This window comes from Struthio camelus, chromosome 4 (genome assembly GCF_040807025.1).
Source record: "Struthio camelus isolate bStrCam1 chromosome 4, bStrCam1.hap1, whole genome shotgun sequence".
NCBI lineage: Eukaryota > Metazoa > Chordata > Aves > Struthioniformes > Struthionidae > Struthio > Struthio camelus.
In genome coordinates, this window is record NC_090945.1 from 71,449,435 (window position 1) to 71,593,613 (window position 144,179).

Here is a 144,179-nt window from a genome sequence, read left to right on the forward strand (position 1 = left end):
CAAAAAGCAGGATCAGGCCAATTTACTGGTAAGAGGATGTTGGGAAGCTATAGAGGAAGCCTGAGCTATTTAGCCAAAAGGACTGGATAACTTCACAGACTGGAACACTAGGTGTGGGATAAGATTCAGCCCTATAAAGCGCAAAAGTTCCATGCACTTCGAAACTAGTAGCCAAATCTTCAGTAGAAGACAAGAGATCATCACTAGTAACTAAAGAGAAGAATGAGCTGGTTGGTGGATTTATTGAAACTACCAGTCACTAATGTGATTTATCTGCCAAAAATGCAGGGGTATATCAGCAGAGACACTTCCAACAGGGGGTATTGGGCAAAACACTGGTAAGACATCATCTGATCCTGCATCATGGGCATCCAGTGGGACTGGAGAGTTGGACTGGAACAACTGCAGGGAGCTACTAAGATGATGAGGAGATGGGACACTGAAAGGAGACTAGACTAGGAATATGAAAGACGACTAGAGGACTGTGGTTTGTTTAGACTAGCAAAATTAAAACTTGAAGAGGACAAGACCACTAAAGCTACAGCACGGAAATAAGCAGCAAAGACAGGAAGAGCTCTTTAAGCTAAGACAATTTAAGAACTGAGAAAATGGATATAAAGCTTTCATGGAGAAATTTAGCCTAGTACTTAATTTGTAGCCACTAGCTCAGGTTCTGGAGTCAAACCATTAGGCTCTGGAACAAACTTCCGGCAAGAGTAGTGGAGGCAAAATGACCTTTCTGCTTTTGGGATGGAACTGGATTGTTTCTTTCAGGAATACTGGAGCATGACAGCAATGATTCAGGTGGTTCCTTGCAATCCTGTATTCCTAGAATATAAACGTAGAATTATTTTCCTTATTTTTTTATAAAAGGAAGAAAAATTTAATGACCTGGCTTTTGACCAAACTGGCAACAGATCAGCAGTGTGAGAAAGAATTTCCTCTATTATTCTAACAAGAATAGACTTGAGACCCAAGATTTGTGGACTGGAGACAAGAATCAAGAATTCTCTGTTATTCAGATGGATAATTTCACGTGACTCGGTAGAAGTTAGGCCTACTGTGTGTGAATGTAAGTTGCCTCTGCTATAGAAGACTTCCAGTTCTGAAAGTCTTTTTGACTCACAGAATCACAGAATCACACAGAATCGTTTAGGTTGGATGGGACCTCTGGAGATCATCTAGTCCAACCTCCCTGTTCAAGCAGGGTCACCTAGAGCATATTGCCCAGGATCACATCCAGACGGGTTTTGAATATCTCCAGCGAAGGAGACTCCACCACCTCTCGGGGCAACCTGTTCCAATGCTCTGTCACCCTCACAGTGAAGAAGTTTTTTCTCAGGTTCAGGTGGAACTTCCTGTGGTTCAGTTTGTGCCCGTTGCCTCTTGTCCTGTTGCTGGGCACCACGGAGAAGAGGCTGGCCTCATCCTCTTGACACTCCCCCTTCAGATACTTGTACACGTTGATGAGATCCCCTCTCAATCTTCTCTTCTCCAGGCTGAACAGGCCCAGCTCTTGCAGTCTTTCTTCAGAGGAGAGGTGCTCCAGCCCTCTAATCATCTTGGTAGCCCTCCGCTGGACTCTCTCCAGGAGTGCCATGTCTCTCTTGGACTGGGGAGCCCAGAACTGGACACAGTACTCCAGGTGAGGCCTCACCAGGGCTGAGGAGAGGGGCAGGATCACCTCCCTCCACCTGCTGGCAACACTCTGCCTAATGCACCCCAGGATCCCATTGGCCTTCTTGGCCACAAGGGCACACTGCTGGCTCATGTTTAACTTGTTGTCCACCAGGACTCCCAGGTCCTTCTCGGCAGAGCTGCTTTCCAGCAGGTCAACCCCCAGCCTGTACTGGTGCATGGGATTGTTCCTGCCTAGGTGCAGGACCTTGCACTTGCCTTTGTTGAACTTCAGGAGGTTCCTCTCCGCCCACCTCTCCAGCCTGTCCAGGTCCCTCTGAATGGCAGCACAGTCTTCTGGTGTGTTAGCCTCTCCCCCCAGTTTAGTATCATCAGCAAAGTTGCTGAGGGTGCACTCTGTGCCTTCCTCCAGGTCATCGATGAATACATTGAACAAGACTGGACCCAGGACTGACCCCTGGGGGACACCACTAGCCACAGGCCTCCAACTTGACTCTGCGCCATTCACCACAACCCTCTGAGCTCGGCCATCCAGCCAGTTCTCAAGCCACCTCACCGTCCACTCATCTAGCCCACACTTCCTGAGCTTACCTAGGAGGATGTGATGGGAGACAATGTCAAAAGCCTTGCTGAAGTCCAGAAAGACATCATCCACTGCTCTGCCCTCATCTACCCAGCCAGTCATTCCGTCATAGAAGGCTATCAGATTGGTCAAGCATGATTTCCCTTTGGTGAATCCATGCTGACTACTCCTGATCACCTTCTTGTCCTCCACATGCTTAGTGATGACCTCCAGGAGGAGCTGTTCCATCACCTTTCCAGGGATGGAGGTGAGGCTGACAGGCCTGTAGTTTCCTGGCTCCTCCTTCTTGCCCTTTTTGGAGACTGGCGTGACATTGGCTTTCTTCCAGTCCTCAGGCACCTCTCCTGATCTCCATGACCTTTCCAAGATGATGGAGAGTGGCCTAGCAATAACATCCGCCAGCTCCCTCATCACTCGTGGGTGCATCCCATCGGGGCCCATGGATTTATGGATGTCAAGTTTGGACAAAAGATCTCTAACCTGATCCTCCTCGACCAAGGGTCTTCCTTTCTCCAGCCTTCCTCTCTTGTCTCCAAGGTCTGGAATTCCTCAGGACTGGCCTTAGCAGTGAAGACGGAAGCAAAGGCAGCATTCAATAACTCTGCCTTCTCTGTATCCTTTGTTACCAGGGCACCCGCCCCATTCAGCAGTGGGCCCACGTTTTCCCTCGTCTTCCTTTTGCTATTGATGTATTTGAAGAAGCCCTTCTTGTTGTCCTTGACATCCCTTGCCAGATTTAATTCCAAATGGGCCTTAGCCTTCCTTGTCGCATCCCTGCACGCTCTGACAATGTCCCTGTATTCCTCCCAAGTGGCCTGTCCCCTTTTCCACATTCTGTACACTTCCTTCTTCTGCTGGAGTTTGGCCAGGAGTTCCTTGCTCATCCATGCAGGTCTCCTGCCCGCTTTGCTGGACTTCTTACTCAGAGGGATGCACTGCTCTTGAGCCTGGAGGAGGTGATGCTTGAATATTAACCAGCTTTCTTGGACCCCTCTTCCCTCTAGGGCCCTACCCCAGGAGATTCCCCTAAGTAGGTCCCTCAAGAGGCCAAGGTCAGCTCTCCTGAAGTCCAGCGTTGCAATCCTACTCATTGCTCTGCTCCCTCCTCGTAGGATCCTGAACTCCACCATCTCATGGTCACTGCAGCCAAGGCTGCCCCCAACCTTCACCTCTCCAACTAGACCTTCTTTGTTCGTTAGTACAAGGTCTAGCATTGCACCTCTCCTCGTTGGCGTCTCCACCACCTGAGTCAAGAAATTATCATCAATGCTTTGCAGGAACCTCTTTGACTGTTTGTGCCTAACTGTGCTGTCTTCCCAACAGATGTCAGGGTGGTTGAAGTCTCCCATGAGAACCAGGGCCTGTGATCGTGAGGCTACTTCCAGCTGTCTGTAGAAGGCCTCATCGATGACTTCCTCCTGGTCAGGTGGCCTGTAGCAGACCCCCACAACAGTGTCACCCATGTTACCCTGCCCTTTAATCCTTACCCATAGGCTCTCAACTTGCTCTTCATCCACCCCGAGGCAGAGCTCCACACATTCTAGCTGCTCCCTCACATAAAGGGCAACTCCACCACCTCGCCTTCCTGGCCTGTCTTTCCTAAAAAGCACATAGCCATCCATGACAGCATTCCAGTCATGTGAACTATCCCACCATGTCTCTGTCACTGCAATGAGATCATGGCCCTGCGACCGCACACAGATCTCTAACTCTTCCTGCTTATTCCCCATGCTGCGTGCATTGGTATACAGGCATTTGAGAGAGCCAGTCAAGCACGCAGGCTTCCCAGAAGAGGTGCAAGAGGACCCTCCATAGCCATGTCCCATGCTGTCTCCCCTGGTTGTATGCACCCACTGGAGGCATCCTGACTTGAGCGGTGTTTTACTGACTCCCCTGCCACTATACCACTCCCCTTCCCCCATCTTGCCTAGTTTAAAGCCCTCCTTACCAGGCTGGCCAATCTGTTGGCAAAGACACACGTGCCCCGCTTGGTAAGGTGGATCCCATCGCTCCCCATCAGCTGTTGATCTTCAAACAGGGTCCCATGGTCATAGAAACCAAAGCCCTGTTGCCAACACCAGCGGCGCAGCCAGCTGTTAACTTGGAAAACTCGTCTACTCCTCCTCCTGTCCTTTCCCCTCACAGGCAAGATTGAGGAGAAAACAACCTGGGCTCCCAGACCCTTCACCACCATTCCCAGAGCTCTGAAGTCCCGTTTGATGGTTTCCAATTTGCCTTTTGTGTCATTAGCACCCACATGGAAGATCAGCAGAGGGTAGTAGTCCGACGCGTGGACAAGCCTTGGCAGTCTTTCCATGACATCTCTTATTCGAGCCCCTGGCAGGCAGCAAACCTCTCTGGACAAGAGATCAGGTCGACAGATAGGTGCCTCTGTCCCCTGCAGCAGGGAGTCACCCACAAAACTCCTCCTCTTTCCTTTTCAATCTTACTGCTGCTGTTGTTATTTAGCCTGGCTCTTGCTGAATTTTCTACTGAGTTGGCTAACATGCTTTCTTTCAACAGTGAGAAAAAAAGTTTACCACACTGAAAATGTGGTGTGGTTTTACTAGCAAATTTGGCTAATGGAAAGACCCGAGGACTTGTTTATGCATTCACACAACGGGAGAGCAAGTTCCCAATGTGGGTTCCTCGTGTCAGCTGCGGCCAGAATTACTGCTGATGTCTTAAATACTAGCCAGGTGATATTTGGTTATTTCCCTTTTGACAATACAGGGAAAATTCAGTGTCCTACACAAAGGAAAAAAAGCTACTTACGTTCCTCCTCTCTCTCCAGCACAGAGTAGGAAGAGATGGAGTGTTTGGGGTCAAATGCCTTGGTCAGTTTTGCGGGTGGGAGGATGAGGTTAGGCTTCTCTTAAACATTTAGCTTGGCTTCCATAGTCTTGTGCTTGGTGAACCTCACTGGTCCTAATTTACTGGGTAGCTTGTGGGGAAAAGCTGGCTAGCGGTTCTTCCCTGTTTTATTATGCAGTGTAGTTCATAAAATCTGTGGCCTTCAGTTTAACCATATTCTTGTGTGGAAAGTCTTGTTCACTGCAGCATCTAGGCCAGATACATTTACATCACTGTAATCAACAAGCATTTAATGCAGTTATTCCTTAAATGACCTTAGGCTAGCAGGGAGTAAAATGGAAGAATGCCCTTCTTCCCAAAGCAAGGATTTCCAACTTGAGTAGGAACTGTTTTTTGCATGTATTAAAAACAAATAATCATTTACCATTTCCATTCAGTTGCCCGCGTAGTCAGCTGCATTACTCACTAGTCTGACTCAGGGCACAGTAATCAAACAGCACCGAAAAAAGGACGATCTGGTAAAGACATTAGAGATGATACTGATGAAAAAGAAACAGTTAATTTTTATTTGCAAATCTCATATTTAATGAAAAGTAACAGCTGTTTTCTCCTCTGATTTAGAGCTGAGTGGCAAGACCAACATAACACCCCAAGTGGATGTTACAATTTTTTATTGATGCACATTTCACTTTTTTGCAACAACTTTGCTTTTCTTTTCAAGAAACACTCTCCTTGTTCAAACTGATGTAATGGGAATTTCCACTTTGAAGCGGAGGAAGGTCTATGGTTCCCAGCTTTAGAGACTTGAAACAGAAACATTAAGACTGACATGAGTGAAATACAAAAGGAAATATATGTGTTTCTGTAAGCACAAGAAGAAAAGGCAGAAGAAAGGTTAAAAGAATGGCTTGTATTGATAACAGAGGACATAGTTCCCAGTCAATCAAACTGAGAAATATGCTGTTCCCATCAAGTGTTGAAGATCGCAGCACAGATGACTCGCCAGCAGAAGACTGCATTGCTGACAACAAGAGGGTGGCAAAAAGGTCGCAGAATTTAGTAGTCCAGAGTGGGATCTCATTCAGCTTGATTAACACATGTTGCTGTGAAGAAATAAGACAACCCAGATAAAGGAAAGGGTGACACAAATGATTAATTCTTATAGCTAATTCCTGTGTAGGCAGTGATTTTTGTCTTGTTTGTATATACTTGCATGTAGGAAATCAACCTTTAGGAGAGGAGATGGGTACTGGTGGTGAAATCACTCACTTCCACTTAGGTGGAAGAGGTAGTAGTGGCCTAGAGTAGCAGTAATCAGTCCTAACTTACAGACTCTTAAAGGTCCTCAGCTGAAAGTGAAAAACTATATAGACTAAGTTTAAGCCTTCTGATATTTGGTTTGGCAACCATCCACGGACTCCTGCAAAGTATTGCAAATACCCAAGGCTCCACTGATCCCAGACTAAGAACTATGGGGTTATGGAATTGAGAAGTCGTCATACAGATCTTCCCTCCCTACACCTTCAGCTAGGTTTAGACATAATCGGCTCTTTGGTTTTCTGTACTAAAGGAGTTGATTTAATTCAGCAGCGAATGCTCATAACAGGAAATGATTGCCATTAACAAACCAAGTTATAGGCCAAAACTTGACAGAGAATGGGAATACAATTGCCTTCTTATTTAGAGCCTAAATGAAAGTTGAAACATGTTACTGGGAATTTTTAAATCGCTGCTGCCTCACACATCACTGAAAATATTTTCAGGGTTGTCAGTGAAATTTCCTCATGAAGAAATTGATATAAAGTATATAGCAAGTAAAACGAACAACAAAAGAGCAATTATAGAAAGACTGAACATCTACTACACAATATATATTTATTACCTGTGTCATTGTGTGACCCAGGCATTTTTAAGTGAAAGCTCTATTCAAGGGCACAGTTGTAGAATTTTTTCTTAGTATTCCAAAAACACAGAAGAGTTTCAAATTATGGGCATACCGCCAGCAATGAAAAAAATACTTTTGACTGCAGTGCGCTCAGTTTGTTAATTCCAGTGCTTTTCACCATGCTTCATATTTTCCTTTTTACTTTTAAAATACTAAGCAGTCCAAGACTAACTTCTTTTCATCCTATAAAAATTGTTGATACTTAGCAAATAACGAACTGGTTCAGACTGCAATGACAAAAACATTTCAATTTGAAAACCTCCCTGGAGGGGACAGGCTAGTAAGAACAATCCACAGTTGCTCCACATAAGAGGACCACATCACACTGCTTTAGGAGCTTGCTGAACACTGACAAATAAGATACTTAAAGATTTGTAGCCTGATCGCCCACTCCCTTAACCTAGGATAAAGTGAATATAACGGTAAGGAACATTCTCATTTTTAATTAAAGCTTGTTACTGCTTTAACATTCCCGGACAGCTCTAATCTCGTACACTGTTTTTTAATACGGGCAAAAAGGATTTTAGTACATCACTGTCTTCCACGTACTTAATAACTGCGAGGAAGTTGCCGGGGGTTGAGTTGTCTGATTATGTTTCTACGCTGTCTCCTGGATCACTTTTGATTGATTTTTCTTGCTCAATAGTAAACATCCATGTTTAGTCATATCAAGTATTTTTTACATTTCCAAAACTATGTCTTAATATAGAAGTACTTATGAAAATGGATGAGAAATACAGAAACAAGATAATTGTAAGCCCGCAAATGCGACATTTGAGATCAAGTATGTTTTTCTATGTTGTTCAGTTGCTTAGGTGAAGAAGCTAATTGTTTAATACGTTCAGCAGATCTCTGCAGGGAAAAAATAATATATTGCAATAAGAACCTTAAGTTTGGGCACGTGTATTATAACGCTGGGGTTTCTTTTTCGTACTTCACTACGAGAACACACCTAGCCTAAAGACCCCCGACGCCTTCCTGTCTGACCCTCCTGCTTTCACGCGCTCACTCCGTCCCCCTGTCATGCTTTCCTCTCGCCACACTCCCCGCTTGTCCCCGTGGGCTTTGGGGAGTTTTTATTTCTGGGGAATTTGTGTTAACGCCGCCCTTCTCCCGCCGCCCGCCGCCCGCCGCCCCTGAGGGCAGCGCGGGCACCGCCCTTCCCGCGCAACGGTCGCGCCGCGCGCCCGGCTGCGCGCCTCCTCCGCCTTAAAGGGGCCGTTGCGCCTGCCGCGAGCGGGTGCCGCGTGGTTTGAGTTCGCAGCCAGCCGCCCTCCCGGCGAGGCCTGGCCATCTTGGTCGGCAGCCGGCGGCCTCTCCTGTGGGCTGAACGCTTTTCTGTCCCCGAATCGAGTTCCCCAGAGGTTGGGGCAAGGCCAGGCCGGTGGGCTGAGCTGGGCAGGGTGCTGGGGGAAGAGTTTCCCCTGACCCAGCTGTGGTCCTCGAAGAGCAGAGGTTTTAAGCTAGTCTCCTAGTGGAAAAATGTGGAAGTAACGAAGGATCAGAAGTGTGTGTGTATATTTTTACTTGCTAACCTATGCTAGGAGAGCACTGTTTTGTAACAGCTGTTGTAAATGATGTAGGGGTGGAGCCCTCTTTCTTCCCCAGTTGTCAGTAACTTCATTGGGGAAACTTGGAATTCAGCTTTTTTTTTGTTTTTTCTTTCTCTTTTAAGGTGATTAAGGCAGAATCAGTATAGTCAAAAATTTACTGGTCCCTTTAATGTTTTTAAATGATTTGTCTCTGCCCAGATGAGATGTGGAAGTTCTAAGTGTTTAATTGTAAAACAGTTCAGTACTTCAGAAATCCTGAAGGCAAATTCCATGTTTGTTCCAGTGGCCCTGCCTTCCAGGAGGAGCTGCTTGAGGCCTATTAAGATGTGGATCTTGCTCAAGTTCCTCATCAGTAGAAGTCACAGTATAATTAGGCTAAAAGATGTTTTAAAATGGGAAGTAGTTGATGAGTAAATGTTTTAATTTACAGTGAAGTATGAAGTGTCAAAGATGTGTCTGTCTGGTTTTGCATTAGAACACAAGGTCTTGTCTGCCCTTTTTTTGCAGAATGTTACTGGGAAAGCTTTTGGCCTCCATTCTGCAAACACTTGAATACATAAGGGGGTTTTTGGTAGTTTTTTGTTTTTTTGCATAAGGAATATTCTTGAGCCCGTTGAGGACTGAGTAAAACTGTATTTTTAAGACTGGAAACTTCTGACATAGTTTCCAAGCAGGAAAACCTGACTGAGAGGGGAATGATTTCTGTTCAGATGTTATACAAAGTTGTTTTAAATATTCTTAGCTTGATATTGTATCCATTAAAGCACATATATACTTAAAACAGTTTTAGCTGCCTCTTTTACTCAAGTTGCTGTGTAAACCATGCCCAAAGAACTCTTATCCCTTGTCATATTGTTAGGATATGTCTGATGGGGCCTTGCAGACTATTGGATATTTTTGTTAATGACTCTGAACTAAAGAATATGATTATTAAAGTTGCAGCTATAACCAACTTGGGAGGGATTGCATGCACTTTGAAGGACAGTCAATAAAAATATTTTAAAATAATACATAAAGTTATGTTGACAAATTGGATGAATAGCCTGAAAAATAGGATGAAAATCAATGGGGACATGTACAAAGCACTAGATTTAAATAGGAATAAAACCTTAACAGAATGTAAAGTGCTGATAACAGTTCTGCAAAAGAGGATTCAGAGATCCTTTTAGTAAATTCGAAACAGTATGAGTCAGCAATGTCATACCGTGAAGAAAGCAAACATCATACTGGGATATATAAACAGGAGTCTCGTATGCAAGACACATGAAGTAATACTTCCACTCTACTCAGTACTCATAAGGCCTCAACCAAAGTACTGTATCCAGCTTTTGGCACAACACTTCAAAAAGTGGAGAGGGGCCAAAGGAAAGCAACAAGAATAATCAGAAGCCTAGAAAAGACAACCCAGGGAAAGACTGAAAGAAGAGGAGTTGTTTAGTCTACAGAGGAGAAGACTGAGTGAAGACATGCTAACAGTTTTCAAATACGTGAAAGACTGCTGTAAAGAGGAGGTTATAAACTATTCTCTATGGTCACTATGCATAATAAAATAATAGTTTAAAAATCAGTTCAGGTATTAGAAAGGGGTTCTCACTATTTATCTGTAAGGATAGAAAAATTCTGAATATTTTGTGTAGGAAAATTGTGAAGTTATCATTTTTTTTTTTTGGAGAAGGTTAGACAAACAGTTGTCAAGAATGGTTGAGGTCTGACTAATCATGGTAAAAAGGGAAAAGAGACTGGACTAGGTATGATACTTTCTGTTATACTGATTTCTTATATTAGCACAATATATATATCTTAAGTGTTAATTTATCTTGTTGCTGTTGGAAAGCCCAACCAACTATAATGAAGGGGCTTAGCTCTTCTGCAAAAAGATCTAGATAGAGTGAAAGTATAGCTCGTCTGTCAAAACTGATACTTTTCTGTTCTTAACAGAAGGTAGTCACAAACCATGGTTTTTATGCTTTCCGAGGAAATAACCCAGGGACCTCCCTCCCCCTTTTTTTATTTAAGGTCTTCACCTGTCAGCAGATCCCCTTTGTCTGAAGGCCCGTAGGTTAACAACCTAAGTGAGGACACTACAGAGTAAGTGGGACAGCATGAAATAATAGAATCAGTGATTTGGATTAATATAGTTTATCTCTGTATGGAACTGTGGTTAAAACTGCACTGGTAGGTAGTAACCCCAATTTGGTCTCCATTCAATGCTTTTCAACTAACTTCCTTGGACACCTGTAGCTCCTTATGAATAAAAAGGCCAAGAAAAAGTTTTCAAAGCTGTGGCTGCTGAATTGTGTGGGAATTTTGCACAGCAATGCTGTGAGAGAGAAGTATAATGAGATTAATGCAAGATTTTGTGATATTGTATGAACTGTTCAGCCAAAACTGTGTAGACTACAAGCTGATAAAGATCATTTGACAATATATGGGCACTTGCTTGGTACGCAGTATTTCACTTATTCATGAGCAATAATCTCTTGGGAATAGACTTTTCATTATTCCTGATGACACACAATAAGAAAACAACACAAAACAACTTCTAGATTTCCAGGACAGCCTGTACCAGGCCATTAATCAGAATTAAACATAAGAGTCACCGAAACTTTTTAAAGGGGTAAACCAAGCCAAGCGTTTAGCGAAGGCAAGGGAACGATTTTTCTGAGAGAAGCGCCTATTGCACCCTGCCAGGCATAAGTGCGCCAGAGCTAATTTATTTCTGAGGGGGCTCTCTGCGAGCGGGGCTGGGGGCCCCGCAGCAGGCCCGAGGAGCACCGCATGGCCCCAGCCCCTACTCCGGGCAGCTCACGGCGCGGCCCGGCGGCAGCCCTGCAGAAGCTTCTCCCGAGGCGGCGGGCAGGGGCAGCCCGATCGGCCGTGGCCGGGTTAGGGGTTAGGCAGCTCCGCGACCCGGGCGAGGCCACCGCCGGCCCTTCGCTCCCTCAGCTGCCCCGGGAGGGCGGCGGGAGCCGCCCCAGCCCCGTCGGGCGGCGGGGCTGTCAGGCACTGGCAGGCGTGGCCAAGGCCATATTCCCGCCCCTAGGCGGGGCCGACACGCTCTTCCCCTCGCCGAAGGTGGCGCTCGTTCCGCTACCGCCGCTGCGACCTCTGACCTCTCCGTTGCTCGGTTACCGCGCGGGGCGTCAATCGGGGGCTCAACCACCGCCGCTCGTATTGGCGAGCGGGCTAAACCATTCGCCCGCCCGCTGCGGGGGGAGTGAGAGCGTAGCGGGTGCCCTGCTTGCTCGCGGCTTGTCGCTCTAGCTCCCGCCCTTGAGCTATCCTTTCCCCTCCCCTACGGTCTCTCGTTGGTTTCGGCCCGAGCGGGCCTTAGCGACGGCGGGCGCGCTGGAGGAAGATGGCGGCTCCGGCCTCTGCGCCGCTGCCGGCTCCGTGACCGCGGCACTCGTTCCCTTTCCCCGTCCCCTCCGCGCTTCCGCGCCCCGACCCTCCCGCCTGCCCTCCGCCTCTTCTCCTTTCCCGCCGGGGCCTTAGGGACCATGTCGGACTCAGAGGAGGAGGAGAGTCGGGACCGCCAGCTCAAGCTAGCGTTGTTGGGGGACGGCACCTCTGGCAAGGTCAGTGCCGGTCCCCCAGCCCCTTCGGCCTTCCCCCGCCTCACTTTCCCGCTGCCTTCCCTGCCCGCTGAGGAGGGAGCAGCCCGCAGCGTTTCGAGTCCGTGGCGCTGTCGCGATACCAGGCGCCGTGACTGACGCCGGCAGACGTTTCCCCTCCCGCCGCCCCACGCTGCGCCCTCTCCGTGGCCTCCCCCGCGTGTGCGTGGCAGGGGCGTAGCGGAGGCCTAGGACGGGTCCCTGCCGCGCTGGCTCCGCAGGCAGGTGCGGGCTCCTCGCTGGCCAGCTTAGCTCTGGGGCGGCTTGCGTCTGCCCCTAAGGAGCCTCAGCCGGAACTGCCCCGGCGCTCGGCAGCGAAACCCTCTAACAGGGTTTTCGTAGCCTCGTAGCACCGGATGAGGTGACCCCTAAGCCACCAAATGGACGTTTGTTCGTTTGATCCAGTTTTCTTGGGTGTCTTGATTAAAATGAGTGGCTGACAGCGTAGTTTGTATGGTACTGCTTGGTACTGAGTTTCCCGCTGATAGCCGTGCGCCGCAGGCTTGGTACTGGCAATGCATGTTTTTGCAGCACTGAGGTTGCCAGAATAGTCCGAAGTGCCTAGCGCCTGCAAACGCGTGGGAAAGGGTTGGGATCGGGGCGAGCACGTGAACTGGTTGTTCCCGCCAAAATAACGAGGGGTGGAAGAGTTGCTTAGGTTGATTGCGTTATCTTTTCATTTAAGTCTCAGAGTTAATAACGTACTGAGATGGGTAAAACAGTTTACATCTATTCAGGTTACTGTTTCAGGGTTTTGGAAAGATGCTTCTGGGTTAATTTAGTCTTGGTTTGTGTGTGTGTGTTTTTTTTTTTTAGAGTTTTTTTTTTCCCTGTATGAAATCAGTGCAGTTAAGTACTGTTCATAAATTATGGTTTATTGCCTGTGAGTGTAATTCATACTTAACTTTTAAAAAGAGGGAAATTTGGGCGAATACACACCAAATAAGGCAAAACAGAGGCAACTTTCTTGTCTATGGAAATAATCACTGATCTTTATTAGACATGTGTTAACTTATCTGCTGCAATGTGTAATCTGAATGCTTTTGTGAGACTCATTTAAAAGTACTAATTTTTAAACAGGTGTTGAAGAATATGGTTTTTCATTTGTCATTAACTTTTGAAAATGCAGGGGAGACAGGATGTCTGCTTTACTTACAGTTCAAGTGAAAAATAGAAATGTTCTTAGAGGTTGGTTAAATAAAACTGCCTGCCATTAATAAAAAAGAGCTCTTAGTAAAAATAGGTGCATGGCTTTGTTCAGTTACTCATGTGGAATTTTATGTTAGAACAAAAAGTTGTTTCTGATTCTGTTTCTGAAGCACTGTTGCTTTCATGTGAGTTAGTAGATAATCACTCAGAGTTGTCCATGTGATGAGAGCATAATGAATGCACAACTGGATAGCTGGAGTGCTACTTTCATGGGTAACTTTCCCCAGGAGTTTTCCATTCAAAACGAGGAATCCTTTTGCTACTGCTGTTCAGCACCTTGTGGCAAGACCTCTCACCAAACATGAGTTTTCAAGCGCTCTTGAGTTTTGATGTATGTTCCTGCTGGTTCCTACCTCTCGTCTGGGAGCTGCCAGTCACTGAATCTCCTGCTAGGTCTAGGAATCCTGTGATTCAAGTGTAGCTTATTTTGCATAAGCAGCAGTAACATTATGGTGGGCTGCTTTTCCTCTTATTCCCCCTAGATGATGCTGTAATAGAGGCTTCTTCCAGCTATCCTGCTGGCTTAGCAGCAAACAGTTGCAATAATGGATTTGTAGTAAAATCTGGTAAAAATAAAGAAGTGATTGGGTTTTGGTATGGGAGGGATAAGAGCACCTCTGAAGACTAAATCATTGAAGTTCCTCTCCTTTGTTGTTTTCTCATTCTTGCTGAAACATGTGTATGTCTATATATTTTCAACTCTGGCCTGTTTCTCGCATCTGTTTCACATCTGGTCTTTACACACATGCATACTTAGCCTCTCATTCACTGTGGAAGGTATTGTTTTTTCTCTCCTGTCACTAGGATTGCTGGACAGGAGGAGTGTAGGATATACTGGCAGACACCTCTGAAATACTGTATCTTATGCATTCATTGTGAGATTTCCACATTTCACTTAGTTCCATAGCTTTTTCCTTTTTATACCCTCCCTCTTGGCCATCAAGAGCAGTCTGGTCTTCAGTTCTCCAAAAATGATGTCTTTGTGTCAGTTGACTGAAGATGATAACTTGCGTTTATTTTCCTTGTCCAATATCACACATTGTTTAGGGGCAGTGTGATACATGTTCTGTGGAACTGTTGGTAGCAGTTCAAAAACAAATCGGCATCAGTTCAAGCTGAGGGCAATGGTTATGTTTCCACCAGCTAGGAATTGCTCTCTTCATGAGGCAAGGGAGGGATGTTTTACCTCTATTCATTTGTTCTAGGGTGGCTGAACGAATGATTCGATACTTAAGAGTTTTAAGGGAAGGAATATGCACTGCTAGAGTAAGGTTTAAGGGGAGAGGAGTTGAAAGAGAAGAAAGAATGAGAGGAGTGTGGGACAGAGTCTGAAAGAGTATTATGGTAAAATAGAGTCAGTAAGGAATGGATAAGCCGTTGAAAAGAAAAATTAAGGAAGATGAGCTATGTTAGTAAGAAAATAATACTAGAAAATGATTTAAATAAAGTAGACAAAAACTCAGAACACAATCTGAAAAGAAATCGGAAATTGGAAGTGGGGACAGTGTGAGACAAAAATAAACAGCTATTATTAATAATAATTTTTTTCCTGAATGTTGATTCCTAGAAGGAACAGAGATGCATAAGGCTGCTGTGTGTATATAAGTTTTAAATCAACTTTCTTGCCCCATGCTTCTTGAGCTAAATATGTTTTTCATTAAAATAAATCGGTGGTACTAGTATGGATTGCAAAAAAAAAAAAAATTATAATCGTATTTCTACTCTTGCTGCGCGCAGGTTGGCATAATGTTAAAATACATGGCAATGTTGATTTGAACTGGAACCATTCTGATTTGCTACTGTTGCAGAAACTTTGGGCCTCTGGAAGTAAATCTTGGAGCTATTCACAGGAAAGGAGGTCCTGAAAAACAGACATGCAGAAGGAGAAAAGCAGTTGCAGTTCTGTCTTTCTGCCATCCCCTGCAACTGGCGACTAGAGTAGGGTACGTGGAACACCTTCCCTTTGCCTTCTCCTGCTGCCATCAGATGTTGAAAATGCAGGTGCCCAACCTAGTGTGGGAGTTTGTTGGAATTGATACACAGGCTGTGATAGCTGAGTGATGCCACTTCCTTCAGGATATTTGAGGATACTATTTTTTTTTAAACAGTGTGCTAATCCTGGATCTTGTTGTTATACTTAGCCTCAAAATCTGTAGAAATGTTTACTAATTGTTGCCACTGTTTAATGCTGTAAATGGGAAACTTATTTCAGTTGTCCTGTGTAGATTGGCCTGCATGAATATTTCTTCATAAATTAATATGAAATTTCAGTCTTGATAAGTTCCTCTTCAGTAAGGAGAGGTGGAATGGAAAGACGTTAGCTTCATATAATAGAACTATTTCCTTTGTTTCAAAATATTATCTAAATTTTTTTTATTAGATAGCTGTATAGTTTCCCCCCCACACCATAAAACTAGACTGTTCTCAGTGAGTAGTTCTCTATGCTGAACAGGTTTTTTTTTTAATAATAGTTATTACATTTCCTTCATTTAGCTAACGTTTCTTTTCGTTTTATCTGTCTTAAGTTTTTTGCTAGTAGGGATAGCTACTTGAGGGGTGAGTGTTGCTGTGCTTAGAGAATGGCCTTGGCATTCTAGAAGGGAATGAGAGAAATGAATTCTCAGTAGGTTGGTGAAGCTGGTATGTGAATAAAAATTTGTGGCTTTAGGACTATATCCTTATGCGTTATGCGCATTGACTCTTAGCTTTAGTTTTTTGTTTTTATAACTGTGATACTATGCTTTGGCATCCCTTTCTGAAAGCTTTCTTCTGTAGGATTTTATTCAAATAACTGTCTTTGGCAGGGTTTTCTCTATGAGTTCCCGCATTATCCTGGTGAGTAAAAAGTTTCAGTTAGAGCTGGCTGTCGTTACTTGTGCTTTGTGACCTGTCTGCTACTATATCATAAATATTTTTGTTTTCTTTTTCTATTTACCTGTAGTCATTTAGCAATAGCTTGGCAGCACAGCTTATGTGGTGAGTTGATGACACTGAACAATACAAGGAAGATTCTCTTTCTTGCCTTGCCCTTGCAGTTTAATTGCATCTTTGTTTATCTCCAAATTGGTCCCCTAAAATCCCTTTATAGTTAAAATACAGTATTTTATATATATTTTTTTCACTGCTGTCTTGATTGCAGTTTGTTAGTACCCGATGAACTTTTTTTGTCTTAAAAGAGGGGGTTTGTAAGACCAAGATTCAAAAATGTATTGCTATTTGGAAAAGCATATAAGCGTTTGCTTTAAAACTTTAAAACAAATGTCTGAATTTACTCAGGTCTAATGGAAAATCTACTGTGAGAGTTGGTACTCTGGTTGTCTTACTAGACATGTCAAGGAACAAGGCCTTGCTGAAATTACGTTATCCTCTGATTGCCAAATTAATGGCCGAAACTTTATGAATCGAGCGTGATCTTCTTAAAAATAGTTACTGATTATTTAATTATTTTTTTTAAAGCTAGAGTTGCATTAAACCATTATTTAATTTTTATTTTTGTTACGTTAATCCTACCCGTCATAGCTTTACAAGCAAAACTGTTGTGCGGCATCTTTTATGGGAAGCATGGCAGAGAACAATTTCAGGACTGAAGGGAGAATTTGCATTGTAAAAGTACCTGAATATGCATTGGGATAACTTCTCTATTTCCTGTTGTGGAGGAGTTTGAACTGTATTTTTTTATTTTATAGTATTTTCTGGATAAATGCTTGTTCTGTGAGTAAGTAGAGGACTCCAATCTGGTAATCCTACGCCTTTCATGAGCACTAACATTCACTAGAAAAAAAAGAAGGAGTTAGTCAACGATTTTCTGCTATAAATTCCTTTACATTCGGGAGCTCAGTAGAAAAAACTATTTTAAGAGAACTTTGCCATGCTGTTGATCACTTCTTGCTCTTATTGGTTGACTGTTTTTTAACTTATGTTGTTTATTTTTACTAACACCCCTAGAAGCCTTCAGGGAATATTGAGTGTCACAGAGTGATAAAGTTAATGTTTACTGAGTCCTTAAAACAAGAAGGGAGTGGCTGCTTATTTAATGGGGATCTAAATTAGTGTTTTGGGGAATACAGAATACTGTAATATAGTCAGATGATATTTTAAGCTATACTCTGGATGGTAGTTGCTTTTCTTTAATGAAAAAGAAAATTGCAAAGAAAAGACTGTGAAGTGTATTTCTGCAATGTTCTTGTTCTTATCTACCTCACTTAAGGTCATGACAGTTTTAAAACAGTGTCTTTATAATCCTGAAGCGCTAACTATTGAGATGGAAAAATCAATGCTACTGAGTTTTTAATATTACAGGCCAAATTTGTATTGAATTTTATTTTGCACGTCATTAATATTGCAGTCACATAGCTACAGCTAGAATAATCTTCTTAAGATTCATCCTCTGTGGTTTTCAGCCTTTCCACAGCGATATGAATATATATGCTATTCCTAGTTTACTTGCTTTTTCATTTATTTATTTATTTTTCATCCTCTCAGGGCTTGAGTTCAATGAAGTAAGTAAAAATGTTGCCTGTGTGTGTGGTGTTTTTTTTTGATTATTTCCTGAACATATCTTCTCATCTCAAAATACCTGTTATTATATGACAGCAATAGGAACATAAATGTGATACAAGCAAGAAAGCAGTAAATCTTGTGTTATTTACTTCACAGGTAATTTTATGTTTGAATAAATGTTTGCCTATTCATACTAGAGCTTTAGTGCTGGAGCTCTGGTGGTCATGTTTTCATGCAGAAAAAGAGTAAGTTGCCTTTTTATTCTGTGTACTTATTTGACATATTACTACCGTAATTTAGATCTTTGTTATAACAGTTCTGTTAGTAGAACTTGTCTGTTCTTACTTTTCAGCACTACTGGCTTTATTTTACTATTGCATTTTTAACTAAATGTGCTCTAACAGCAATTTCTAATAACTGTTGATGTGACTTACTTCTTGAGGTCTTGATGAACTGAAAGTTAACAAAAACTCCTTTTTGCTAATCTTGAGTTTTCTTTCATAGGGGGTCTATGAAGTTGTTAAATTTCTTTTCTTTTTTTTCTGCATAAGTAAATTTGGTTAGGTTTTCTTTTTGCATTTACTTTATTTTCATATTTTCAGATGTGATGTTAATGGGAGATTTGTAAATGTGTGCCTCTAATTTGATGTAGAATACATGTTTAGCTAAATGGCATTTGCATGTAATATATTTTATTTTTTAGATAATATACAAATAGTTTGTAATTGCACTTTTCTTTTTGTATTTTTTAACCTTAGGTTGTGGCTTTTTTTTTGCCTTGCATGGAGAGTTTAAACTGCTAGTGAAAGAATTGAAATACCATGCTTTATTACTTTATGTAAATTAATTGTGCATCCTTTTAGAGGTAGTAGTAGAAGTAGCATTCCTTAGTAAAGCTGATATTCTTTATTAAGCTAACGATATATTGGTCTACTTTCATAAAGCCACAAAATACAAATCTAAGAAATACATTTCCAAAGCTCTTTTTGGAGGAATGGTTCTGCAAATGGACATTCTTAACATGAGTTTAATCTCTTTTCTGTGTACAAATGTTTACAGGCTTTTTTCTCGTCTTAGACTTCATGTAATAACTGATTCTGAAACTGTCGTGTACAGTGGCAGGAGTCCTGCAGCACTTTGGAGTCCCCGTGGGACTCTGCACTGTGCAGATGTCTGGTCCCTCCCAGAATATTGGTTTGGGATTGTGGTGTGCTGTACCAAGGTTGGACCCTTGTTTTGGAAATGAGCGCTTTTTAAAAATAGGAAGCTCTTCAGGTGTGGATGGTGTCACTTAGATATGTGTGCAGTTGAGCATACTAATGGCATTTCATTGAAATCTGTGTAATATTCTGTAATTTGGATATCACACTGTCTTTGAAATATAACGGAAACATGCGTCTGGCTTCTTCTTACATACATTAGTAGCCTTTGCCACCTTCTTTTATTATGTTGAAGCTGGCTGGAATGCTTGTCAATGCAAATCCACGAACACTGTCAGCATGCATTGATTTTAAAAGTGCTTAACTGTATTATGTACTTCTGGTTTCACATCAAGTTTTTGGCCTTTTACAATGTCAACTTAATTTGATACTGTTCTATTTTAGACGTCCTTAGCCACACGTTTTGCTCAAGAAACTTTTGGAAAACAGTACAAACAAACTGTAGGACTGGACTTCTTCTTGAAAAGGATAACATTGCCAGGTAAGAGAATAAAGAATATACGACTGAAAGGTTGGGCAGCAGTAATTCTTGCAAAAACTTAGTCTTCAAAGTAAAGTACACTAAATAAGCTTACTACAGTGCTTTTTATGACAAAGTAGATTACGTTATTAAGAGAAAATTTTCTTAGTATGCTCTTACCCGGTGACAAGGGGTTATATATTTGCAACTTTTATCTTTAAGTACTTTAGTAAAACATTGAATTCAAGTAAGAGCAGTGTTAGCTATATTCATAATTGTTAAGCATGCTGTTTGTCCGTGTGGGTAATGTGACATATAACAAAGAAATAAAACTTTAAATATATTTGTTGAAAAAATGCATGCTTTTTGAAAGAAACAAAATTTTTAAACAAAATACACAACTGGCATTTGGGTTGTGTGGAGAAGGATAATGTAGCTATGGAATCGCAGTGCTCTAATATGTGAATGCTGTTTTATGCAAGGCAGCATGAAATTGCTGGCATTTAATAGACCACTAAAATTTAGGGTCCCTCGGCACTCATAAAAATACAGTTTGAGCATTCAAGATGTTTCATTTCACGACGGCAAAGAAACTATTTAGATGCCAGTTGCGGCAAACTGCATGGAAAATGCAAAGAAATAATTAAAAAAGAATAGCTGCTGCTAGAAGTTTTTTTTTCTGAACAATTGGAAGTTTAAAGTGAGATTTTTTTTTTTCATTGATCTGTGGTTTCTCAATTTGTAAGCATGAAAGTATTTCATGGTTGCTCAATTTGTAAGCATGAGAGTGTTTCATTAGAAGCAATTTACTCTGGTTTCAGAGACCAAAGCAGGGAAACGTATTTAATAACATTGTAGTGAAGCTTGATAAAGTTGATGCAAGTTCTATCTCTTTGGGGGGGAGGGAGGATGCAAAACCAGAAATTAAATACATTAACTATAACCTGAAGTCATAAGAAAATATGCTAAGATTTTTGAAATTATTGTGCAAGGCTGAGATTACTAATTTCTTGATTATGCTTATATTTTTTCTTAAGTGAAACCAAATGCAGGAATACTCTGAAAAGATTATTCTGTTTTTTGTCTCTGACACTTCACTGTACTCTTTTTTTGTATCTGGTGAGAGTAAAATACCAAATTCAGTGCTTATTTATCCATAAAACCAATAGAATAATTTTTATTGTTCTGTTTGTTCCTCCTAAAAATATCAGGACATACAATACTTGTAGCAGTACTTGAAAGTGGAATGTGTACACAAATCATGCAGTATGCATGTTGAGAGCTTGTATTTTTGCAAGATTTTTTTCCAGCTGTTAAGCGTACAAAGACTATTAGTACATTATTGGGACTCTAGATATTCTTATTGTGTATAAAATTTGGCAAAGCATCAACTTCTAACCCATTCATATTTTACTCAGGTCTAGTTTGTTTTGTGACAGCATGAGAATGAAAGTAGCCCTAAAACAGCGCAGTAGTCTGTGCATCTGTCTTCCACGTTTATCATTGACAAAATAGTAACATTCATGCAGTGTGTTCGTATTCAGGAAGAAGTATTTTTTTTCTATGGATTATCATTATGTCTTTGCTTATGGCTGTATATGTATTTGGGTAACTAGACTTGTGTGTTTTATGGGAAAGTTGGACTTGCAGTGGTAGGGGAATGAGAGGAAAGGAAGAGAACAAGGATGGCTTGCTTTACTTAAGTAAATGGATTTTTCTCATTTCTTGATTAGTTCTGGGTTTGCAAAGTTGCTGTGTTTACTTGAAAGGTTAATTTATGCCACTGAACAGAAGTCACAATGTGCATATCAGTAGGAAAAAATAGCCTTGATTTCTATTATTTAGTGGGAGAGTTGACAGATAACAATTATTACAGTATTTCAAATTGTTTTTTTCCTTTAAATATAAGCAAACGTTACAGAAGTTGAAATTACCAATTTTTAGAATTGCACAGAAGTTTACATTAGGATGTGCATTAGAAATATGTTTGAACTTGTAAAATAAAGTACTAATTTTATTTTTTTTAATAAAAGCTCTAATTGTCTTCAGATATTTTTTAGTAACTGATGCAGTTCTACAGTAAAAAAGCCAAATTTTTTGCATGGAGAACAATGCTGTTTGTATTAAACAGTAAATCCTTTGACTAATTTAATTGTGAACGATATGACTTCTAGTGCTCAACTGCTTACAAGTTCCCTTCTTACAGTTTGTATTTGGAAAAAAAATACTTTGAACAAATCAATGTCCAAATCAATGTCAGTATATTTTGTAATTCTGTATGCTGTATAGTCTGGATGCAACCACTGTGCAGGCTTCACTGTTTAAAATAGTGTATCTGTTATTCAGAGGTTTGGTTGATAGAGATTCTTAGGAACCATAGTCAAAATACTTTTAGGAAGGCTGTGGGTGAAGTCTGGTAAACAGGGTTCTTCTGTGAAAAGGATATATTTTTTATTTTTTTTCCCCCAAGTCTTCAGTACAAGAAGCAGGCAGTCCTGTGTTTTTTGACTGACTGTGCAGCACTTTGAGTAAGGTTAACCAATGTACCAAGCATACTTTTACAGGGTCACTGTTGAATCAGCCCAGTGGCTTCAGTTCAGGCCAGAAACAATCCAGATACCTGCACAGTGTTTCCACGCTTATTTTAACTTCTCACTTGTATGCATTTCCTACAGTGTAAAATGCTTACATTTTCTGGTTCCTTATCAGTGTATTGAATACTATTTTTCTGGGATTCTTCAGTTATTGTTTATTGGTATGCTAACTTTGTTTCTAAGAACTGTCTTATTTCATGTATAGGTACTTCTTGTTTTAATAACGTTCTCCAGTTAGCGTTTCTTCTAAATCTGTCAACAAATAGGGGATTTGAGACTTTTTGCAGAAAGTACAGCTTCATGGATTACTATCATAGTTGTTAGTTAAATATTCGTTAGACAGATTGTCTGGGGTTATTCCTTCTGTCAGAGTTCAGAGTAATCCTAGTGTCCCCCGTCCCCCTCCCAAGAAAATGACAGAAATGTTCCCCCCCCCCCCCCCCCCCGCTATGGATGACCAGCATGATTTTCACTAGCTACTGTGGTCTTTTAATTAAGAGTCATTTCAGCTTAAAAGAACTTCCCAGCTTTTTTTCTGCCTTTTTCATCTGGTGTTAGTAGAAAAAAGTAAGTAAGTGATAATCATAGATTTTAAGGTGAGGAGTCACGGTTAGATCATTTAACCTCCTGTAATAAAGTTTCTAAGATAATTTCATGCATTCATCCAGGTACTAAGCCCGGTATGTTGTACATGATTACTACTCTGGGGGAGGGAGCAGGGAGAAGTTAGGAACTTACGAAAGCAAACACGAAATTAGACATCTGAAAAATGTTGAATTTGAAAGCTATAATATTTACAAAGCTTATTTCCACATAGCTGGTATGAACGATGTGGTAAATTTCCAATAGAATGCACACAACCAAGTTAGGTGTAGAATACTGCAGCCTGGTGGGCTTCTGAGTCTATTTGGTTTGTTTGCCCACTGAAGAAGCATAGTCATTTCAGAGTGCTGATTCACGAGTTCATTCATACTAGATGATTTATAGTGGTCTTACTGGAAGACTTACCTGTGTTGTTTACAGTCACTTATGTCCTAAGCTTTAAAATAATCAATTAATAAATACTGGACTCATTGTCAAAACAAATAAGCTTCTTGTTCTGTGAGAGGTTAAATTTGCTGAACAGGATTGTTTATGATGTGTTTACTAAGTTCCGTTTAAAATTCTTTATCTTTAATATTTGATAAAACTCAATTTAGTTTAAAGAGTATTCTGAATAGATTGTCTCATTTAATCCTTATGTATTTGAGACCAAAGTATCAATTTAGGGATAAGCACTTTTAACATGAATAAAACAAGATGCATCATAAAAATGTAATGTGGTTATACTTAACACCACAAGTAGCATATATTCAGCTGTATAGTTGTGATTTATTATTTATATTAACTAACTGCCAGGATATATGCACTCACTTGCGTAACTGCAATGCACAAGGAAGTTAGTTATAAATTGATGACTGAATAGATCACACTGTGTAAAGTAAGGTTGTTCATAACATAAAATAGATAGATTAATTTAAGAGCAAATTTTTCTTAGCAACCCATAGTAATATTTTGTTCTCTTTCACTTGTCTCTCAAATGTTGTGATGGCAGCTTTATGTGTGTGTGTGTGTATACACACACACATAAACAAATATATAATGTGCATGTTTATCTAGGATAAAATACATAGGTAGCTGTAGTTTTGTTGGTTTTGATTTTTTTTTTTTTTTTTGGGTTGTTAGTATAGAGAATTGTTATTAACCTGCGAGTTTTATACACGTTAGAAAAACTTTCATCAGACCCTACTGTGTTAGACTCTAGTGCTTCCAGGTAATCAGTATGGTTTTGAAAACGGTTCTGACCATGTGAGATGAATCAAATGATACCTTCTGATATGTTTTTGGGGTGTGGTAACGTAGGTTGCTGTGTGCATACCTTTGGTCTGTGAGTTTCTGTTTTGTTAGCTTGCAGAATGTGTGTGACTTGTAGGATACTAAATATCCTACAGTAATTACAATGATTTTTTTGTTGGTCATGTTTTTGACAAACTGTTAATAAGAAACAAAACTTTAATATCAGTTTCAAAGACTGTTTAGAGATTTACATTGAAAGGAAGATCTGTTCTTGATTTAGAAATAAGTTACTGGAGGATGAAATTACGTAAATCAAGTCAGGCTTGGTTACCTGCTTTGCTCAGGGTGATGGGAAGAAGAAATAAGAGTCATAGTTTACCTGAAAGTCACAATTGCTACTGAAAGTAGACTAGTGTGAGCATTTCCATTCTAATCTGTCAACTGTATAATTCTGTAATTTTATGGTAACACTAAGAGCATCACTGCCAATAAAATTTTATTCTCTACATTTTCCTCCTTTTATATTTGTGAGGAGAATAAAAAAAGGACATAGAGAATAAAATGTAATTGCTATGAAATATTAGGTTGATATTACTATGAGTTAAAGACAATGTATATTATTGTGCTGCTAAAACTTTCCTTCTGTAAAAATGCTGTATAACTTGTAGCTAGCAATGTTATGCTTTATGCAATCTAATTTTTTTTCTCTGAAATTACTATACTGGGTTCTTTATCTACAGTTTTACTGCTTCTTAATGAGCATAGCTGGACACAGGTGACTTTCTTCCAAATGCTTTAGTAATCTTTGTGTTTAGATATGGTTACTATTTATTGTATACTTTAAAAAGCTATTGCAGTTGATATGCTAAAGCTGTATTACCAGCTGTGATAATATATCTTTAATGTTATTTGTATCTAAATTTTCAGGTTACTAATGTCAAAGAAAACATCTGTATCTTTTCTCCTTTTTTTTTTTTCCCCTCCCTCCAGGAAATCTGAATGTTACTCTTCAAGTGTGGGATATAGGGGGGCAAACAATAGGAGGCAAGATGCTGGATAAATATATCTATGGAGCTCAGGTACAGTATAAATGATGATAATTTTATCTAAGTAATGAAATAGAATTCATTGGAACTTTGCTGTCAAAATTAAACTTATCTTGCAGGATATATGTATTTTTAAAGATCTCAGTGCTGAATATCTACTTAACCTAAACTTAACTGATAGTAATATGCAATTCTTAATAGGGGACGTAGTTAGTTTTTTTTTTGATTTGCCTTGGTTTAAAAAGCAAAATAAAGGTGCTCATTTGTAGATCCTAACAACGTTTGAAACAGATGTCTGTTTCCATGCTTTGTGTCTTGAGTTGAGAAAAGCAATCATAGTAAATAGTAAAAGCTATTTGGATATCCACGTGGTAGATATAGTGGCTGCTTTGAGAGCAGATACCTCCTGGGGGGAAGCAGTAGAAGGAGGAAATTAAGAGCAATCCTACACCATTAAACTCATGCATGCAATTGGCATTATAAGAAGGCAAACAAAAGGAGGCAACCAGGTAGCTAAATATTTTTGCAGAACTCCTATCCAATGAAAATTAAATTTATCTAGAGGTTGACTAAGTGACTTAAAGTGAATGGTAGGATTAAGTATGAGATAAATATTATAACACTATCTTGAGCTATGAGATGGTTTGGGATGATGTACATCTGCCATACTCTTTAACATGAATGATCATAAGATGTATTCTCTTCTTTAATTTGGAATTTGTAATTGGCACATTTTACAGATTTATCTGAAAAGAAAACAAGTGTATCTGTGTGTGTGTGTTTTTCATTACGTTAAGCAGTAAGAATACGGGAATCCTAAAACTTATGTTGGATAGAAACTTTGTTCTAATAAGTATAGTGCAGGAATGGCTAATTAGAGATTAGGATTTATTAGCTGACAGGCTAAAGATGAACTTGTCAGTTTCACATTTGGCACTTTCAAAAAATATCTGAATGCTTTTAGCTGTTGCATTTGTTTTATAGCATTTTCTTATTTTTTTAATAAAAAAGATTTTGCTGTCCTGTGAAAGATCTAGCAAGCAACAGGATAAACTGGCTTCCATGACAGAGGGAATTAAATTAATCACAAATTTCACCATATATACAAAGTAGACTCTATGAAAGACATGAAAGGCAATTAACTTTTCCTGCATTACGCTTGAAAAGAAATTCCTAAGTTTATCATCAACAATTGTAGGTCAAAAAATTAATACCAGTGCCGCAAGGTAGGTTCATATCAGTAAGCCTAAAGTTACAGTAATCAGATTTCTAGTCATTTTGAGCAAATCAACAAAAGAGTCCACATCCAATCTCTTGAACCTCCTCCCGCCCTCTACTTCTTTTTTTAAATGAACTAGTGGCTCTTCTCCCTCCCCTCCTTGGCCTGTGACACCAATGTCTGTAATAGGCTTCTTATCCTCAGAGGTGATTTTGAATACACTTTTGTATTAGCATTGTAACACTATTTCTTAAGGACAGGTAAAACTATCTTCATCTATTTATGAAAAATCACTGTGAATAATTCTGAAAGGTACTGTATTCGGTTTATTTCCAGGCTGAAGTTTATTTCATGTTGAGCATCTGTAGCTTTGTGGAAGAAAAAGAGGAAAGGTAAAATAGTGCAAATAGGAGTATTTAGAAGGAAAAAATCTTAAGTACATAGAAAAACTTCTGTGCATGAGCAGCAAAGTGGCAAAAACATGACTGGGAAGAGCCAGTAAGGCTGGATTTAGCATGGGTAAATTGTGCCCAACCAACCAGGTTGTCTTAAGTGAAGAGGTGACTGGCTCCTTGGAGGAGAGAGCAGTGGATGCTGTCTACCTGGCCTTTAACTAGCCTTTTGTCATCTCCTGTAGTAGTCTTGCAGACGGACTGGGGAGATGTTGACTGGATGAGTGACTGAAAAACTGGATTGACAGTTGGACTTAGCTAAATGTCTTACTTGCCTGGTAATGAGTGCCTGGCTCTGAGTGGTATTCCTTAGTGGTCAGTCCTATTTCATGTCTTTGTTAATGGTCTGAACAATGAACAAAACATATTGCAAGTTTGCAGATAACACCGAACTGGGAGCGAACGGTCAGTGCTGCTATTGAAAGAAGCCATGGCAAACTAAGGAATATGCTGAAGGAAGTTCAGTGAAAGCAAATGCAAAGCCCTGAAGCTGAGACAGAATAACAGCATGATAGAGATGGATGATCTAGATGACTTCCAGGGTCTCTTCCAACTTGAATTACGATATTAAAAGTAAAAGATTGGATAAATACAGCAGTCTGCTTGTATCGCTGCAGTCCTTAAGTGAAGCTGTCATGTTTTTGTACAAAGTTTCTAGGAAATAAGTATGTGTACCTATGGTGTGTAGCACCTAGGGTACAGCTGGGATTTTAAATATGCTATTTTTAATGTATACAAGCCATATACCTGTAGAGTGGATGATTTGGATCTTCTGCATGTTTTGAGTTGATCTGCATGTATTGTCTAAATCTAAATTTGAATCGTAAAGTACTTGTGTAGAATACTATGCAGTGTGCCTGCAGTACACATGACGCTTTTACCCAGTATTTACAGGCGTCCATAGGCAGACTGGGATTGCTGCTCTTCATCTCACTGATCATCTGGAGATTCAGAAATCGCTAGTGGCCAAATTCTTGATTTTCTGCTCAGAAATCTACATGTATGGTAGACCTACTTATAAAACAATAGACCAGCTGGAGTTGGAAGTTTTGAGAATCTACAACTGAAAATATAATCTTGATACAGAGTCTACAGCTTATTTGATCTCTGAAACGTGATCAGGATACCAGGTGGAATTAAGTGGTGGATCTGTCTATACTTTATATTGCAAAACTTGCCACTGGAGGCTCCTTTCTCTTTGAATCAGACCTGAATCGATTCTTGAGGATAAACTTTTGGTTAAGTTACTGCTAAGGTGCCATTTTTTGACTAAGCTTTCCTATGTCATGTTTTAAGAAACAAGTGTCAGACTTGAGGATGAGGAACCACTTGATTTGCTTGTGTGGCTGCAGCTGGAGAAATTGCAATTCACTTGCTGTTGTTGAAACAGTTTTTTTCCCCTCAGTGTTGGGAGAAAAAACCAAAACAAAAAACCAAAACCAAGGAGATCATCTAGAAAAATATAGTTGCTGCATCCCACCGTGGTAGCTGAGCTTCACTGATGAATCAAAAGCATTCTGAAAGCTGAGGGGGAAGAAGAGCTCTTTGATCTTTATGAAGAGTAAGGTGCTAGTAAACAGCATTTTTTCAGTGGCAGTTAAAGTTGACACATTTATTTCAGAATTGGGGGGAGGCTAAGAATAATTGTATCAGCTGAGCTGATAGACAGTAGCCCATTAAGTCATGGCAACTGAACTGCATACAATTGAATGACCATATCCTCAGTTACTAAAGACAACAGTGGTTGAGTATATGTAGATTGTGAACTATTTTCTCCTGTAAAGATGGCTTATCTGCAGATGAATGAGGTATCGTAAGGAAGTTATTCTTCACTAAAAATGAGTATTTTGTGTCTAAAAAGCCTTCGTCTTCATAATTTTGGTCTAAAATATTTTATGAATATTAAGAAACTGTAAAAATCAATTTACTTTCTTCATATTAAAGTCAATCTTAGGATGGAGCCAGCTAAGGATAAAACCTGAGGAATAAAACTACATGTGCACTTCATTAGTGTTTTTTGTTGCTTTTTTATTGTGATAAACCTTGATGTAAACTTGACACCTTTTAAATATTGACTATCTAGTGTGAATATATTTCTTGGTTGAATAATATTGTTATGACGTTTCCCTAGTTGTAGTACTGCTGTATAATAGCAGTGCTGCTGTTTGCACGGTAAACGTATTTCAGAACTGTTCCCATCTCTTAGCTGTAATTGCTGCCCCTATCCACATATCTAAAGTATACTTAAGGGCTGGCATATGCTACCTCATAAATTGACTTGTTAATAGAATAAGAGTTCTGCAGACCGTGCCTTCTCTAGAGACCAGCAAATCATTTCTGCAGTATTCTCAGTTTCCAGTGGCCTATATTTGAAAATATTTTGTAATTCAGAAACAAAAAGCACTCACATATGCAGTAATGTAGGCAAAATGTCTCTATTACTAGAGTGCAATTATGCAAGCAGGGAATATTTGCCACATTGCTGGAGACTAGAGAATTAACATACTGTTCTCGGCATGTTGTCCTCCATATGTTTCAAACCCTTTTCATGGCAGGGAAATGTGCTACTTTTGTGTTACAAGGCCAGTGTTAATTTTCTGCCTTAGTTCCTCATGCATAATGGGGAAGTAACAGGTTTTATGCTTTCCACTCATTCTGTACTCAATAGACTGTAAGTTTGTGGAAAATATGATGTATTTTTGGTGAAAGCAAAGATGGAGTTTCTACTTTAAATAAAAAAGGAGAAATAAATTTTGACTGTGGCGTTATGGCTCGTTCTTCATTAATTATCTGCATCACAGTAAGTTTCTTAGATTTTGACACAACAGCACTCTATAAGCAGTAAGTATTCTCTGTGACATAGATGCCGTGCTGCCCTTTTTTCGTATCTCTAAGGTGTTATAGCTGCCACCTTTGCCGTACTAGGATGGATTGCTCTGACATGAACTTGAGCAACCTGTTGGTGAAGTAGACATAGTGTAGTCTTATTGCAGTTATGCAATCTTGCATAACATCATGGCTGTTGTTACAGTTATCCTGAGCATGAATTGAAGTAATGTTCAAGAGGTGACAGTATTTGCAGCTGGTTTGGTTCAACTTTACAAAAATTTCGTGGTGTAGGTATCGGCATCTGATGCTGTGTTATTAAAGAAGAAACTGGGAGATCTGACAGTTTGGGAACAGTCTCTTGGTTCATGAGCAGAAAATGGTACAGGGAAGAGAAAAATCAGAAAAGGTAACTTACAACAACAGTATGGTACACAGACCAGAAGAAAGCAGGTCTGAGATGCAGAACCACTTAAGCCAGGGTTCAAGTGTTTCAGCTTCGTAAATCCAAGAAGTATTGAGAAGATTCAAAAAGAGAATGATCTAGAAAAGAATATACTTTAAGGCAGTGTTTTGGATCAAGCAGCAGGACGCAAAAAGGAAGTTGGGTGAGCCCTAGTTCAAAACGTTGTTCAAGAATTTTGTTCATGACAGTGCCAGCAGGAGAGCCCTTTCTTCCAAAGGTGTAGGTGGGCTGCACTTGGCTGGAGGGTCTGTAGCAAGGTAGCACTTTGAAGAGATAGTAGAGACAGAGCTGGCCAATATTAAGTGTCTTGGATTCTATTAACTTTGTTTCATCTGATTCTGATTAAACTTTAAAGCATCTTCAGCACTGCAAAATTTGCTCTGCCTTTCTGCAGACTGGTTTGCTATGCTTCTCTGCAAGCTGGTGAGTGGGCTGGACCACTGCTGAAAGAAGCATACCATGTGCCGTTTCTCATTTGCAACTTTCAGCCTTATGTCTGTTCTTTTAGTCTTTACCATACCTATTCTTCAGCTCCAGTTTCTTCTTTCCCACTGAACATCTCAAAACGTTATGCTTATGTTCTTCTTGGAACAAGGCTTATATTATAACAGACAAAAATAAACATGGAAGGGCATTTGGATGGTTATAAAAATGGTCAGTAGAAGATAAGCGAGACAGAAGATATTAAGGAATAAACTGTAGAAAAGTTGGAAGACGGTAGTGAGTGTTTAATATTGGATTTGATCACTGAAATAAAGGAGGAAAGAGAGCAAAGGAAAAGAAAGTGGATGTCAGAAGTCTTAAATTCCTTGGAGGAACTAATGAAAACTGTTCCTCAGGAAGTAGTGGATATAATTGTTTTTAGGAACAAGAAGCTCATTTTGCCAACAAGTTGATGGTATTGAAGGAAGAGATGGATTTTGTATTGCAGTCGTAGGGAAATAGGAATTGAAGAGATCTCAGTAGGATCTGTTCCCCTCTTCTGAAGCTATACCTGCATAATTTTTATCTCATGTTTATCAGCCTTTTAAAATTCTGCAGTTTTGGGAATTCTGCCACCTCCAAAGATATATTTCAGAGCTTTGCTATTCTCACTGTTTACATGCTTTCTCTAATATGTACTCTTCTCTCTATAATCTTCTCTCTGTAGATTAATCCTATTGCTGCTGTGATCAAGGAGACAAGCATCATAGGAAAATTCAGGTTGGAAGAGACCTCTGGAAGCCTCTAGTCCAACCTTCTGCTCAAAGCAGGGCCAGCTGTGAGATCAGACTTAAGTTGGTCAGGGCTTTATCCAGTCTGTTCTTGAAAACCTCTAAGGACAGAGAATACACAACCTCTCTGGGCAGCCTGTTTTTCCTAATTTCCAGTCTCGTTATCTCTTATTTTGGCTTATGCCCCTTGCATTTCATCCTCCTGCCGTGCAATGCTGTGAAGAGCCTGGCTCCATCTCCTCAATAGCCTCTTTGTGCGTATGAGAGGGCTACTATTACGTCCCCCAAAGCCATCTCTTCTGCATGCTGAACAAGCTTAGTTTCTTCAGCCTCTCCTCACAGGACAAGTGCTCTTACCATCTTGGTGGTCCTCCACTGAAGTTGTTCCAGTTTATCAATGTCTTGTGTATTGGAAGGGAGGGCGAGATGGGATGCATTATTCTAGATATGCTCTAGAGCATGCTGAGTAACGGGGGATAATTGTTTCTCTCCATACAGTGGCTGTGCTCATGCTAGTATAGCTCAGGGTGCTCCTGGCCTTCACTCCTGCTAGGGAACACTACTAGCTTGCGTTTGGCTTGCTGCCTGCCAAGACCCTCAGCTCATTTTCAGCTGCTCCTCAGCCAGTCAGTCCCCTCCAGCCTGTACTTGTATTCCTTCCCAGCTGCAGGACTTTGCGTTTGTCCTTGTTGAACGTCATAAGGTTCCTGCTGGCCTGTTCTTTCAGTGTGTCTAGGTACCTCTGAATGGTAAGTCCTGCCCTTGACCGTATTGACAGCTCCTCCCAATTTAGTGTTATCTGCAAACTGAGTATAAAAGCATACAGGAAGAGCTTCTGTTACCTTCTCTTGAAGCTTTTGCCAGCAGCATCATGCCTGCCATCAGTCTTGTGTTTGCTGAAACAGTCCAATTTTTTCAATTTTTGTATGTCAGTTACGCCTTTTTCTTGACAATCATTGCCCAAAGCTGAGTGCAATTTATCATCTGGGATTTTTCATTCCAGTCTGATATTTGTCTTTTTTTACTACAAAATAAGTTTGACTTGTATTCAGCTGTAGTCTACTATAACTCCTTGATCCTTTTCTATAGAACCTGCTACAAAGCCAGATGTTTCCTATCCTTGTGCAATTGATTATTGCTTCCTTTGAACTTTTCCTGGTACTTATTGAATTGCATCCTGTTATAGATTGTTTCTCCCATTTGGCCCAGATCATCTTATAATCTAAACTATTCTGGAATACTCTTGCAGTCTTTATCAGTGTGTCATCATCTGTGAAATTAATCTAATAAGCAGGCACTTGATTTCATGATCTGAGGTAATCATGAAACTATCAAGTGTATCAGACAAAGCTCTGAAAAAACTACTTGACATATTTTTTCACTTGACACTGAGCTATTGAATCAACTGATTTTGTATCCGTCATATTGTTTCTTTAGATTATTCTTGAAAATCTAACATTTGAGACAGTGTGTATTTCCAGAGTGTTTTTGTTTTTTTGATGTGAACTCCACGAGAGCAAGAACAACAGAAGCCAATTCTGACTGTATTCCTCGTTTACAAGATACTTGGTTTCTTAGGCTGTAGCAGAATGCAGGGAGGAGAGGGGATCAAGAGGAGAGTGATGTGTGAAAACTGATCTTAGATTTTAGAGAGGGGAGAAGATGGACAGATGGGCCATTGATAGGTTGTACTTAACAGTTGCCAGTACTTCTTTCTCGTCTCCTACAGCAGTAAAGGAAGGGAGCTGGCCTTTCACCTCCCAAGGGAGAGCAGAGAAGCAACAGTCAGGCAATATGAAAAAAAATTCAATTATACATTTCTTGTTTTTTCCTTTTTTTTTTTTCTCCCAAAAAGGGAACTATAAACTGTAAACTACAAGTAAAGCTAGGTAAAATAGAAGTCCTCCTCCAGCTGATTTTTGTCTTCCTAAAAGTATGAAGTGCTTTTTTGAAATTTTCACAATGCATATGCGGTTTGGAATGTTTCTAATATAATTAATTGTGCTCTTTTGTGAATTGCCATTTTTTTCTCCCTTTGTAATTCAGTTAGCGTCTGAATTTGAAATACTACAGTAGTTCTCTGTATTCCATGTAAAATATGTTACGATAGAAGCTTATACTGACTCTTGCTTAATTATTCCTCAAAAGGTAAAATGCCATTGTTTGTAAGGCCCTGTTTTATTATAATAATCTAATCATTTTACAGTTTAACAATATTTTATAACCTGTCATGTTTTAAAAATATCTTTTCTTTAGGGTATTCTCTTGGTTTATGATATTACGAACTGCCAGAGCTTTGAAAATTTAGAAGACTGGTATAATGCGGTAAAGAAAGCAAATGAGGAATCGGAAACACAGCCACTCGTGGCCTTGGTTGGAAATAAAAGTAAGCTATTCATTTTTAAATATTAATTGGAATACTGAGAGTATTTAAAGAAATATCAAAGGGCATATATCTTTAGCAAAAGGAAACTGATTTGTCTATTTGTGTCTTGTGTGTTAAGCCTATGGTGGCCATGTTTAAATGACGTATTTGGGCGCACCTAAGGGTTCTGGTTCCTGGGCAGCCAGGCTGAGGGACTTGCTGGAGCATGCTTTGTTTAGGACGCAGCCTCTCTGTCTCTGTTTCTTTACTTGGAGAGCAGCACACAGAAGTGGAGAGGATCTCTCTCACCTGAGGTTGATATAGTTTCCGGATATAGCTGTGGCATGTATCTAGAATGGAGAACTGGGAAGCCTTCCTGTGCCCAATAACAGGTATATTGTATGCTTCTATACATCAAGGAGAACGATGTTTTTCTGCTGGATAGAGGCTGGTAAAATAAACTAACGGTATCTATTAGCATTAGGGATAGAATGAGTTTTCTTTTTTTTCTTTTCTTTTTTTTTTTTTTTGCATACCGGTAATTTTGCAAATAATTAAAAACAATTAATTGATATCTGTTATTTAGCATTAGGCATAATATTTTGAGTTTTCTAGTAGGTTTGTTTTTGCATACAGTAATTTTACGCGTGAGGTTATTTATTCCTTGCTATTTTTCTGGGATTTTTTTTTTTACCTGTCCTGTTTTTGTCCATGTGAGTATGATATAATGCTTTTCTTTACTCCTGATCACCAAAATATACCACCTTAAACAAACATCCTCTGTTAGTTCTCTATTAAAGTTGAATACCAAATTCCCCTATTTCCAGTTAATAAATCTTCCAGAAAAGTCCTCATAGCATATCTGAGGTCTTGGTTCCAGGTCTCTTAACCTTTCTCTATTGAAGGTGATAGGAGTAAAATAAAGCAGCTTCAGAAATGGAGTTAAGTGATGGAAGCATTTTTTTTTAATAATTAGAATTAGAATTTATTTGAACAAGAAATTGCATAGTTTTTTTTCTTTTTTTACTTTCTCACATATTTGGTGTGTCTGTCACAACGTTGACATCATGGACAAATCTGAGGAAAGATCTTGTCTAGAAAGATACTATTATTTAAAAGCATTTAAAATAATATAGAAACAACACTTTAATTCAGAATGGTTAACTGTAGTGTTGCTGCCGCAGTGTTACAATTTTTTATGTTATTAATTATGAAAGGCTACTTTTTTCTGGGAAGAAAACAGAGAAGCTCTTAGAGTTACAATATATAAATAGCACTTCTGAAAGCATAACATAGACTGTGTTGTACTATGGTACACCAGAGCCAATAATACAGATTCTGTTGAAATTCAAATGAAAAATATTTTTCACTGATTTATATTTTACCCCCAAATTGGACTTCCTAACGGGAGTTACGAAGCATTTAGAGTAGGATATACATAAGTAATTTCTTTTGCTGGAATGACACCATATAGGCAGAAAACCAGGCACTGATTTCCATTTGCAGTTAAAAGAATGTTTTATCTCTGTTATATACCTTAAGTTTATGGGGTTTTTTTGACTCATATGCATGCGTGCAATTCATTAAAATCCAAGTAGTTCTTCAGGAGCATCTGCAAATAGAATAGGGATGCATTTCCAGACAGAAGACTGGCATATGGAAAAGGCTTTCATTTTGTGAAAACAGCGTCTGAAGGAACGATTTCCTTGCTGCTTGATTTTCTTTCAGAAGCTGTATATGAAGAAAAGCAAACTATGGCTTTTGTGTGATCCTAAGGACGTTTATTGCTGTTGCAAACATCGTGAGTTGCTTGGTGTCTCCCAAAAGAAGGCTTGCAGGGGATGTTGCTTACAGTGGTCATTCTTTTGTTTTATTTTTATTTCAGTATGATAAAAATTAAGCTTTTAGAAATTCATTGCTTTTCTGGACTTTATAATAGGAGAACAACATCCGGGAGGCTTCCATGTCAATACTTTAAAGGCTTATGAGAGGTTACTATAGTCAGGCTCCTATTGTTACACAAATAGAAAACAAGGTAAGTGCTTACAGAGAAGCATTACGTTAATTCTTGCATATTATGAAAGGATAAAGCTACCACTGCTAACAGTTTATTCGGATGGGATCACTGTATTCAGAATAGGTCAACTTCTTTAGTCAGTAAGTGGTAAGACACTTGTGTAGAATGTAAGAGCAAGAGGTTTCAAGCTAGGAAAAGCCATTTCATAAACTTGTTTGACCTCGTGCGTGATACAGGGCAGATGTTTTCAGTCAGTAGTTTCTGTCTGAGGCCTGTACTTGGTTTTGAGCTATAGCATGTCTTTTAGAAAAATATGTAAAAATGTTCAATTAAAGACTAGAAACTTTTGTATCCACAGTCGGGTTACTCTTAACTTTTTCTGATAAAAATTTAAAAAAATTGGCAAGAATGCAGTTATTTTCATTCATGACACTTCATTACTTTGGAAAATTGGGCCTATATTTAAGTATTTGAATAAGAATTTAGAAGTCTACCTGTAACCATCCATTTTGAAACTCTTGGCCTAAAATTAGTGCTGCTCTTTTAAGTCTGCTGAGGTAGGGGTTATGCTCCCATTTGTCAGGATTTTCACTTACTAATATCACCTGCAAGAAAAGAGTTTTTTTCCCAATTTCAAGGAGAACACACATGGGATTTCTGTTACAGTGCTTTAGAAATAAGAACAAAACTATGATTAAAAAAAACGTGGCAGAAAGAAATGAGAAATATGTATTTCTTTACTATCAACTGTGGAAGACAGTACACATGAATTACAGCAGATGTAAATAATTTCCTCAGGTAATCTTGTCAGTGAAAACATAAATTGCTTCAAGATAACAGTAAATGATGTGTACTAGGTGTTAAATTGGCTATAATCATGCATGATTTATTAGTGTTTTGTTACATTAATTTGTAATCATCACAACTGTTAGGTTTATCACGTTTGGAGGAATTTCTTCAGTATTCTACCAGTCTTGAAGAAATTGTGCTGTTCAGTTGTGATTTAAATGAACCAGCACTAATTTTGACTCTTCCATTTTATTTTGCATTGCAATAGATTTAGAAGTATGAACACGGCAAGCTCCTGTGTGTCTGTTGAAAGGATGATAATAAACTTCACTGTGGTGGCAGTTTATTAAAATGTCCTGGTGTGATTGTAACAGATTAAAATTTGCTGCTCAAATGCTGAAATGTAATTAAAGAAATTTCTACATACAAAACTGCTACTTTATTTATTTTTTTTTTTTACTTCCGGAGTAGATAAAAGGAGAACCTGAATTGTTAAAAACAATTGGGAAAATATAAGAACTTTAGAGATGCGTCCCCCTTTGTGAAAGTAATATTTTTTGAAGATGGCTATTTGTCCTCCTGTGTGCTTAGTTTTATTTTTCACTCTTTCTTACTTCTTCACTTCCATACATCTTTCTCCACGGCTTGACCTACTGATTCTCTCAGAGTAGGAGCCAAGATCTTGCCCAGGCCTGCTTCCTGCACTTGTCTTGTTGTCACTTGAATCACTATCTTTTCATAGTTTTGTGTGTACATTTCTTCAGTAAACAACATATAGAATCATAAAACCTAAATTAGAATGTTTCTTTTTCAAATTAATCATAAGTCATGAGATTAAATCCTAAAATTTGATGCTGAGTCTTAAATTTAACTTTCCTTATAACTTTCTGTAACTTACTTTCCAATATTTTAATCTTATTTAATACAAAGTATATATGAAATATGCTTATTTATATGTTGCTATATACCACTTCAGTTGCACCAGGAATAATGGTATAAACTTTGTTGTTGACAATAAAAAGTGCTTTGGAGTTTCAGTATAGTAAATTAAAACTTTTATGGATATTGTACTGTTGAATACTTTGACGTGTAGTTTTGCGTAGTATGAATTAAGGTCTACTTATCAAATGAATGAAGTATATTTTGTGCCCTTAGGATCTTTGCTTAAACTTTTGATATTGATTTGAATTTCTGTCATTTGCGATGGATTGTCTAGCCATTTGTGTGAATGAGAGGGGTTTTACTGTGCTTTATATGAATGATGTGTTTCGTTCCTTTCTGCCTTGACTAGTTCTTTGTATATTTTCCTCTGCACTAATCTATAACCAGACTCCTCAAGTGTCCTACCAACATTTTCAGTGGATATATTGTAAACAAAAATTAACCCAGGTTGCATGGGAGCTACACGCTTTTTGATTTATAGCTACCTAGATGGTCTCAGGGCAGTGGTTATCTGTAACTTATATAGGGGGTAGGAATTATCAGGTACCAGTGTATAGTGGATGGATGAATGATTTCTATTCTTAGAGATACTAACCAGATCCACTCCTCAATAAAGACTAATAACTCAGATTTTTAAACAGTCTTCATGACAGATGAGGGCACGGAGGAGAGTGCATCAACACTAATTAAGAATCTTGACCGTTTGTTCGTCTTAGCCGTGATTAATTGATCTTGGAGTGCTGTCTCTGAACAGGAAGTGATATGCTGTTATATTGTGAAGTTTAAAGGTTACATTTTAGTGTACCCTTTAACTTGCATTTACATGTGATGTTAAATCTTTTTAGCTATCTTATCTGACCACAGAAAGAAACATTTTCCAGCCCACATATGAATGAATGTTTGGCGTACAGTGTACTAATGTGAATCCGGCCTTTAATAGGGCCTATCCAGTCTGCTTTTGGACCATATTACTGTCCTAGCTACTTAGCCTCCCCATTTGTACTAGGAATATTTGCTCAAGAGTACTCTGTTTGAGACTCTGGTTTATTAAAATTCAGAACTACACGTTCACTTGTGCCTCTTGCCCTCCCCCAGCTGTTTTCTGTTCTTGTTTCCTATGGGCTTACACTGGTTAGGACCTTCACCTGTAATTAAAACAAGTGTAGAGCAGCCTAAGCAAAGGCCCTGTTACTTTGAGTCTTTTGCCTGATTAAACTATAATTCCAGTATGCCTGACAGCAGGACCAGCCACCTGAGCCTCACACATGCTCCTGGGACTGGAGGGTAAACTCCTTACATGTAGAGTCTCCCTTAAAAAGAGAACTTTGTCCTGTGCTACAGTCAATTTACCTCCTCATTTGAATAAGTGTAGAATGTTACCCTGTTTTAAAGTATGTATAGAATGTTTGTCTCAACAAACTTGCAAGATTAATAGAAAAAGTAGTCCTATGTATTATTTTGTTTCTTCTGTCAAATCAGAAGTTCTGTCAGTTAACTTTTATTTACTATTTTTAAGAAGAAGTTTAAATTAATGAAAGAGAAAATGATGGTGGAAATGAACTTTTATTCACAATAATAATATATTTCCAACCTCGTGTCTGAATGTGTTCTGTATTATTTTAGGGATGGGAGCAATTTAAAAGCAGACACGTTTTTGAGTCATAAAATTATCTTGCTTGTCTGAGAAAATATCTGTCTTGAGAGACTTTGATCCTAAGTCGTGGTAGGCATAATATTAGTAGTGGAAGCAAAGGCATTGCTGGCTACCACCCCTCTATTTATCTATTTAATTATCTCAGTTAAATTGTCGTTTGGGCAAACGTACTAAACTGTGGTATGTGCCACGCAGAGGTAAGGTAAATGGAGCCCGAGCCACGAGTGTGGTTCTTCAGAAGGTAGCTGAGCTCACGGAAGCTTATGCAGGACAAAAGAAATGGCGTATATGCGGATGGGTCTTTGCAGTGCTGTAATATTTACTTAGGGATATTCCATTGGCTGAGAAGGGAGAACACCTAACAGGCTATATCACAAGGATCTGGATGTATATACTCTGCATTCTGCCCCAAATGTCTATGTAATCTGCTGTGGTAAATGTACCTGTTTCATCTGCTTGCAAATCAGCCCAAGTTTTACTCACAGTCTTCTCTTAGAACCCTTCAGAAAATGATCTCTTGGGTGGGGAGTCAGAGTGGAGACAGCAACTGCTAAATCAGCAGGTTAAAAGCAGGTTTTAGGTTATGTGGCTTTTCTTCTAGTGCTGCTGCTATTACTGGAGCATGTGTACATGATGGATTTTGATGGTGTCTCTGAAAAGCCAAGTCACCTGTGTCAGAGTGCTACCAAAGAACGGAGTAGAATGGAGAAATCTCTTTTGACAAAAGTCTTTTTTTATCTAACTGTGTCAAAAATACATCACGATCATTACCATCTTTTTGGGCCCTGCTTACATTTAGATCCATATCTGATGTTCAACACAGACTGAATTAGCTAGTAGGGAGTCTGCTCTTTGACTTGCATTCTGCTGCAGTGTTGAGGCTGGCTAGTTTATAAAATTATATAAAAGAGATACAAATTTGCTGTTATACTAACTATCTGAGTTTGAAGTTTGTACAGCTGAACAGAACCCTGATATAAACAGGTGTAATTCCATTGAAGTGAATAAATGTCCATTCCTTTGAACCTGGGCAGCTTAGGAGTAATATTGTGTAAACTGTTTGCTGAATGTAACATATTCTAATTCTAGTCATGTGTTACTTTACCCTCACTTTCTCATTAATCTGGAAAGAGAGGACTAATCCAACTGATAAACTCTTAGTATACTATGCTTTCTTATTTTAGTTAGCATGAATAACATAATTTCTTTACCTTCCAGCACTTAAAATCTTGAGGCTGCTCTTCCCTTTTTTATTTGTGCATATAAGTCGTGCCCGGACTGGAAGTTCAAAGAAGTAGTAGAATATTGTTCCTGTAACTGGAACTCAAATGGCAGTGTGGCAGAAGTGCCAGTAAATAATGTATTCATATTCAGTAACAGCTATGCTTAGATACAGACAAATCTGTAAAGAAGCCATTGAAAAATGGAAATAGAACTAAACCGTTTAAATACAAAGGTTAGAACAGTATGTATATCCTATTTTTATAATAATACACAAATGAAATGCTGAGAGATCTCTTACTGTTTCCATGGATTTTGTCTGTAGTTTATTTAGCAGTGTAGACATATGTCTAATAAAAAAAGATGCTGCATAAACCATAGTTCAGGCTGAATGTGCTTCTGTTTTTGGTTTAGGTAGAAATGTTTTTTCTGGCTGCGTCCTTCATACTTAGGTCTTCTTACAACAAATGGAAAGCCCTTAATTGTACCTAAGGGAATAGTTAATCTACGGTGGACATATGGTGGACAAAAGCTGAGTCTAGTAAATGAAAAAAATTATAAACAGAAAATGTGTGAATGTCTGCACAGTCTGAGAGTCATGGGAGATACTGTGCTATTGGAGTGCAGCTTATTTTAAGTTAATTTGCTGTTCTTTTCTATTAGTATACTAGTGGAATAGTTAGTGCAGCATAAAATAGATAGTTTTTAAAAACTGCATGATTTTGAATCTATTCTATTGGATTGAAAAAAATACCTGCTTTTTAAGAGCTGACATTTCTTTCTTTGCAAGTTGTCCCACCCCCTTCTTTGCCATATGATATAAATACAGTTTGATTTCAGTAGTGGAGTGAAGCGCTCTGAAATTTTTGAAAGTTATAACATTTGATTGGGGGCAGTTAATCAGTGTTAACCCTGAACAGCTCTTGGGCTTTATGGATTCAAGCATTATATGTGGTTGCACTGCTCCAGCAAAAGGTTAAGTATTAATGGAAAATGTTCACAGCTCTTTTACTCAAAGAAAACATGTTACTTGTAAGTTTTCTTTTGATTTTACTTTTACAGTTACATTGAATGTCTTCATTCATTTAGCCATCCATAAAGCAAATATTGTTGCACATGCAGTGGATAATAAGTCTTTTTAGGACTACTTGTGTGGTATGTCACAGATCATTAACTGCAAGTAACCACCTGACTTGAGGGAAGTCTGGAAGCATCATTACAGTGAAATAAGCTTTTATTTCTGTATCACTGCAGCACATTGATTTGTAGGAATGTCTCCATTAGCTACTGTGAAAATATATTCTCATATATTATTATTGAAGGAAGTTGATGATAGAGGATAACCAATGTTCAAGTGTGAATAGGGCATTAGTGTTAGCCTTTTGGACAAAGTGGAAAAAGAGACAAGTGCTACTGTAACGTTATTTTCTATTTAAGAACTGGATAAGTCAGTAAACTAATCTTTTTGTAATGCCTCACAATCTGAGTCAGACTAATCATATGTAGTAACAATTATACAGTATTTATGTGTGCAAAGTAATTTCATCTAAAATGTATACACCAACTCAATTATGTTTACTCCTATGTTTACTACAGGCAGAAAGCATTGAAGAGAAATTCATTCCCTGATCAGTAGGGAAAATTTGAGCTTTCTCCATTTAGATTTCAGTAAATCAAAAAATGTAAGAACTTTATGGAAAATAACTGGTAATTATTTAATCTCAGCTTAGAGGATGAAGGATAACCTATGTTGATACGGAGGACAATCACAAGGGAGAACAGCCGTTAATATGATTAAAAGCAGTTTGTAGTGTGGAAAAAAAAATGCTGATATATTGTCCTGAAAATATGTTAGAAAATTTGAAGTTCTTGTAGAGAAGTTAAGATATCTTAATATTGTGGGATTATTCAACTCAGTTACTATTGAGCAAAATAATTTACTGTCAGATCCTTTAGAAGCAAAAGACAATAGAAGACCAATAAGTGAGTAGAGTGTTCAAATCAGCCTTTTAGTTGTATAGCACATGCATATTCAAAAATGAAGAAGAATTATTGGAATGTGTTATATTAGGTGTATTTTAAAACTGTATGATTGTCAGGACATCATCTTGTTTAGTCCCTCGGGAATTTGCAAGAGAAGGAGAAGTTAATGGTACTATTTCAGGCTTTGCCTACAGTTTTATCTCCATATGCTTTGATATAATGAGACATTCTGAGTTGATGATGCCCCTTTCAGTATATGAACATGTAAACTCTGCTAAATGTATTTGTTTTGATGGATTTTAAAGCATTTTCATGCATTCATGATGTTGGCACTTCTGGTTATGAATTCTACGTTGTTCCAAAATATGAGATAGTTTTTTTTGTTGAGGTTCTATATGAATTGCTCTTTCTTTCTGCTATCTACATTGATTTATTCTATAGGTCAGTTTTTTAGGAGGAGAAAAGTTATTGGAAAACAGGTATTTACTGTGCAGTTATTCTTCCATGCAATGAGACTGTGAAAGTGTTACCACAGTAGGTGATGCTGGTAATGGTACTATGCCATTATCATACTTCTCTAATCTTGAGAGATCACTGAGATAAGAGAGTTAGTCTGAATAAGGCGGACAGCATTTTTGGTATTAACACTCTATTTGTACTTTCAGCCTTCATGATATGGAAGATAACCTCAAAATAAGTTTGTTATTTTCAAAGGAGGAATCTAAGTTTTTGTAGCACCAAAAAGAGTGTTAAAGATCAATTTAGGTTTGCTGAAATGTGTTGATTATAGAGTTGGAATATAGTAATGAGGAATAGTAAATTAGAAATTAATTTGTTTATTTAAAACGAGTTCTTTAAACAGAAGAGTACATGGTATACAGTTTCTGTTTCAGAAAGACTTGGAGTTCTCTATGAAATTTTCATGATATATCTTAGCATTTTAAACTCAAATTTTATGCAGAAACAGTACTTTAAAAGTTCTGACTCCTTTGTTGAATTATGCGACTTAGAGTATTTAGTTTATATGACAAGGGAATTGTAAATAGGTAGCAGGTAATTAACTTTTGCTGAACCCTTTGAGGATTTAATTTCATTCCATCTATTCTTCCCTTTACACTCTGCTCTGAACAGAAGGAGAAACCGTCCCATCTCATTCACTGATTAGTATTTTTAACACTTACTGTAAAATGAGCCCTTTCACTGCACTCTTGCTGCACTCTTCTAATTGTTGAGTGCAGTGAGTGCTGTGAATCACTGACTTTAAGATCAAAGTTTCTCTTGATTGTGTAGATGTAGATTTGGAGCAAGTCTAGTGACTTCGTATGAGCTGCTCCAAGTTTACTCTGATGTTTTCAGGACTAGTGTCTAGATTAGAATGTTTTTTGGATTACTTTTTTTTGTTGTTGTTTTAATACTATGTGATCTTTCTTTTTCATGAAATATTGTCTAATATGTTTGATTTTGTGTGATAATATAGTACTAGTATGTGATGCTACAATTCATTATTGCTTTGAAAATGTATGCAGGAAGAGGAATAACATTACCGTTTTCTCACTTTCAGACTAGAGAACTCATTCCTAAGCATTCTTGTATTTATGTAGTGTGTAGCGTTTGGAAAGTCCCACTAGGATCATTGTTTTTTGTTTCAGGTACTGTACAAATGCAAATTCAAAAGAGCTACAATCTGAATAGTTAAGTTGAACACACAGAATAGTAAAATGTTTTGAGAAAGGCTTGCTTTTGGAAAATACTAGGATATAGTAATATATTTTGAAGGCAACTTTGCAAAGTGGTGCATTCTAAAGTTAATCTTAAACTTTTTTGTGGTAGATGAGTTAGTTTAGAATGAAGACTGGGAAAAATAGTTTAAGATTTGTGCAGACAGTGCTCCTTGGATATTGTCAACAGAAAAGAACAGAGACCCTCAGCTGCTCAACATTCATTTTACAAATTACAGGAGAAATTTGTTTGAAAAGTCTTACTGCTTTAGCCTTACAGAAGGAAGAAAGCAAGTGTATAGGTGCTGTTGGTCAAGTTGTTCAGTAGAACTATTTCTAAAATATTTGTATGTTCTGCTGTCCGTCTGGATATTGATGTGGAGATGCCACTGCTGTGCCTCATGGGAGCTGGAGTTCCAGTGCTTCTCCTCCCATGCTCCTAGAGGCTGCGCTCCTTCCCCACACCTGATGTGTGCATCACATTTTCTTAGGTATGATAGGGCTTTGTGACAATAGTGCATCATGGATATAGTCCAATTGGCAAATCCAAACTTATGAGAAAAAAGCAGTATAAGACAAACAAAAAACCTCTTCCCATTAGGTCCCGTAGTGCTATTTCTGAAACACTACTCTGTTTTCTTGATTGGGAACTTTTTAGGCGTTTAGTTTTCTGTGGAAAAAGGAAGCTTTCTGAGCAGAAAGAGCTGTTTTTGTTTGGAGGGAAAACCCAGTGGTTCTGACTGATGATTCTGGACTAGTGCAACTGTGTTCTGTGTTACAGGCATTGGCCTAAGCCATTGGGGAGTCTGCAGAGTTTTTCATTTGATCCGTTGTTCAATTTGAAGAATACTGTTGCGGTAGTTTGTTTTAATAACATTACCGTGTACTTGCAGATATTAGTAGGGGGGGAAGAACAGCCTGTTCCAGTTATGCTCCAAGTCTGTGGGGTTAAAAATGTTTCTGTATTGACGATTCTTTCGGAGCAGTATTCAGTAAATACGCATGGTGCTGACTGATTTTCTAGAAGGCACTGTACGGTGAGTTGTAAAATACACCATACAAGGCCATAATGTGGAAAGGTTCTGGATTTTTCTGGAAGTTATTCATTACATACTCTGTTAGTTCTTACTTTGCTGCAGTAAGTGTAACTTACTACTTACTTACTATCGATGTCTATCAGGAACAATTGCTGAAAAGTTCTGACCTTAAATGAGGTTTGAACTTAAAGTTTATGTTACAAGTGAAGGCTTTTTTATTTCTGCAGTTTTCTCGAACAAAGCAGTGGAAAGAAACAATGCATCGAAAGAATACAGAACAGTCCTTGTAGAGAGACCTCTGTATTGCCGGATAGTACATTGTCTAATTATTAATATTTTTGTGCTGGCCTTTTAAAGTACATACATTAAGAAGTCCTCCTCTTACACCATAAATGTTGCAGGTTTATTTTGGGAATGGTGTATCCAAAAAGTTTTTAGAAAAATGAATAGTTATTGATGTAGTTGCTTACTTAAATGGCTGATCACTAGGGCAATAATGCTGGTTTCTGAGCACAGCCAGTACTTTTTCCAGCTGCTTTATAGTGATATCTTGAAGCTTAAAATGTAATCTATATGGGTAAGCCACAAAAGCCACTATATATTAAAGCAGACTCTGACAGTAAATCACAATTGAACAGCTGGCAAGACTACTAAAGTCATAAACTTATTTATTAAAAAAACTAAACAGAAGAATTATATTAAAAAGGGAGGAATATGTTCTACAGACCAGTGGATATAGCTTAAAACCTGGAAAGTGCTGCAGATTAAGGGCCCAATTTATGAACATCTGTTCTGGCAGTTTCTGTGAGATTCTCATGTTCTTTACAATAAAAGTGTGAAACATGTTTTTCCCCCATACTAATCATGCTTTTCTGCAGTTCATAAAACTTGCATTGAGCCTTATGCAACTGGGCCTGTCTGCTTTAAACACTTGCTAGAGTAATTTACTATTCATGAAAGAGTAAGTGCTATAGCAACGTCACAATCCCATGCTATATGGTTATCCTGACTTGTTCCAAGCAGTCTTATTGGCTTCAAAAGCAGTGAATGAACACTGAAATTTCCTTCATATATTTTAACTTAAAGCATGGCAGTGAAGTAATAATGGGAGCAAGTCACTGGAGAGCAAAACGGATGGAAAAATGTCTTGTAAAATTCTCTGAAATTGAAGCATGCTTGCAAATCAGCTATTTTTTCTCCAATATATTTCATAGCTTTGAACACTTTATCAGTCACCAAAAACAACTGTTAACTCTCCATAGTTCTTAATTTTGAGATAAATTATGATAAAATTATTATTTTAAAAATATTTTGCGTTGCTTACACTGAATAGTGCCTTATGTTGTTAGTCATATTGACAGATACCTGTGGATATGCTTTAGGATATTCTTAATTCTCCTTGGAGAGAGAACTGAGAAATAATAAATTCAAAACTGAATTTCTAGCTCTATTGACATCAAAACTGTTTTGCCTTTGACATCGGTTTGACCCGAGTTCATTTAAGAGATTTTATCCCCCCCTTATTTTATCATCTAACATGACCTGCACAGCACAGATTATAGTATTTTGCTAGCTCTTGCTCCAAAACTGGTAATTCAGATTGAAGTAGGCTAGATCTTTGTGGAAGGCATCAGTCTTGTTTTCTAACCCTAGAATCCCCTACGATGCTAAATGCTGCTGCCATTATGACAGCTATTGTTAGCTGCAGGGACCTGCAGTCAGAGATTAGGGGGAAACCAAGGTGCAAAGGAAACACTGAGCAAACATGCTCAGTGGACACTCAGTAAAAACACTGTCCTCATCCTGAACAGTTTATATTGCTTTATCAATGAAAGTGGTTTAAATTTTGTTAGCTTCACCTTGTCATATCTTTATTAGGGCAAAGAACCATATGCTATGTATGTAGCTGTTTAACCTGAAGAGAATGCTTCCAACGAAGAATCCTCAAGAGAGGAAAATCTGTCTGCTCAAAATGAGAACCCCCTCCTCTCTTGGCAGCTAGCTTTCCATACCTTTAGGGTCTTACTGACTTACAGCAGAGAGAGAACAAACAGGATTTGCCGTATCCTCTTGACAGAGAAATATTTTATGGGAAAGAGGCATCTTCTGTTCCCATACCATCAACTTTGACACGCTTTTTAGTGTGGGTACATCCATGTGGTCCTGTTTGTAGGACATATGCAACCATTTTTGAGATTATTTGGCCAATTGTTTGGCTAAATTGTGGAATATTAAGGAACTATATGTCTACCAAGTGTATGTTGGTCAGTGATGGTTCCTTTTGCCTCCTCTTCGACTTCATAGCTATGGAAGTTAATATGAAACGTTTTGTTAATTGGTATGCTGTGAATCATTTTTATCTGACGGTGGTGTTGGTGTACTATGTACATTTTTATCTGTCGGTGGTGGACTGTGTATATTACATTATTCCCAGTCCTCAAAACATGGTTTCATTCACAGAAGGTCCAGAAACATTAGTGTTATGTTTGCTTTGTCAGTGTGATGTTTTTCTGTGGTGAACTTTTGTACGTTAGGTTTGATGTGCTAAAATTCGCCAATGTAATTTATATGCACCTGCATAAGGTATTTTACTTGTAACCTGGATTTCATTTGCAAACTGTGCCTTGAATTGAACAAGGAACTAATCCAGTAGAAGTCAAGGCTTCGTATCGTCAAAGACAGTATCAAATTATGCCCCAGAGGAATCTTAGCCTGGGGTCCTGGTTGTAGTGTTTTTATTGGGCCTGAGTAGAATATTCTGGATTCCTGGTTCTAATTAGGCCAGGTTTCCATATTCATTATGAACCCTTTATTGAGAAACAAGGCTCATCATCTTTGAGCTTCTTGTATGTGGATGGATGAGGAAGGGAGACAGAGATTACCGCGTCACTGAAAGTTTTCCACCTGCCTCCATCTACTAGGCACTGCTGTGTAGGCTGGGTCTCTTTTCTCTCGACCTTTTCTTCTACCCCTTCTCTTTCCACCTGGTCCCTTGTGCTTAGTGTAAAGGGAGCGCTCTTAACATTGTTGGTTTTCTTTTACCCTCATAGATCTTCTGGGAGTGCTGCTTTATCAGCCCACTGTGGACACCAGGCTTTTGTTTTTGTTTTGTTTTGTTTTTTTTAACAGTATCCTGGTTATGTTTTGAGAAGTATGGTTGCTTTGTATGCATTTGTTTGTACTACCTTGGACATCTCATAAAGATTCTAGCAGCATTTCTGGCTGAATAAACTTGATGGATGAACTATTATGGTCTTTTAGTTTAAACAGTATCTGTACTAGTGGGTTGGAAAAGTTTCCTTTGGAGCTGTTACAGTCTACTGGGTATATAATCCGTATGAATTAGTGTGGTATTTCCTTCATAATCCTATGAATTCTCTGCCTAATAAATTTATGATTTTCTTAAGTGTTTTAGTAGAGAAGACCCTTTAAATACCGTGACGGTACATGGAATTATCTTACTGTCGCTGTAAGTTTTTCTACTTAATTTGTCTCTATGGAGATGAAACTGGACATTTTTGTTCTCTTTCCTTTTTTTTTTTTTTTTTTTAATTTTAGTAATTAGTGCTATGCCTTAAGTAATTAGGCCACAAGGGCAGAATTTCCATGAGTGTGCCAGGGCTTAAAAACGTAGGTTGCTGTCAGGTGGGATTTTCAGCACTTGTTTAGCCACATTTGAGTTGCCAAGTAGTTGCTTTGGTGCTTTTAAAAATCCCCCTAGGGGTGACTGCTTGTCTGTGCCCCAGTATCTCTACAAGTCTGATTCTAAATGCTTAATTACTCCAAGAATAGAACTAAATGCAGGGAAAGTAAGTTCCTTTAAGAAGCAAAATAATAAGTGAAAATATGGCAGTATTGGTGAGCTAGTTCTGAGTTATGTGCATATTCTATACTAAGATATATTCAGGAATAATACTGGAACCTGTGAAGCCACTGTATTCTGGGATTAATTTTAGGATTGTTCTGAGGGAAGAGCACAGCAGATAGACAAATTCTAACATACTTTCAGAATGCAATTCAGTTTCATTTTTGAAAACATTTCTGAAGAAACAGAGGGTTAACTTTGCATTAGCTAATAAAATAACATCAGTGTGGTGCTCAGTTTTGTGAAACTTATTTTGTGTGTTTACTCTACCTCACTTCTTGTTCTGAAATTCTTTTCCCTAGCATGAGCACAGCTGCATCATCCGTTTCCATGGTCCTTTTAACCTCCACTTTTAATTAAAAAAAAATTAAATCAGATGCTGTTTAAAGCTTCCAGTTTAGTTTTGGGAAAATAAAAGTTCACATCTAGCCCAGGCGTGTGTGAACAGCTGTTAAAAGCCACAAGCAAAACGATACTTATAAAAGTGCTGGGGGGAATTTTAAGAGCAAGCTGCCAGTTTGACTGTACCTTTCAATAGCTCTTCACTTTCAGCCAAATGGTTTTAACAATAATTTTCTTTGAAAAAAACCCTATGTTTTATAGAAGCAGCAGTGCAAGTAGTTAGGCCAGCAGTAATAGGAGGCAACTTGCCATTTCTCTTTAACTTTTTATGAAATTTGTCTTTGAATCTGGGGAAATTGCTCATTAGAGAGGTACAAGAGGTTGGAGGGGATTGATGTCCACCAGTGCCCACCCACCGTGCAGGTACATCTGTCACCATCTGATTCTGATGAGTGGTCTTGTTCATTGAAATTCCAGAACCGTAAGGCTAAACTTGAAAGCGTAATACTTCATTTGCACCATTTTTGCAGGTATTATTGTCTTGTCCATCACTTAAGCATTTTGAAATAATTATAGAATACCTTTTTTGAATCTGAGTTATGAAATTTGGCTAATCTGTTGGACAGAAGAATGAAGGGAATTTATCAGTTATTGAAAATTTAAAAGAAAGATGGAAGATTTAATGTTCCTTTTCCATCCAGATTCTGTACTGTAAGTAGCTTTCAGTGGGGGGCAAGGGGGGAAAGCACAGTTCCTTCAATAACATTTTATCTTTTCTCTGCTGAGGGGCTTCAGCATAAAGTGCTGTGACCTAATAACCATATGTATGTATCTCTGGAATTAGTGTGGGCAATTTTCTTTGGGCCTGTCCTAGGTAGTCAATTCCATAAGCTGGGTGTCATCACAGCAAAGCCTGAGACATGTGATGGTAATCTGTATGAACACATGTGCCCAGTCCCACCAGATTGCACTGTGGTAGGAGGGCAGTAAGTCTGCCTAGCTCAAGCTCCTTCTGTTGATATGCACTAGCAGTCATTCAGAGCTTCTATCTGGATGTGGGATTGCCTTCTTACAGCTCGGAAGCCTGACAGATTTTTGGCTGTAGCACAGGAGTGGGCCACGTGTAGAGTATATACACAACCCTGTAATGTGCGAGTGGGACAGAACAAACTTTGTAGCGTAACTTGTGCTAATCTACTGAGGTGAGAGGTCTATTGAGGCATACTTTATAAGTAGGTCTCTTAAGTTATTCCTGGTGCAGCAGAATGATGATAACAGTAAATGCTCTTGAAATTTCTGCAAAGCCGCACCTTTTTTTTCCCCCCTCCCTTGCAGGTTATTGAGGAATCTCTTCTTTTAATCTTTTCAGATTACTGGCAGATTATTTTCACTAAAATAGTTTGGCTTGGTATTTGTTGCTTTGTTACATTGTTAACTGCTCTGTTGAGGTTTCTACAACTTCTGCTGTGACATCAGTATCTTCTTTGTCCCCACAAGTGTAGCCTGCAGCGTGCAGCCTAATATTTTGTGTTTGAAGTTTCAGTATGGTGGTCTTCATTTGACATGGCTGTCTTTGCCATATCATGGCCAGCTAGTGAAGTTGAACTGGGTAGCAATGTAAAATTGTTTTTAAGTTTATTTTGTCATTGCTTTCTCTTCTTCTTAAATGCGTAAGTATGTTAAGACTTCTCATTGTTAGCAAACAGGAACCAGAAAGCTTGTTAACCACTTCCAGCATCTTGGAGGTTTTACTTTTGCACTTTTTAGTCAGGTTTCGCTAAAAATTCCCCACGTCTTTTCTGAAAGGAGAAGAAGAGACAAGTGCAACAAACAGAATGACAAGTCAGTCATTTCTTTCTGTCACAGTGAGTATCCCTGGTGCCCTCTAGTAAATCTCTCTTAGGACTCTGTCTATAATGAGATTGGAATTTTGGGAATAAATCACAGTTGCCTCAAAATTTGGGAAAAATCGAGAAGGTCCAAGTGTACGCAGTATGTATAGGAGTCCAGTAATGACCAGAGGAATAGAACAGCTTTTATATGAGGAGAGATAAAATAGATCGTTTTCTTTAGCTTTAAAAGAAAGACGAACAGGTATATAAAAAACATGGATGCTGTGTAGAAATGAATAGAGAACAGTTCTGTAGCATTTTTTCAATGCGTAACTGAGGAAGTCTCATGACATTTTATTAAGCAGAAAGTTGAAAATAAGCAGCTGGAATTACTTTTACCTTTGTGGCAGTCACAGTCATTGATTGTTGTAAAGACCAAAAGTGTACATGGGTTCAGAAAGGAGTTGCACAGATTCATGGGCAAGTCCACCATTGGCTATTAAACATTTCAGCTGAATTCTGAGGAGATATAGTGTTGGGCGGGGGAAGGCAGACTGCCCGCAAGTGAGGTTTATATTGAGGAACGGTAGAGTTGTATTTGAGCCGTTTCTTATATTCCTCCCTAAATATCTGCTGTTGACAGCTGCTTGCGGCACGCCAGTAATATGGCTCAAACCAGACCTTCAAATACTAGATTTTTAAAAACTGGCCGCCTAAACTCGCCCTGCTTTCCCCTGCTCCTAAAGAAAAAAGAAAGGGAAAAACACCCAATAAAACAAAACCCCTTGCCTTTCAGTGCCTCACACTGCCTGGCTATATTATGAGTATTACTTTGTAACTGGTTAGTTAGAACAGTGCAAATAAGACAGTGAGTCCTGGAATCTGGTTTTTGCTCCACAGTCTTTTTTTTTTTTTTCCCCCCCCCCCTTCAGTAAAACAATCTTTGGATAAAATAATTAAGAAATGTGTGGGATACAGGAACTATGTATCTGAGTGCTCTACTAGTGATTAATTTTAGGCCCTTAAAACCTTTACCATATCTGCACTTAAATTCAGATGTGTTAGTCACTCAGACTCTTGTGAAAACCCGACTTGCCTAGGTTGGGTTAAAGATGTTTGTTTGCTGAAATGTTCTAGAAATCCAGCCTATTTTTTAATACACTTTTATGCGTGCATTTTAAACAGATGTATGATAGGTTACACGATTTTTTCAAGAGTGCTCAGTGATGGCCTAAATGGTTGCCTAATTATTAACTAAAGTGGGAACTGGAGTGTTCTTTACTATCCTCATTCTGAAAATTTAAGCCATGGAAATTATGCCTGTGGAAACTCCATGCCCTCTTAAGGTATATTAGAAGAGAGGGAGTGTATTAAGTCACAAAGCAACCAGGATATCATCAGGCCTGTGCTAAAATTTTAATAGATAATATCCTGGGGATATTTACAAGGGACTTGTTAACTTCTTGACTCATATTCTCCCTTTCCTTTTCAAACCTAGCAAAGGAAGTGCTGCTTATCCTTGAGGACTCCTAACTATAAAAAATAGAGTAGATTTGTTTAACTATTTGAGGTAATGACTGACCAAATGGTCTGGGAAATATACCTTCATCACTGGAATTCCCCTATAAGTAAGACATAGCTGATTTCTTTTCTCTAACTTAAAATGAATGAAGCAGAAACCCTTAAAATCCTCTTTGATTTTGGAAAGTGTTGGGAAAAAGTTTTCAAATAAAAATCCCAACCGAACCTTAACCAGCTTGCTTAATGTTTTCAAATAAAGGGAATCTTGTCAAAAAATTGTTAAGAGTGCATGCATATGCCCAGTTTCAGCTGGCCTGTGCCACGTTCCCCACAACACTGAAAATCTGAGGATGTGGTTTCACAGTTAAATTAATCCAATTTCCTTTTTGTCAGCTGTAATCATGGTAGCATTGGAAAGAGTCAGTTCAATTTACGGATCCAGCCTAAACTGAATGCAGTAAAGCAAAGAGATTAAGTTTTCATTTGAATGAATGTATGGATTTTTCTAATATTGTGATGGTACTATCACATGAGAAGGTTTGGAAAGGCTTGGCCAGCAGCAGAGGAAAAGCCAGGACCATGCATTTGAGTAGCCACTTGCAGTTATATTTGCATGAACTACTACAGAAGCTAACTCTTTTCTAACTCTGATCTCAGACCAGCCACTTCCACTGAACCATCTACTCTTCAGATGAAAGTTTTTTGAGGGAGATTGGAAGAGGGAATTGGATTGCTCTGCGCAGCCGGGTAGCCAAGGTAGCTCTGAGAATGGACACTGCTATATTAGAGCTGTAGCAATCAAAATTTGCACAAAGTGGTTTTTCTTACATGATTGGATCCTTTACATATCACATATCTTTCATGTCTCGGACATATATAATTTTTGTTCAGTCCCTTGTAACTAGCCTGATGAGTTGGGTCCCTCTTGCTCATCTGAGACTGGTTAATACTGTAAAATTGCAACATTAGTATATTCTGTCCTAGTTTATCCACTATTCAGTATTTTCAATTTATTTGGAAAATTGTAAATATAAATATTGTAGAAGAGCTTTTGCATAGTTTTTCCTAAGAATGTCAACCAATTATAGTCTTCTAAGTTAATGATGTTTTGGACCAAAGTGTTCACATAATGATAGTAATTTATGCCAAGAAGAAGCGAGCTACATGCTCATTCTACTTGGAGACTAGAGCAGTTCTTCACATATGATGTTGAATCTCTTATTGATGTATTGAAATTTTTTTTCGGGGTGACTAGTTAGCATTAATGAAATATGTGAGTCAGCAACCCTGAAAGAAATTTGTACAGGCCCACTTCTATTGTCCTGATCGAAAATATCATACTGTTCAATTATAAAAAGTCTGAATTCAGTTCTTTGTAGTCATTGTAATGTTGTATCTTCACCATGGATCGATTTAAGAAATACCTCATGCATTTACTATCAGAGATCTCAGTATGCTTGATTTTCATTTTCCCCTTTTATAGTTAATCAAAATCTGTTGCATTTCTTTACTGAGCTATCTTTTTTTTTTCCTTATAAAGTCTAATTTAATGTAATAAAAAGTTGAGTTGTACTATTAATTTTTTTAACTGCCAGTTGAAAACAGTTTGACTTGGTAATAATTAGTTATAAAAAGCTTCCAAATGGAAGAAAAACTGGGCTGTTGTCAAACAGGATTTGATACACATGGAACAGTTAAGCAGTAATAAATTGCCTAGTAACTGAGTAATTTCACTCAGCTATGTGCCAATCTTGCCTCTACATTGAAAAAGTTTGGAAGAAGAACTGAAGTGGTGTTTGAAATTGCTTAATGCTGGAGGTTTATTATAATAACAATAATACTGACTTGGCCTGATCTTTGAACATTTATGGCTTGTTTTTATATCCCAGTGAATGATTTCATGTTCATTTGTAATTTTTGTTGTGGGAGAGCTCCCAGAGGGGTGTATAGGAGAAGCACTAAGTGTCTCCAACTCTTTATTACATCTACTGGAAGCAACAATGGAATGAGGCATAGAAGGGCCCTGGAGCTGACCTGGGTTGGCTCTGCTAGGAGAAAGTGATTCGGAGTATTGGATAAAAGCATCGCACTTGAGAGGATAGCCAGATTTTTAACGTGATGGTTTGGCATAACGTCAACAGAAGTATACCTGTGGAAGCAGTCTGTTTAGATGGATGCAACAGCAGCCTTTAAGAATACTGGAGCAGGTCCTGTGATTTATACATGCTCTTTATAGGAAGAAGTTCGTATTAATAATTCATTTCCATGCCTTCATGAAATATATTACTCTGAAATATTTTCCTATGCGTTATTTTGAGAAAAGTGTTTTAGGAACTGCTATGTAAAGATAAAGCTTTCTGTTTGATATTATAATATATCTGGATTTATTATTTTTTGGAAGAAATGTCTTGTGCAACTGTGTCTTGCTTACAAGACATCATAGAATGTCTTAGTTATGATGTAGGCACAATTGCAAATGTGTCAAATGTTTTTGGCGGGAGAGGGTGGGCAGGAATTTTTGGTTTTGTGCTACATCTATAATTACAGAGTGTATCCAATCTCTTAATAAGGAAATATCTACCTTTAATAACATGAAATATTTAGTTTTTTGTGTTAATTTAATAGCGAGACTGACTTTGTTAGTCCCTTTGGAATGCTGACAAAGAATTCAGCCTTTTCTGAGCACATTGAGTCTGCAGTTTCATGATAGGTTGGTTTTGTGGTGAAGCTGGTTTACAGCTTGAAGTTGGCACTGCTGCCACACGGGAAATTGGGTTGGTGAGATGATCTGGGTTAGAAAGACCATTGCAAACAGAAAGGGTTGTTTTTAACACGAACTGGCTCATTGGGCTCCCTAAGCTCATATCAAGCTGCATTGGCTTCATAAGCAGTTAAGAGGAGAATAGTGCACTGTGGCATGAGGATGGTACTGAACAACCAGGAGTAGGACAGGGAGGTGAGATTTTTTTGAGCTTTGGTACTGGAATCAGTATTTCTGAAAACCATGGCCTGAAACTCTTACTATTGACTGCAGAAGAAGACAGATTTGTATGACTGAATCTAGGATCTAAGAGATGCTGTGTGAGTTTACAGTAGGATTCCAAGACCCTAAGATTATGAAATTATATGGCTGTCCATTCACTAGATCTTTGAACTTTAGAATGATAACGTACTTTAGTAGTGTGCTTCCTGTTTAGTGTTTAACTCTAGCTAACTATACCTTTTCCTGGAATGGATAAATTCAGTGATGATGTAGTAGATGCATCAAAATTGGAGAAAATATGAGAGAAGAAGGGGGAGGAGGAGGGGGAGGGAGAGGGAGAGAAGGAGAGGGAGAGGGAGATGAAGAGAGGCTGATCCATCATTGGCTTGTAGATATATTGGACTAGCACCATCTTCTGAATGTTTAGTACATTACAGCTTTGTGTCATCACTTAGGCATTAAAGGATATTAAAAAAATCAGTTTTGAATGTCAGTAATCGTAGTGCCATATTAAATTTGTTTACACTGTGCTGAGTTTATAAAATAGTTAAATCAAACCAAAACAAAGAATACTTATAGTTGCATTAATAAGAAATTAAGGTATTTTTGTTCCACTTTTTAAACCTATGTCCTATAACGTAGATCTAATATCATAAGGAGGCAAATTATTATGTGAAAAAAGTTATTTTATGAAATACAGAAACTTGCTGCTAGTTTTAACTGTAGTATTTAAGATATTTTTTATGTGATTTCTATAATTCTGATAATATAATTTCGTGGTGAATTAAAGAGGGTCTCTTACAATTTTTCTGACAACAAGCTTTATTTCAGAGTGTTTGATCAGTCATTAGTTTGTTGCAGTAAAGTTTAGAAACTACTACCAAAAGTGTTAATTTGTAATTCTAAAGAGAAATACATTTTTTGAAGTTAGGCTAATAGAAATTCATTCATTCAGATGAGTTCATACAAACATTTGAAAATATATATTGCAGTCATCATAGCATTAAAAACATTCTCACAAGATTAGTAGTTTATACTTTTCAGGTGCTGCTCTGTGAAGAGTAGTGTTATGTTTATGAGAGAAAATGCAGATTCTAAATAGTGTAGCTTTTTTATTGAAAGTGTTGTTGAAAGATTGGTAATTTGAAAATGAAATATCTTTTTAGACTTTTTTGTTCTGTGTATGTGTGTGTGTTTACTATTCCTGAGAAAAATGCTGGTTCCAAAAAGTGAAATATTGTATTCATTATTCATAGAAACTTTTAAGAATGTGAGAAGAAATGCTGCAACTAGAGTTTCAGAGGTACAAAATAATTATTACGCATTTTTGTGCTGTATTGTATTTGAGTCATGTTATTCGATCAGTGGGATTGCCATTTCTCTGATACAGTCATCCTAATGCTACTACTGTAGCACTCCTAATTTGATTAGACATTTCATTTTCAAATGCCGGTGTGTTAGACTGTGCCTGAGTGGACTGCAATTGCAATCTCTATAGGATATATTATTGCTCGGCATCCTGGATGATGGTTTGTGTTGAGCAAAAGCTGATTTGTTTTGCTTTTTCAGTGTGGTTCTAGGAAATAAGTCTTTCCTAACTGCTCTTGTGCTATGCTGGTCCCTGTGTCTGCTCAGTGATCTTTATAACCGAACTAATATAGCAAGAAAAATCCAACTGGGGATTTTCTTCAGTCTTGACCATTTTCTTGTTTCTGCTGTCACTAGGAAACAGCTATTTAAAAAGATATTTGAGTCCAAATTAATAGCTTTAACTTAATAAGGAAGTGAAACTATTTGCCGTTAAAATTCTCATAGGCACCAAGATTAGGAAGCCTGAACACGAGTGTTAAAGAAGAAGAAAGATGATTTGGTGCATAAAGCAATAAATTCATGGTTCAGTGGAACGTCATGTGATCTTAGGCAAGGCTTTTAATTTATCTTTTCATACATAATTCATTTTTCCATCTGTAAAAATAAGAACAGTATTTGCGTAATCTACTGGGAAAAGAATCAGTCAGAAAATGATCTGTTAATAACTGCAAAGTGCTTATAGACTGTGATGATAAGGGCCGTGTAAGAATCTGCCTGTCTGAATGATCAGCAACAGTGAACAAACTGTCTTCTTCCTAGGCGTAGCTTATAATCTTAGGACAGATTGCTATACGGAAAGTAAAAACTAATTAACCAAAGGTGTGAAATTGAAGTACATTAAAACCATTTGTAGATGATGCTTTTAAGAGATAAAGTAGCATTAATTTGCTTCAGCTTAAGCTAGACTGTTTATTCTCCATACCAGTATGCACAAAAGCATTGCATACTCTTTCATTCACACTTTCACTTGGCTGGTTAAGTCTACCATAAGGGAATGTTTATTCACGTATGTACACTGCAGACAGTAAACCGAGATACATGGTAAATTTATCTGCACGGAGGTCTGTGCTGCTGCATCTAAATTGCTGGTACCTCGATTAGTGCATTTAAAGTTAGTTTAGTCATCTCTTTGCTACGCTGCTGTCTGCAGTATAGATGTATCTTTAATGTGCTTAGTCACCTGAGTTGAAGGTGGGGAGAAAAAGACAGGGTTGACCCATGGCTTTTGTCCTCCTCTCTTGCTTTCTGTGTCCTGATGATGTCCTTTTAAATAGCAAAAAGAGAGAGAGTTGTTCCAGTTAAGTTTTAAACTCAATATTGCAAGGTACCTCAGTTAGTATATTTATTTTCCTAATACCATCTTTTCTGAACATTCTCTTTGTTTCCACAAAATATCTGAATTAGGGATAGGGATAAGAAGTATAGATGTTTAAGAGAAGGGATCACATTCTAACTGTCAGTGTATAATCTTAATCTGTTTAGTCAAATGATAAATGATTGCAAGAATTTCTGCCATGAATTTATTGAAAAATGAAAATGGGAAATGTGTAGCTGAGAAAAAATATTCTCTTTAACTATCTCTTTGAGCTGTGTAAATCAGTCATCTGTGTCATCCTAATTTTTAAAAGAAACTTGGATATATTTTGTTTTTTCTACAAAAGAAATGTACTTAGATATGTAAAGATGCATGCTGCTTGCATTTGTGAAGGTTAACATATCTTCTTGAAAATAGCTGTCATCTACCAGACACTCTGCATGCTTGCTATCAGGCAAGAACCCTGCCACACTCTGTCCGCCGTAGTTAGCTGCAGCTGGTGTGCTGAGATCAGGGCATTTGTTTCTCACTGTCTGCTATTTTTTTGTAATTGAAACCTATTTTAATCTGCAAAATGCCTAACCGCACGCCTTCTAAAGATGCACAAGAGCCACTGTTTTTTCTAACTTTAGGAAAACATGCTATTATCTTTTATAATCTATTTAACAGCATTTGAAAGTCTCATTTAATATGGAATGTAGACAATATAATCTAAAGACTACAGCTACTTCCATAAATACAAATCAGATGAAAGAGAAGTTGTCACGCTATATATACTTGCTTACTATTTCTTGTGTTAGAAGAAACTATTAGCCTAAAATCATTAACCTGATTTTGTTGTGTGACTTATTCAAGAAACTCGTCATAGTTTTTGTCTCTTTGTATATTACTTTTTTAGACGAAAGAGAATTCCACATAGGCTTCGTACAAATAAATTGAGGCTCTTAAGAGTGGTATGCGTGCAAACAGGCAAGCCTCACTTCACAGTCAAGTCTGTTTTTAACTGAACAGACTTTGAAATTGCTCACCTTGCATTTCCTATGTTAGGCATAGATTTTCTTGTCTTTTTCTGTTACCTTGGAAGAATTTGTCTTTTTGCTTTTGAAAGAGCTCAGGAAATAAATTTGGTGTTCAGAAAGTTTTATTTTCCTTTAATCATTGACATTTTTGATACGTCTAATTTCTTAAAGAGGAGGAAGTGTTACAATGCTGTGTATAAATTACAGGTATTTTCAAGCTATCTCTTTTTTTTTTTTTTTTTGCTTTCTGAAATCAATAATTTCCTGTTGTAGCTGGAAGTGTTAAATATGGTTTTTTAAAGCGCAGCACCAGCTATTATTACTCTTTCTTAGCAAGTCTTCTAATACAGCATTTGATTTGTTAGTGTGTCCTCGTAGGGAAGCATCAGCAGTAGAGTGTACATGACAGTGAGAAAGTAAACACATGCTTGCAATCAAATTAATGTATTTCATCTGTCTTCAACTAATAACAATCTGTCATGCTATCTATCTGAGAAGGGGCATAAACAGTTTATTTTGTGTTTGGAATAACTTCCTGGAGGTAGTTAATGTGACATGTAGTTTGTCTGACATGAGTATAACCAGATCAACACTCTAGATGTTTTCTTGATAACCTAAAAAAATTACTGAGAAAATCTGTACTGGAACTATATTTATATTTCGTTTTGAGCTTCCTTAAATCAGAGTAGTGGCATAGTTTTCAGGGCTTCCCATGAAAGAGTGTTCTTTCCTTGGCATTTACACAGTTTCAGTGTGAGAAAAAGATTGAAAGTATTAATAAAACATTAACTATAAAAATCGCAGTTTGCGCTCTGACATTTAGGTTTGAGTATTCCCCTTCAAAAGAAGTGTGTGCTATGTTAATTTAGAAGTACCAAATCAACTCATATTTAAAAAGCTAGGTAAAACACAAAGTCTGATAGTACTACTGAGAAGTAATTTAATGAACACCTGGTGCAATTTTGTTGTTAAATTATTGATCATTAATTCTGCATATTTCTAGTTACTCTTTAAATGATTACACAAAAAGGACCGTTGCGTCCAATTAGAAAAAGTGACTGCGCTTGCTTGAAATTCTAACCCATTTCAAATATTCTTTAAAAATTAAGGCATAATTGAATAACTCCATAGTTTAGTGGGAAAACAGTAGGTTACTGGTAAGCTGGGCAATAAAAAAACTAGAGTTTTTGTTGCTTTTTTTCCTATTTTCTTTGGAGTGATGGTAGAAGTAGAAGAAAAACTGGGTAGTCTTGCTTATGGCACTAGAGGCCTGAGAGGGGTTCCTTTTGGCCAGAGCTGTGGGACCTGCCAAACTGTGCTCTGTTGAGGTGTTATGAGGCAGAGCTCTTTTAACAGAGTAGGCCTGGTAAACTGGACAGGAAATCCTGCTGCCCAGTATGCTGCCCCAGTCTGCATCGTGATTACTATTTTACTCTAAGGAAGAGTGGATATTTGGACACATCTTAGGAAAAATCCCTTTTTTATTCCCTCCTTCATGCACTTTTGCTTATGCATGGGAGAAACAGAACCTTCACACGCTGAAGTTAAACTGCATGTTGAACACTGTTTAGCATCTGAAGATAATACTGGGTAACAATATTGGCTTCAGCACTCTACTAGGTATTCAGGTGCTAGAGCTAGATCCATTCTCAAGAACTCTCTCTGAAATTATAGTGAAAAATAGGATGAAAAAGAAATTATCATGTACAGCCCCCTTTTTTATGACCCTGGAGTATTTTCAGAAGAGAAAATATGTGCATAATTTTAAGCACATGTAAATCGAATTAATAAATTATTAAAGCATTTTACTTGTCATGTCTGTGTGGGCTAATCGTGATAGCTCATTATTTAAACATTATGTAATTGTATACCTTGTGTGAACAGCTGCAAATACTTTGCAGAAAGATTTATATTTCGTTTTTCACAGCATACTATAAAAGAATATATTTTTGTGCACCTCTATAGATTAATATAGATATTTACTCGTAAGTTTAAAACTAGCCTTAATTATATTAAAATATGAAATTGTTATAATATCCATGATAACTGCAAAACTAGATTGTTGTAAATTCATTTATGTATTCATACCAATTTTAGTGGCAAATGCTGCAGTTATCAATAGAAGGAGAAGTTTAGCATAAACAGGAGACTGGCCATTCATGACAGATTCCCTCCCAGTTGTTATGATAGCAAACTTTGAAAGTGAAAGGCTGTCAGATTTGGGTGGAGAAGAGTCCCTTTAATAAAACTCTGTAGACTTTATCTTTAGTGTTTCTTTTCATGCATGTGGTTTAGAAAAGTTAGTTATCACTGGTGTAATCAACTCAAATGAGTGTATAGTGCCTTATAGTTTACAAGAACAATCTCAGTGATCCAGGAGAAATGCCGGCAAACTATTAAACATTCACACTCGCTTAACATACGTTATGCATGCCACTCCGCTGTTTATGCCACTTAGAACAAGTACTGTCGCTATTTTTTCAGCTGCCTGGAAGTACCTGTACAAGCTATATATTCATGTTTCTCCCAGAATTACTTCAAAGAAAGATTCATGCAAAAAAGGATGTTTTCCTACTTTTGAAAACTATATTTTTACATGGAGTTCTCCTCCAGTGTTATTATGAAAGAAGAGACTGGCAGTCCTGTGGCAAGAGTTGATAAATTGCACGAGTAACAGCCTTTACGTTCTGCATAAATGATGTGCTTGTTCTGTTGGTTTTTTAACATATGTGCAGTTATTGCTTTGGTAACAATATATATATATATATGTATATATATTTGAATTAAAATAAACTGTTACCACATTTTTGGTCATTTTGAATGGTTACAGCATTCATCATTTGACTGACTGGTGATACATATTTAAAAATGCTTACTGGCTTGTGGTTTGTACTAGTCGTATTACTCTGGTAAGTTGTTATACATGTTTAATTATTGCCTTTATTTTAAGATGATACAGCTGTGGAATTTGATACCACACTATTCCTTGAAGCAAGCTCCAGTGATCCAGTAATATTTGTGCTAGCTCATTTCATTGAAGTAGGTGAGCTAGACTAGTATTTAAACTGCTTGACTATTGCTCAATAACATACAATTTCAATTACTTGCTCTTAATTTCTCTTGTTAAGTTATATAGGGATTTGACTTAGAATAGACTGCTTATGCTGAGTTGTAAGTGTTTGCTCAGAATTTTTCTCACTGTCATTTGTGGTATGTATAGTCTAGCACACAATGCTGTCTTTTCCATTTTAACATAGCACTGCCTAAGGGCTTTTCACTGCAAATAAGAGTGACTTATAGCTGCATTTCAAAAGATGATGGAAATATCGTTTATATAAATTAACTGAAGATGTGATCTAATCAAATCTCTCTAGGCCTATCTTAAAACCATTATTTTGACCTTGTATTTCTTGAAGTTGCACTTTTTCTCTGCAGAGCTTACTGTAATGATATTTAAATGTTTTTCCTTCCATGGATTCTATAGGATTGTTCTTACCTATTTTTCTTCTCACGTCTTCAGGAGCTAGTCTACTACTAGAAAGAGTATCTGTGGGATTTCTTGGGAGTGCCACAGGTTCTCTCTTTGAATTTTTTTCCTCACTCAATCTCTGTTTAATCTCATCTACAAATCAATGTTGAACTCTGTAGGTAGGGGTTTCCAGAGACATGAGAAGCCTGTCTTTTTGAAAGCCTTTCCTACTTCTTTTGCCACAGGGGACACTGGTCTGTGCTAGTTTCATCTAGCAGGAGAGATTTGCACTGAGACCTGTGTCTGGCTTGGTAGAAGTCATGTCTGAATTCCAGAAGTTCCTAAACTATTCTTGTTTTGCTAGTCTCTCTATGGGATACCTGTACATATACACATACAGATCTGTTGCTTATGGAGAAGCAATTTATCTTGCTAGCTTTAACTGAAACCACTCTTCACACCAGACAACCTGAAAGGTGAATGTTTAGTTTGATTCCAGAGAAAGGAAAAGTTAGGTTCTTGATTATTGAGTTAGAAACAAAGCTGTAGAAGAGGAAAAATAAGACAATATATGCTAGTTTGAAAGACTATCTGACAACCCTGTTTTTTTTTGTATTGTCTCACAAGTTTTTTAGTGCATATTTCATCCAAAAAAATGGAAAAAATGGCAACAGCACGTGTTGCAGATGCCTCTTATTAGAAAGGGACTTCAAAATGGCTCTGGGGATGGGTGAGCTATCTCTTTCTGTCTTCATCCAGCTGATCTTAGAAACAATCCTATGACGTATTTTTCTTTCATTTTCTTCATAATGGCCTTCTGCTTCTCCTGATTTCAATTTTAACGTGGTTCGTTTAAGTAATCCATTTAATGCAAATATGGCAAGTGGTGCCTGTATAATCTAGGAATTAGGAGTGGTGTTGTATTCCTATTACATTTTAACTGTTGTATTCCTTCTACTGAAGTAGAAGGAATACTGGTCTTCCTGTTGCTCCCATTTTTCAGACTTTCAGAATTTTAGAAATCATGGATCAAAGAAATATTCTCCTTATATTCTGTAAAATTCACCCATTTTGTGGTTGCTTTAGCTTTTCATGAATGCAGTACATGATTTATTAGCATAGGTGGCAGAGTTTGCACCTAAGCACTTTATTCAAAGTACCTCTTTGTAACATGTGTCTGTTTCAGGGTTCTGTTGTTTTTCAGTGGTTATCTTTCTTTTTTCAAACTGAAATCTTTGTGCCTCCTTTTGACATTTTCTTGTGGCTATCTAGCCATCAGTTTAAATTCTACTTGATAAAGTGGACCTCTGAATTTTCTTCTGCCATTGTTTTCTTTTGCATTCACTTCAAATGAGTAGAGTGGTTGTACCATCTGATATGTCAGCTTCAGTCTGAGCCTTTCTCTAAATTTTCATGTTTAATCTGTGTCCAAGTCTTGCAGATTCTTTCTTTGTGACTTCTGTTAGATATGGCTTATCTTGCCCATTACCACAGTGAAAACTTTGCAAAATTAAGGTTTTGCATCGTAATTACTGAAATTCCCTTTTCTTGGTAAAAGTGATCTTATCTAGTCATTTAAAATATTCTGCAAGATCATTTTCCTGGTTTGTAAAATCAAATTGTATATATCATTCTCTCTCTTTTTTTTTTTTCCCTAGGAAACTTGCTTGTCTTTGCCTTTAAACTTTTCGTGGCTCATGCGCACCCTAGTCTCATCCTTTGTCTCAAAATACCTATTCTTGCTGTCAGTTGGCTCATCATACGGGCCCACACTGGGCAGCTATTAAAAGGGTTTTTTCTATGAAGTACCAACACTCCTTATAAATATCTGTTTAGAGAAGCGTTTTTCTCCTCTAAATCCCTTAGTCTTTTGCTATGATATCTACGTACAAGTTGGACAAGAGTTAATCTTTTCGTGTGCTAAGAATTTTGTCTATCCAGCTGACCAACATCAGATGCCCCCTCCCCCCCCCCAAAAAAAAAAAAAAAGAAAGAAAAGAGGTACTGGAGGGTAATTGTTTCAGCTGATCTTCAGTAACTGCCTATGATTGTGCTCTTAGCCTGTGGCAAATGCAAGGTAATTTGAGTTAGCATAGTCGTCTTTCATTGAGTGCAAACTGCAACTTTTTATAGTTAAATATTTATTAACGCTTGAAACCCCTTTCTTGTACTGAAACTGTGCCCTCTTTCATTGAGGGCTAATGTAACATGAATTGCCTTGCATTTACCGTGGACTGAGAGTGTGCACATGGACAGTTACCTGGCAGTTATCTGGCATAACAGTAACTGTACAGTTCACAGCCGACTGCCCATAATTCAGAAGGCACAAGGTGAAATAGACCCGTAAGAGGGGGGAGGACTAAGAACGAGACAAAATTCAGAAACACAACTTTGTCTTGATTTTTCACTGCCACTGTGTTAGGTTTTAGGTTCTTATGTGCTTTTAATTTCTCTACTGTAGTAAATATATACTCCATTGACAATGTATTATTCTTGATATTTCCACAAATTGAAAATAGGAGGCCTTTAGGAATGTGATTCCCAATGTGGCAGAGGCATTTTCTTCCTGAAAACTCATCAGCCTTTGAACATGCTCTAGTGTTCTGCTGGTCTCTATTGTATTTTTCTTGGGGAAGAGAGACTGAAAGAGGTTTCACTTGTGAGCTTGTGTTTATGGACTTACGTAAGCATTTCATGGTGTTAACAGGGATACAATATAAATGGCATCACCTTTTTTTTTTTGTTAAATTATGACTTTGTGTAGATATATAAAGTTAGGATAGAGCTGAAGAAATACAGTGATGTGGAATTTGGAGGTGGGGTTAAGGTTCCTTTAAAAGCTTGTCAAATAAAAATAGAGAAAATGTTTTATTTTTCCCTAAATAGTAATCTCACTATCATATTTTCCAGGCTTCATGTAAAGCTAGTACATGAAGAATAAAAACAATAGTTAAAAATTATATGGCTTAGACAGTGTACTGCATTTTCTTCTTAAAAGCGTTTTGACAGAGGCTCTCTCTTCTGATAGTTAGTTTTAAGAGAAAAAAGTTAAGTAGCTGCTATATTAACTGCATGAGGTTTTTTTTAATGGTTATCGACTTTGGGATTTATCTTAATAAATGTCTTTGTTCTTCCTATTTTGTGTGAAATAAGATATATTCTCCTTTCAATATTATGGAAAAACCGTACTATAAACATTAGTGTTAATAGCTTAGTATTTTAGTCCTTCACAAATTAATGCCTGTGGTAACTGGATGATTTTAGGCCTGTTCTTATAAACAAGGCCTTACTGATGTGCAAGGAACAGTAATATGTGGCAAAAACTTCACGTTAACCAAGGTAAGCAGTATAAATGGGGTGTAGGAATCCCCTGTTAGACTAAAAATCTCCAAGAGAAAATCTCTAGAGCCTACAAATTAAAGACCTCCAATATCATTTTAAAATAAAGCCTTTTATGTAGTATGAGAGCATTTTTTCAGCTGATAATCAAATGACACTATTATGCAGGCTTACTAGATTTGCAAATTTACAAGTTTTTACAAGTCAGTTGGGTCCCTTCCTCAGGAAATCAGTTTAAGTTTTTTTTTCCTGTATTGACTCAAAGAGCCTAGTTGTCCTTAAATCCTTCTGAATATATTTGCCTTATAATTTGACGGCATTGAGTCAACACCCTTATAGGAACTGTAATGCAATAAAAAGAAACTGTTCAATATAGTTTCCAGTTACCTTAGGATCAGATTTGGAGAAATTGGAATGTACACAATAAAACCTGTGCAAGACTTCAGTTCCAAGTTAGGTTGTAAGCAACCAGTGCTTTTCAATGTAAAATATTGTTTGAAAGTTTTGCTCTACTTCCAATAGGTGTGTAATGGTAAAAATGAAAACAATGCATGTGACTCTTGAAAGAGAGCATTTTACTGTTTTTTGTGATTTTTCTGAACCATCTCTTTGTGGAATTGAAAACTCCATGTACAAATAACTACGTGTCAATGTTTTTACTGAGTTCTTTTTTTTTTTTTTAATTTAATGAATATTTTTGCTCTACCATATTCTGCAATAAAATTCTTTATAACTCATTTGCATTTTTTACTTAGAGAAAAATATGTAGATCCAGACGTGCTTGGCAAACTCTACTTTTATTTTGTAAGAGTTTAGATTACACTCGAATATTCAATATATATCATGCTTGCAAAAGAACGCTTGGAATTTAGTTCTGTCTCAGATTTTGTGTGTAGTTAGTAGTAAAGTCATTGCAAACTGCTTGTGTGTATCCAAAAAGGCATTTATCTTTTACTTAGGATATGAATTTATTGCATTTGAGCATACAATTTAAATTGTGATTTCATTTTAGTTTTGCAAATAAAAGCTGATGTAATGGGTTATTTTTCTTTTGGCAAATGATGATAAAAAAAAAAATATTTGTATTTGTATATGTGTATAAAGAAAAAGGTTATATCTATTGTGTTTCCAGCGAATAATTCCTAAGATAGATATAAATGAATAGACTCCATTGTAGTAATCTTCCCTTTGTTTGTACTTATTTTTTAGTTGATTTGGAGCATATGCGCACAGTGAAGGCTGACAAACACCAACGATTTTGTCAAGAAAACAATTTCAGTAGCCATTTTGTGTCAGCCAAGACAGGCGATTCTGTAAGTAAGAAAAGGAGTCCTTGTAGATTTCTCTTTTTAGAAACCTATTATTCTGAAATATGATGTAGCGGTTTTATTGTACTCCACATATCAAACCATTGAGAACTTTGGCTTCTAAAGGTACTTTTTGCTTGCCTGCTTGCAAGATAAGTGGCTCTTGGCATGTATGTATGTTATATATGTTCTTTATTAATGACAGTAGCTTCTCATCAGATTTGAAGTTTGAGGTATACATTTTAATATGAAAATGACCTGGCTTACATATCAACTTGAGAAATGAGGCCAGCTGCATGTCTGTTTGCTGTCAAACTGTAGTTAAATGTATTCCTCTGTTCCAGGTGAGGTCCATCTATAGGCTATCAATATATAGACTTTCAACAGTAGAAAAAATGATGAGACCCTGTTGCAATCAAAAATTGTAATATGGGTCCTGAGCCAAGAAAGACACTCCCTCTGCATGTTTATTGAAATTTGAATATGCTGCTCTTTGTAGTGCTTTGCAGAGCACATTTTAGAACAATCATTTGCCCCTGAACTATCTGGGATAGTTATTGTCATTGGAAGGGCATGGAAGAAAAGGCTCTTTTTTCAGCTTGCTGTATCTGCCAATTTAAATTACATTATATTATTTTGCTTGATATCTGCCACATACTCAATGACTTTGTTACTCCTGTTTAAAAAAAGTCTCCTTAATCTTATTTATGACAATATAATTTATTTTTGTAATATTGAACAATAAGACCATGTTTAATTATATGGAAGTACAATTTTATAACAAAAAGGGAATCACTGGTATTTTTAAGAGCTTTCATGAAAGATCATTTACCTCTGCAATGGACTGCCTAAGTTTATGAGGTAATAGTTACTGTGTAAAGGTCGAACAATGCTGCCATTGCAAATGTAGTGAATCTTGACTGTCCCCATAGTTTGTGTTAAAGCTCCTGGCATGAATTTTTGTTTAAAAGTTTGAAAATTCTGGCTTTTTATGCTATAAACAGAAGAAAAATGTATCTCATGTAGTGAAGTATGCATATGAAAAAAAATGCATTCCTTTTTTGTGGAGATAGTCTTTTTTGGGGAATTAATAATAGGCAAAATAGCTCTTTTAAGAGATTTATGTAGTTAATATTACAAATGATTAATGAGTCTTTATTATGTCTTTGTAATTGATTCATGAATTACGGCAGCAGTCATTTTATATATTTGTGTGTGTATATAGTTTCTGTTTCAATATCTGCTGACAAAAGAAGATAAGAGATATTGTTTACAATAGTTCATTTTTAGTTTCAATATAAACTTGAATTAACTCTTTCACTGCCACAGCATGCTGGCATTTCAAAATCTTCCGGAGCTCATTTATTTGGGTAGTTGTTCAGGGAAGACAGGGTATTTACTCTAGACAGTGATTTAAAAGGGAGCAATCCATTGCTACTGTGGATATAGACTAGAGGAGTCTTAAATACTCAGTTAAGGTAGATGAGATTGTTTTGTTTTGTTTAAATCCTGTCTTTCCAACAGATTCGTTTCCAAATGCTAATTTTATGCAGCATAGAAAAGCCCAAATGTCTCCTTAGAGGGGAGTTAAGTTTCATGAAAGACTTACTGTAGCTTAGTGACCTTATTGTCCGCCCCACTGCATAACTACAGCACTGAGCTCACGCCTGAAGTTTTGTGTACAAAACATCCTCATGGCAGATAATCTAGCTCAGTACATCTGAGAGCCTGGTGTGGGTTAAGTAGGTATCTGGACAGAGTATGCCTGCTTGAGACTGCCTTTCTTGCCCTGTGGATGCTGGTAGAATAGACCGAGCCTAGACCAGGTGGTTAAAGAGAAATGATTTAGGAAGCTACTGCAGCTTTTTGATTGTGCCATCAGTTACCTGCTGATTTCCATTTTAGGTGTACAAAGAGACAGTGTGAATGGCACTTTTTTTTTAACTTTTCATTGAAAATGACTAAAAGCACTTACATAACTCTTTCCTGGGGGATGGTAACTACCACGATGCAAAGCAACGTGTGCTAAGGGTTTAGGTTGTGAGCTCAGTTGCACAACAGTGTAGACAGAAGACGAAGCTTTACAATACCGTGTTCAGCAGCAGTACCAGCTTAAGCAGCTTCTCCTTAAGATCTGTTGCGTTCTCTAATCTGGTTTAAAATGCAGCTGCCTAAACAGTTGGGTTGGTGGACCGGATTGAGATGAACTGAAGGAATAATTTAGGATAGCATTGCCACCCAATGCTATCTGCCCAGCTGGGGCTAGGCTGCTGCATGCCATACAACATCTTGTTGTTTCCCAGCTATTACTGTTCAGTCCAACACTTACAATGTTTTGTACGAATCTTTAGAAAAAATATATCATTGCTTGGATTTGGTATTGTTAATCTCTTTTTAAGAGTTGGCAGTAGAGGTTTTGGTGATGTTGATGCACAATTCTGTTGTTCTGAATTTCAGAAACCTACATCTCTATTGCACAATACACCGGTAAAGATGTTTTTGTGCTAAACATTAGTGAATACCCTTATTCATATTTTATGGCACTGAGAGTAGTATTTGAGAGGTGGGTTGTGTAAAAGCTTGTTTAAACTTAGGTCTCTGGAGGCAAGGTAGAAGTGTTGCCTAACAATCCAGCATACTGTTCATTCCTTGTACCATTGTTGAGTTATTTTCTCAATTTTTAAACCAAATTGAATGTACCAGATGAGGTTATTTTCAGATCTGTTTTGCACTGGTCATAATTTGTATATCTCATTGTTTACAGTTCAAGAATGATTTGATATATTTGAAAGAACCTTGAGGATGTCTATTTTTAATCATTTAAATTCAATTTAATTTTTTTCCATAGGTCTTCCTGTGTTTTCAGAGAATTGCTGCTGACATCCTTGGCATCAAATTAAACAAAGCAGAAATGGAACAATCACAGGTGATTTTCCACAAATACTTGCTTTTCTTAAATATTTTACTTAGTATATATTAAAAAAAAAACCTCATTGCAAATTAGTAACTTTCCTTTAAAGCAAGCTGCATCTGTTATTCTGGAGACAGTTATTAACTTTCATGACAGCGTTTTTTTGTATTATCTTTATTTATCCAGCATAGTAAACTTGCTGAAACAAGCGTATGTATGTTTGACAAATTAGAAAGAAGGGTAGTTTATGAGTGCTATTTGTTTAAAAATAATTTTTAAGTTTTTTTTTTTTTTTAATACTAAAACCTCTCTGGATACCTGCATATGCAGGTAGCATGGAAGAGACTCTTAAATATTCATCACCATACACCGATATTGGATAATTGGATATTTATGATAATTTTGTTCTATTAAAATTCTTTACATATTTAAAAACAAATTTTATTTAGAACATTGCAAAGTGAAGTAGTAGAGGGCATGAGCCTCTGTGGGTGGAAGTGTTGTAAGTTGATATTCATTGTAGGCATTTAGGGGAAAAACTATTGTCAATCACACAGTCAGGAATTAACTGTGAAATTCTATGATAGGGTGATTTCAGATGTTAGCTTTTATTATAAGTCTATATAAGGTAAGAAGAGAACACAGGTCTTTCCTCAGTAGTGACTGTCTGCCTTAGGGAGGGAATAGTGACTTTTTAAGATTGCTGTTTCCTATTTTATTGTGAGGTACAAATGAGAAGTGAATCCTATTTTGGTTTAGTATACACATTCTCAACAGCAGCAGACCTGAAGAATCATACATTTGGCTGGCTATATTATAACACTCTGGCTTCTGTAGTTATTTTTTGCACTGCTCCAGTTCCAAATAATTTTCCCCTAAAGCGGTTTCAGAGTTTCTGCCCCTGCATTTTTTGTATTGTTCTTTGCATTATGAGTGTTATCTTGGAGATTTTCTGACATTTCCTCTGCTGTAAATAAGGGCTGAGAGAGGAGAATATTTCCCAGCAGTAGGTGGGAAGGTCATCTAGGAAGTCCTTCTCCATTGTCTTGTATTGGTTTGTAGTGAGTTAGAGATGTGAATAAACAATTTTGCTGTGAACCCATGGAAAAACTGCAAAACCCTGTTGTGTGTCCTGCTTTGAACTGTGAGAGTTTTCTGTTTTTTCAAAGAACATTTCATCCTTTTCAGTAATTGTCACATGCAAAATAGCTCTAATGAGAGCAATGTTTTATACCTTATTGAATTAGTGGGGATAAGATATTTCCAATTTTTTTTTTTTAATTTAAACTGTAACTGTATTAAATTAATTAACATGTGAGTTCTTGCTTACCTGTATCTGCCAGAGTTGGAAAGCACTTAGTTTATATTAATGAATGTTAGGAGAACAAAAATGTGTTAATTGTTCAAATAAGCAACCAAGCAAGAGGTTTTCTAAAACCCCTTTTCCCATACCAACTCCTTCCCTGTTCCTGCTTTTTCAAATAGTGTTCCTGCCAGGAAGACTGTTTGCTTAGGTTTGAACTGAAAGGATTTTACAAACCTAGTTTCAAAAACCTCAGAAAACAAAGATTACACTACTGAGGCAACCCTTACTGTCGCATGACATTTGAGACTACAATGCAGTTATTTTATATTACCTTGTTAAACCAAAAGGTGGCTACGCTAGTGGCTCAGTATCCTGGAATTGCTAGTTGCTATTAATATTAAACAAGACCCCAAAATAAATCAGCAAGTTTATTACAAAAAGCAAAATACTTCTTACGTACAGCTTAGTCTCCTGCTTTTTGAAACACACAATAAATATATAATTTCTGAAAGTGTTTTACCACGACGTTGTTTACAGTCTGTGTTGAAGTGGGCAAATAGAAAACGGTATTGCAAACAGTAAAATGGTGAAATATGCTTAGAGTGCATACCTAACAAGCAAAGCAAAAGAGCTTTGAAGAACTTTAAATTGTAGGTAGAGAAATACTGAGTGTGTACTTGCAGTGCTCTTTTACTACTAAGGCACCATCAATCTGTTGTTCTGAGCTGCATCAGGATTTGTATACAAATAATTCATCACAAAAGAGTTCTTTAATTTTTCTTTGGTTGTTTATCTTGCATTAGAACATCAGCCTTATATTAGATCAGTCTGTGTTGTGTGAGAGGAAGAAGAAATCTTTCCTCTTCTGATAATTCAGGTTAAGGTTTTGGATAGGTATGCAAATATATGAAGTTAAAAAGAGGACATGAGAAATGGGACAGCAGTTATATGGAACATTTGTAGCTTTCTAAAGAAGGTATTTATTTTTGGGTTCTTCTTTAAATAAGAACCTGTATATAACCCTGAATCAAGAACACATAACTTTGTCAAATCTATATCAGCTTTAAATAGATTTATTTCTCCCTCAGTATTATAACTTCAACTCATAATTATGTTGACTAGCTCACTGGAACATGCAACACGTGGATTGGACAAAGTTGATATTATGCAAATTGAAGTAGCAATAGCCTATGGCTAGGTCATATGCGTAAATTAACTACTGTGGCCCATGCAGGCTGCTGTTAATGTGAATTCAAGCTGCAGTGGCTTTGAAACAAGACAGAACAGAACAGAACCCTAGGCCTGTAAATGGAGTTGGATAGAACAGAAACTTCATTGTCTGGCCATTCAGGTACAGCAAGAGTCTCTATATAGTGAGATAGTGGGCATGTGGCTGAAGAGTGAGAGCTGTAAAGCAACCACCAGTTTTTGCAAGGTTCTGCTGATCAAGCATAGTTTCCATCTATTCTGAACAAGCAACAATTCTATGCTAACGGTATAACGTTTGCTCCCTTTAAGAGCGCTATCTTGAACGGGCAATAGGAATTACCCAGAATTAAACCAGTGAGAAACCAATGGGAATTATTTTGAAGCTTCTGTCAGTTAGAAATATTTTAATGTCCATTGTTGTATGGAACTGAATTCCCTAGTCATTGCTTAGGATAGTAAAGGGAAAGTCTCTGCATAAAATAGGAAAAGGAAAGCTTTGATCTTCATATCCTCAGAGAGATGAATAGAAGGACATTTACTGAGAGGAATCTGTATTAGTCTGCAGTGGAAAAGCCTAATTGGAGCTATATATTGATGCTGTATTCCAAAAGTGTGGAACTGGTCTCTTGGCTGGGAGAAGGTGGTGTTAGATGATATTACCATTAGGGAACTGAAATGGTATGCTAGAACACAGAGATGTAGAGCTGGTGTCTGGTTTACCCCAGACTTTTTGTATGTCTGGGACAGATCACTTAGTGTGCTTTCTTTTTTCCTTTTTTTTTTTTCTTTTTCCATCTGCAGAGTGAATATTAGGCTTCCTTACATTGTAGAACAGTTATGTGAATGTGTTTATTAAAATTTCTAGGCATTTAATACTCTAGCTACTGGAGTATAAAAGTATCTAGATAGATGTTATAAAGAAACAGAAAAAGGAGAGAAAAAAACAAAAGAAATAAGCGTGATTCATCCTTAAATCAATAAATATACAAGTGTTGACTTGGACTGCATGTTTCAACAAAGAGTAAAATGTGTTTTAGTTTTACAAGAGTGCATTATTTACATCCTGGATAATCCTTTGAATTTTGAATATTTGGTGTAATATGAGGATAAAGTTAAATTTCTTGATTTTGAAAAATGATAAACTTGCTACTTGAAAGCATTTGTTAGAGAACATCAAATACCTTCAAATGTAACACATTTAGTGTAGGTGGTAACTAAGGATAAGGTGAAATACTGAATTTGTGTAAATCAGCGACAGGGAAATGCTGTGAGTTGTGTTTTATTATGTCTTTCTTCATTTTTACTGATTGTCTAATACTGTGAATACTCTTTAAAAATATTTCTTAACACCTGTGATTTTATGCCTGAAGATCATATTTCTCATATTAAAAAAAAAAAAAATCTAATTGTCATGGTCACTAGGAAGATCCTGGAAATAATTCACGTGTAGTTAGAAGTAATAGGAACCCAAGCATTATTTTAACTTGCATGAATTTGTGGGGCTTGACTCTGGAAACGTTGGTGACTGGCAGAACTGTGGAAAACCTTGTGACAAGGTGGATGTGGTTCTTGGTCCCCTTCTAAGCAGCAGCTTAATTAAGTCAATTGTTAATTAAGTACAAGAACAAGTCTTGCCATTTAGTCTTTAGAACTCATTGTTTTGCAGCAGTTTAAGATGTTAAAGAAAGCCACGCTATTTGTTACTGCCCTCTTGCTGGAATGCGTTGCTCCCCCAGCAGAATCAGAAAATGGAAGGTGATCCTGTGCCTTGGCCACATCAGGGTGAAGCTCAGCAGCTTAGCTTAAACTGCTGATGAAAGTTGTTTTTAAGTGAAGTTGCCAGACTTTGCGCTGAAGCGGATGAGGTGCAAGTACATGTTCCGTTCCGTTCCAGCAGTGCTCTCCAGCAGAGGGCTAGAACAGACATTCGGAGGTGGTCAGTTTTTAAGCTTTCTCTGCTAGAGCTGCTAAATCTTGTCTGTTAACATGCTGAGATGACTGTTAATCAAACCTTTATTTAGTCAAAACTGTGGTGAAACAAAGGAATAGATTACTGTTTATGTGTGTCTGGAAAGTAGAGAATGTTTTTGAAGTGGAACAGTTCCAAAATAAGTCAGAATCTGCAATTTTCTTATTTTCAGTCCTCAAATTGCTTTCTCCCTTAAATCACAAGGGTCTGTTGAAATTTAAGGAAATAGATCCTTTACTAATCAAATGTTTTTCTTTCTATATTTTTTACTTTCAACTATAGTATAAAAACTGCATGGGGTGCAGCTTTGTTCCTTGGCATTGGCAAGAGTTAGCATTTCTGTAAGGGATATATAGTTTTCTCTTTAATTAAATGCCAGCTTTGTACAACAAAATGTTTGGCAAATATGTTAGATTTGGAATTCAGAGCACCTGCACCAAGTTAAGTGGACTTCTGATTACTGGCAGCGGTTCGAACCTTGGCGGTGATATGCCTGACCTCCAAACTGATACAAAGATGCCCAAGTTTTTATTCAGAATGAAGTTAATATAAGAAATATGGCAGTAGTGATTTTTTTTCCTCTTATTTAGCTGAAATTCCTTTAGAAAATCCGAGTCATTTATGTTAGTCAGTTTCCTGCTACAAAGTGGCTAAACCTGGGTCACTAACCTAACCCCGTGTTTACATGATGGGATTTAGAGCAGTGTTTTGAGGAAAAATTAATTGCCCACTGATTGCAAGAATTTTTTTTTTTTCCTCAGCTCTAGTCAAAAGATTGGTATGAAGAAACTAGGTCCTGTGAGGTCAGATAACACTGTTTAATGCTAAACCTCCATCTACTGCCTTACATGGGATTTGGCAACCTTTCACTTGATAACATCAGGCCAGGAGTCTAGTAAATCATGAGTGTTGTCCACCAGATAAGATAATATGAACATGATCAATTAAACTCAAGAAGAGTACATCAGCAGCTAATAAATCCAGGTCCTTTACCAGCCAATTTGATCATTATTGCTTGTTTGGCATAGAGGTTTTATTTACAGAAGTAATTGTAACAAGTAACATATACTGTTTATATAGTCATATAATCAACTATACTAATGTTTTCTTCAAAATAATAACATAATTTAATTTCTCCATTCCTTTTTATCTTGAAAATGTGTTGTGAAAAGGTGAAGTATTTAAGAAAAATTATTCGATTAACAGCATATTTCATAGCAGAGCTCCTTTGTTACTTTGTTCAAATTGTTATATGGATTTTTCTCCCCTGTACAGAAATACTGTATTAATGTTCATATTTTTAATGGTATTGTATGTCTTTAAGAAGAAAAAGGAGAATTTTTTTTTTTTACATGAAGCAAAGTTTTGGCGAAGAAAATGAAAGCTTGCAATAAAACTGTTAAATATAGCATGTAGATGTGAGCTTGTTCATTTATTTAACTGTTTCTGGAAAAATGCGTAGTTATAATGAAATAATTATGTAATGGGAAAGATGCATGCATCATTTTAATGCAGTTGTAATAGTTGATGGGAAGCTGATTAATACGATATTTATTTACCTTAGATACGATATTTATTTACCTTAGATTTAAAGGAAGAGTCCATTGTCATCTTTTCTTTCACTGAATTGTCTTCCTTTTTATCCTGTACCTTCTCCTGTCTGAACTTTATCATGTTTTTATTGGTTGCACATATCAATGTTTCACTTTGGTGCTTTGAAAAGGCATGCCGTTGAAGGAGTTGGAGAAGCAACTCTGATGCTAATAGTGAAGCTTCCAACTAGGCATGTTTTTCTTGTTCAGCATAGGGCCTGAAAAGAAATGTACTTTGGTTTTGCTTCTGCATTGTCATTTTATGTCATTCATTCCTTCTTTTCAGCAACTGATCAGACTTCCCATTTTTTCCTTCTCTTTTGTTTTTACATTCTTCTCCTTACTCTCTATCCATTATGTTGATACATGATTAACAGCATGTTGTCAGGGCAGAACTAGTGAGATATCCTGAAGAAGATAACCAGCGTCACAACACTTCCAACTGCCAGAGCAAAATCTGCTCAATGCAGTAATTCAGGTATTGATGTAAAAGTTTTTCTGTTTTTCTGTTTTTTTTTTTTTTTCCAAGCTGTGTTGCTTTTACATGAAGTAGTAACTGTGACAGTAAGTTCTACTGGAAAGTGTATGCTTACTATCTGTAAGCAGTAATAATAGCGTATTAGTTTGGAACTTAATGCACCATTACATGGTATTTCTAATAGCCAGTTAGTTCACAGAAACTTTGTAATACTACGCATCAGTACATTAGGAAGGACTTTCAGTGCTGAATATTCAAAATGTTATGTAGCTGCCTCAAGTGGAAATGGACACAAAATTAAAGTGTTGTGTCTCTCTTCTCATATAAGAGAGATCAAGAGTCCTGTCAAATACTTTGCTAATAGAACGTGTACCACTTGTTGGAGCTGTAATAGAAAATAAATGTTTATAGTATGCAGAGGTTCTTTTTATATTGGTCTTTCGTCTTTCTGCCTATCAAAGCTTTTTTGAAATTTGCTTTGAATTCTGTCCTTCTTTTCCTGTGAAGAGGTTGGGACAAAGAGGGATAAACAAACTTACAATTTCCAGCTACAATGTAGGCAATTACTCATAAAGAATACATGCAGTAGTCCTTATAAAACAAATACCGTTTTATTAATTCCATTTTATTATTTCCACACAAAACAGTTTTCACAAAAGAGAAAATGCATTCGTTGCTTTTGTAAAGGAGTCCCATTACTGTATTAGCCCTGTAAAATTGTTGTGAAGCTTACTAAGTCACTTCTTGCTGCTTAGTGTGAGTAAACTGGTATGTAGAGTAAGAATTAACACCTGATAAGACTTTTTGTAAGGTGGTGAAGAAAACTGAATTGTGTTCCTCCTGATTTTTTTTTTCTTTTCTTTCATGTATCATAGTAAAATACTTGTTGAACGCTTTGCCAGCATCAAGATTGTTTTGTGTCTGATTATTGCTGTGTTTTCTTTTATAACAGAGAGTGGTGAAGGCAGATATTGTCAACTACAGTCAGGAACCTGTGACAAGAACCGTCAATCCTCCTAGAAGCTCAATGTGTGCAGTTCAATGACCATATTATTTTTCTCTGTATTCATACCTTTGGCAGTCCTCCTACCTTGACACAGACTCCGGGATTGCCAGGAACTTTGTTTTAACAGTGGCCATCACTGCAATGCAAGTAGGGGTTCCAAAAACATGTTGCACCATTGTATGTTGAAAAGCAGCAGGCAGTCTTTTGACTGGCCAGGTTTCAAACGTTAGACCACACACCTTGGAAAATTAAGATCTTTATTCTTTTAAATTATATTTCAATAGAGCAGTATAACTGTGTTTATACATTTTCTCCTCTCTATTGGACTGATACTGGAATTAAGTTGGATGAGACGTCCTGCATTTTAAATAATTTTAAAGACATCACTGTTGAAAGGTATTTTGCCAAAACATGTTGTCCTTTTTTCCCCTCACGTCCTGTGATCTAAACTGACACTACGCAAAATGTAACTTGGAAAAGCTATTGTTGGAATAATGTTGAGCAAGTAATATATTTTATCTAGTGATAATTTGGAAAGTATTTCATTATTATATATATTTATATATAGTGCAAAATGTATAAATTGTATCCAGTAAGAAACAGTGCTTGAAATAAAGCTGTAATATGAAAACAGTTATTTTTCTGAAGTCTCCAGTTGTCTCCATGGATGCTGTGAAGAATGCTAGTGTTTTTGTGCGTTTTTATTACCGCATCAGCATTACTTCCTGCAGTAGATATGCTCATATGTCTTCATGAATATACATGAACCTCAGTTGGCAATTTGGACTGTTAATGTTGAGTGTTATATTCAGTGTGCATTAGGAACTGTTGATATATCAATTAGGATCAGTCATTTTTAATAACTAACTGAATGACTTTTGGGCTGGTATTCTTTTCTTTCCAGTTCAGAGTGCCAGACACAAATAAAAAGTAGCTAACTACTCAGTCCTGTCTGCTCTGTGATCAACACATTTCTTCTCTGCTCTTTTTCTGGAAGTCTTTTAGATATGCAGTTCTTTCCTGGCACATCTGAATAGGGAACTGAGGAAAGAAAAGAGGTATTAGCTAACTTGATTTCAGTAGAAAAACTTAGAAAGCTTTTCCTGTTGTAAGTCTAGAATGTGTTTTCTAAAAAGCGCAACAAAACATTTGGAGATTAAGGAAGTTAATAAGGCTGAGCAAAGGAAGTTTGTGTATCACAAGTGAGAAATGACAAGGTCCTTCAAGTGACTATTCCTATTAAACTGTCCAAGCACGTGCTTAATGGTTACAGCAAATGTATTTGAAAAAAGATTGCATATGGCAAGAATGTGCTGTTTGATGCTATTTTGGTATATTCCAAGTTCATTGAAAGGTGAAGTTCATTTTTAAATCGTTCAATATGCAGTTTGACTGATAGTTTTGTAAGATTAAATGTTGTGAAATGTTAGCATTCAAATGTGGGAAATTCTCAAAAACAAGTTGAGATACTGAGAAATTATTATAGACTGAGCTAGGTGTGAATTTTCAGTCATTTATTCTAGTGTTGCTGTTTGTGTTCTTGCTCCTTTCCCATGGTAAACATTGTATAGCTTTACCTTGCAGTTAAATGCAACAGAAAGGTGTATCATTCACTTACCACCAGATGAGAAAACCGGCTTTTGCAGATATCCTGAAGTAGCCCATGAGTTTGCAAATTTGTGCTCTCCACAGAATGAATGTGGTAAACTTTTAATCTGTGCCTTCAGATTTTTTTTCTTTCTGTTCGGAGCTCCTCTATCCGCATATTCAAATATTCATGACAGCTGTCCCCTCTGTGAGGATCTGAGCACAACCTCTTTAGACAGTTGAACAGCCATCTTTCTTCGGTGCACATGAGTCAACTCCATAGTACTGCTACCAAGTGATATATGTAGCGTTTGAAAACGTGAGCATTTTTGACACTTCAAAAAGTTTTTTCCATGCTCTGCAGTAAGCTAGAATCAAGACTGTTGGGGCAAAGATGATAGAAATAAGATGCCTGTCAGTCTGTATTGAAGGCATATCAGGGATCTTCAGGTACTTAATTGGCAATGATCCTTTCTTTCCATCTTTATGCTCCATTCTTTTCACTGCTGTTGTTGATGTTGGGGAAGTTCTATCTGCAGGACCAAGACAACCAAATGTTACGAAAGTTTTTGTTCCCTGTGTGCTTCTGGCATGCAGGCTCAGATGGTGGGAGAGTCATAGTTTTAAATTCATGCCTTCTGTAAAAAGCTATCTGTGTAAATGTGATAGCACTTCCCTAAGACAACAAATGACATTAACAGTAACTTGGCTAGCCTGTAACAAGGAATCTTTAAAGAATACAGGTCTACTGAAGTTTTTTTCTTGCAATGTAAACGGGGGTATCCACCTTAGAGGTGTAGAATGTCAGCATGACCAGCCCTCAACAGGTTAAGATGAGCAAAAATTGACATTTTTTTTTCCTGTAAAAACTTCTGTAATCTTACTTTTCAGAAGAGAATGCTTTTTTCTAGCTTTTGAAGTAATGCCCCTTATTAATTACATAATCAAAAAAATTTTACTCTTACACTTGGGAAAAACCTGCACTATGAAAGCTGAGATACATGTTGTAGTCCAATCTATTTTACAGCTGGATTTTACATTTCTAACCTTTTGTGATCTTTTATTCTCAATGTCTACTTTTCTAGCCGTCTTTGACTCTTGCTTCCTTTTTGTACTTTCCTCTCATTGATCTTCTCACTGTTTTTTGTTTCAGCTCTATCTTCTCTGAACGTATTTGTGTTTACATTTCCAAGCCATTCTCATTCCTCCTCCCTAACATGTATGTATATTATTTACGCTAACTATGAATCTCTTGTCTTGTGTGCCCCCAGCCCCTTCTTTTGCTGCCCCTCTTAACCTCCTCACATTCTCTGTATTGTATACTGACTTCCACTCTCCCTGCCTTTCCCTAGCCTGGCTACCCCATTTAGATCCATTACCTGTCCACATTTTAATCCTTACAAATGAGCTTTGCTCTTTTCACTCAGCCCTGGGGACCCCACCCTGAGTCTTCAGATTCCAGCTGCAGTCTAAATCCTTAGCTGTGGTAGCTGCCTTTGAAGTATTGCAGCAGCTGTTGTTGGAGATTCAGGAGTGCCTTTGCCATCTGTATGGCCTAAGTTCCACAAGGCTGAGCAGAAAGGTCAAAGATAATTCTGGAGGATTAAGCAACCTGGAAAGAGGGAGTAGACTGTGCTCTACACAGAAGGCAAGGGCTATCTGGCGACTGAAGCGATAGAAACAAATTTAATCAGCGAAATGTGTAGTAGGGAGGCAGGCAAGCCACCACCATGTATCCGATATCCTTCTGCAAGCATGTTTCATTTATTACAGATCCATGAGACTCTCATACAATTGAGTTTAAGCATGTGCCGTGTTAATCTATCTAAAAGTCTTTTGCAAGGTGGGAATTGGTTGAAAGCAGTTCAGCCATCAGTAATGATGTTAAATAATGCAACAGTTGCCAAAAGTGAGGCCACAGTTCACAGAAGTATTGATGCATATGCTAATTTTCCATTGACATCAGAGGGGTGTAAGCATTTTCTTTCCTGAAGTTGAGGTCAAATAAAGGGAAGAAACTTGTTCGGGCCCTAGTCTTATACAGATCTACAGTGGTGAAGCGATCTGCCTGCTCAGAGCTGTTGTAACTAATCATTTTGATAACAGCTCTGTAGCTAAAAATTGTTTTTAAGCTCAGCTCACCGCTACAATCACTCTTACGTGATGCCATGGATACAAACACATTCTCTCTGATTATATGTTCGATTACAAATGCTTTCAAAACATGTATTTGAAGAGTTATTTTACGGATACAACTTATTTTCTTTTGTAGTTTTAAAATTTTGTTGGGGCCAAATTTAATCTTTTTCATAAACAGCAGTATTAAGATATTTTCCCTTATGACCAGCTGTTGTGAGTGCCAGAACCCATGGTGAGTTCATGATCTGCTCTCTGAATATGTTGTTCTTTGACAGTTCATAAAAGTTATGAAAACACATGAGGCTTCTTTTTAACGAGAATAACTTCATTTATATATAGTTTTAAAGGACACATACAAGGTCATTAGAAAAATATTAAGTTTTTTTTGAGGAATTTGAAAATTTTAGGTGCTACCAATCTGCAGCATTAAGCATTTAAATACCTAAAAAATCTGATCTGTAAAACACTGTTTGAATTTCTCTAGAAGTAAAGGGCTATTGGATCGATGCCTTCTTCCAAATGCAAAGCTGATTTTATTGTCATAATAAACACTGGCAGATCCACCTGATAATGAACCTGGTAGCCAATATTTTGTATAATTTATAATGAAAAAAGGCCTAGTAATATTTTTAAATTGTCTATTCTTTTGCTTTTCTGATGATAATAAATGAATTGAAATAATATTTTTCCTTTGTACATCTAGCTTATGTTAGAAAAAGGGTTTTTTTCATAAAATAAAATTTATAATCTTTGTTTCATGTTATTCATGACCTTTTCATACAAGTTGTAGTACATAATATTGTTTAGAAGGTATCCCCATTCCATGTGCTGCTAAAACTGCTTAAATTAGGCTGGGCTGAGCTTTGAAACATCTGCTTCTAGTGACTCCATAGGCCTTGTAAGATTAAAACTATAAAGAGGAACTTTAGAGGGAACCAACGTTGCAGGTGATCAGGTAAGCTACAAAATTCACAGTCACGAAATGTAGAAAATGGAAGAAGCCATTTGCATTAAGTTCTTAAATGATCTCAGACCAAAGATTTAGGTGTTGCTGGGAAGAGTGAGTGGCACTGAAGCCCTATCAATACGTGCCTTTGCTGTGGTTTAAACGCTGCTCTGAGCTGATGCAGCAGCTTTAGTTGCTTAGAAACAAAACAAAAAATCCCCCTTAAGTTTGTGTCTTCCACCCTTTCAAAAGAAATCTTGGTCTGTCTAACTAGAACTGTACTGCACTGTTGATCTTTTGTCATTGACAGAAGACTAAAATGCTGTCCATTAGAATAATTAGCCATTCTATAACCGTCAGAAATTTCCAGAGAAAATATTCCTATTTAAATACTTGCATTCATTTCTCAATAATTTAAGAGTTTGTATGGTGGCCCTGCTAGATGTCCTTACAGCAGCAATGACTTTTATGGAAGATATATTTAAAAAGCTACCTTCTTTTTCTTGCAGAATTTTAGTGTTATTTTCCAAGCAAAGAGGTTATTCTACAATGTTATAGTTGCGTTCTTCTCAGTTAAAAAATTTGTACTTAGCATAGCATCTGATTTCTTTAGGCTGTCTTTATTTAAAAACAACTCATAACCAGTTAAAATGTCAAAATGTCTGAATGCCGCTGAAAAGAAAAAGCCAAAATTTATCCCTGCTTGCTGGAGAGTAATGGCATACCTATGAGATTAAAATACTAGTGGAGCTAATTACCCATAGGAAGCAAGTTTATACTCTGATTTCAGGTGCTATGAATAGAATGTGATTAGAATTTAATGTGCTACAGTTTTGTTTGCAAAATACACAGGTCCTATATAAAACCTCTTTTTATAACGTGCTCTGTAGAAGCCTTGGGGATCCCTATTTAACTTGCAAATGCCGAAGTTTGATCTTCCCCAAATAGAAGATAGTGAAGCTCCTGAGTTCCACAAACTAATTTCTATTTTCAGCTTCCCATAGAGAGCTGACTGTTCAGCCAATTTAAACTCTCTTTTTTTTCTACTCCACTTCATCTTCGTTCATTTTGGCACTGATGGGACTTTTGAACTGGAAGATATCCAGTTAGCTAATTGGCCTTTTGCCTTGTGTTATGTGGAGGTGATGTCAAGTGCTGAAATAACCAATTGACTGAAAGCAATCTTGTTTCAAAGGTTGGTCAGAACCTAAGCTAAGAAGGTACCAATTTCAGGTTTGTTTTGTATTTAACCGCTACACAAGAGTTCCTTATCCTGGTGGACAAACCTCTGAGAAGAATATAGATTTGAGGTCAAGAGCTTATGTTTGCTCAGATACCACATTTGGAGCACTGAGTTCTAGAGGAAATAGTTAGGACTCAAACCTTTTTTAAATTTCACTTTCAAGAATTTTCTCTGCCTCCACTCTCCAATATAATATTTACAATCAATATTTTAATAAAAATATTAAAGTCGATGTTTAAAAAATGAAACATGGTAATTAGACATTCATTTAGGAAAGTTTTAAGGATGAATGGAAAAAACTGCTTATGTTGCATCACTAGTGTAGGGTAAGATGTTTAATACATATTAATGGTCATCTTTACTGGTCATGATCCACTAATATCATATATCTTGCTTCCTAATTTTCTCTTGTTTCTAATATTTCTTAGAATGATAATGATTATAAATACCGAAAGCACTCCAAATAATTTTAACTAATCTGTGCCTCAGAAAAAATGGATCCAACAAACTGCTCCAGGCAAACATTTTTTCTTGGCCAGCAAAACTGCATTTCTGTCCTTTCCTGGCCTGATCCATACCAGGTAGCTTGCAAGATCATGACCTACTAATCCTTTTTGATTTCTGGTGAGCTTTTAAAAACAAAGTAGTCCTAGCAACATCAAAGGAAGATTTAAAAGAGACACAGCATGCCCTGAAAAGTAAATGTTGCTTTGGAAAGCATTCTGTGCTTTAAAAAGAGGTGAATGCTGTGGTTGAATACTATTCACCGAAAGCACTTAAGCAGATGTTCAAAATTAAGCGGATATTTAAGTTCCCTTGAAGTCTATAAGATTTAAGTACACACTTGAAGTTAAATACATTATGGCCTACTTTGCTGACGCAGAAATTCTGGCTCCATTGAAATAAATGCCTTTGAAGGTAAAGTTCATTCAGGAATTTTAGTATTGTTTTTTAAATTTACTAACTATTGTGAAGGGTGTAATCTAAAGCCACTCCCAAGTTAAAAAGGAAAACATGAAAAAATATTTTTCATATGTTTATATGCCTTCCTGACACTTTCTCCTAGCATGAATAGTACACAAGCTGCAAATACAAAATTTGAAATGCGGTCCAGTTGTGTGGTCAGAGCATTTACCTGTCATTTAGTGAGCTGCTATTTTTGGAACAAATGTTCTTCAAGCCTGTAATGAAACAGAAATGGAGAAAAGAGTCTGGAGACACTTGATGTAGGTAAGTCTCATTGAAAACTGAGTACTGGACTGATAATACAGCAAAATATATCAAGCTCCCATTTGTAGTGCCTGAATCACAGATCTGACATGGAGGATAAACAAGAGCTGGTCCTTCATGCTCAGATTTCAGGAGGTATTTGATCACCATCTTGGAAAAAATGAAGTGTGATTTCTGGATTTATTCCAGTATTTGTCAAAGAATGTTGAGGCAATGTTTAACTGCATAATGGAAACTGGAGAGAAATTTTGACATCCCACTCATCAATCCAATTGCTTTTTTATCTCCTCACTGTCTTGGAAAGAGAGCAAAGTGTAAACCACCATTTGGCACAAATCAGCTGTCTATGCCATTTAGCAGCAATTTGCATGTAATTGGTAACAATTATACAGACAACCCATTTATAAAAGTGAGTGAGCTCACAACCCAGCATAAACTACAAGAAAGCTAATCATATCCCCCAGGAATCATGCACTGATGTAAGAAAGGAAATGGAAGTCTTTTAGTTTAACCTCTTTCCTAGTTTTGTCATCCAGAAAGTCAGGGATGCAAATGAGCCTGTACTTGACAGGTCGCCCATTCTCAGATTAAAAGTACGATTTGCATTTGTGGCAATTACACTTGAAGAAGGATGATCCAGAGTTTTATGAGTGCTCCCTGCCTGTTTTTTCACTATAGTTCTAGTAATACTGCTCCTCTTAATATCTCTTTGGTTTCAGCTGGAAAGTCAGAGTTTAAATCTGTTTCCATACAGTCAACAGGTGAGTTGATTAGGTAGCTTTGATCTCTTCAGTCAATCCTACTACCACGAACTGAGATGACAGCCAGTGGTGACAGTGAAGTGCTGCAGAGCGTGCCTGGAGCAAGTTCAGCCACATTTTGCTATGCAAAGGCGTACATTTATTCAAATCATTCATATCTAAGTTCCTCCTCCCTTTTGTTTGTTTTTTTGCTAGGGAAAACATTGAAGAAGAATATTTATTCTCATCTTTAGCAAAAAGTGCTAGAACCCTAGTTTCCGAAGCATGAAGCTGTTCAAACACAGAAACAAATGATGGCCTCTGGCCAAAAGAATTAGCATCGTCCTTAGGAGTTAGAAGCGAAAGGTGGGTGTAGAAAGATAAGGCTGAAGTGAGGTGCACCTTTAGAGGTGCAAATAGCCAGCTTTCTAGGTTGGATTTTGCCAAAGGCAACAGCCCACTTTTTTGCAAGATCTGTGATGCTTGGTGGTGCTGATTTTGCTCATTAAAACTCTTGAGACTCTGGTAAAGATTAAATTTTTTTGTTTAATATGTCCTTCTCAAAGTGGAGGGCAAAGGATGCCTCCTGGATTCCCAGAGAGACCAAAAGAAGTCTGTCCTCAAATTCCTAGTATTCAGTATTGTCCATTCACAGATAATGTAAAAGGTAGTATATTCACATCATATTTCGATATGAAGCTGCTTATGCCTTGCACAGAAAGGAGCAGAAGCTGAATGCTAATATGACAGCTTCTTTCAGGTAGGAGTCAAGAGGTGGGGACTCATAACTTGCATGTTTGACAGCATCACCTGAACCATCCCTGCCGAGTTCAGAGAGCACATTAATTGCACAAGAACCTCGGTGTTACTGACTGAAAAATTTGCACATCTATGCTGAACACTGGGGTCTAAGAGGATACCTAGGGTCAATTATTGTTACATACTGTCATCTAGGCACTCAGAAATGGAGTCCACTTCCACTGATAGAGCCCTTGCATTGGAGTCAGGAGAGTTGGAATTCTATTTCTCAATCTGTTATGGACCTGCAGTAATACCCTGAGTAAGTCCAGTATCAGTTGTGTATTGAGATTATAAGACTTCTTTTCCTTCAAATGTCTCACAACCCAGGAAGACTGCTGGAAGCGTAACAGGGTGGGATTCTGTCCTTCACCTGAAGAGGTGGCCTTTTGGAAAATGTTAAAACCGTGAGCAGTACAGATAACTATGGCAAAAAAGCAGGGGCTCCTTGATTCAAGGTTGTTTCGACACTAAGCTTGTATGGCCTTCAGAACATTTGCTAATTATTAATAAATAATAGATGTGTAAAGAACTAAGGGTTTATCCATGCAGCTACATAATACTTAATCTGCTACTTAATAGAGGCTGGAAATGGATTGCGTAATAGTTGGACTCCTGCCCTAGATTACTAATTGGTTACTATTAACACTCAGTCACTGACATTTAAAATTACAATTTATAAGGGAACTTACATCTGATGATACTTGAAAATACTTTAGATCTTACTTTTTATCCAGACCAGCTGAATAAATGTTCTAAAAAGTCACTGGGATTTGATGAAGCTGAAATAAACCCAAGCCCACTGTTTTTTGTCAATGTGCTGCTAAAAAAAATTAAGTTCAGATATTTTACTTTTCTTGAAGTTATAGATAGGAAAAAATCATCTGCTTTGGTTTCTGATCTTATAAGATGCTCAGCACTTCCTCTGAGGACTAGGTGCTCCTGGTCGCTTTGAGATCTTTAGAAGCTAACATTACAGAAGTGATTCTTCTATGATTTACTTGATGGAAAAAAAAGTGCCTCTCACCTCTAACAGGGGTTTGTTACCAGAGCTGATACTGCAGAGTAGAAGATCAGTACTTCTACGCTGTCATGCTGTTGTTTGGTCTACGTAAATGAAACTGCTTGGTTGTTGGTCATGCAAGTACTTATATACACGTTCAACTGTTCTGCTCTCCTGAGAAGGTGAGCTTCAAAGGTACAATAGTAACCTGAGGAGCCGAGACAGGCCTCCAATCTCAAGCATTTGGATTAAAGCATTCAATCTCAGGACTGAGAGACTACACTCCGAGCATGAACTGAGGAGTAAAGATGGTGCTAAGATTTTATTCAGACTCCAAGGTTTAAAATAACTGCTGGGGATTCAGTGTTTGACAGGCATCTATTCAGAAGCCAGCAAAGAGCATTCAGCTAGATTTTATGATAGTAAAAATTTCAATTAGCATAATGTTCCCTATACCACGCTATGGTTTCCTCTTAAGAGCTAGCATAATTTAATCACAGAGATAATGAGGATGAAACATATCTGATCAGAGACGTGCATCCATAACTGACTGCATAATGCAGGTCTGTTTTTTCTGGTTGAAGAGATCCTGCAGAATGGGATGCAGAGAAACACAGGCTTTAAAAAGGGCATTTATTTTTGTGCTTGTAACTGACTTGCTCATCAACAGTTTGCTTCTCGACATGGAGACACAGGAGTGTGTTGATTTGACTGCCAAAATGTACATTGCTGTGACAAAGTTCCCAAGTAATTTTTTGTTTTTATTTTAAAATTTGGGTAGGGGCAAGTTTAACTTTGTGTTTAAGCTTGTTTAAGTTATACCTCAATATTTTTTTTAATGTTACTGTTACAAAAGCTTATATTTGCAAAGTTAACATCTTTTTCACAGGGTCAGATTGTGTGATATGTTTTGGGTTTTTTTGGGGGAGGGGGTGTATAAAATTCACAGAAATAATACATTTTGCTACAACTGCTAGAATTGCCTACTTTACATGAGATTATCCTTCTTTCCTAAGAAGGTTTTCCCGGGGACTGGCCCTTTGAAGGTTGCAAAATGAAGCATCCCTAACCTTGAAAGGGACATTTGCAGGTGAGTGCTACTCTCTCTTCCAGGTAGTGATTTTAACCCCACATGTTTTTCTCTCAGTTCAAATTCCTTTTCCCTAGGAGTTGGTATTTTCTTGTGTACAAACTATAGGCAGAGCTGCTGCGACTCCTTATGCAAAGATTTGCCCAACGTTCCCCATTCCAATTTCCTGTATTCAGTTCCTAAAAACTTTACTGAACTTCAGCTGTTTGGGTTGGCGTTTCTTCTCTCAGGTGGGCCTACAGGAATCAGAGAGGAGTTTCATCAGAAGGGGTTCAAGGCAGGAAGAGACGAAGTCGTCAGGAGAGAAACCCACCTTTTTTGCCAGAGTTACGACTCGGATGGAAACCTCGTTGTTCGCCAGTGTCGAGGTGTGGCTCAGACCTAGAGTGCGTGAGGAATTGGGTGAGTGGGGCGTGAGAAACGGAGAGGCAACAGCCTGCCAAAGACATTGGGACCAAGAGGAGTGACAGAGGATGAAGGCAGGGGTGTTGTGAAAATAAATGCGTGGTTAAAGCACTCAGTTTCTATGGTGACGTGCAACACAAAATAGCCTACGGAGGAAATGAGTTCTGCCCTCGCAGCAAGATTTTCAGTTGGGTGCCGTAAATAAAAGAATGTGCCACACCTTTCTCGGCGAGGGAGAGAGAAAACAGCCAATGTCCGAGGGAGGGTCTCTGCAGGAAAAAGAGTAAGTAGTCATGTAATTAGATCTGGTGTCATAATACATACGCACAAGCGGTCAGCGTTATAGTGGGACGGGCGACCGTAACTCTGGCATTTTGCTAACTTTTCAGTGTTCGAGTTTTTTGAACTTTGTGCTCTTTATTACGGCTTTTTTGAATATGATATACATATATGAATAAATATCCTTGGAGCCAAGGCTGCAGTGTGACAGCTAGTAGACTTTAAATCAAATTATCTTGCATCTAAATTGGGTTTTCAGTTAGACTGAACTACCAACATTATAAAAATGTACCTTTTTGGCTTCTTAAAATATTTGTCTCCAGATTATTGCAAGTTACCAGAACCGGATTGTGTTCTGAGTTTATTTGTATTCTTATCGTTCAACCAGTAGTCTGTGTAAATTCATTTTAGTCTGTGGGTTTTTTCATATGGTTGCTACAAGTTATTCATGCCTTATGATCATTCATTGGTTTTGCACATTATTCTTTTTGTTTCCGTATGGAAAGCTTAAGATTGAAAAATGTGCTATCTTGTTCTCTTGTTTCCAAGCTGCCTGAAGATTTGTAACTGTTACTTCTATACTGTGAAATAAGACCTTTTCCCCTGAGAATGCAGAGCCTGACTGCACGTCTCCATGGTTTACACGAGATAGGAGTGCTCTGCTAATACTCCTTGCTATGTGAACAGACTAGTCTCATGCCCCTTTCTGCTCTCCCCCTGCACACACTATAAATACACGCACAGTATTTGCATCTTCTGCTGGGAGCATCTTCATTCATGTATGTTCACGTTGTTTCCAACAAGTCTCAGAAAGAATGTTTTGCTCACATGAGCACTTAAAATCTGTGTCTTGCTTTTGATCCATGCATACTGCTACTGCTGGCTGCCTGTGAGCGGTAAGGCATGAACGTAAGTGCTAACAGGATCAAGGCCTAAGTAAACAAACAGGGTGGCAAATATCAGTGGAATGAATCAACAGAGGAAATAATTGACAAGGGAATAGTATCTGCAAATAAATTTTGATGTATTTGCCTAACACTATTAAATAAAAGATCTAGAAAAATAACTACTTTAATTATCTGACAAATGAGCAAAACTGCCAATAGTACCATTTAAGCTCAGAATTAGTTAGTCATAGTGGACTGAAGGGTGAAAAATTAAAGTACCAATGCTAAATACCAGAAGTAACTGCAGATAAAAAAAAAAAACCCAATATTCTATTTTCTCTCTCTGGCCTCCTTGCTTCTCCCCATCTGGTATTGATTTTGATTTTTTTAAAATAATCTTTAAGACATCAAGGGCATTAGGACTTTACAGCTTTAGAGTGCTAGCTCTGCCTCTCACACTGAAGTGAAAAGAGCATGCCTTTGAAGTACACTCATGGTTCAGAAAGGAACTCCCCCGTTTTTAGAGTAGAGTAGAGCTCAAGTTTTTTCAAATATTGGCTCCAATAAATTAAGTTTGAAAATGCTTTGGAGCAGCTTTGTTACCTCTTGAGCTTTGTGTCAGCCTTGAGGGGGATGCTGCTAACTCAGAGACAGATGGAAAGATACATTTAACAAGTGAAAGATTTACATGAAATTCTTGCTCCCACCCAATTCTTTCTACACTACATAGTGTGGATTGCAGTGCATGTGGTGCGCTCCTTAATCACTGTCAATGCTCCTCTTTACTTCTCAGAGTGCAGAACCGGGAGGGTTACATACTGTATGATTACGTTTTATGCCAGCTAGCCTCTTCCTATGGCTTCTCAATTGTGCTGGTATAAGAGTAAGAAATACTGTTTGTCATTCAAATGCATCTCCTGTTAAAAGTATATTGCGACAGTAGCAGGATGACCTGCTCTGCTAGTAAAGAATGCTCTGTTTGAAAGGTTGCCTAAATACTGAATGGATTAAGCAGTCCGCTTAAACACACTGGTAGTGCTTACTCTCCTAGGGTGTGGGAGAAATAAGTTTTATTACTTTTTTCTTGCTGAGGGGATTCAAACTGATCCATAGAAAGATGGCATTAGTTGGCTGATCAGCAGTACCTTCTCTCTGTACAAGGCAGCAGCTCTGCTGTCTCTACAAGTCTTGCAAGAACTTAGCTAGAACAGGAGCCCCTTTCCCTGGTGAGATCAGCAGTTTATCAGCTGCTTCATGTTTCTGTGGGAGAATCCCAGGGAGTTCCTGTGGGTGTTGTTGCTCTGAAGGCTTCTCTTTGCATGGCCAAGCGGGCATATAATGCTGCTGAGAATAGAAAAGTAGCTGCATGGTGACCTTCTGCAGACCATCTCACTTCAGCACCTGTGTATTTTGGTTACTGGGAGAGTGGAGCAGGGAGTTTACTTTTCCATCTGAAGGCTGCTTTGGAGGTCCAGGCTGATCTAAACTGAGAGTTTATATACCCAGAGCCATTCTCACACAGCCTACTGTAGGTGCCGAACTCATCTACCATGGTTATCATGGTGTCAAAGCTCAAGAGACCGTGGAGCCATTCAGAATCCCTAGCCAGGGCTGCCAGATGCACAGCCAGCCAGTGGTGCTGTGACATCTTTAACAGCGAGGCTGAGTAGGGTCAACAGTGACACAGTCCTCTCTCCTGTACAGCACAAAGTGTCTATTGGAGCCTTTCCCAGAATACTACCATCTCCTCATGATAGATTTTGCTTTCATATAAGAATTTTTTATGCTTTTTAGGGCTTTTTAGTGCTAATCAAAAATATGAAGTCAGGGAAGTCTCTGCTTTGAAACTATGCTGTGATGCTAGATGACAACAGTGGTGTTTACCCTTTGGGGAACTTGGCTATTTGCTTGTCAGTATTTATGTGAATTAAGTTGTAGTAGAGAGCTATGAAATTCTTCACGTCAATAACATAAAATGATTGAATAAGGTTGATGTAAGCTTTTCTTTGTCATAGATATGAAAGCTGCATCATTAGTAGTCTTTATATAGTAGATAGTTTTATGAGGAAGGGAGCTATTCCAATCATAAGATTTACAATTCCTTTGTCTGACTTTATGAAACAATATTAATTTCTCAGGCTACTGCCTGAAAGAAAACATGTCACTGTTGATTTATAGCCTTTGGTCAAATACTCGCATAGAGTTTGATCCATCTGTTAGATTGTACAAGTTTTTAGAAAGATTAATTGGAGCATGTAAATTACATCTTGTTGAGATTTCTCCTTGTCTAACTCTGCATCTGTCAAATAGATAATTATGCTGATTAAATTTGTCAAAGAAAAAAATTCTAACCAGATGTATGAATAAATGTTTTGTGCTGCTATAGCAATTAAAATCTTCAAGTGAGGCAACAACTTAAGGAAGCATTGACTTTATTATGCTTAACACAAAGGATATGTTTCCATGAGACTGCCCATGAGATTTTTCAGAAACTGAAGGATTTATCTTAATGAAATGCAACAAATATCTTAGTCTCATGTTTTCTCTAAGTTTCTCTCAGCTCATACAGAAATATAGTGCTTTGAACAAAAAGCTGCTCACTTGTTTTCTGTAATGATATGTTCAGGTGTGTAATGTTAAACCTTTAGTAGTAAATGTTACACAGTAGTGAGTTTCTGGACTGAATTGTCACATTTATTTAGGGAGCAAGAGAGTCCTTAACTAAGAGCAAAATAAGAAACAATAGGAATCTCATAGGGTCTCATATTTTATGGAAAGCAGATGGAGATAATAGACCCTTTGCATAAAGTCTAACTCCCTAAAGACTGATCTAAACTTCTCAGCAAATATTTAATGTATACTGAAATTTGCTACCATGAAATAATTTATTTATCAAACAAATATTAAAGCATATTGATTCCAAGTGAGGAGGAAGTAGGCCTAGGACTTAAAAATAAGGTGTATAATTTTGCCATTTACAGAGTAGTCCGGGAAATACAGCATGAATGTGCTAAAGCATAGGAGTGTGCTAGGCATGCAGAGACCAAGAACAAGGACAGAGCCAAATCTATCATCGGTTAGAACTGTTTGAATTTTGCTTTCAGCTTCAATGAGAGAAAATGTCCTACAATGCCACTATGGCATTGTAACTAGTGTCGACTACACTCGGGAATCAGTAACTGAGCAAGGGGTAGGAGCTGATATCGATCTGTTTTTGTCTGAACATTGTTTCTCTGTGCTAATCAGAAAGAGATCTTTCCCTTTTACTTACTATGGGTAAGAACATCTCTCCTAAAGGATCATTATTTTACATATAAATTTAATCAAAAAATCAAAAAGGTCATTCTGTTGAATAGTGAGAAAGTGAGACAATACAATGTACAACAGTAATTTCCCACTAACAGCACAGGGCTGAGTTCTTCATACATTAATGTGAGTAGTTCCAGTAATTGCAGTGAAACTACTCACGGTAGCAAAGTATTTGCTTACGTGTTGTGACTGTGTTCATTTGTTCTGTTGCCATGTCTTTACAGCTATATGAGACACAGGAAATGTAAAGATGTCTGTTGTTCGTTCTCACTCTTCAGAGGGTTTTTTTTTTTGAGGGAAATAACCCTTTATCGAAAAAATGTCTTGAAAATATTTGTCGGCAAACTTCTAGATTCACCACGAACACTGTTCAGCTAATCGAAAATCTCTCTATACGTCTGTTGGACTTCTCTGGAAAGCGAGGGCAAACTATTCTCTTGAGCTGACATGTGAGGAGAAGCTCAAAAGATTCTAGCACTTTCTAAGGATCAGGCACTAAGTGTATTCATCGCCAAATTTCAGTGGGGATTTGTATAGAAATTTGGACATAGATAAACATCCTTGTGGAACAGAGCCTAAATGAATTCCAGAGAAATAACTAAAACAGAGAGTGCAAACCTGCCAGATTTTTTGGTGTCTTAAGTTTTCATACCTGCATAACATGAGCTAAGTAAAAATAATGTTTCAAAATAGATTTTTATTTAGCTGCTTTTTGTACCTTAAAAATGGTATGCTTATGTTTCTGACTGTGTACGTTAAGACAATTTTAGATAACTACTCTAAAGACCACAACAACCAAATTCTTCTTATAGAAGAACATAAGATTCTTCTTTTTGGACGCTCAGAAAACTTTACTGTTTTTACTGTAGTTCAGCACTGAGAATGGTATATTCTGTTTAGTCTTCCCATTAGTTTTCAACAAAAATTTCAACAAAATCACTCAAAACGCTGTAGCTATCTTTAAGTGACATGCTCTTTTCAGGGCCAATTTTGCCATAGTTTACCGTGACGCTGGAGTAACTCCACCTTTGATAGTCTAATCATTTATTGTAATCTGTCTTCATCTTTTGAGTTAAATTTGTACTTACTGAAACTCCATGTCAAGGATATGTTTGACCCAATCTGTATAGTATGTTTGTGTTTGTGGGTTATCCATAATTCCTAGACTCTTATTGTACTTTTATATTGAATTCAGGAGTTTGCAGTCCGCTTGCTTGTAATTCATAGCACGCTAAAATTTAGTCTTGCTGAATTACCTCTCAATCATGAATTGCTCAACGCTGTTTCTGGACAGAAGAACAGAAGAATTGGAGTCAATTGGGTTTTTACAGTAAGCTTGAGGAAAAACTCAACTCCTAATAAAAGAGTAACTGCGACTAGATTATTTCAATGTGCCTAACAGTATATTTAAGATAAATTAGTTATTTTTGGTCCTGTCTATCATAAGGAATTTTACATGACAGCTGGCTGACGAGGCGTAAATTGGCATTCTTCAGTGTAACTGAGACGACCCTTCGTTGCTTCCAGTCTTTACAGTCCGTTCTAATCTGACAGCTCAACAAAGGTGCCCGGTTTCTTTGGCTTTTAGAAGAGTTCAGGTGATCTAAGCCCAACAGCTGTGTGTTTTCTCCCATGAACATCTGGCACTCATCGTGGTATGTATTGTTATATGTTTTGTTTTACATGTGCCAATATTGCCTTAAAGCTACTAGAAGGCCAAAGTTTATTTTGGCTGAGTAGTCAACTATTTAGAATACACAATAATTTAAAGCTGCTCATTTCCCTCCAAACTCCTACAGCTGTTTTGATAAGTTATAAAGCAAAGAGGAAAACCTAGACATGACTGCAAGTGTAAGATGGATTCTCTGATGCATCTGCAGTGGGCTCACAGCTTGGGTGGTTAAGGTCATTTATATAAAAGAAAAGGGATCATTTCACATTGGTATCCATCATTAGTAGTAATTTAGGACAAATATTAATATTAGTGAAATCAAAGCTCCTTGAGTTTTAAATGGGCTAGTTATGTGTAATAAACTACTTAAAACATGATGAATAGCTTTAAAATTGTAGCCTTTTCAGCAATTAAGCGTTTGTTAAAGAAATTTCTGGATCTTTTTAATCACTGGAATGGATTCTCTAAAATTCAGAGTACTAAGATGAGTCCACTTGCAGTAGTAAGAGACAACTGGCTGTTTGTTAAAATATGGAAGCTTTTCCAAAGCAATGCATGTATGATAGATGGTTCTAGGATATTCTTCTGTATTACTAATAATGAACAAATAATTTATGAGTGTAACAGCTTTTCATAGATTCTAACAGGGGTACCAAAAAGACTTGTTAAAACAAATCAGGATCTCCACAGAGATGATAAACTTAGTCAACTTTAAGCAATGAATTATGCCTTCAGTCTAACTTGGTTCCTGAAAGAAAAAGATTAAGTCACAAAAAAGTCTGCTAGTAGGTCGCTAAAGAGAAACTATTCCAGTCTGTTCTGTAGATATTTGCATTTGATGTCTCAGCACAAGTTTACCTAACAGCGTGTAGTGAAAACTTCAGATGGTATATTCTGTTGTTAGATTTCACTCATTCATCACAAATTACAGAACTGCTCAATTCTGTGCAAAGTGGAAATGCCCCATTCCTCATTGAGTTTAATGCTTAAAGATGGAAAGAGTATATGCATTGGGAAACCCACTGGAAGGATTAACTTTCAGGTTATATTTTTAGACCAAAGAAGGTGGAATTGATTCAGGAGTGAGGGTGGCATCATATTTATCATAAACTCATTTTGTTTCTCTTTTACAAAATGCTTCACGGTGTGCGTTGGGCCAACCATTCCAGAATTATAGTCCCTGCAGGACTTGCCATCTTTGGGTATGATATAGGACAAAAAAAGGCAATTTAGTGCAGTATAGAAGCCTACTAGCAATTATATGTAGCAAGGAGAAATTAGTTTGGGACTGGAGTATTTTTGGAAATTGCATTAACTGTTTATGGTAGTGTGGAAAAAAGCCACAGTCAGAATAAACGTGAGATGAGACAGCTAGAAAATATTGCTGTTTGGGTGAAGGAACGAGTTGATTGCTAAGTGGGGATGGTGATGATGTCTGATTCCTTTGAAGGTAAAGAGAAGTTTTTGCTGGAAATGCTTAAGATAAGGGTGTTAGGAGAAACCAGTAGTGTGTGTTTGTGTTAAATGCACTGGAAGGCAGAGACATAAGAAAGTTGGGTGTGTTTCAAGTGTTCCTACATTGTACTTATGCTTTCAAAGCTGTTATCCCGCCTCTTTGGGAAAAATTATCTAAAAATATTTATGAACTATACAGTGAACTTGATGTTTAGGTCTTTTAGAGCCTAGGGAAAAAAGGAAGTAGCAGTACTGTTAACATAGTTCAACTCATGTATATGTAAATTGTAAACTCATAGAGAAAGAACTATGCGGGGATATGTTTGCACAGTGCCTGATATGGGGGGTTCCTCGCTTCTGTATCTTATACTATAAATAGCAGACAAGAAACATGGCAACTTTACAGTCCCTGCCTTTCAAAAGCAGGGACTTTTAGTTCAGCCTTGTAGTTCAGATAGTGATCAAACTGGGGTTTCAATCTGCATTTTTATGTGTATAATTTGAAATTAAATTCTCAGATAAGCTAGGGGAGCTATAGTTGTAGAGGAAGCAGATGACTGGTTATCAGAGGCCAGACAGTCAGTGGCGGGGTGGTAGGGAATTGGCCCTGGGGTTTCCTTTGTTTCACCTGTAAGTATCTGTAACCCATACAACTGCAAAATTACCCTTGCTTGGCCAAAAACTGCATCCTTGTTCTCTCTCCCATGGCCTCTTTCTAGTCATGCAAACTACAGCTGTAGAGCTGGTAGCATGCAACTCTAAGGCTAACCTTAGCACTCCTATGCTTATTTGCTTCAGTACCTGCATATACCTTTGATCCCAGGAGTAAAGGTTATTGCTAAAGCCTTATCTATTTTTTAAGTGTTTTTGTGGATGCTTTACTTAAGACATACCTGAAATATTATACCAAAAGACACAGAATGGTATCTTTCCTTATCCAGCAAAAAAATTTCTTTTTCTAATGATAACATGAGCAGATAAAATCTTTGGTGAGATAGCACGATCAAGCCATTTATTTGGAATCTATTCCCAAGCTTTTCCTATTCTCCCATCTATATAATTGGAAGAGAGAGACTTGCATTTTTTGTGCTGGGGAAATGTAAAATAAGTTTCCATGATAATGCGCATTCCAGTCTTTCTGGGCAGCCTTTTGTAAAATCCAACCTTCTCCATTCAGGAACCACAGAGAAGATCTCAGCTCTGCTATTCTGCTTGCCCCGCTCGTGAGGGAATTCCAAAGGGCTCTGCCCACGTAAGGAGAGCTAGGAGTATCAGAGATGAAACCCAGCATGCATGTGTAAGAGGAGAATTTTGCTTAAGGCATCTGAAGTATCGTGGGAGGCTTAAGATAAAAGTTGTTTTTGTGTTTGGAGTGCAGCTGTGGAATATCTGACCTAAGGCTCAATAGCTACTAGGAACTTCATCATTTGGTGGTATAAAGTTTCAAGAACACTGATTCTGCGCTGCTAACATTTCGGACGCAATGGATGTAGCCTCTAGTTCTTTGGCTGAATTTTCTGGAGGGTATGAATTCAAGGATGTTTCTCCTGATTTTATTGGGTAACAGAGACTGATACTGTATGTGAGAATGAATTTTGAGTATTGCTTCTTAAAATTTTCTTTTTCTGCTAAACCTACAAAAAGATTAACAATTAAGCATATGACGTGTTGAGACTGCTGCACTTCAGGATGACCAGTTCAATTTTCTTTATACTTTTTTGTCTGTCCCTTTGCTTCGATCTGTACCTTCTTATCTGCTACTCGAACTGTAGTGTTTCTGTGGCACGGGTTGTTCTTCTCCCCTCGGTCAGATTACACCTAATGTGCTGATGTCCAGGTCCAGCACTTCTGTTTCCCACACCTAATACAAATACAAACAAAGATGGTTTAAGGCACGCTTTAGGAACTGCGGTCAGCAGCTCGCGCTATGCAGTTGGCTGTAATTGGTGTTGCTTACACGTAATTCCTCTTGCATGTGTATTTATGCTCGTATCACTCTCATCACAGTGCTTCACCTCACCAGAGATTTGGGACTGTATTCTTTCCAGAGCAGTGCAAAAAGATGTTCCCTGCCTCAGAGGGATGCCCAGTCTAAAGAAGCACGCTTTGCCAGATCAGACCAAACTGCAAAAATGGTGCTCGTGGTATTTTGTCTGCGGCTTTGCTTTGCTATTTTATAGCCACCATGCAGAGCTTATATTAGCTGGTAGACTGATTGCTTCAAAAATGGTTATATTCGTTAAGAGTCCCAGATGATGTTTTAATAAAATTAGCTGATTGAATGAGCTCTCTCAACACTGGACACTTTCTCCATAGTCGGGTATAAAATCTTTCTGCAGTGGCTCAATATCCCAATTGCTGCACAAGTTTCCTGTAAAAACATTCTGTTCATTTGAAAATATAACTCAGTCTCTATATCTCTGTAAACAGGTTGACACCTTCTCCCAAGCATTTAAATGAGGGAAGGGAGAACTTTTGTCTATTTTCAAACCCATTCAGATATTGTGGCTTTCAGGGTTCAGCTCAAGCTCAAACATTGCTAGGTTCATGTTTCATTTCAAGGTTGTGGTAAAGGGGCAGAAAAAAAAATCCAGTTAAAATATAAAGCAAAAAAGGCAGTGGAGTGTTTCTCCCTCTGGAAAAACAAATGCAGAGGCTGTGAGGGATAAAGAAACAGGACTAGGAAGAAGAGAAGTTCATATGAAAATGTCAGTGCTTTCTGTATTATACAGGACAGTCACTGTGCAGGGTTTGGAGAGGTTTTCCTATCCATGAATAACAGGTTTCCATTTTACTAGGCAATTAAAAAATAAATTGTCCTCAACATAATAAAAAACTCTTAAAAAAGGAAGAAAAAATTTTTTGAAAACTTTGATCGTTCTTACTACCATTATTCACCAGGAAGATTTTCACAGCCTTTTTGCCTTGGGAAAAGTTGTCCATCTCTTCCTCAAATCCTTTAATCAGGGCAGAAACTCTGTATTATCTCCACTGCTATTTCTGCTCCAAACACAATTGAAATCTGCACATTCTCATCTATTTTTCTGTATTTTCTCAATGTTACAACCGAGCAGTTGCTGGCTGTCCAAGTCTGGCTTGCTAAGATGGGATAGAACTAATTTTCAACACTTACATAAAGGTCTATCTTATCTCCATTTCTTGCCTCTTCTCAGCATATAATGTGATATACAGCAACTGTTGTGCTATTTGCTAAATTTCCTATAGTAAAAAAAGAGTAAATAAAAAAATCGGGAAGTTTGTTTTACATGCTTGTTTGCAACAAGTTGCTTACATACCTTATTTGTGAAAAACATATCACGAGTTGTTGCTCCCATCATCTACAGTTCAGCTAAATTCAAAGGATTGACTGGGAACAGCTGAATGCTGGAAAACTTGTTCTTTCAACTTGGCTTTGTCTGAACATTGAATGCTTTGTCTTACATTGTGGGATCCCTCTTCTGTTCAGATGCACAGCCAGGGAAATGTGGGAATGTGGAAGCTCTTGGAAAGAAGAATGGAAAATTCTGGGATTGAGACTTAATGCACAGATGCACCTGGTTCTTCCCTCTGAATAATTTATATTTCTAGACCTTAATGATTTCTCTTTTTGTAGATCAAACTGGTCAGGCAGGATTGTCATTTTGTGCCCATGTCTGGTGTTTCTATACCTGTGTCAACACGGCAGGGGAGTGGACAATAACCATACTTTTTGACTTCCAGTGTCAAAAGCTGGTGAGGTTCATTAATCTTTTCATCACCTGTCCCTAGATCTTACTTTCATCATATAACTGATTTGTAATATAACAGCACCCCTATCTCTGTATTGACCCTGATACTATAACCCAGAAATGTATTTAGAGACAATGGTGTTCTGATTAGCTTCCAGTGATTAATCCTCCCCCCCGCCCCAAATGGCAGTTGTTTATATCATTGGTAGCGCTCGCAGTTCTGACCAGCTTTTTCTTATCAGTCAAGTCCTTTTTCAACACCTGGACCTGGCAATGGATTTCATGCATCAATGCCTGAGAGCTATTTTAGAGCCATTAACCACACCAGTGCTTACAAATGTAAATGCTACACTCTAAGAAGCATCCTGCTCCTCCGGGCCTATATTCCTCTTCCTTCCCCTCCCTTTCTGTGTCCCTATTCCCTCGAATAATTTTAAAGTAACCCCCAAGAGTCAGACTAGCCTGGGTTCTTTGGCAGTCTGTATTGACTTTCCAATTTCCAACTGTACATTAGCTTTCAGTAAAAAAGAAAAAAACAAGAAGAGAGAGAGAGAGAGAAAGGTTTTTTACTTTATTGAGGCTGGCTTAAACATCTGCCTACTATTGGCACTGTCTCAATGTGGAAATTTAACAATGCTATACTCTGAGTTGGCCAGTAGGTGTCAAAATAACCTGCCATTTGAACACCGCAGTGTGTTACTTGTGGAAAACTGATAATCTTTTGTCTCGTCTACATTTTGTGAAGAGCTAGGGTCGGTGAATATCTTCTATCCTTAGCCCAAGAACAGAGCTGCAGTTGCGTTAACCTACCAAGTGCTTGACGTTGGTGTCAAGACTGATATGATAGGTACCGTCTCAGTTCTGGTGGAACCAGTAGATACTGAGAGTTCCCAGGCTAGTAATGCTGTGGAAAGCTATGTGCTTCCTCAGCTGCCCTTCCTTCTCCCCCAGAAATGTTTAGCATACTGTACCTATACTTTCTAATAGTGTGTAGATTTTGCTCCCATAAATTCACTTTATCTTGTTGATCTTGGTGGCTCTTCTTTCATTCCTTTTGTCTCACCACATTTGACCGAGCCTAATTTTCCTGAGGTTTTTTTGTACCTGTGAGCAGACCTGATGAGATGAGTTTTGCCCTCAGAGGTGCAAGGTGGTTCCTGCTGCCTTCAGCACTCAGTCTGCCTAATAAGTCACTGAGAAGTGAAATAGCTTAGCTGTTTCCATTCTGTGTTTCACTGAAGAGTTACGCAGCCCTAATTCTTAGGATGTGTGCTTAGTACATTTGGATTATGAACAATTTTCATTTTCTGCAAGCATTTTGCTTTAAAAAAACGTGTAAAAAGTGGTTTTATACTGTCTTCAAAATCAGCAGCTCACATAACATTCACATATGTGTTTATTCCTTTCAGCCTGAAATGTTCCTATTTATTAATGCATATGAGTACATTCTGTGGTCTCAATTTACCAATGTGAAGGTAAGCACAGATTTGCTGTCCTAAAACTAAATGTGCTTGTACAATTTTACTTGGGTATTGGGAAGAGAAATGTTTACCTGGGTCCATAACTGTAGATTTTATAAACCACTTTTTGCCCTTCAGTTACTGATGAAACAGTTTTTTTTGAAAAAAAAAAAAAAAAAAGCAAGGAACAGAGATTTTTACCTATCTTCTTTGGGAATGGATTTTTATCTGATTTTCTAGTTTCGTTGAAGTGCTGTGGGTGTCTCTGTATATGGATGACCTGATTTTGGTGAAGGGTCGATAACCTATGACAGTTACCATTGGTTTTAGTTTATTTCAGATTTGGTCACCCACGTCTGGCAAAACAGGCAACCTTTTAGTTTCAGTGAAGATTCCACGCATAGGTCTGGTAGGAAGGTTGCTCTTCTGAAAATCACACCCCTAGCTCTGTTTATGATGGTTAGGACAGAACGGTTGATGAGAGAACTAATGACTTAGCAAAGGCTTCATTGAGGAAAAATATTCTGCTTTCATTTGGGGCAACGCTGAGAGAGCAACTATGACAAGAAGAGCAGATGGAGGCAACTTGGTCATAAATGCAGTTAGTCTGGAAATTAGAAGGTTCCAACCCCTTCGAGCAGTGAATTTCTAAAACTGTCTTCTAACAAAACGAACAGTGAAAATAAAACCTATGCAAACAAAACAAACCCTGGATTATATGGGGTGAATTATACAAAAACAACCACATGAAGCAGTGCATGTGATAACCAAGGCTGGATCTGTTGACCTGAAGGGTCTTTCTAAGCCTATGTTTTTGTTGTAAACAATATGTAAAGCTTTGGGCTATCTCCCTGATGCTACAAATGAGCCTGTGTGTTCATGCCACAGGACAGTCTAATGCTAGGTACCATATTGACTCAGATGAGCAATTGGTTGAATTCTGGTTGTTTCTGTCTGTAACCCAGTGTGTCACAGTAGCAGGAATGCAAGACTGAAACATGTTACACAGAGTGGTGGGTATGTCAAAAATACTGTTGCTTGCTGTGGTGTTAGCCTATACTAATTCTTCAGTTTGTGTTCATGGGCTGTCACTGTGTGGCTGCCTCCTTACTACTTTATTTTTGAGAGTGATTTTGGTGGAAAATGTATTCTCTGTCAGCATGAGATCAAAACCAGTAGAAAATACTAAAGTTTTGAACGGTAATCAAGCCTAAAAGTGTCCAGAAAGAGATTCTAACAGGGGATGTATAAAAGTACAAGGACAAGTCAAAGCTAGCCTCCTTCGCTGGGCCTAGTGATCGGGCTGGGATCTGATTTGAACTAGAGAACTCTAATCTGTGAGATCTTAGAAGTCATGCATCGGGTGGAACTATTGGTAGGTTGGATTAGTAAACAAAACGTAGTTAATTAACTTTAGTAAGGTTTCAAATTGAAAGGCAATGCTTTGATGTAGTATTGACTCTTCCCCTTTTAGCTTTCGCTCTTTTCGGGTGAGTTTCTGATCCTTAATGCCATGCTACAGTAACAATAAAAAAGCGTCCTTTTAATACCTTATATTAACTGCCAGTAATAACACTGGCCTATAAAGAAGCCAACAAATACTGAAATTTGAACAATTTGTGAAGTCAGTAGAAAATTTGTGACCACATACTCAAGTGAATAGGCTTTTCTTTATGTAATAATCACCCTACTCTTATAAGAAGCAGATGCAATTTCAAAGCAATAGAAAATGTGTGTTGCGTACTAGAACATGCTTGTTTAAGAAATCATCTCTCAAACAGTCCATGGCTTCATGTTTACTGTCTCTGTCTCCTCCTTTTACTTGGTGAGGTTGTTCTCTGATTCCCTCCCTCCCCCCATCAAAGGTGCACACCACCCACCACGATCATGCTCCATTAAGTTCTTGTGTTAAACAAAAAAGTTCTACTGAGCTTTCATTTATCAACATTCCCCCAAAGTGCTTTATGCATTTCTTTGGGGATTTGCAAAACTATTTGCAGCTTCAGAAGCACTGCACTGGAGCACAGTGATCTATGGGAGAGGAATTAAATAACTGCCCGATGTTATTGAGCAATCATGGGCAGTGGTTTGGGACAGGAAGTGAAAGAGCAAAACGTAATGATCCAAGGTAGTTGATCAGGTCCTTGTTTAAAATGGGGTGGAATTTTTAAGTGCTCCTGGTAGTCAGAGCCTCACTTTTATGTCTCTTTCAGAAAGAGGATGGTATTTTGAAGAGCAGCATACTTTAACACCCTGCTGGGTGTTGGTTCAGGGCTGCCCCAACGAGATATTTCAAACTGCAAAGAAAGATGAAGTGCAAAAATATTTCATTATTTCAAAATATTTATTTTATGTGTATAGAGAGATTTTATGAAGATTATGTTCCACTGATAGACACTGATAAATGCACTTGTAAAATCCTGCAAAAGATTGATAGTACTGCTTCAAGACAGAATTGTGCCCTGTAAGCACAAAGGCTTGTTATCTGGATTTACCTTAGTGTTCGCTATCCAAATATAGTCATAGCTTAATACTGCTTATCTTACCTATCCAATTAATTGAAATAGAAATGCCTAAATAGGAAACATTTCCCCTTCTCCTCCAGAATTGGGACTGGTGTAGTGTAGTGTGATCTTTCAATACTGGAAAAAAGAGGATTCGTTCATGCAAACACATTCAGACGGTGTCAGTCTGAGCCCCTTTATTCTATGCTGTAGATGTTTGGAAAATTGCCGTGTCTCCTCAGCTGGGTATTCTCATTGCTTAGTATATTCCCTGCAGTCCCTGACAAGAACGTTACTGTGGGAACAGGGGAATGTCCAAAGCACACTATGTTCTGGCAAATCCCAGCTGGCAGTCAGCCCTTTGGGGTCATAGCTAGCCAGATGTGATGTGGGCTGCTCTAAATCAGACCATTGGCAAGCTCTAAGAACCAAAAATTTTTTGCTACATCCACTTACCCCCAGCAGATACAGGGGCAGCTAAGGTTAGAGGCTAACATAGTGCTTCTGAGCAGTTTTGAGGTGGAACATCGATCACTGGTTTCCATAAGGAATTAAATGATACATTCAGTTTATTGACATGAGAGGCTATCTAAAACATTTTCTCATACATGAGAGTCAAAATTATGATACTGAAAGCATTCATTTAATTCAGTTTCTATCATAAAAGTAAGGAGCTGACAGCAATGATGTTTATGGTTTTAGTTAACACAGAGCTAAATGGGACTGCTCTTGTGACTGGGCATAAATAAAGATCCAATCACTGTAATTAGAAGTTGAATTATTTCTGGAAATACCTGAATCTCTTAACCAAGATTGGAGTCCGGTTGTACCAAGTTATTTATAAATATGGAATAGAAAATTCTTTCTGACCAGTTAATGGCAAAAAAAGGACATGACATAACATGGACAAAAAAACAAGCAAAAAGTGAAATAAGTAAGTGAAACTGACCATAGAAATGAATATTAGTACAGCTGATCCTTACAGCCCTAAGTTAATATCCTCTTCCACAAACATGGATAAGATTGTAATTACTAGGAACAATTCATAGTTGATTTTTAATGCTACTCTGCATTGTATTTAAATAAAATGTTGTTGGAATGAGGATGCTACAGAATTTTATTAAATTTATTTTATTAAATTTTAATTCTTATGCAGCCAATATTTGTCTTATGTTATAAAGGGTTACTTGCCATGTATTATCTCATTTCATTAAAACAGCAGTGTTTTTTAATGTCTTTTAACTTTCTTTGAGTTGTTTAATTTACTTGTGTTTTAATCACAACCCTAGTTAAGTGGTAAAGAATAAATAGTAGATAACAATGATGAATGAATCTGAGTATCGTGGAAAGTTGGCGTTTGATCCAGCTTCTGCTGAAATCCATGAATAGATTCCTATTGACCTTAGTTAAAACAAACGGAGTAATGATCTGTTGATTTATCCTGCAAGTTATACTGAAAATTAGTCTTCAGAGTTCAACCCGCATAAACCCTCAGCCATGAAAGTACTGTAGTACTATAATTTTTAGACCTAAAAGAGGTTATGAGTAGAGAAACAGTTTGATTTGTCTGAGGATGGAAGGGTTGTTCTTTTACATTATTGTAACAACTTTAGGAAGACCAGGGTGGTTTTATAAGGAGAGAATAAATTATGACGGCAGTAGAAAAAGCGTATGTAGAGGAGATACGCCATATAACAGTGCCATATGACAGTGAATTATTTAATGGTTTTTATTTATTGCCTAAAAATAGTATAGCGATTCTCAGTAAATAAATATGCTAACAGAACAAAAATGAAAAGAAAAAAGATATACTGGTTCTGTGCCCTTCTCTGCAGTCTTGGAGTTTGCTAATTAGGAGTTGTTGCTTATCTATGGAATATAACACTGTTGACTGTGAATATGGATGTAGCTGATTTTCTATGTCTTCAGAAATATAAAGATGATACTGTATGTATTTTCAAACATGGGAAAGTAGCAATTGTGGAATCAAAATTCCTCTGAAAAAGGGCACTTAATGAGTTTTGCTTTCATACACAGCTGATAAAATCATCCTGCTCAAGAGCTTTCGCTAGATCGCAAATTTAACTCTAATTGCATGTTTCTAATTCCTGAAGATGTAATTTAATGGTGGATTGGTCATCTTCTGTCCAGCCTCTCTGAAACACATTTGATTCTAATTGGGAGACAGAGTATTAACCTCTTTTCTTTTCCTTTTGGTATGTATGCTGAACATACAGGACTCTTAAAATTTAGTTTGACAGAAAGCAGAATTTATACATCACTGACTTACTCAAATTTTCATGCTGAAGACTGTACCAACTCTGGGGGAGGAGTTGTTTGAGGTAAATGTTGACCAAAGACTCTTTGACAAGTGGCAGAATACTTGGGGCACACCCCTAGGTTTGCCCAAGGGTGTCATTAAACAGGAAAGACATGAAGTGATGGAGGCTTGAAGAAAAGTCTTGGTGATACAGCAAGAATAAAAAAGCAAATGATATTTTGATGATATAAGATGAAAACAGGAGGAGTAATCTAGACACATAAGTTAGATGTATGACATGGCCACAGTGAAAGTTACTCCTAAGAAAAATTAGAGAAGGTGGAAATTTGAAGGAGATCGTAAGTAAGTCTTTTTTGAAACTTATGGTTCCCTACAAAGAGGAGAAGGCCATCTAGTATTTGGTTTTGGACAGCTGAAGGCATACTTGTGTGAAAAGCATTGAGGAAACTAAGGCTAAGGAAAGGCGGAGAGAGTAGAAGGACAGCAGGAAGGATGGATTGGGTCATGGTCTGATGGTGGGAGTTAGAGGTATAGTAACAAGTCACAAGTAACAAGCTCCTGTGACAGAGTGAAGGAGGAATAAAGCTAATATTAATAGCCTTCACTTCAAATGTGCTCTCATTTCTCTAATGGCTCTACTTTATGACACTGCCGATAGCCTTCTCACTCACCCTGATGTCACAACGAAAAGTATGAACAGGCTATACGCTATTCTCTTGTTATGCATACAATGCAGACTGTGTTCCAGCGTTGTCCAAGACTAATGTTAAAGGAAGGCTCTGCTTTTTATTTTCAAGGACTCAGGCTTTCAAGGCTTTGGACAGAGTGCCAAAAACAATTCATCAGGAACGCTTTACAACTCAGCAATACAAAACCTGTTAGGATACAGATCACCCACAAGACAGAGTTTGGGGAGGAAATATGTAAAGCACTGGTTGACCTCAACATGATTAATGGTTTTTAACACATTGAACTCTGTTGCTTTCGATGTGAATTTTTACGCTGGCTCACCCAAGGTTGTTTATTTTTATTTTCTGAAGGAGGGGGAACCTCCATTAATTTGTAAAACTTCCATTCATATAGAAGTTAATGACAGTCCATGTATAACAGCAAAATATTTATGATGAGACACAACTGTCCCAGCAGATTCTACTACTCCTCAGCAGTTTGTTCCCCTCAAAGCAGCCTCTAACAATTACAGACCTAGCAGAGTTTGTGTCAATTGTGCCTCTCGTGGAGGATAATTTACAGTGAATAATCCTTAAAAAGGATCATTTATTGGATGCGAAATTCATTTACTGCATGAGGGCAATAGATGAGATTCCCCCTATAACGAGGAAACGACCCAGCCTCAATTCCGTGGGTTAAACCATATAAAGACAAAACCATTTTGATATCCTCAACTAGAGGGGGCCAAGTGATGGTCAGGGATAGGCCATTAGGGATTCATCCAGCCCACTATCTGTGCCTCAGAAAGTTAAAAAAAAAAAAAAAAAAAAAAAAAAAGGTTACTAAGGTTACATTTGGTGCCCTATGTCTGAATGACTCCTAGTGTACCTGTATATTACTGAGGGCTTGAAGCTATAGGCTGCCTGTATTTGGATGCAGTGACTGACTTAATCCTTCCTGCTGAGCCTGCTTACGCATAGGAGCTTGGTCCGGTCAACCATTATGTTTGCATGGCCTGCAAGAGGCCCCCAAACAGCAGTAAGTCCCCCATGATGAACACAGTGGCCATCTCAACTAATCTAAACGTTTCCTAGTGCTCAGTGTTGCTGAGTGATATCTACACCTGTGACATTATTTCTGATTACAGACAGATCCCTTCATTTTGATTGCAGCAGATTCTATTTTCAAAGATACTTACTCACCTGAATAAAATGTATGCGATTTGCTTGTCATGCACTGTAGTTTAAATCAATGAGGCTGAGCCCATGGTATTCTGACAATGAGTAGGTTCCTAATGCAAGACTGCTTTTACTATGGCTTTCTGGGATGAGACTTGGGAAAATTGGTTCCCACACTTTTGAAAGCTGTATTCTGCAGAATAAGATCCTTGTTCTGGATATTTTGCTTATATGCAGGGCCAACCAGGTCAGAGCTGTGGCTATGGGCTGAAGGTGCATGTTCGAAAGCGACATTGATGGAAATAGTTTATGCGCAGCAGTGGGCAGAATGAGAGCTTCCGCCTTGTGAGTCCAGAACTCCAAAGCTGTTTGGGACATGAGCTGGCTGCATGCTCAGATGTCTCAAGGTTGCACACACAAGGCCTGGACTCACTGCACAGCTGAAGGAGTGCCAGTACTTAGGCCTCCTCAGCTAATCCATCATCTTTTTGTCAGGACTTATGAACTTTCAAAGCCAAAGGACCCCCATCTACCTTGTCTCATCCAAGTTTTAAGGAATCTGAGGAGATTATGATTCTTTCTGAGATTAGCTGCAAAGGGGATATGTTCTGAGGGAATTTGTTAGCAGCACTGAGAAGGGAGAATAAATAACGCGACTGTTGTTAGCCATGAATCATGTATGCAGTCACCTGGAGGGCTAGTTCTCATCCCAAGGCTTCTGCAGCAGGTTAAAGATTTAGGGCTCCATCCTGCTAAAAGTCACTTTGACATTACAACAGTGAAAAGCAGTGGCAGCCAGAAAACTGCAGTGGTAGAGATGCTCTGCTGCTAAAGTGAAAAGGAGGAAGGTACCTGTTTCGTTCAGAATGTCTTGCCAAACATGTACCTTTAGCCTAGAACCAGTTTTTGTATGGTTGACCCCTTATATAAGTAAAACGTCCAGAGCTGTTTCTATAAGCTAGTGCTATCCATTTATCTCCCAATAAGCCAGTCTCCACATTTAACTCTCACTCTTACTGGTGTTACTTGTTAATCCTGAGCTAAGATTAGAAGAGCAAACATACTGCACAAGGTTAATACCAGCTGCTTCAAGTCCTTTAGCAGCTGGTACCTTTGTTAATTCACTTAACCAATGAGGAAAAAAAGAAATGTTGGCTTCCTTTCATTTTTTTTCTTTTTTTTCTTTTGCTTGTGTTAGACCCCCAGCACTTTTCTTCTTATGTGCATTAACATTTTTCATAATTGCTTAAATGCAGGCTCAAAGGTTACATGTTTAAGCCCCATAGACACAAAGATGTTTTTAAAATACTACCTAACATTTTGGAGGGTTTCTTGCCTGCTTTTTTTCTTATGGAAACCATGCAATTGGAATCATTCTAAAGAAATACAATTATTCACATGAGTATCTGCTTGCTCTTTTGAGGTGATCATTCAGAGTCATGCCCTTATGCATGGTTGAAAATATTAAAATTACAGTTAAAAAATATTGACTGACAATTTTGCAAGTAATTACTACTGCTGTTGTAGCATTTCATACTTGCTTTCTACACAGATCATCCTTTCACATGACATCTACATTTTAAATATCAGGCATATTCTAGAAGAAAATGATACTGCATAGGAATAATTATATGCCCGTAGTTGGCCAAGGCTAAAGAATAATATAGTGTCATATCAGACCTACAGCAAATTGTTTTGCCTAGCAGCAAGACAAAGCACGCAGGAGCCTCCAAGCTCCTGAGTTTCAGCATATGTCTTCTGCCGTTCTTTCCGAAAGATTCCTTGTACTGCATGTTCAAGTGCAAGCGTGAGGTTAACATCTAAAGAAAACATGGAGCATTCCTGTGGACTCGAGGGCAACTGGTGAGAAATGTAAATTTCTGCAGGCAAAGGAGGTAATGGAGGTGCTGAAATGAAAGGTCACTTTCCAGATGAGCTCTTTGCCTCGCAAAGTCACTGCGGAGTGGGATGGTTCTTGGAAGGGTAGGGTAGAGAAAGAGAGCATAGTGCAGTGGTGGTGCCTTGAGACTCACTTCAGGACAGTTAGCAATTGGATAAGCCAGGTTTCTGTTGAGATCTGACAACCATCATTCACTTAGGTTTATGTCTTAACAGTTCTGGAAATGGCAGTTACAACTGTTTAGAAATATTCTGATTAGACATTTATTGTTGGAAAACAATGAAATGGAATGGAAAGTAAAAGAGATTATCTGAAGAAAAAGGTTATTTTGAGTAGTGCAATTTCAAAAACTGTTTTTTCTTGTTTAACTGTTTTCCAAATGAAAGCATTTATTTCTAATGCAAAGTTAGCTTGTTTAGAAGTTTTAGCTGAGCTATGAGAAAAAAACATGTATTTAAAAGTTCAAACAGCAATTGTTTCATCATTGAACCATTTCGTTGTCCAGTACACTAGTATTTGTTTAGTGATGTTTTCAGTGCTTTGACTTTTCTTCCTAATTTGGAATGGTTACCCATTTTGTTGTATATATGGAACACTTTAGAAGATCAATGACTATTTATAATGATTCCATCCTATTTGTGCTTAAAGCTCCTAACTTTGCATATATTTGCTGCTTTCTAAAGGAAAGGAAGTGGGAAAAAGTTTCAAAAATTTTGTTTTATTTGTCTTTTGTGAATGGGAGGAGATGCAAGAGGTAATATCATTGGAGAATGGACATTTTGAATTCCAAAATGCCCACTGTCTTTTGTTCCAGCCAATAGTGTAAGACCATAATTTGGTCTCTGTTGTTCATTTGTAGATGGAGGGCGGATACGGCAGCAGAAAAAACATATCTTTTGGATTAACAGAATGCCATGGTGACATCCATGATCGGATACAAATCCTGTCTACTTCTAATTCAAATACGGTACTGAAGCAAGAGTAATGGCAAACATTACCACTTCCATGCTCCCTCACTGACCCAATGTTTCATAATCTGAAGTCACCCAAATTCAGGGTCTGGATACTGCTGAGCACTTGCAAAAGGGATAGATTAGTGGTTGGTGCTAGACTCAGAAGCATTAAGCAAAAGGTGTTACTCCTAGAAGTCTGACCCTGCATCATGGAAACCTGTAGAAATAGATTTCAGGGTTAGTTCTATAGTTCTAATTTTACCAAAATGCTGGACTTTCCTTGAAGGTCTACTGTCCTAAGGTTGATCACTTTAAGTATTAATTCAAAATGGAACTCTGGCCCACTATTTCTACTTGTGGGCAAGGGGAGGGAAAAGGAAAATAAATGAAAACTCAGATAGAAGATTAACTTCCATTACTGAATTTTATAAAGTGATATGTGGCAAATAACCTATATTGGTAGCTTGGGATGACATGTTTGTGTTTCTGCATTCTCTCCATCTGGAATGAGCCTGGACAATCTGTGTTGTGGTTTGGGTGGGAGATAGTTTTTCTTTTTCTGTTAAATTGGTGACTACGGGATGTGGCAATTCTGATTATACTGAAAATTGCTGTAATTGTTATCAGGAAATAAACATTCAGCATATTTTTGTAAGATTTAGAGCTTAATGGAAGTTTTCCAGTATTTGAGAATAATAACTGGAAGCAAAATGGTGTGGATACAAATTGAATTTGGGGTTTGAATACTAAGAAAGTTGGCCTGCTTTATTCTTCTAAGAAACCAAGGATTACTTAACATTCACTCCAATGCATGATATGTTCTCAGCTAAGAACGAATATGAATGTCTTTTTCATATAAAAACACATAGTAAGTAGTGCAGGAATGCATACCTGTCATAAGCATAACTGCTGTACAGAAAACAGAACAGGAATGTGAATTAAATGTTCTTACAAAGGACATAATTTTCCTCTTTGGTTCTCTCATAGGCCATATATGGGCAACTTCTATCAAACAGACCTGCAATAAAACCTCTGCATTTTGTGTTCACCTTTAAAGCAACCGAAAGATAATGCTTGTATAATTTAGGTGAGAGCTCTTATTTATTACTCTGAAATTATGGTACATTTTAAAGTACTCCATATGTGTAGATGGGAGTGAAGATTCTTAAGTTGTTAACATTTGATCTCCTGTTATAATTAATCAGATCCAGAATGTAGTTTAAATAATGTGTTTATATAGTGTTGTCTAAGAGTTTTACTTACAGTCTTGCTTTGAAACTGACTGTACTGAGTGGGACTAAATATAGGTGCACTCTTTTTCCTTTTGATAAAACACATATCCACCGGATATTCCTCTTACTTTATTTTAAGAATTGATGATTTTAGAAAAGGTAAAGCTAATTCAGAAATCCTGTAAGTATTTTATCGGCCTAGTAATGCCCATAACTCACTCACTTGAAACATTGCAGGATGGGAATTAGGTTCTTGGATTAAAAAGCTCTGTTTTAAAATAAACAGGAGGAAACACAGGGGAGAGACAGAAGAGTATAACTTGTCTAACATTTAACAAGTCTCTTGATCCATTTTCTGGGCCAGTTGCTATGCTTTTTTGAAGATAAAAGTAATTGCATTAGGTATGGGGGCGTTTTTGTGCAGTTAGGATTGAGAGAATATTGGTTCTTTACAGGAATAGGAATGTGGATGCTTGGCTCTGCCCGTATGGTGATTTTTTTGACCATCTTTCTGAGCACATCTGGGAGAAATCCAGATCTCACTGAAATCAGTAAGACTTTTGCTCCTTGCCTTTAAAGGGGCCAGGATTTTGTCTATGAATTGCTTAGTTTTCAGTCACTGGCCAGCTCCAGTGGAGCTACATTTAAGCTCTTCTTTTTTACTACTGCAAGTTGTCTCATGCTGGGCCTAAACTGCAAAATGACTCCCAAAAATTTTTCTTTCTGGAAGATACATCACTGATGTTCTTAGCATGGACTCCTGTTAGCTGAAGCACATCGATATTTTGATGAAAAGTTGGGGGCCCAGTAATAAATTCTGAACATTTGCTAGACAATGGATTATATGAGGCTGTGTTGGGTCAAAGTGACATGTTATAAAAGTTGGCCAACCAGGGGGAAGCTTCTGCATGGCATCCTAATGGTAAAGACAGGGTTTTGGTCCCTACTGGCATTTTTGTCAATGCTATACCATAACTAACAGTAACAATAGACTGTGCAGGACAGTAGATCTGAAATCTGTGGGACTCCAACAAAACAAGGGTTTGCTTCATCCTACTTCTGCAGAGAGAGAGAGACCCAACCCATACTAATTCATTCAGCGTGCTCCTCTGACATGGGCTTGTCTCCAAAGCGTTCTGAGGAAAGCAACTTACAAAAGTCAACTCAGAGCCTTAGGAACTGAAAGCACGTTTTTCAAAGTCTCAGTGGCGTTTAGTCTTAACTTTACTGCATGCCAGTGGAACATGAGGTCCTTGATGCCTAATTTGTGTCTGAAAAAAGGGAGCTGGACTCCAAAGTCATTTATTTAATGATCATCAAAGGGAGAGAGGAGTTGCAGTGTTCCTGTGCATTATCTGTGCCTGACATTTGGGGCTGGGTTTGGGAGAGAAATTTACAGACTCAAGGGAGGTGCCTGAAGTCTCCCTGTACGTTCAATAAGGAGAATCTGGTGCCAAAGAAGGGGTTTGCAGAAGGTGAGTGAGAGATGGGCTGTTCCATCTACCTGCCAGTATTCCACCTCCAACTCTTTTCTAGATTTGCACATCTATCTCTATGCTGAGCGAAGTACCTATGCTTCCTGCCCAAACCTCCTCTTGGAGACCAGGACAAATTGGCAACTGCAGACTGGTTCATTCTTTTCTTTTGAAACACATTCAGTGCAGGAGATGTTATTTTTACCCATTTTTTTATGCTGTAGGTCAGAATGTTAATGCAGGCTGAGGAAGATCTGGGCTCAGTGCCCTCCTTTTTATGGGATTCACACCACTACCCTTCTTAGCTGTTTAGAGGCAAAGCCTGGAGGAGGTAAACTGATCCTCCCATGTCTTGGCCAGAGCTGACCTACTATGCAGCCAAGAATCCAAAATTTGTAAGGCCAAAAAAATCCATGAGAGTGAAGAGGGCCTAATTCTACAGCCCAGTGCTGAGGAAGGAGTCGTGGTTTCAGTACCTCTCTGCAAAGTGGTTCATACCTTTTATTTTATAACTCAATGCAAAACATAGAAGCAGGAAAGGACACTGTTCATGAAATGAAAACAGCTGTCAGATTTTTAGTGTTCATTGCGTTTATTTGATATGGGCCACTAGGCACAGTATGTTCCAAAATTTTAGGAGGTTATGTAAAATTGTGATATTGGTTGTGATTGCATTTGGTTATCTTGCATAGTTACTGGATAGCATAAAGAAATGGGGAGTGAAATGCAGTCTTTCTAATAGTATGGATGAGTTGATAAAGCTAATGTAAGTTGTAGTGAGTACTGTGAAGGTAAAATGCACTGAAAGTCTAACAGTTCCTTCCTTTTTTTTTTTCTTGTTGCCAGTTTGCTACTCTGCCATTCAAGTCTTGAGTTTGACACAGTAAATAGAAACGTTATTTTTACTTTCCTCTGTGCGGCTTACTAGCCTACTATATGTTAGCTGCATGACTAACTCTGTGACCCATCAAAAGAAAAGTTGGTTACCTTACAGCTAGGACAAGACACTTCAAATAACATAGGTTATTCCCATCTCTTTCCTGGGTGGCACTGAATGCTCTGTCTACTTAGGGCTCCTGTAGCTTTTTTTCTCCTCTGTTGAGTCTCTGCCCATGGCTCTGGGCTCCTTCGTTTTCTGCTTTTCTGCCTACAAGAAGCAGCTAGAGAGAGGGAAGGCAAAGAGCTGACGAGTGGACTGTGTGATTCAGATAAAGGAGCAAAGGAGGTGAGGTGGCTCAATATATTACTCCAGGAGAGGTTTGCTCAAGCCAGAAAAATCCAGCCTGGCTCTTCTTTCCTTTCACCCCTCCTGTGAGTATTGCAAGTTGTTTATTTCTTCATCCTTGCCCTCAGTGGGAACAACTAGGCATTCGTTTCTTTTCCCACTTCCTCCTCTCCTAGGCCTCTCTTTGTTCCTTGAAGGAATGGGAGGGGAAAGGGGGACTAACACTGCAAGAAAAAACACTTTTACTTGATTTGGTCGCTGGATCACAAACCAAGGAGGGCAGAACCATATGAACTACCTGAGCACAGGGAAGAGCAGGAGCATTTGTGTGCAATTCAGAGTAAACGTCTCCCTGGCTGGGGCTTGCAGCACTCCCCAGTAGTACTTTTTTCTATGCCCAGCGCAGTGAGAGCCCCTCTGTTGTTCCATTATATGCCTTTGCTGCTGCCCATGCACTTCCGTCCAATACTAGGGATTTCAGCTAGGGCTCGTTTTAAAATACATTACGACCTTGATTTCCTTTAGTAGTTCTCTCTAGTAATTTTTTCTCTCTGTTTTTAAAGTTCTAAGTAATTACTGAAATAGATGTTTGTTTGTAATTTACTGTTTAAAGAAGAGTTTGAGAAAAAATTAATCTCGTTAAACTGGAAGGCACTATGTAATCTTCTCAGACATTCCAAGTTTCCTCTTCATATTTTACAATGTTTTTACTATTTACTTTGTATCTCTTTTCTTCAATGTGTTTATTTTGGGAAGGTCAAAACAAAATTCTCTCTATGTCTCTCATCAGCTTTAAGATGAATGCTTACAGTTGGAACAAGTTTCATTGAAGCTCTCATACAGAATAAACAAAGTCCTGACCGAAGGCTTGACTCATGATAGATCTTTAATGACTATTGTCATGAAAAAGTAGTTAACGTAATCTTCGCTGAAAAAGGGTGTAGCTTTGCTGTGGAGTCAGCAACACATCAAAATAGGGACAACCAAGGGAGAGATTCAAAGGGCAAGGTTGATATGGAAATGATGGGCATTGGAAAGAGCATTAGCAGCTGTGCATTGATTCAAGAGGGCAATGCAAGTGTGTTGGGGAGGCCAAATATGTCACAATGGATTTCTGCTTTTCGAAGGTCAAGCACTTTAGATGGAATCAGTCTGCAAAAATGAGTATTACAATAGGGCGTTGTAACTGTGTAGTTACCACTTAAGCTTTTGCCGGATGTATCATACTATCTTGTGGTAAAGCAGTTTTGCCTCAAATGTTCCTGTACTCTGTGAGGAATCTGACATACTTGTGGATTATTTTGGGAAGGGAGGTCTGATGCTTCTATAGATGGAGCTAGAGAGCAGGGAGATGCCTGAAATCATTACTGCACATCCTAAAACAAAGCAGATCTGTTTCCACTGCCTCTTGTACTTGTGTGACAGATAGCGTAACACTTGGCAATCAAAAAATGCTGCATGCTGCTCTTGTCATCATGTGGTGGGGCAGGAAAACTGCTGACATGGAAAAGTGGAGACAAAATCAAGCAAAATGATTCATGACTTGGAAGGAGCTGTGTCCTGGGGAAAGATTAATCAGAACTGGCCCAGAAAGCTCAGGGATAGTAATATGCATTGCATATTATATAGTTACTGGGTGACAGAAAAATATCTTTGGAGGACTTGGGCCAGATGCAGAGATGCTATTTAAGGAGGTACGTTTATTATTTTTTCTTCTAAGAAAGGTCTCTCGTGTAAGTCTAATCTGTCCATGAATGAGGGTCTAGGAAACCTGGGTTGCATAGCTCACAGACATAGGACATTCACAAACCAGCATAATAGGAAAAATAACTAGCAGAAAAGGTTTATGTTTTATACCTTTTAGCATGTGACTCTTACACTTTCAGCCTCTAGATTAGATCTCTTTAAGCTTAAACTTACTGACTGACATAATTTATAGTGTTCTTTCTAACATTTCTTAGTTTAATCCTTCGCACTGTGCTAAGGCAGGACTGAGCGGAAAGTCTTAGAAAATTATACTTTCAGACCATTGCTTAGTGAAGCAAAGATGTAGTGAGAGCCATGGGACAAGCTCATAAACAGGAAAAAAACAGTTTGGTCTTTGAAGAGTTCAGGTATCTGAGGGTGGTTCAGACTGTAACCTATTCTGTGTGTTAGGGACAGAATAAAATTCTCTTTTAACTTTTAATGCTGTCTGGTAAATAATCAGTGCATTTTGGAGGTGTTGTGTTTATCTTTCTGTAGCCCTAACTACCTTTGAGACAAAGGAAAAGAAGCATAATGGGGAGACACTGATTAGAATGGTGTCAAAAATTTGTTAATAGTTAGAAGGAATAAGAGAGAAAACATCCTTTTAACTAATGGGAAAATATACAGAGATGACCTGAGAGCAGAGCATCTTTCGAGTAACTTTGTGAAGGAATGTATCTAGTAAAGTCATTGTTTAGGTATGACTAGGGAAAATTATTCTAAAAGGGTAAGTTTTGAATTTGTTGGACAATTTTAACTGAGTGCCACTGATTTCTCAAAATTATGAAGTTCCTATATTTTGCGAGAAAACTGGAGCTAGTAAAGAAATTAGTACCCCTATGGAAGGAAAAGTGTTAGTATATATCATTCAGTCCTCTGCTTTTCTGTCTGGAAGCCAACAGGCCTGCACATCCTGGCTAGCCAACCAGCATACACAGTGTTCAGGAACAAGCATGGGGTGTGCTGCCTCTTTCTTGACCTGAAGCTGATGGATATAGGAGGGTTGGAGGGGGTAGTGCGGATTACAGTGAGGGGAATTTATCAAAGGAATATGGAAAAGGGGCTTGGGTTGTTGCAGTGCAGGGCGGGGAATGATGCAAGCCACAAATCTGTAGGAAACCAGACTTTATTAGTTCCACTGCTTTTGGAACAACTTGTTTAAACTTCCCTTGTAGGTAATTAACTTTCTAATGGCACTGTGAGATAGGCCACCTGCAGAACCCTTGGGCAGAGGGATTCACAAGCATGTACAGTTCAAAATAGGGCCTCATGGAAAACTAGGCAAAAGTGTGTTAGAATAATATTTACATTCAGTAGCATTAAGTACATCTGTTTGTTATTAGTGGGAGGCTGAACTGGCTAAAAATCTTCCACAAGAGAGTGACCTACCAGCAGAAGGCCAGGTACCTCTGACAGCTTTTCTACAACTACCAATAGAGCTATTTTCAAAAGCATGACAAGATTTCCCTCTCAGTGTCAGTCTGAATACAAAGGAGATAGGCTTCTGATTACTGGCTTATATAGATGTTTCAGCTCCATTCTGTTAGTTTTCTGTACCTATTCTCTTGGTGTGTACATGGGTGCGTAGTTTGCATACAAACTAAGGGAGCACAGCTCCAGCTGAAATCACTGCCAGGCAAAGACGGTCAACCTATTTGCAAAGTCAGGAGTGACAGACGACAGTCTTAAACCTACTAATAATTTTAAGCTCCCCTAGAATATTTTTCAGCAGAAAAATATTTTTGTGCCTGAATTAGAAAAGCTGAGACACAGAATACAGCTTTTTATTTGTGTAACTCAGTTTAGTTCTCTTGAACGTTAACTTCGATGTTTGAAGATTGTACACATAATTGCTAATTGGCATTACTAATTTCAATGCAGTTGTGATCCTTTCCACTACCTGGAAATATTGCTTATGTTCACGTAGAAAACCTGTGGCATAACTTAAAACAGAATCTAGATCTTCCAATCATATATATTAGATATATGTTATGCATATGTATTTGAATCTGTATGTGCTTACGCACAAAACAGTAGTGGAGAAAAGGGCTACTCTTGTTTAAACATTGACATGGAATTCAGGCTATTAGGTTAAATTTCCAGTTTTGTTATGGATTCGTTCTATGTTAAATTTCATAACCATCCCCGCATCTCATAATTGTTATTAAGTATCTTTGTCTTTTTCTTATCTATTTAGATTTGTAAAAGCCTGAGTGACAAGGGAGAAAAGGCATTCTTTGTGTGTTTATACATAACACAGCACGTAAAACCTTTCAGACCTCCCACCTTTGCTAATCAAATCTTTCTAATCTTAGATATCCACAAGTTACAGAGAGATTTCTAACTCTGAGAGCTGCTATTGCAAGCCCTTCTTTAACTACAGATTATTGCTGTCTTTCCCGCAAGTCATTAAAAAAAAAATCCCTCAACCCTGCCCCTCTGCAAATTTCCTTTATGTTTTTGTTCAAATAAAGCAATTGCCTCTCTCTCTAGTTTGGTGCCTGCTGTCTCAAAGTGAAATGTTTGCATCAGCTGGTGTATCCTGACCAGTCTACATCTTAAGTGGTCTTGCAGGTATGAGCATGCCTAGACATTATGTTACACCTTTATCTCCTACCTTAATATACGTCTTCTCTCCACTCTTTGGGGTGAAGGATCCCCAAGCTATTTTGTTTGCACAGTATGTTGCTAGCCTGATACAAAAGATAGAGTTTAGTTCTGTTGCCCAGCCATAGTCCCCAATGCCATTTGATTTCCCAAGGGTGTCTGAGACAGCTGTGTGGGACTGGCAGAAATGACACAGGACCTACGAAGGAAACAGCCCCTCTGGAAAGACAATAAGCCAGCTGGAATAGCCAAGGGCATCTCCAGTGGCACTCAGCGCCTTTACCCACCTAAAATCAAACAAGGAGATTTTTAAAATCTATTTAGCATCCTTCAGTGCAAAACTGTCTCACAGAAATTATTCTTGAAGAGAGGAGCAAGCAAAAGTCCTTCTGGTTTGACCAAATCTGGAAGAAATCTATCTCAGTTTACCTCAAAGAGAAATGAGCTTTGGGAAGTAAAACATCTCCAAAGAGAATTAACACAATAGCAACAGATGTGAAGAGCTGTGTGTCTGGATCTTAGCAGCAGGAGTAATCACCTTATCGTGAGACTTGGAGTGTTGTTTTGTGGTTTAGGAAAAGCAAGTAGGTATGACCAAAGTGACTGTCCTTTGGGAAGATGAAGTCAAAGGGCATATGCTTAATAGCCACAAATATGAGCTATTCAGAAAACAAACAAAGACCTCTAAACTAAAATGTGCAGGTGACTGAAAAGGTCACCCTGTGAAAAGCACAAAGAATGAAGCAAAGCAAGGTGATGAGGTGCATTTGAAACAGTGGCCTCATTTCCTGTATAAGTGCACCAGATGAGGAGCAATGCGGGTCAGCAGATCCCACACTCAAGTTGGGATCCTCCAGACTCCTCCAATCCACATAAGGCGTTGGGGCACAGCTGTTCATTTAATGACAAGCAGTGTGGGTGGGTAATGGGTTCAAAAAGTGTACGATTCTAGAGCTGGGCTATTTAAACAGTGCAGAATGGCAGGACTTTGAGACAAATCTTAACTTTTATTAGCTGTGTAGCTGCCTGAAAAAAGGGTGAAAATATTCATTCAAAAAGAGGAGACCACCTACCTATTAACCCCACAAATAAGACAAAAATTTCTGAAATAAAACTCACATCCAAGCAGTGAGTGACCCCTTTATTTCTATACATTTTTGTATAGTGTACGTCTATTCAAAGCCATTTGGTTTCAGAAAGGTATGGATGCAACTCCCTGTTTCTGTGTACTAATTCACATTAGTACAAAGTAGGTATATTACTCATTCCAGGATTTATTCCCCCTCTGTCCCTGCCAGCTGAAAGCATTCTATTCTGATGTCTCCTCTCTGATATCAGTTCTGTGCTACGCTACAACTCATTTCCTATTAACCCTTTTTGTGCTCATTTGAAAGCTGAACGCTTTACTGAAATCAGATGCCCCTTTTTGAATCAGTTTATAGAGAAGTAAGGCAAACTAGGTTATACTGAGATCTACCAAGCCTGCTTTATTATGCTTGCTTTTCAGTGTGCTAATTTCTTTTCTTTACTCCAGCTTTTTCTTTTTCTTTTCAGACAGTTATATCTATTTTGATAAGTCTCATTTTGTTCTGTGCGGTCACTTATCTGTTGTGACACACTTACTGGCTTCCACATGTTGCTAAAATGTGTTTGGAAGGGGGGATTAAGTAACTATTTCTAGCTGTGAGTTTGTTTGGTCACTTGGACACGTTCACTGGGATGTGAGATTCTCGAGTCCGTATGCAGCCTTCCAGTCTGAGATTTTCTATTTTCTTTTCTCACTGTGGGGGACCTCACACATGCTTCCTCTGTGAGCCCTACTGCAAGGAAACGCATGCAGTGTCATAGCTTTACTAGAGCAAAGTGAAATCTTATTCAGCCTAGCTTCTTGTATCTCTGCCTCTGGGATATTACTTGACGTGCCTCCTTCCAAAGCTAAAGGGGGGAAACAAGGGCTGTGAAAGGGTCTCTCAGAACCCTTAATGTTCATTGCAGACAACCTTTCTGGAATAATTCTTGACAAAGTTGATTTAGTGAGTGAAGCCCATGCTTGCTTCTGTTTGAGTTGGAGCTGGGGTATCAGGAATTCAAATAGATGTTAAGCAATGAGCAACCAAACTCCACAGAAAATTCTCTGGATATTTCCTATTAAAAGTACTTCCTACTAATTACAGTGCTGCTTAGAGAATCTAAGGGTTGTAGGCATTGACTAATTTATGCCTTAGTCAAATCTGTTTCCTTGTGCATGTTGTGACTGATATAGATCCTACTCTTCTTTATTTTCATATGACTTTTTTTTGTACTGAAGAAGGTCTGGGGAAGACAACTTTTATCGTGATTCTTAGCAGTTCAGTGTTCATTTAAAAAAAAAAAAAACTATGCAGAGAGCTTTCTTTTGTCCGAATGACAGTTGTCTTCTATATAATTGGTTTTGAGCACAGCTTTGTGAGTGAGGAGTTGAGCGAGAGGCAGACACGAAGAATTTGCTTAATCTGCTTGATTATTTCAAATCAATGCATAAGCAGCACAGAAAAGAAGAGAACTTTCTGGGTTCCTCTCCCAGTGATATTTTGCACCAAGCCTCAAGTATCACCAGTGTGGCCACATGTTACAGTAGTAGAATCACTTTCACGGACAAGCATCAGCTCTAGATGTGGCATAAGTCACGTGGGTTTGTCCTCTCTAGCCTGATTCAAAGAGGCTGCTCTTCCGGGTTTTCTACAACTGTAAAAATAATAAATGCCCTTGGAAGATATATTAATTTCTTTTGCATGATATTGCATGAGACTCAGCACAGCAGTTTTCTAAGACCTCTGGTAATGGAATTATGAAATAAGCCAAGAGAAGCTACTGTTTTCTTTACAAATATTGTATGTGATACAGCAGTGAACGGACGCTGATAAAATGGAAACCAGCGAATTCAGTCTGTGCACTTACTTGGTAAAGTATCCGAATACTTATAGTAGTATTTTATCTGAAAAGCTGGATATGATTTGAAGGAATATGCCGTGGCTTTCTGAAACCACTGAGCACCCAAATAACTGAAAAAGCGTGCCATGAATTTGAATGTAACTTTCACATCTAGGACTGTGCATATACAGGCAATTACTTGTGTGAATGCACTGAAAAAAATGAATGTAATGTCTGCTAGGCAGCCAATAAACTTGAATTATATCTTTCTGTTTCTCTCAGCCAGGAAGTCACCCAGCTATTTTTAAATCTGTATCCATGAACACAGTTGGACATAAGTCTCTTTCTTGAGGGAAAAAAGGACAGAAAAAGATTTTAAATGTCCTAATTTTAAAATTTCCTACCCCTGTTTATCTCTTATTGCCTCTCTCTTCCTTATAGAGGGCTTATGGATTGCATTTTTTCCAGCCTAAAGGCAAGACTCCAAGAGCTCCTTCCAGAAATCCTGCATTTTAAAGGGCTCCCTAGTCGAAAATAGGCAATCAGTGAATCTTTCACCGAAGTGTATTTACTCTGGGAAGTTTGCTAATAAATGCTAGAGAATAGGGATGAAAGTCAGACTGCAGTCTGTCACTGGAATTGTCTCTACTCTCTAGAGGGCAAGACCACAAGGAAATATGTAAAAGTACACAGCTAGGGTGCATGAATTGTTCTCTGCCTACTGCACTTTGCAGAAGGAAAAATGGAAATGTAAAAATTTGTTCTTGTAAAGGTTGCAGATGGAATTCACTTCTGAGTTTTCCTTCTGTTTATTACTGTACAAGAAAGCTGAGCAGGATGGTTAAATCCCTAAGCTTTTATCTGGGAGATCTACATTCAATACCTAGCTCTAGAACAGCTATAAGATAGGATCTGGGGCAAGTTGCTCAAAACTCCATCATATAATAATAAAAAAAAGAAGATAATTTGTTTATTCCTCACTGCATTTAGCAGGTGTATTCTAAGGTATTCTTCAACTTGCACAGCCCCTAGCACAAATGAAAGTCTATCTCCAAGACTGGAGATAACTTGATTACTTGATTAAAAAAAAACCCATACGCTATAATGAAGAGGAACAGCAAAAAGACATGGAAGGGCCGTGTGAAAGCAGGAGAGAAAAGAGGTTGAAAAAGGGAATAGATGATAGAGTTGATCTCTATCAGCCTTTGATATTCCTTAATTGCCTCTATTACTGGAGCTCAGGTTTCTTTACGTTTATGTAGCTGATGCCCAGTGGTGGAAGGCCACCCATCCTTTGCTCTGGGAGGTCAGAATGCCACCGGTCTATTCTATGTTTCTACCACTGCAAAACCATTGCTTAGTTTCTGAGAACAAGCAGGGCATTATCCTTGCTGGGTTCATGAGAGGTTCAAATTTGCATTAAGCATCCTAATATCAAGTGACTGGTGGTCACTTGATTATAAAGCCCAGAATCATGTGCACGCTGCAATTAACTTCTACTGTTAACTTCTTTTAAAAGAAGAAAAAAAAGGACTTCCTCATGACGTGCGCAGAAGTCTACTTTCACAGCAGTACCATTTAGGCAGGGGAAGAACTTAAACTATGCAAAGTCTTTGCAACGTTCCAAAGACACTATTTTTAGCGGTATTTTGAATCTTCTCTGTCTTTCCTCATCAATTACTGAATGGATTTGTGGGTGACTGGTGTCTGGGCAGTTACTGGAGCCTCTCAGTAGTTCAGGAGTACTATGCAATGTCAGGAAGTCTTGCCTGAAAGTACCAGACCAGCAGATGCTTCTGCTATACTGTATTGTCATTGTTCTCCTGTGCCAGATCCTTAGGCTTAGGAATTTTCTGGTGAAGCATACTTCCAGCTTGTGGAAACAGAATTTCTTTGTGACAAAAACCTGTTTTATCTAAATCTCCCAATGTAAAATTTTTAAAGAAGAGCTTGGGAATTGATGAAGTACCTTTTTGGCTTTTCTGAAAGCAACTGAATTCTTTTTACAGAAAAGGAATTTATTGCAAACTTTTAATGGATGCTGTTTTCAAAAAAAATTTCTTGATCTGCTTAATCTGAATTTTTGTTCTGATTAGGATTGGAAAAGAATTCAAAATGTTGAATCTGTTTTGCTATTCCATGAAAAATGTTCACCTTAGTTGTTCAAGTTTGTTGTTTTCAAGGTCCGAAGTCTGAGATCATCTGATGAGTAGGAAAATCAGTTTTCCTTTCAAACAGCCTGAGATCCCCTGGACTTCTTTATGCAGGTTTGATAATCTCATTAAATATTTTAAATAAAAAATAATGATTTTTAAGAAATTAGTTCATTTTAGTCTTGTTGATTTCCTGCCCTAGACATGGAGAAGTTGCTTACCACTAGCAAGTGTTTATTAATCGGTGTGGAAGGATGGCTCGCATGTTCATTTTACAGTTTTCTTAAGTATTATCGTCTAGGCATGCACTCAGTTAAAAAAAAAAAAGTACTAAATGACTGATCACAATTTAACAGCCATGTATGTTTGTGCTAGAGAGATGAAACTCTTTGAAATGCGACAAAGAACTTGGACAAGAGGCAGGGTATGTGCTGCTACAGGTTTCTGTGTGTTGTAGAGTTTCTGCTTCAGTTTGAATTTGAAATGTGTCATTTATGTGTAGCTTATTTCCTGAATAAATCCAGGACATCTGAGATGTTCTTGGTATCATGTATCTTTGTCCAGATGAAACTGAAAAATATGCATTTGTTTAGCGAGACTACATAGTTAACCATTTTACGGCATACGTACATACTGATATCAATAAAGAGAAACTTTCATATGTTTCAGTTCTTAGGATAGTGTATTTAAAAAAAACGATTTCTTTTGCTTTTCCACGTGATGAGATCTGTCAGGACTGGTCCAGCATTGGAAGCCTGGTTGATATTTCTGTTTAAGAAGCAACGTAAATAAAACAAAATCCCTGGAGCGGCTACCTCTGCCATGTTCTCTTGGAAGGCTCCTAACTGGACAGAGGTGCCCTCTGTCCACTCACAGAGCCCCGCGATCAAACACACGTGGGGAATTAACTCTGGCAGACTTTATAGCCACCTTTGCACAATAACAATAAATAATGAAATAAATGCAGAGCACTCTTGCTGGTTGGGTCTCAAAGCGCTCTACAGACCACTTAAACAGTAGCGCATTGATTTTTCTCACCCCTGGAATAGAGCAATCCTGTGTCAACATGGCTGCCATTTAAAAGCGCACAACAAAATTACACAGCATCTAAGATAGGAATTAAAACTCACTGCAAAAACTGCTGGATATTTTTAAGGATGAAAAATATATACGAGTTATCAAATATAGAATATTTCTTTCTTTTTATCTCCATTGCTGTTTGACTTCAGAGCCAGGTAAGAAACCTGCAAAAAGTGACTATTTTATCAATCCTTAGTCACTTAGCCAAGGAACTTAATAATTCCCATTGCCCTTCTTTGAATACCTTCCATTATTCTTACATATTTTTAGTTCTGAACTGCTTACATTGTGCATATCTGCAGTCTTACTAGTATCACTGAGTAGCTGAATCTGACCAAAGCTGGCAATGTGACTGTAGCTTAGCTTGCCGTATCTGTTGTTTTTATCAATCTGGTTGGATACCAATAGCAGAGAAACAGAAGATGGAAACTGCAAATATTCCAGAAAACAGCCAGATCCCCATCTGCACTTGAACAGCCTGCCCTGAAGTCTGTGCTTTCACAGCTTTGCTGTGCTTAGTATTTAAGGTAGAGTGGTGGAAGTTTGTGGGCGCTGCACTCTGTGTTGTGACCATACCTCTGAGGGCATAGCATAACCTGTCCCATCATTGGGTAGTTTTCAGAATGTGTCACAGATAGCACTGAACTCCTTTACAGATGTCACCTCACACTGTCAGCCCTTCTGCAGTGAACTTTTCGCTACTGCTTCGAAAGGCCTCACTCAGTGTGACTTCTTTGATCCAAATTTATTTGTTTGCATTTGTTCTGATCAAACACAATTTTTTGGTTTTTGTTTTTTTGGCTTGGAAATCCAGGTGTCTTTTGGTTCTGCGTTTACCTTGAACTTTTTTTTTTCAGTGAAGCCGGAGATGCAGTGATGCTTTCATTAGTTTTTATTTATCCTTTTTATGTGTGTGTGTGTGTGTGTGTGTGTGTGTGTGTGTGTGTGTGTGTGTGTGTGTGTATTCCAGTCATTCAGTTTATAGGAAAATGTCTCAGGTTTCTAAAGTTTTTCCAAACTTGCTTGCTAATAGTAATTAACAGCTTTTCATAAATCCTGCCCTAGAATTTTGAATTTGGGTACTTCATGGTTTCTAATATGGACCTGCCTCACACCACCATGTTCTCCATTGACACTTTCCTTATTCATAAGAAACTGTTGGAAAAAGGATATTAGGCTTAACCAATTTTTCATTTTTTATGAATTAAGAGGAAGAGAGGGTCAAAGAATTGGCATTTCTTTTATTTTTTCTTCTTCTCCTGTTTATACTTGTCCTGGGTCTGTAATATTGCCTGAAAGGATATCTCAGATAATGAATGCTCTATCACTGAATGCTTAGAAGTAATAAATTCTAGACTCTTATTTCAGATTAAATTGCAATTTAAAGATGCAGAGTTTTAAAATTTTTTTCATTTTTTTCTTTCTTTCTTTTTTTTTTTTTTTTGGTAAGCCCTAATGTCATGCTGTTAGAGGAACAACTACGTGTTCAGTAGTGAGGAATGAAGCTCTAAAGGTTTGGAAGTTTGGAAAAGTTCAGATGCCTCAAAATGCTTGGATTCGTCTCAAAACTTTTTCATAGCTGTATAAATCTACCACCCAGCTGTCATCCTCTGAGGAATTAGCAAAAAAGCATATTTATAAGACAAATCGTTTGGCTGATGGAGAGAAATATGTTAGCAGTATTTTTGGATTCACATTTGAAAGTAGAATATTTCTTCCATTGGAGTCACAAGTCAGGATTGCAAGTAGGTTCTTTCCAGCAAACTTACAAAAGCCTTTTTCTTTCTGCAGGCATTTAGCCACACCACTATGGGCTGTGATCTTGTCAGTTCTCATAAGCTAGTAACACCAATGGTAACAAAATACTTTCCCTAGTTATAGGATGTACATTTCCATGAATTGGTTTGGTTCATCTCATATATGAAGTGTGAAAAGTGTGAATCTTTTTTTTTTTTTTTTTAAAGCATGAAGAACACTGAAAGAATTCTGAGCAGTTTTCTTAATATTAAAAGCTAGTCATACTGAGGAGAGGCAATTTCTTATAACTGAGTCAGTAATGGCAGGAAATTATTCGGTACAAACTTAGCCTAAGAGACCCCTCTTCTGTGGCAAGCTGACTGAACTTGACAGGATCAGGCCCGAAGCATGTTAATGAGCCAGTGATTCACGATACAAGATTTTTGCATCTTCTGCAAAATAACCCAGCATCTAGGGTAATAACACGAGAAAGGACAAACTAAATGCAGACTCTCTCGTCTTTGCTATATATAAGCAATTATCATTCAGGTGGATTTAAAAGGGCTTTACAGCCTGGCTCATTTATACAATGTGTTAATGTGTATTAGTCCTCCCACCACTGAAAGAGAGCCACTTACGAACTGAAACATGGCATCAGTTCAACAGCATGCAGCAACACCGTGCAGCACGGTAGGCGCTGAGCACAGAAAACATCTCCAGCTGAAACGGCCCAGAGAATGTTAGGAGGTATAATTTAAATTGCAGTGTATATTTAGGCAGGACTTGCAGCTTGAAGTAACTTTTGCAAAAAAATTACTGGGAGTTGTTAGTGATCAGTGATTGTGAATACCTTGATCCTGAGTCTCACTCACTAGAAGACAGCACTTTAATGCTGCGGCACTCTCTGTCACCATAGTGGGGCAGTATATCGTTGTTGACTCAAAGGAAAGGAGCCTTTTGAATTTGTCACCAACACTGCCAGGAGCAGCTGAGTTTTCTCCTATAAGTATACCCGATAGACATAAGTAGAGCTCAATATCTCAGCTCCTAGTACAGCTCTATTTTCATTTTGTAATATTTCAGTTTGTAGTAATTCCTTGAATAGGTAGATTCTTATAGAGATAGATGCTTTTGTGGATCTGCAGCAATAGATCTTTCCTGTAAAAGCGAAGCATTATGAATGCAAAAGACTCTTCTTGCTAACATCGTTGAGAGGATGGAAGTTCTGGTGGGAAAACTTCCAAGTGAAACTTTGGCTTCACTCAGCTGGAGTGGCACAGTCTCTTACTAACAGCACCTTTTTTTCTTTCTTTTTTTTTTTTAAACCACAAACTTCCCTGTGTCACAGCTCTGTGCAAATATTTCCCATATGTCAGCTCTCCGATCCAGTAATCACTTAGGGCTGGAGTGTAAATTACACAAGCAGCAGCACGCATACAAATATCTGACTTGTGAGATTCTGTGATTCAGTTAATTTGCCTATGATGACTAGAAAAGATTTTAAATTTTAAAAGTTTCTTTTCTTTATAGCTATATGTATTTCAATGCTAGAAGAGCTATTATTCTACCCTCTGCTTTACTACTAGCTAAGGCGAAATGTCTCACTTGTGTTTTAATGGTGCCTTTGTTGATGTTTGCTTTCTCCATTTGCTTTGATTTCCGTCCAGTATGCTGTCATTACACCATGAACTAGATTCTTTGGGTAGGGTCTGTCTTTTTTTGAACATCTAGAATGTGCATGATATTTTGTAAACAAATGAATTAATAATTTATGCTATTGTTTATTTTGTTTCTGTAGCAGTCCTTTGGACGTTTTGGCTACAATGTTTCAGACAGGGTAATAGGCAGAAGAGTATTTTGATTTTATGGAATTCTGTGAGGTTTTAAATCAATCTTTTCCTCCAAGTTGGTAGAAGTGTGTCCCTCAGCACAACACTGGAGGAGTATATGCTTGCATTCATGGAAAGCATAAGAAATATAATGGTGGGGGAGGCTTGGTTTTCTGAGGTCTTTTCAAAAGAAAAACTTTTTTGAAAACAATGCCTTGAACAAGCTTAGCTGTAGTTTTCACTTTCTGCTTGTGCGCATTTGTACATCCAGGGTTCATCCTACCTCCAGCAGTGATTGCTCTGTGTCGGGCTGATGGGCACTCACTCAGCTAGTTAAAGCTGGTGGTTGGCCTTGGTTGACCTCCATCAAGCAGTGCAGCGGAGTTCCCCCAGCTTTCCTTCGTGCTGGAAATGGATGACCCAGCTCTCCTAACTTTACTGCTGTTTGGAACAAGGAGTCTTGTTGCTAATGGAGCCACCGTCTCCCATCTCATCACCAGTTCTAGAGCTGTTATTCTCTGTGCACCTGCAGGCCTAGTTCTTTATACTGGGTGTAATTTTTCCCCTCCAAGCCTTATACTATATCCTGCACCCTTTCCATGTTGCTTTCCTTTCCCGAGATTCCTATTTTTCTTGGTTTTCTGTACTTCCAGTGTCTTTTGCTCTGTTTTGTTTTTGCTCAGTTTTCTTAGTTTCTTTTTCTCCTGTCTCCCCAATACCTTTTCTTTGTAATACTGTTGCAGGCATGAACACTGAATGCTGTGCAAAAAGAGAACAACAATTGTTTCTGCATTGCAGAGTTATTAGACTTACTTGTCCTCTCTCCTCAGCTCATGGTCACCATCTCTTCCACACTTGTATTGATTAAATAAGCATATATTTTGGACTCAGCAATACCGTGAGTGAATTGTGAGCAGATTCAATGACGATTGCAGCCGTTGTGGAGTTATAGCTGACAATAGAGAGGCGGTAAATATATTTGACTTGTATTACTTAGTTGCAAATTTTAAAATATTTATTTATTTTTCTTGGAATGAAACATATGCAAGCTTTCTTCCATGTTTTTGGGCAATATTGTTAGCTGATTGTCTAAAAGAATCAGCCACTTAAAGAATGGCTCTAGCCTCATCCTCAAGTGGAAACCAAGAATTACAAGGAGAAAAACACAAGTTCAAGGGGCAATTTGGTAGAATTTCCGTATTATCTGTTGCATTTAATGTGAACTGACCGAGCGAGTTCCTGACAAAAACACCACACCAGCGTGGACTTCTACATTACATTCATTCTTAAGTATGTGGATGACTGCAGCCTTTCCTCTTCTAGGTAGCTGGCACAATCCAAAGAATTAGTGGAATTGGCTTAGATAAGGGTCATAAAACAAGGTGGCTGGTACTGGTAGCCTGGGCTAATTCAGTGGGCGCCTCAGGAAGCTTTTGCAAGTGGTTCTGCAGCCTCTTCGGGAACTACTCGTGTTCAGTACTCAGGGGAGTTTTCAAGATAAGGGAGTGGTGGAAGTGTGTTTGTTTTCTCCTTGGGAAGAGAAAGGAGTCTTCACAGAGAACAGTAGCTCTTGATCACGCATGAGGGTGCAAACTGCATCTCCCTGCACCTGCAGGAATAAAATAGGCTTGAGATGTTCTTTTTAAATGTTTCTTTTACATCTCTTTGGCAATTCAGTAGGAATCATGTATGAAAATGAAGCTCTTGTTGCCTTTAGTTGCAAGGGGGAGAAGCAGAATAATTCTTTACCGTATTTTTTCATAATTCAGAGTTACTTACTATAGCAATTATTTCTAGGAGTTCAGAGTAATTTTAGGATTTTTTTTTTTCTGGTAAAAACCTGCAGAGATAAAAATGGCTCTTGCCGCACTGGTACAGTGGCAACCGCTGCAAAGCAAAGTGCTCCCCTGAGATGTGAAACTCAGCAGTTTCCCACTGAGTGCTGGACCAGCTGTGGAAGGAGGAGGAATAAAAGGTGATATGAGTTAGATTTATGCTGATGTATGAGGTGAGCGTAGATTTTTTGCTTAGAAGTTGCTAGAAGGTCATGGTATTTTACCAACTGAGATTTATACATTTGAAAATGAACCTCCAAATGGGAAAGTTTCCAAAGTCTAATAAAGCAGAGCTATGCTCATACACTGACCTTGGCAAGCCTGCAGGTAAGTTCCACAACTTCTACCACCTTATAAACACTAAGATGGGTTATATAGAAAAAACTATAGAGGCTCTATTTAGAGACTTATGGTAGCAAGTAGGCAGAAAAACTTCAAAACCACCAATTTAATTTATTGAAAGTCTCAACAGGAATATATAGGAAAAAATTCTGTCTTCCACTGCAAATATTCCCCCAGCAACCCAGTCTACCAGCCAAAAGTGCCCAGAATTTAAGGAGGGGGGAAAAAAAACCATGTTAAACCTATTCAGTAATACCACTAAACGAAACTCAAAGGATGAATGTGGAGCTGAATTTGTATTTTACTTGATTAATTCAGCAAGGAAGCATACAACCAAAAAGGTTCTCAAGTGTTCTTAACCATTTATGTAATTATATATCATTGTTGTGTACAACAAAGTAGAACACCCACTGTGATTTAGGTACATTTTTTAAAGTTCACCAGCTGGTCTTTGGATTTCACAAAATTTCTCAAAAGTTCCTTTTGTGGAGCCAACTCCTGGAAAGCACAGGTGAGAGCAAGAAGTTTTTCCTAGATTCATCTAACATGCATGTAAAGTAATTTTAGGGTTCAGGATCTCTGTTTCCAGAGAGGCAGAGCATGCCAGAAAAGATGCAGACCAAGAGTGGAGTATGGACCACTCCAGGACATAAGTATTCACTCCTGGAGTAGTTTCAGGAAATGGCCACTCCCTTCAGCATCTTCCCAGCTAGTCAGTACACTGGGGCACCGTTGCTCTGCCTGCGCTGGCTCTGTGCCACTCCTGAGCTCTAGGAATTTCCAGAGGCCAATTTATGCCGTCTTTGCTGGCATAAAGAGACCACAGCAAGTAATGGAATTGTTACCTGTCTAATTCCAGGAAATTATAGGAATTGTAATACTTACGTGTGTCTTTAATAATTTTATTAGATTCTTCATTAATATATTTCTAGGAGTGTTTTCTTGCATTGCCTTTTTAGAGTTGGAAGAATATTTGTAATTTTTACAGTAGTCAGGTAAAAACAGTATTTTAAATTTTAGCATACCGTGGGATAGGTGTTGTTTGTTTTTAGATTTTGTAAGACCCAAGGTAAACCTGTACTTCTGATATATTTTGATAAGAAAAGTACTAAAAGGGGCTATTAAATAGCCTGGTACTTGTAATGGAGCTATTGTGTTTGTGTACGGCCTTCTGCTATAATAAGCCTGAAGAGCTGCTACTTCTTCATGACCCTTCAAGTTCTATTTGCCCCAGAGACGTATAATATTCTAGCAAGAATAAGAGGTAGAGTATACAATATGGTATGAATAATCATGTGTGCTATTTGTGGCTGACAGCATGTTCAGCCTTAGCAGATCTGCTGAAGGGATGGGATTATGAATATGGTCCCAGTTCCAGGAAATTTTGTTACATTATATAACTAGTATACTATTTTTCTAATTTTTCATGATTGCATTTTATTTAAAAGTTATGCTTTTATTATATTTTTAGTGTAGTAAAATGCGCAAGAGGTTCCTGTTCAGTTTAGAAGTCTGTCTTGTGTAGCTCCAACAATTTAGTTCATACTTTAGGGCTAGTTTTAGTTTTTAGCAGTATATTTCACAATGCAAAACTGATTTGAGTTGTGGAGCCTTGCCAGTACTACTCATAAAGTGGACTCTCTCCTAACATAAACTTTTTAGAGCTTATCCTACATCTGCAGTTCACTATTTGTGGAGCACACAGACCATGTACTGGGGGATGTATGGAACTCCCAGCTGGTTTCATTAATGTAGGTCTCCAGTTGTGTGTTGGAGACTTGCTTTTGTCCATGTTGAACAATGTTTTTGAAATGATTTTGGCTCTTCTAGCAGCAAGTCTTTGAAATAATGGAATTCATCCTTGATGATTTTTATATATATAAATAAATAGATAAATAAATAAATATATATATATCTGTGCAGAATTTTGTTTTTCCAAGAGTCACAGTATTGCTCTTGTAAAGGAAGCATCATTCACCAGATATTGATCCCTCTCCTCTGGTTAGAAGGACTGGTCTTCGAGTTACATGAAACAGCTGCTGGCACAGCAAATAGGAACCTTTTACATTTAAATATAATTGCTCTCATGAAAACAGAGCTTAGTACCACAGAATTGTGCCTGGACTCCAAACCTGTTTAACAGAAAAGACTGAACCTTGCCTCTTTTTTGCCCCCCCTTTTATGTAAGTCATTTTTTTTTATAGCCAACTTTTAGTAGGAGATCCTACCCCACCCCAGTGCTTGCTTGAATTTTCCTGACCGCATCCACTTTGTATCTCAGGGCTCAGGCCTGCACTCTCACCCAAATTTGTCTTTTGTCCAAACCGTGTGAATGTAAGCCTGTAAGTTGGTGTGGCCTTGAGTAAGCCTCAGTACATGCCAGATGAGGCAGCTTGGGACTATGATATCTATTGGTACAGGTCTGAGCTTGCCCCTCGCTGGAGAGAGGACTTGCTGAGTGTGTTGCAATCACGTCTACTATTATATGGTTTATGTTGGGTGGATAAGGTGAATGCAGGGCCCTCGCAGAAGAATACCAGGGAGGTAGATGGCATATTTAGGCATACTGTGGTGCCTAAATAGTATGTTGACTTCATAGTATGGAGGATGCCACACCATGAACAACAGCCTCGCAATTTGGGTGCTTACAGCCAGATCACATTGTATTTTAGGCTTTAGTACATTCATTGATGCCTTTCTAATCTGAAGCACAAGCAAAATCTTTTTAGCCAGCAGCACTGTTTCATATAGCACACTCTAAAGGGAACTGAAGGCTATAATTCTGTTTGTTTCATTTTTTGTGATTTATTTAATTTCTACTTCCTCTCCACCATACTTTTTTTCTTCCTCTTGAATTAGAGGTAGATCCAATTTTTGTCTTACTCTATGCTGCAATATTGAAGGAGTGCCTATATTGCTTGCATATTATATTCTTTCACTTCCACAAAATCCATTATTCTTTACCAGTAGAGAAAAGAATTTTATACATCTGTTCTTATATTCCCTTTCTAATATATTTTAAACAGTGGGACTAGTGTATTGTCAACAATTGTTTTTTGTCTGAATGACTAGTTCAGTCTGAACTTACTTTTAGAATACACATACAGAGGGCAGCATCTTTGAACTATGTGAATTACTAGATCATGTGGAGTATAGAATTTCATACGCTAACCTTTCTGGAGATACCCCTGCTGTAGAGATCCGTCGTGATTACTGGTTCATTGAATATATATGTTCATCAGACTGAACATCTGGGACCTTGAAGAAAAAAAAACAGATACCATACTTCACATCAGTTTCCTCGCTTGCTCTTGTGATACAGTACATAATCTTTAGACATGTTAAATGTACTGTATATATAATATAGTTTTGCACTGCGAGACAGGTACTCCCAAACTGAGAAGACTAACTTATTTTGTCTTTGGCAATCAAGGAAAGAGTTCTACCTGCTCTTGAAGGGTGTATCTACATTAGCAATTTAGTTTCCTGGAAGGGTACTTGAGGTGCAGAGAGCCACTTTTCTGACCATCGTGTCCATAAGGAAAGTTGTGCTTTGAACTGAAACTCAGCAGTCAGTGACGGTTCAGCATGCAGCTTTTGTATTGCTTGTATTATGCCTATAGAACAGTCATATATTGACCAAACTTTTAAAACACGAAATACATAAACTTTAGCAAGAGCTAATTAATTCAGTGTTAGTGAATAATTGCAACCACTGAGAGAGCGGACTAAAAAATTTCTGCCAGTGAGCGCTTGTGAATTAATTATAGGTTTTCTTGGCCAAGCCATTTAAGATTCTTCAAGATAATACTCTCTTGGGAATAAAAAATATGTTTCCCCATTGTCGTATATCTGGAATGTCACATCTAACTTTTTAATCTTTTTGACAAAAGTATTTTGTAGGAGATTAGAAAGAAGACATTTCAAGTAAGTACGGGGTGCTTTAAAAAAAAAAAAACACGGAGCAGGTTGAAGCTGTGGATGTGTCAGAAAGTTCAAACCCCTGACTGGGAAGCTGCTACTCAAACTTTATAATGAGGATCTTTTTCCCTGTCCTGACCCCTCTCCCCAAGTCTGGCATGTGACTTTATAGCACATTGGTCAGTTCTTCAGTCAGCATTTCCTTGAATGTTTATAGCTCCACTTTAAAGGTGGAATTCTCATCCTGAAGATGATAATCCTTCATCATGTAAAATGACCATGTTGTAATAAGATCTTCTTGCAGGGTGCAAATGTGTTATTAGGTGTCAGTCTGCAGGCTCGGGTCATCCACCAGCTGTTATACTGCACAGGTTGTATTTTTTTGCAACATTTGGTGGAACATTTCAGGACTGCAGGATTATCTGAACCAGATGTGAAAAGCCATCTCCCTGACACAAGTGTGCAATTAGTCATAAGTGATTATCCATGACCCCTTGTGTGCAAGGGGAGGGAAACTTAGGGTTAACTGCTGTCTGCACCTTAACTGAAGAGGGCTATAAAACTCCCCCTCCCTCTTTTTTTTTTTCTTTCTTTCTTACTTTGCAGACTTCAGCCAGTTTTCTGCTTGCTCTTGCATCTGAGATTTTTCAGGGATGTGTAAACCAGAATAGACCTGGAAATCTGAGCCCTCGTTGGGAAAACTGTAAGAGAAAATCACTGAGAAATAAAGGCCTGAGTCCCAATTTTTTTTGTACCTTTTCCTGTCATTTGCAATTCTTACAAAGTCAATGTGCATCCTCTTATAGGTGAATGGACAGGCTCTGCCTATTGGACCGAGGGCAAGAAACAAATTAAGGACCTCCCTCTGGCTAGATAACTGCCCTCTTTTATATGGAGTGGGACTTCATTTTGAATTGCCAGCATCTCCAGCAACATGACAAAGGGAGAGAGACTAGACGGTCGTAGGACTTACCTGTTTACATCAATACTATAACTCCCTCTGGAAACCAATAAGCAGTCAGCATAATTCCTGGAGCAGTGCCGAAGTAACGTTCCTCATGGTTAATATACTGAAAAAACAGGCCAACTGAGTAGCTGGATAGATATAAATGGCAGCTCTATCTCTGTGTATCCTTAGAGTTCCCATATCAGCTGAGTGCGGTTCCATAGCAGCTGAGAGTGAGTTTGCTGATGTAATTTAATTGGTGACTTTATAATAACATGGAAAGCATTGCAGTAATCTGATTTTGTCATAGCATTGGGAACTGTGTGAAAAATTGTATTATGTAAAGTCAAATAGGAATTTCAAATGCCTTTGGTAAGCCACATGTTAATTTAAGCTCTTCAGCTGATTAATGATTTTCTTTTGTATGATTGGGGTCCATCTTTACCTCCCTGGTGTGATATTCTCACCCGCTTCTCCCCCTTTATAGCTGCAGGCTATAAGCTGCTCAGGTCTAGTAGTAAGCTTTATTTATAAAAGAAAGGGCCACAACTCAGCCACAGTAAAAGCAGAAAAAAGACAGCTGATGCTACATTAACTTTGAGCGGCAGCTGAAGATATAAGCAACCACAGGCTGAAAGCTGTCGTAAAAGCTAGGTCTAGTCAGTCAAAGATGACGAACACAAATTATCTTCTGGATACTTTATTCACTTCAGCCAAAATATCCTCAAATTTATCAGCATGGAGCCTTGTTCTTAGTTCCCATCTGTGTCTCTAACACAGCCAATGAATGGCTTATGCTGACTTAGATGGTATGGGGGAACAGAGCGGTATCAACTGCTTCCTGAAAACACTCATGGAAACAGAGCTTCTTCCTGATTCTTTCAAAGGACCTACTCACCAAGGGGCACAGGACAAAGCATGCCTCACGTGAGAATCTCGTCAGTAAGCACAACGTTTACCCATTACCACCTTTGGAGAAGGAAAAGACCTTCACAATTTCGGTGTGATTGGTAACCTATCCAATGGCATTTTAGCTCTTGGAACAAATAATACCAGCTGGGGCACGAGATTTTCACCCACAGCCAAGAGGAGATGCACAAGGACACTGGATCTTGTGCCCTATTCAGATTATAAAGGATCAAGAGCATATGGAAAATGAAGCACTGTGAGAGTTGTCTCATCACAGCTACTTTTGTGGACAGCGGAAATTTGGATTGTCTGAAAGAAGTGATGTTTTTCTGAGTATAGTGCCTATATGGTAAGTCGAGAACCTGCCTTCCCTCAATGAGGTATTTAAAAGCTTTACCAGCCTAACTTCTATACTTCACCCATCGGAGTGGGGGTATAAACCACAGACTGCCCAATGAAGTCTTCCAAACAGTTTCAGGTTCCCAGCACTGGCCAGACTCGGACAAAGAAGCTTTGGCATTTGTCCCCTGGAGAAATTTTCTTTCCCATCAACAGTGGTCAGTTCTTTCTGAATTTGCATGATTTTAAATAAGAAGAAACATCTCAGTTCAGATTTAAGCCTTTCATCACCTTTCCTGAAGATTTTTTTCCCTCCTCAGGCGCTTACCATCAAGGCTGGACTGCATGAAACACATTTACTTCTGAGTTTTCAAGCACTGCCTGCACTGTAAAATTTAATGGACATCAAGGGAAGAATATTTGTTGGTCAAACAGCAATTTTTCAAGATTTATAGTTTCTATCACTCCTGGTTATGACCTTACCCTCCATCCCAGCCACCTCTCTCAGCATGCAGCTGAATTTTTCCAGTTTCATGGTACACTTGAAGTTCTTCAGAATTCAGTATTCATACAGACTCCTGACAAAGCATTGAGTGTTCACCCAAATGTTCAGATAAATATTAGATCCTAGCATTGCCCTCCTTCTGGAGGAAAAAAAAAATCAAAACAAAAGGAAACAACCTTTAGAGGTAAAGTCAAACTCTATCCGATGCTTCTTTGTAACCTGCCACACTTATGTCCTGACTCTGCATATGTAGGCCATGATCCTTGTCTGTGGCCAGATGGCTGCAGGTACAACTTGAGCCAAGGAGGGGGTGAGGGATGATGACATTTGTTATGTGGGCCCACTCCCCAGGCAGAAAGTAAGATGCTGTTCCAGCAATGAGGGATTAGCATGAGTAAATGAGAGCTCTGACTGTAATTTCCCTTTGGCAGCTTAGATACATGCTCAACTTTGAATGTGTGAGCAGGTCCGTGGAAGCAGAACGGCCTGTTCACCTCTTTGCAGTGCAGTACGTGCTGAAGCTTTGTGGGATCAGTGCTCATGTTTGGATTTCTGAATTCCTGCCAGATCAGGGCATTTAGTTTGGACCATAAGAGAAATAGAGGCTGTTCACAAGGCTTGGGTCCAAATTTCCACACCATTTGCTGTGTTTGGAGATCAGGGTGGAGGTTTGGGCCTGCCATAAAAGTGGAAGAAAAAGAAAGGAACATTTAATAAGGAAATGAAATGAAAAGGAAAAATAGGGAATGAACCCAAAGAGTGTTCGCCCATGTTCTTGGGCATCACAAATTAGGCAACCAGTAGTACAAAACAGAGGAAATGAACAGATGGGGAGAGAATGGGAGAATAAAACCAAAGGTAAAACAAAGCGAATTTTCAGTGACATAGTGACGGTGACCAAGCCTTAACTGATTACTCATCATCTTTGGCAGCTTCTGGCTGCAGGTACTGGAGACTGAAATAGAGATTAAGAGTGCGGCAGTTCTGAGACCTCAGTTTTACACCAAGGCAATGTGAGCAGCCAAAGTCACTTCAGTGGGACTGCTCTGAAGCTGATGGTTTGAGCCGTTTGTGTGCCTGACTGGAGAAAATCAGAACAATCCTGATATGAAAAACATTGTATGTGGGTGATGGGGTTGATTTATACATACATAAGACATTAGTAATGAACTCTGTGATGATTAATTAAAATTGGAAATTGGAGAATTAATGAGAAATGCAATATAGTACTATTTAATATAAGTAATTTTAAAAAGTATTATCTCCGTTACCCTTGAATCTAGTTGCAGAAAATTGCCATCAGATGAAATTACCATACCCATTAATTTAATTGGAACTTTAAGAAGAAAGGTCTAGTGCTTCATAATAAAGGCGGTGTAAATTTTACAGGAGTTCTTAACAGCCGAAAAAGACTAGTGGAAACATCTATGTTTCATTGCACAGAAGCAGAATCAGAAGCGCAGCCATGGGTTTCTTTCTGAACACCACTTTGGAGTGATTTTCACTGTCTTTCCAAAAAAACTCTGAGCGTGCTTCAAAATTTTAGGTTGCCAGTGTAGCAGCAAGAGATTTAAATGTCATTAAGGCATTCTTAATTCAAAAGAATAAGTAGTATTATGTGCTGTCAAACCACAGAACGTAAATGATGACTGAATCACCTGGCACTGTCCCTTTAACTCAAGACCTTCTATGTCTGAATGTGTGGGGTGGTTTTATTTTCCCATCGTGGAGCTGCTGCTTTTCTTTTCCCCTGTTCTCCATGTGAGTTTATTTTCCATTCTGTTTTTTGTTGTTTAGGTAGGTGCAGTAATGACATTCCCAGGACAGGCAGTTAGCCTGGCTTCCTTTCTAGAATACAAAAGCAAAGGCTATTTCAAAGCCGAAATCCTATTATGTAGATTACCCTGCATTTTGAGCAAATTTTCATGAAACTAAGTGTAATATATTGCTATGTACATTTCTTCTAATGGCTAAAGAGAAATACATGTTAAACAATCTGATCTTTAATCCTTGGTATTAGATAATTTATTTGTTTTAGGCAATGAGGGATGTTATCTGATCTTTTCCTCACTGCCATTTGTCTTGCAACGTACTCTGCAGATGCACCAGGAAAAGATTATGTTCCTTCATCTCCCAAGCTAGCTTTTTGTTTGTTTGTCATGGCTTTTGTACAGCCTTCAAGCTTGAATTTCTGTGTGGGCTTAGGTAAATTTCTGTTCTCCCTGAAGCTCAACAGTACAGTAACCTGCTTAAAGGAATCACACTATGACAACATCATCTTATTCTTGTCTGCCAGTTAATCGACAAGTTGTTTAGGATTTTGGTAGCTGTTTTCAGAGTGGGGACACCTTTGAAAGATAAAACGCATTTGATAAAAAGGTAAATAAAACAATCTCAATTAATGTAAAATACTGAAATAACACTTTAATGTTTTTTACAACTTCTTAAAACGTAATTTAGGTGTTTTGTAAATATATACACTCATGCACGCTCGCGCACACACACACACACACATGCGTGCGGTGCTTTCAGAGCTGTAGGACTTTTGCCTTCTCTGTTGAAAGTATTTAACGTTCTCCTTTGCATCTTCGTCGTCTTTAACTCATGAATCCTTGCTAAACTTCCCCGAGGAAAGGGAATGTTATTACCTTTTTATAAGTAGAGCGCTGAGGCAGAGAAATTAAGGCCTGGACTCATAAGGGAATTTCATGGTGTAAATCCTCTAATTATGCTAGTATCAGTGGGACTTGGATTCCTGTAAGCCTGGATACCTTTGTGATCCGAGCTGAGATTTGTTGGCCAAGAAAACACAAGGAGCTTTGGTCAAGCAGGAAATTGAACCTGAGATTGCGCAGAGTTGTTAAGTTAGTGCTCTAGCCATGACTAGCGCTAGAGCACTAGTCTGCTTTCTGCTGCTTTCCCCTCTTTTGCTGGCCACTTACCAGTCCTCGTAGCTGTTTATTTATATCATGTCTACATGAATAGGTCGTAGTAACAGAATGTGACCGTTTAGCTTGATGTACCTTGCAGATACCTCTTGCCCGTTGTCTTGACCTTGTGAACAGGGATCGCTAGTAGGTACCTGACACGCAGCTTGTCCCAAAGGTTAAGGTAGGAGACTAATACAAATACGCAGCGTACGCTGTGTTACAAGTTTCAAAAAGTTGATTGTTACTGAGCTAGTGATACTTTTAGAAGCAGCTTTGCTAGTACTCTGCCCTTTTGCTGGCTGCAAAACATAAGGCATGCCGTATACTTAAATGCTGTTTGAAAACCAAATTATTTTTATTCCCTTCACAACTTTTCCTTTATCTCCACATTCTGCAGGTGAAAACTGCCAATTGTATTAAGTGCTTTTATTCCTTTGCTCTGACAGATTGTCACCTTAACATTATATAAATTCTACAATTCCTTGATTATTTGCTAGGGAAGCATAGGAAAGATGATATTTTGGATTAGAAATCCCAACTGCAGTATCACCATTTCATTGTTTACTTAGATTAAGCTAAAAACATTTGTCATTGGGAAAGAAAGAGGTAATTTCCTGCCAGAATACCCAAACCTTTGACATTTTTCCTTCAAAAATCCTTAAATGTGTGGTAGAATATCAAAGCCTTTTCCCTACCATCATTGACAAAGGTCAATAGTTTCTGACAGATGCGTATTATATCCCTGACTTAATTATGACTGAGTGCCACAATGTTTTATAACATCTGTTATCCAGTGACTAAAAAGTGTCTATAATTCTGTTTTTTTAAAGGACTAGCAGATGAAATGACAATTTCAGTTGGGGAAATCTGAACTGGCAGAAGAAAAAAAAAACCTTTTTTCCTGAAATATTTCTAGTAATTGCTATAATTTTGAAGCAACTCAAACTTTAAAAATTCTCACACGTGGCCTTGACAAGGTCAGCAAGGCCTCAGTAACTTTTATGTTTCCTGCGTGATCCCTCCAGGTTAAAGAGAGGGCCTCACTGAAAGGAGGCCAGCCTGGAAAATAAAAGCTTTCCTATTGCCCTGAGGAGCAGCTGTTCTTGAGCTGCCATAACCACTCTTCAGAAAGCCCATTTTCACAATTCAAGAAAAAATCTACCTGCTAGATCATTAAAATGTCAGATTGCACAGGTCACGTAAACTATTTCACAAATAAATATCCCTGCCCGAGCTTCAGCGTTCAAGCAGAGTGGCTGAGTATAGCTGCCCTGCTTGGGCACCGCTTGCAGCTGCAGTATGTCATGCTGTTTCAATTTTAGGCTGCTATTCACCATAGCAGTACTTGAGCATCTTCTGTACAAAACAAACTGTTGTCATTTGCTGAACTTCATGGAGCCCTTGACTCCTTTTTTTGAGGAAAAGCTCTGTCTGTGTTAAAGTTATGATTTTTTGGTTATTCTTGCAGGTTGTATTCATTATTCTCTTAGGAGAACTGTAGTTTCAAAAAAAGACACTGATGTGCGTGTTTTGTAGTAGGAGCGCATTAGAACCAAAGGCCCAACACTGTGAGCTGTTCAGCCGTTTCTTCATGGCCTGTGCCAGTTCAGCAGTTTATATTTCAAATACAAGTGTTACACCAAGCAATTTTAAGATTTTAGTCTGTGAGCTTCTACTTCAGTATTCAGCACTGAGGCTTCGGGACTGTTTTTGCAATGCACAGTATCCAGAATAGAAAACCTGTTCTTGTCTTAAAGGTGTAAAATCAGGATGAAATCCTGACTCTGAATCGTTGACTTCAAGACAGCCAGGATTTACTACTCATTTTTATTTCTGATCCTGTTCAGACTTCATGTATGACCTTGAGAAGCTCCTTTAACCTCCAAGGCATCCATCCAACCTAACTTTCCACACCTAAATAACGTGCATACGTTAAGAGCCAAAATTTTTCCAGTTCTCAGTGAAGAGAAAGGCACCTTCATAGGACAATCAAGACTGTGGAGAGATCTGAACCATGGTCCAAAATTATATGTCACCCTCTCTCTACTGAATAGAGAGGCAGCCTAGGACAACTAACCTTGTACCTGAAGTAAAGTGGACAAAAACAAAACTCAAAGCTTCACTTCCTTTACCTGAAACGCTAGGGAGATGTTTTGTTGGTGTACATTTCTGCTGTTGCAGTGAACACAGTCCCAGCCAGATTAGGCACTGTTGTGGCTGTCAGAGACCGTGCAAACCTAGGAGGAATCCCGTCTCCCCTGTAACAGTCGTCAGACAAGGTGAAATCCGTGTTATGTTCTCTTCTCTGGCTTGTGAATCAGATACAGGATCTAATTAGCAAGCAAGGATGCTTTCTGAAAAGCGCAGAGCTCCTCAGGTGCTTGTGTTGGGTCATTTAGAGTTAGAAATATATAAATCTGAAAATACAAAAGGTTCGTTTGGGCTCGGCCTGAATGAAACATTGGAAGACTTTAATCCTAGAGCACAGGCCTATATTTGTATTTCTGTGAGCCTGAAACTAGGATTCCTTATGAGATCAAATTTTCATACACTGGTCTTCCTGGGAAATTTGTCTGAGCAGTCTCTGCATTTCTGATTTATTGCTAAGTTGGTGATTGTTAAGTCACATATAAAGAAATCCTAATCTAAAAGCAGTAATAGGATCTGAGGCTTTGCACATGATTCAGAATTTGAAAGATGGAAACTTTTCTGTTGAATGTAAATGCATATTTATTACTCAGCAAATCAAAAGTAATTTTTCTATGTGGCAAGTCCGGGAGCTAGCAACTAATGGAGTGACGTGTGAGGGAAATTACTGACCATTTTAGTACTGCTGGGCAATTCATCAGATCTTGCTTCATTTGTCATGTATATACAAAAGCTGCTATACATGATTATGCATGTGCTGTACTGCAGTACGATACTTTAGGTTGGAGTGGCTTTGATTATTTCCTTTTCCTGATGGAAAAATATTGAACTGCTGCTTAGTTTGAACAGTTTTTTATTCATACAGATCTGTCAGTGACTCTAACTGGTAGATGACTGAATTAAATATTAGATGATTTGATATAAAGTAAAAGATAATGGGTTTAATGAAATAGCTAAAGAGGACGAAGAGATTAAGATTGCCTATTTGTTCGAGACTTTCTGGATGTAGTTAAAGCATCCCTAAATTAGTAACTTATTTATTTATTAATCCAGTATGCAGTTATTGCCGGTGCATTATCAGTATTAAATTCTAATTGCTATT

General features: G+C 38.1%; 1 protein-coding gene across 4 annotated transcripts; it reads left to right on the top strand.

Annotated features, from left to right (window-relative positions):
* Positions 1–11,584: 11,584 nt before the first annotated feature.
* RAB28 (RAB28, member RAS oncogene family) lies at positions 11,585–78,391 on the top strand. 4 transcript variants are annotated; one of them, XM_068943360.1, is made up of 9 exons: positions 11,866–12,111; positions 15,165–15,299; positions 18,013–18,101; positions 19,461–19,557; positions 24,957–25,045; positions 33,446–33,575; positions 67,181–67,284; positions 70,127–70,204; positions 77,696–78,376. In XM_068943360.1, exons 3-9 carry the CDS (start codon positions 18,081–18,083, stop codon positions 77,786–77,788), a joined length of 612 nt encoding a protein of 203 aa, XP_068799461.1. In that variant the 5' UTR covers positions 11,866–12,111; positions 15,165–15,299; positions 18,013–18,080; the 3' UTR covers positions 77,789–78,376. The 4 variants fall into 4 exon arrangements, with proteins under 4 accessions (XP_068799459.1, XP_068799460.1, XP_068799461.1 ...); XM_068943358.1 differs by lacking the exons at positions 15,165–15,299; positions 18,013–18,101 and adding an exon at positions 76,643–76,743 and having other exon boundaries at positions 11,585–12,111; positions 77,696–78,385; XM_009686265.2 differs by lacking the exons at positions 11,866–12,111; positions 15,165–15,299 and adding an exon at positions 76,643–76,743 and having other exon boundaries at positions 17,983–18,101.
* The last annotated feature ends 65,788 nt before the right edge of the window (positions 78,392–144,179 follow it).

Excerpts from the sequence above, each read along its gene's own strand:
- RAB28 (XM_068943358.1), top strand. The coding sequence starts at position 12,034 with ATGTCGGACTCAGAGGAGGAGGAGAGTCGGGACCGCCAGCTCAAGCTA. Across the intron at positions 19,558-24,956 it reads GAAAAGGATAACATTGCCAG|GAAATCTGAATGTTACTCTT; the intron begins GTAAGAGAATAA and ends CCCTCCCTCCAG. Across the intron at positions 70,205-76,642 it reads CAGAAATGGAACAATCACAG|CATGTTGTCAGGGCAGAACT; the intron begins GTGATTTTCCAC and ends CATGATTAACAG.